This window comes from Raphanus sativus, chromosome 2 (genome assembly GCF_000801105.2).
Source record: "Raphanus sativus cultivar WK10039 chromosome 2, ASM80110v3, whole genome shotgun sequence".
Classification (NCBI taxonomy): domain Eukaryota; kingdom Viridiplantae; phylum Streptophyta; class Magnoliopsida; order Brassicales; family Brassicaceae; genus Raphanus; species Raphanus sativus.
Window position 1 is genome coordinate 9773683 of NC_079512.1, and position 142250 is coordinate 9915932.

General features: G+C 33.8%; 18 protein-coding genes, 2 long non-coding RNA genes and 1 pseudogene across 26 annotated transcripts in view; 14 read left to right on the plus strand and 7 right to left on the minus strand.

Annotated features, from left to right (window-relative positions):
- Nucleotides 1-119, plus strand: part of LOC130503270 (uncharacterized) — a 2187-nt gene extending 2068 nt beyond the window's left edge. The window contains exon 4 of the mRNA XM_056997948.1: nucleotides 1-119. This exon is cut by the window's left edge and continues 122 nt beyond it. The gene's annotated coding sequence lies outside the window, so the exon portion shown is untranslated.
- A 731-nt stretch (nucleotides 120-850) lies between these two features.
- On the plus strand, nucleotides 851-2143 carry LOC108824982 (uncharacterized). The gene has a single exon (XM_057004066.1). The coding sequence runs from the start codon at nucleotides 851-853 to the stop codon at nucleotides 2141-2143; it is 1293 nt and encodes a 430-aa protein (XP_056860046.1).
- Nucleotides 2144-3365: 1222 nt separating this feature from the next.
- LOC108819042 (transcription factor TCP19) lies at nucleotides 3366-4562 on the minus strand. 2 transcript variants are annotated; one of them, XM_018592026.2, is made up of 2 exons: nucleotides 4545-4562; nucleotides 3366-4362 (listed from the first exon to the last, which is right to left on the minus strand). In XM_018592026.2, exon 2 carries the CDS (start codon nucleotides 4337-4339, stop codon nucleotides 3473-3475), a length of 867 nt encoding a protein of 288 aa, XP_018447528.2. In that variant the 5' UTR covers nucleotides 4340-4362; nucleotides 4545-4562; the 3' UTR covers nucleotides 3366-3472. The 2 variants fall into 2 exon arrangements, with proteins under 2 accessions (XP_018447528.2, XP_056856832.1); XM_057000852.1 differs by lacking the exon at nucleotides 4545-4562 and adding an exon at nucleotides 4518-4534.
- Nucleotides 4563-7555: 2993 nt separating this feature from the next.
- LOC108818962 (uncharacterized) lies at nucleotides 7556-9458 on the minus strand. Its single transcript, XM_018591927.2, has one exon. The coding sequence runs from the start codon at nucleotides 9358-9360 to the stop codon at nucleotides 7660-7662; it is 1701 nt and encodes a 566-aa protein (XP_018447429.1). The 5' UTR covers nucleotides 9361-9458; the 3' UTR covers nucleotides 7556-7659.
- A 1862-nt stretch (nucleotides 9459-11320) lies between these two features.
- On the plus strand, nucleotides 11321-14963 carry LOC108819917 (uncharacterized). The gene is made up of 10 exons (XM_057004067.1): nucleotides 11321-11522; nucleotides 11634-11942; nucleotides 11996-12201; nucleotides 12467-13159; nucleotides 13315-13521; nucleotides 13616-13735; nucleotides 13835-13888; nucleotides 13946-14103; nucleotides 14223-14286; nucleotides 14355-14963. Exons 1-10 carry the CDS (start codon nucleotides 11321-11323, stop codon nucleotides 14961-14963), a joined length of 2622 nt encoding a protein of 873 aa, XP_056860047.1.
- Nucleotides 14964-23736: 8773 nt separating this feature from the next.
- LOC108819041 (protein HOTHEAD) lies at nucleotides 23737-25692 on the plus strand. Its single transcript, XM_056993125.1, is given in 3 exon segments — nucleotides 23737-24580; nucleotides 24663-25078; nucleotides 25141-25692. Coding segments are annotated over 3 exon segments (1812 nt in total).
- Nucleotides 25693-47387: 21695 nt separating this feature from the next.
- LOC130508828 (small nucleolar RNA R71) lies at nucleotides 47388-47459 on the minus strand (annotated as a pseudogene).
- A 584-nt stretch (nucleotides 47460-48043) lies between these two features.
- On the minus strand, nucleotides 48044-51106 carry LOC108821032 (protein HOTHEAD). Of its 2 annotated transcripts, none has more exons than XM_018594080.2 (5): nucleotides 50925-51106; nucleotides 50171-50812; nucleotides 48988-49388; nucleotides 48346-48911; nucleotides 48044-48258 (listed from the first exon to the last, which is right to left on the minus strand). In XM_018594080.2, exons 1-5 carry the CDS (start codon nucleotides 51004-51006, stop codon nucleotides 48195-48197), a joined length of 1755 nt encoding a protein of 584 aa, XP_018449582.1. In that variant the 5' UTR covers nucleotides 51007-51106; the 3' UTR covers nucleotides 48044-48194. The 2 variants fall into 2 exon arrangements, with proteins under 2 accessions (XP_018449582.1, XP_018449581.1); XM_018594079.2 differs by having other exon boundaries at nucleotides 48346-48917; nucleotides 50925-51105.
- A 2420-nt stretch (nucleotides 51107-53526) lies between these two features.
- Nucleotides 53527-55368, plus strand: LOC108819169 (uncharacterized). 3 transcript variants are annotated; one of them, XR_001944206.2, is made up of 4 exons: nucleotides 53527-53673; nucleotides 53759-54317; nucleotides 54695-54783; nucleotides 55009-55368. It is a non-coding gene; the product is annotated as an uncharacterized LOC108819169 (long non-coding RNA). The 3 variants fall into 3 exon arrangements; XR_001944207.2 differs by lacking the exon at nucleotides 53527-53673 and having other exon boundaries at nucleotides 53680-54317; nucleotides 55009-55087; nucleotides 55182-55368; XR_008940597.1 differs by lacking the exon at nucleotides 53527-53673 and having other exon boundaries at nucleotides 53680-54317.
- Nucleotides 55369-58231: 2863 nt separating this feature from the next.
- LOC108821711 (uncharacterized) lies at nucleotides 58232-58967 on the plus strand. Its single transcript, XM_018594702.2, has 3 exons — nucleotides 58232-58314; nucleotides 58534-58744; nucleotides 58835-58967. The coding sequence occupies exons 2-3, from the start codon at nucleotides 58538-58540 to the stop codon at nucleotides 58910-58912; spliced, it is 285 nt and encodes a 94-aa protein (XP_018450204.1). The 5' UTR covers nucleotides 58232-58314; nucleotides 58534-58537; the 3' UTR covers nucleotides 58913-58967.
- A 1241-nt stretch (nucleotides 58968-60208) lies between these two features.
- LOC130508513 (uncharacterized) lies at nucleotides 60209-62390 on the plus strand. Its single transcript, XM_057004068.1, has 6 exons — nucleotides 60209-60949; nucleotides 61112-61142; nucleotides 61236-61673; nucleotides 61840-61852; nucleotides 61945-62004; nucleotides 62069-62390. The coding sequence occupies exons 1-6, from the start codon at nucleotides 60209-60211 to the stop codon at nucleotides 62388-62390; spliced, it is 1605 nt and encodes a 534-aa protein (XP_056860048.1).
- Nucleotides 62391-62946: 556 nt separating this feature from the next.
- On the plus strand, nucleotides 62947-63354 carry LOC130508515 (uncharacterized mitochondrial protein AtMg00810-like). Its single transcript, XM_057004069.1, has one exon. The coding sequence runs from the start codon at nucleotides 62947-62949 to the stop codon at nucleotides 63352-63354; it is 408 nt and encodes a 135-aa protein (XP_056860049.1).
- A 1717-nt stretch (nucleotides 63355-65071) lies between these two features.
- On the plus strand, nucleotides 65072-67098 carry LOC108818987 (uncharacterized). The gene is made up of 7 exons (XM_056997705.1): nucleotides 65072-65629; nucleotides 65707-65828; nucleotides 65908-65996; nucleotides 66065-66139; nucleotides 66226-66333; nucleotides 66414-66515; nucleotides 66729-67098. The coding sequence occupies exons 1-7, from the start codon at nucleotides 65247-65249 to the stop codon at nucleotides 67029-67031; spliced, it is 1182 nt and encodes a 393-aa protein (XP_056853685.1). The 5' UTR covers nucleotides 65072-65246; the 3' UTR covers nucleotides 67032-67098.
- Nucleotides 67099-81026: 13928 nt separating this feature from the next.
- Nucleotides 81027-82673, plus strand: LOC108822141 (protein DETOXIFICATION 50-like). Its single transcript, XM_018595168.2, has one exon. It carries the CDS (start codon nucleotides 81102-81104, stop codon nucleotides 82671-82673), a length of 1572 nt encoding a protein of 523 aa, XP_018450670.1. The 5' UTR covers nucleotides 81027-81101.
- A 417-nt stretch (nucleotides 82674-83090) lies between these two features.
- LOC108822142 (uncharacterized) lies at nucleotides 83091-90793 on the minus strand. The gene is made up of 3 exons (XR_001944704.2): nucleotides 90684-90793; nucleotides 89847-89885; nucleotides 83091-83951 (listed from the first exon to the last, which is right to left on the minus strand). It is a non-coding gene; the product is annotated as an uncharacterized LOC108822142 (long non-coding RNA).
- Nucleotides 90794-104250: 13457 nt separating this feature from the next.
- LOC108833446 (uncharacterized) lies at nucleotides 104251-106578 on the plus strand. 2 transcript variants are annotated; one of them, XM_056996216.1, is made up of 5 exons: nucleotides 104251-104379; nucleotides 105200-105307; nucleotides 105714-105783; nucleotides 105900-106121; nucleotides 106275-106578. In XM_056996216.1, exons 2-4 carry the CDS (start codon nucleotides 105215-105217, stop codon nucleotides 106109-106111), a joined length of 375 nt encoding a protein of 124 aa, XP_056852196.1. In that variant the 5' UTR covers nucleotides 104251-104379; nucleotides 105200-105214; the 3' UTR covers nucleotides 106112-106121; nucleotides 106275-106578. The 2 variants fall into 2 exon arrangements, with proteins under 2 accessions (XP_056852196.1, XP_056852190.1); XM_056996210.1 differs by lacking the exon at nucleotides 104251-104379 and adding an exon at nucleotides 104435-104486.
- An 11298-nt stretch (nucleotides 106579-117876) lies between these two features.
- LOC108833462 (uncharacterized) lies at nucleotides 117877-118917 on the minus strand. The gene is given in 4 exon segments (XM_018606883.1): nucleotides 117877-117986; nucleotides 117989-118021; nucleotides 118024-118102; nucleotides 118852-118917. Coding segments are annotated over 4 exon segments (288 nt in total).
- A 528-nt stretch (nucleotides 118918-119445) lies between these two features.
- Nucleotides 119446-121601, plus strand: LOC108818383 (uncharacterized). 2 transcript variants are annotated; one of them, XM_018591355.2, is made up of 8 exons: nucleotides 119446-119604; nucleotides 119733-119963; nucleotides 120048-120184; nucleotides 120276-120342; nucleotides 120427-120526; nucleotides 120647-120810; nucleotides 120923-120969; nucleotides 121049-121601. In XM_018591355.2, exons 1-8 carry the CDS (start codon nucleotides 119532-119534, stop codon nucleotides 121424-121426), a joined length of 1197 nt encoding a protein of 398 aa, XP_018446857.1. In that variant the 5' UTR covers nucleotides 119446-119531; the 3' UTR covers nucleotides 121427-121601. The 2 variants fall into 2 exon arrangements, with proteins under 2 accessions (XP_018446857.1, XP_018446848.1); XM_018591346.2 differs by having other exon boundaries at nucleotides 119733-120184.
- Nucleotides 121602-121608: 7 nt separating this feature from the next.
- Nucleotides 121609-122619, minus strand: LOC108818397 (uncharacterized protein At4g08330, chloroplastic). The gene is made up of 2 exons (XM_018591366.2): nucleotides 122309-122619; nucleotides 121609-122141 (listed from the first exon to the last, which is right to left on the minus strand). Exons 1-2 carry the CDS (start codon nucleotides 122404-122406, stop codon nucleotides 121745-121747), a joined length of 495 nt encoding a protein of 164 aa, XP_018446868.1. The 5' UTR covers nucleotides 122407-122619; the 3' UTR covers nucleotides 121609-121744.
- A 4063-nt stretch (nucleotides 122620-126682) lies between these two features.
- Nucleotides 126683-128563, plus strand: LOC108840842 (uncharacterized). The gene is made up of 7 exons (XM_018613655.2): nucleotides 126683-126892; nucleotides 126997-127073; nucleotides 127246-127387; nucleotides 127513-127599; nucleotides 127701-127805; nucleotides 127998-128198; nucleotides 128282-128563. The coding sequence occupies exons 1-7, from the start codon at nucleotides 126710-126712 to the stop codon at nucleotides 128387-128389; spliced, it is 903 nt and encodes a 300-aa protein (XP_018469157.1). The 5' UTR covers nucleotides 126683-126709; the 3' UTR covers nucleotides 128390-128563.
- A 3381-nt stretch (nucleotides 128564-131944) lies between these two features.
- Nucleotides 131945-133524, plus strand: LOC108839665 (non-specific lipid transfer protein GPI-anchored 4-like). The gene is made up of 3 exons (XM_018612418.2): nucleotides 131945-132400; nucleotides 132503-132547; nucleotides 133180-133524. Exons 1-3 carry the CDS (start codon nucleotides 132019-132021, stop codon nucleotides 133371-133373), a joined length of 621 nt encoding a protein of 206 aa, XP_018467920.2. The 5' UTR covers nucleotides 131945-132018; the 3' UTR covers nucleotides 133374-133524.
- The last annotated feature ends 8726 nt before the right edge of the window (nucleotides 133525-142250 follow it).

Here is a 142250-nt window from a genome sequence, read left to right on the forward strand (position 1 = left end):
ACTTGTCTTGTTTCTTTGTACTTTGTACTTGTTTGGTTGCTCACGGGTAGCAACCACATGATTAGAACTTGTATCGGCTATGTACTGACTCTGCCAACTCTATATATAAAGCAGGGTGTTTGTTTCATAAATTTGCTCACTTCAGTCTCTTCTTTACTCTATCACTCATATCAAACCGAAGTATAAAGAGAACTACCACTCTTCTCTCTATCACTCATCTCTCGAACACCCCTCTTTACTTCAGTCTCTTCTTTACTCAACTCTTTCCTTTACTCTTCTTTACTCTACTTTACTCAACTCTTCTTTACTCTACTGTCAAGACAACTTTGAAGACAACTATCAAGACAAGTAAAGAATCAACTATCAATCTCTATCTCTCTTTGTCATTTTATTACATAGACTACAAGTATCAAGATATCACATTTTATTATATTTTTTTTTTTTAAAAGTTATGTTTTGTTATTAAAGTAATGAAGATTTATATTTTTTATTTTATAGACTAGTGCAGATTTAATTTTTTTTTCAAAAAAAAATATGTTTCTTATTAGACTAGTGAAGATTTTATTATTTTTTCAAAAAAAAATATGTTTCTTATTAGACTAGTGAAGATTTTATTTTTTTTTCAAAAAAAAATATGTTTCTTATTAGACTAGTGAAGATTTTATTTTTTTTTCAAAAAAAAATATGTTTCTTATTAGACTAGTGAAGATTTTATTTTTTTTTTCAAAAAAAGATATGTTTCTTATTAGACTAGTGAAGATTTTATTTGTTTTTCAAAAAAAAATATGTTTCTTATTAAACTTGTGAATAATTAAATTTTTTCTTGTATGAAGGAAGAAGTGTTCAAGTGATGTCTTTCTCATCAGATGATGCAGCAGATAAACTAATTGAAGATACGTTTGACGAACATGTTGATAATTTTATCGACCAACAAGTTGATAATTTCATCGACCAACAAATTAACAAGCCGAAGAGACGAGCTTATATCGAAAGACATAGGGAGCAAGGCCACGAAGACCTTTGGAATGACTATTTCAGTGAAAATCCTACATACCCACCAGAAATGTTTAGGCGGCGTTTTCGAATGACGAAGCCATTGTTCTTTTCCATTGTCGATCGCCTGAGTAATGAAGTTCCATACTTTCGTCAAAGACGAAATGCTCACGGAAGGTACGGCCTATCTGCACTTCAAAAGTGTACTGCAGCTATACGTATGCTAGCATATGGTCAATCGGGAGATACGTATGACGAATATCTCCGACTTGGTGAGAGTACCGCACTTTTATGTTTGGAGAAGTTCAACGAAGCGATAATACAATTGTTTGGAGATGAGTATCTACGAAAACCTACACCAGCTGATCTTCAACGATTACTCGATATCGGAGAGGTACGCGGATTTCCGGGAATGATATGCAGCATCGACTGTATGCATTGGGAGTGGAAAAACTGCCCAAGGTCTTGGAGAGGGCAGTACGCACGAGGTCACGGAAAGCCGACCATTGTCTTAGAGGCTGTGGCATCACAGGATCTTTGGATATGGCACGCATTTTTCGGTTTACCAGGTACCCTAAATGATATTAATGTTCTCGATCGGTCACAAGTTTTTTCTGACATTATACAAGGTCGAGCTCCTAAAGTTAATTTCACGGTCAACGGCCACAATTATCGTATGGCGTACTACCTTACAGACGGAATCTATCTGAAATGGTCAACATTTATCCAATCCATTCCACTACCTCAAGGTCTCAAAGCTGAGCTTTTTGCTGAAAAACAAGAATCCGCCAGAAAAGATGTCGAACGTGCTTTCGGAGTTTTGCAATCGAGGTTTGCAATAGTAAAAAATCCTGCTCTACTATGGAACAAGGAAAAGATTGAAAAGATTATGAGAACTTGTGTCATACTACACAATATGATAGTAGAGAACGAACGAAACACATATATTTTGTCTGATACATCTGAGTTCGAGTCGGGAGAGTCAAGTAGGAGTTCACAGGTGGAAATCTCGCAACCTACGGACTCTCCTTCCAACTTCGTTAATAGGCATGGCATTCAAGCTCAAATTCGGGATCAACAAAAACATGATCGTTTGAAAGCCAATTTAGTTGAAAATATATGGCACAAATTTGGTAATCTAGATGAATAATCTTTGTATGTTTTTTAATTTCCATTCTATTAAATAAAACAATTTTTTTAAAAAAAAATATTAGTTTATTCTTATGAACCCCATTTTCGGGTTCACTAATGGAAGAGCAAAATTAATACGGGTTCGTCACTATTCCCGGATCCACCCAAAAACAATAAAAAAATCCCTATAAACCACCCCTTGGGGTTCACTAATGGGCGTGCTCTTAGAGCTAACGAGACTTGTGGCCTAGTGGCTTTAACTTATGGATTTAACGTGTCATGAAGACAAGCCCAAGACGACAAATAAAACAAGTTCGCGCAAAATCCCTTGAACCACGTGACTCTCCCGTGACTATATGTTATCACTCATCAATCGGTCATCCCACTCAAAACAATCTTAGTTAATTTAAACAAATCTATACTATTAAAGTAAAATACCTAATAGGTTTTTGCCTTTGGTTTTTAAAGTTAATTACAACGGTATGCCATTACTATACTTATGTCATTGCAAATGTTTCCATATATATATTAATAAATATATTTGGAAAATTTAATATATCTTAAACATGAATCTTTTAATATTCTGTTAAGATTACATCCCATAAATATTTTGTTAAGATTACATTCCATTAATATTTTGTCCGATTATATAAATATTTATAGTAATTTGTTTTATTTTCTTTAAATCAAAAAGGTATTAGACTCATTTATAATAATAAAATATTAAAAAGATACTTCAGAATATGTTTTCGATATCTTATTTTGAAAATATTGGAATAACATATTAGATTAGAATATTTTTTTAATAGTAAACAATTTAATTATATAAGAAAAATTATGAAGTTAAATAATGTAATGATCCAACATTGACTTTTGTAAGTAGAGTTTTTAGTGATCAAAGGTAAAAAATATATATCTCATGTAAAAAAATTAAATGTAAAGACCATATTTTTATTGAAAAAGTTTAGATAAAAATATATGGGTCTGGCTTTGTTTCTTAAACTATCGTCTCAAAATTTGGAAACAAATTTTTGCAACAAAAAAATATCCACATAAAAACTTACATAGTGCTCATATTAATTTCTATAATTATAAATATTGTATATGTTGGTAATAATATATATATACATATTGGAAAATAAAAATATACTGTATAAAGTATATACAAATTTTGATTTTACCGAATATATATTTAATTAAGAATATAATCCCGAGCTTTAAAAGCGCGGATCAAAATCTAGTACCTAATTAAAATAGTTGTTATATCAACTCCATTACACGCCTTTTTGGTCAACCAGGAAGAATCAAACTGCCCTAAGAACAAGACAAACACCCAACTATAACTTTCTTAAGTCTCGTGACATGAAGACGGAGATGTGTTGTCCCCTGAGCCACCCAGAAACTGAAGCTCCTTTTTATCATAAGTCTCGAACGAAAAGTCCCTCAGCGTTTGAGTTGGGCCGTCACCGCCACCACCGCTTGTTCCCATCTGTGGCTTAGCATCCGAAGCGTTTGAGACATAACTCGGGACTGGTCTAGTACCACCGTTCAGAAACGATGGAGCAGCAACGGTGGGTATGGCCCACATATGACCCATTTGATTCGGCCCACCAGTAACGAACCCAGTTTGCCAAAACGGCACGAAATTCTGCGTATTAACAATGTTCATTAGGTTAACGCCGTAACTCGGCGCCGTTATCGGAGCAAGACCAGAAGTAACGGAGCTGTCTCGTCGTTTAACGTCCACGAACTCACTCGTGCAGTTTCTCCTCCTACGTTTCCCGGACCCACTGTCACTCTCAAACTGCGGCGCAGGTTCGGTCGGGATCTTTAGAGTACCGTTGACCGATACAGCAATCGCCGGTATGGTTCCGGTTCCGGTTGCTTCGATTATCGCCGGTTCAGACCGTTCTAGTAACCACCGAATGGTTTCTCCTTCGGATTTGTGGCCCAGCTCACGGGTCAACTGAAAGATCCGAGCAGCGCAACCGGCGGGCATTCGGATCCTCCGACCACGTCCCTCTACTTTCGTGTGACGGTCCTTTGACGGTCTCTTCGGAGCCGTGATTGAACTAGTCACCGGCTGCAAAAACCCAACTTCGTGTTGCTTATTTAGGTCGTCGCCTTCTTCTTTCAAGAGCATACCCGGGTTGGTTTCCGGATCCGGGTCGGATAGACGGGCCATGGCCTCTTTGTCTTTAAGATTCGATTCCATTCCCAAAAAAAACCCTAGAAAATCTGAATGTGAACAAAATTCAATAAGAAGAAAACAAATTTTAAATCAGCCAACGAGATTAACAGAACGAAGATTGAAGTTTCGAATAGTCAACTTATTATTTTCCTTGTAAATTAAAGAACAGTGAAAAAGGTGAAAAGAAAAAAAAGGAGCAAACCCAAAGGTAGAAAAGTCACCACCGCACCTTATCCTCTTTCACGAACCCTACAAAGATGGAAGGAGGGCCCATCATGATCCTCGTTTCATTTTTATAAGTCCTATGCCAAATCAACGGTGTGGATCATATCTCACGTTATTCACATGGATAGATGCAGCCGAGATTATATGGGCCTCATTTAGTTACCGGGCCTAATTTTCTTTCCTTAAACAAACTGGTCAGATATTTTTTTGTCGGCTCTATGATCAAAAGTTCAAAACTAGGCTACATGGCATTTTGGAGGTTCGATTTTTCCCTTTTTTAATTTCGGTTTATAAAATTAACTATCAAATTGGACTCATATCTAATTTAGTTTGACTTGATAATTTATATACCATCGATTTTCGGTTTATTTGGTTTTATACTTCAAAACTATATACACAGCTATATTTATCTTTGATAATAAATAGTTTTTTTAGAATTAATTAAATGAAAAAAAAATTCAAATCCAAATTGTTAAAAAGTGAAACAGACCGACTTTAGATAAACTATCCGCAAACTCATTCTCTTCTCTAGAGTTGAAAGACACAAAACAGAAATCAAACAGCATTGAAAGAAATTCGATATCCGATAAAACTCCATGAAGAATCATCGGCTTTGAAACCAAATTTATTGTCCTGACATTCGAGGCCAGATTTTGGTGATACTGATGTGATGAACGTGGAAAAAAGTCTCTCTGATCGCTAATCCTTCAACCATTAGGACAGATGAAACCTTGTCATGCTATTGACATCCATCTGAAGCGTTATGGGAGGGAAGGAAGGAGTCGAAGTCCAAGCGAGTCCCGCTGCACGAGATTCCTTGTTCAAAGCAGCATCCGTGTTGCGTAACACTGCATTCAGAGGAATCTTTAAATAGTTATTTGAATAACGAGTTACATTTACGTACTATTAATGCAAATATTGGTATGTTTGGTACGATGAAAGAAATTATTGATTTGCATTTTCCTTACGATTACGATAAGCTTTGATTGGGGTTTCCTTGGGATCTGAGTTGACTTCGATGAAAATATATGAGTCTCTTGAGCTAGGGTCCATTCTCTTGCTCCCACTAAGACCTTTGTAGCCGTAGGTAGGTGTTGCAGTGCGAGCTGATTTCTGGTGGTCCAAAGATTCTAATACATCCACGATAATAAATTAGTTTATATGATTAAAAATCATATTTATTAAAACATAAATATATATTCTTTATTCTAATTTTTAAATATAATATTTTCTGCTTTATTAAAATATTAAAATAAATATGAAAATAGTAATATCATAATATTATTATATAAATATATTTTTAGCACAAATATTTGTCAGTAAAATACTCCTTGTATCTTATTAAGATAGCCTTGGGTTCGATACTTTGATGAAAAAAAGAAATGTTAAAAAAAAAACTAAAATCATTTTTTATTTGATTTGATAAAAAGAAGAAAAACAAAACAACCTCTTAATTTAAAAAAAAAATAACAAATTATTAAAATCAATGTTTTAGTTATGAATATCATATTAATAAAATAAATTATGTATATATATATATATATTAATACAATTATTTAAAACAAAGATCTAGAATAATCTATCAATGATTTTAATATTTGAAAACTTAAAAAGTGGTTGTTGAAAAAAATAAATAAAAAATAGTTTCTTTCTTTTTTCCCGTCAAAGTTTTGATTAATATATAAAAGGGCCTAGCCCAAAAGACATACAATAGGAAGGCCCACGCCCAATTCCTAATCTCACAAACCAACTACAACAAGATGGGCCTCAAGCCCAATACATCACCACCGAGAGTGTTCAAGAAAGCGCTAGGCGCTAAGCGGGCGGCGACCTAACGCCTAACGCTTAGAACGACTAAGCGGACGCCTAGATTATTAGTTAAGCGGTTTAGGCGTTTATAAATTATAGCAATATATTAAATATATGAAATGTTTTATACTTAATAATATTAAAAACTATTATTTATATATGAAAAATTATTTTCATAAGAATATATATTAAAATATATTAATTATTATAATTTATGAATAAAAAATTATATATTATTTAATTATTATAATATTGTAATTATCTAGGCGGTTTAAAGAGTAATCGTCACGGTCCTATAACGCCTAGCGCCTAAGCGCTGCCTAGGCGGCCGCCTAGACCGCTTTTTAGAACGGTGGCACCGACACTGCCCATGTGCGGGCCAGCTGTCGCCACCTCTTCTTGTCTCTTCTCGGCGGATCCGCCATGGATTGAGCAGCGTTACACCGGCGATGTTGATCCGGCGAGCATTCTCGGACATACCGAGAGCTCAGCCCCATCCGTGCAAGCCGCCTGCTAGGTGTTTTAAACCCTAAAGTGGACTTTTAAAGATTTACAGATTTCTAAAACTTAGAAGAATTGATTGACAATTTTTTTTGGCTTTTATGGTTTTACACAACTACATAACCTCAACAGCTTAATCCCCAATCGGACTCGGTGAATGACTACAAGTTCTTAAACTACTGATTACCCATTTTTATTTTCGAGAATAAAACTATATCATTTTTCTTGGTTCGACTTGTAAATAAATTCTTGGCCCAGTTCTCTTTTATTATTGTTTGATTCGGCCGCGGTGAGGACTGAGTTTCGAACGAGTTGTGAGATATGGATCGTTAGTTACAGATGACTAGAGCTTAGAAACACAACTAAATCTGACAACAGATTTTACAGGCAAGTTTAAGAGTACTTCTGAGAGTAAATCGAGAGGATGATGATTGATGAACTTCTTAGTGTTTTTGTCTCGATTTTTTCAATATTTTTTTTTCGTCGCTCTATCTTTGGTGAAAACCTTAATTTCTTCGGTCTGTGTTACTTCCTCTCGATGATATTGTTCTTCTGTTTGCGTCTTTGAACTTTTTAACCTAAATAGCTGGGCCATTTTCTTTCTTTTTTTTTATAGTTTTTTCCTGGTGAATTGATGAATGCTTTTGCTTATATTAGTACTTTTTGTGTATGATCTATGTTTGTTAATTATTATTAGTAACGAAAGAACAAACAAAGCAAAGTTCATTGTTAAAAGTTACAACTTATAACCAAAGTGGTAACCGAACCTGAACTTGGCCACAGGTACAAGAACTCTTACAACAAAGACACTACACTATTTCACGGCCCTTTTGCTCAAAAACATGAACTCCACATCTCACACTCTCCGTCTCCACAAACCCTGATTCCAAAAACCGAGCAACGAAAATCCAAAGCTTATAAACATCTTCAAAATTGGCGAGAAACCCTAATGCGGCAGTGAGAACAGAGATGCCCTGTTCGTTCTTTCTCTTCTCAAGAACTCTATCTTTCACCTCTTCATACTCGTCCTCGAACAATATTTTTTTGACGAACCCTTGTCCGAGAGAGATATTACTGCAATCAGCTAGCTTCTGCACGATAAAAGGTTCGATTCTCTCTCCCTTTTGGTCAAATAGATTGAACGCAATGGCTGGTCCTCGATTAAAGTTAACTTTTGGACCGTAGATTTTAACCAGACGGCTAGTTGTAGAATGTTTAAGTTTGTAGAGAGCACTTACCAACCAATTGACCAAACATCTTGATCTGTTCCCTGTTGCTACCAACCCAAGTGAGTCCACATGATCTAGACCTCTATATTCGATTCCAGAACTAAAGCCATCTACTTCTTCAGATTCTTTTCGTGTCCGGCTGATTTCCAAAGACTGTAACGAAACCGGATCGTCAGTAGGTACGAGATTAACCATACCTGAGCCAGTGGAAGATTCAAGAATCGAAATAGTAGATTTCTTGACGAACAAGCAACCGAATCCTGAAGGGTTTTCTCCAAACACTTTGTAGAACGAACACACCATGAAATCAGGATTATATATGGAAAGACCGAAACTGTCCATATCCTTCGGTCCCAACCCGCAAGCATCGATCATAACATGCCACCCGTTTTCTTGCGCCACACTCATCCATAGATAAGGATACCTCGATCCAGTAACCCTAGAATGAAGTGGAAATACGAAAACACCCTTCTTCTTCTTAGCGCTTCCGCTTTTCCCAGCAGTGACCATCTTCCTCAGCTTAGACGAACAGATTCTCAATCCTGGCCATGAGAATTCCGCTGCAGCTACCTTGGCTCCACGTTTCTCAGAGACTCTGTTAATTTCATCTACGGCCTCGCTTTCGTAGTCGTAAACCGTCAAAAGCTTTCGTTTCGAGAACGGGTAAGACTCGGCGACGAGCTTGAAAGCAGAAGTTCTATTGGCGGTGAAGACCATTGAGTAATCTTCTTCGGAGATCTTGAGAAAGCTCATGATTCTTCGCTTCATAGAGTACTCGAACTCTGTTTCTTGACCTCCATCACGGAGGAGCTTCTCTTTCAAGTTACCGATCTTGGGAGAGACACTGAAGAAGGGACTTTCAGACAAGGAAGAAGAGATCTGGTAAGTGGAAGGGTCGTAGTTGAGTAACTGTGAGTAAGAGTACAAACCGATTCCTATGTAATCGAGACACGTGTAATGTGTCAAACCCAAGTGGAAATAGTGGTCGGATCTGATACGGTCGATCTTGTAAGTGTCGGTGTAGTTAGGGTAAGCTTGGGTGAAATGTGAGAAGGATTCTTGAAGGGAAGGAAGAGAGTTCCGGTTGGTGAAATGGGTCTCCGGGAAAATAGTGGAGGCGGTGGTTTGAGCAAAATTACGGCGGAGAGTGGCGGAAGTGACGGTGGGAGTTGGACCTTGAGGTGGATCGGAGGAGGTGACGTCTCCGGAGAATGATGACGACGAGAAGCATCCGTGAAGACAGTTTGGTGGTGGTGAATCACCGGTAAATGGTCGGTGCATTTTTTTTGTTTATGGTTTGGTGTAAAAGATTTGATTTTTGTTTTGTAATTTTGTTAAGTCATGAGCTAGCTTGTGTTAAATAACGCTAAAGTCTAAAGTGATAAAGTAGCTAGCGCACCTAAGACAAAAGCTTGTTTCTCTTGTCTTTCGCCATTTCATAAAGGAAAATCACGAATATATAATATATATTATATATTTATAATTAATATATTTTAAATTACAAATTAGAAATAATGCATTGGAATATGGCAAAACTTATATTAAAAATTTCAAGCTAAAACTTGACAGCATATACAATAATCAGACATAGTGCTAATGTACTCATGTAGTAATTAACTGCTATGAATATACTTTTCTGGTCTTTTAAGCATATCTGGCTTTATTTAGAGTTTGTGGAAAACCTAAATCATTAAAGCATTCAATCGTTGCAGATAATGTGGTGTCAAGTGAGAGTATTGGAGTGGTTAAATAATATGGTGCGATGAATGTTTCTACAACTCATAGATTGACGTTTTGCGTATGCTCTATATCTGACTATGATAAAAAAAAAATTCTTACTTTTGAAAACCTTACAGATGCTCAAAGAATATTTAGAAAATGCCAGTGTGATGCAAATGTTCATATAAGGTGGTAAAATGGTGGTAAAATTGTTCAAACATTTTTTTAACTGTTCTCATTCTTTTATATTAGAAGAGATCTAACCACAAGGTGGTGGGCTAGTGGTCTTGAGGCAGTTCCAACGCCGATAAGGACCCAAGTTCGAATATCCCTTGTGGCCACGAAATGCTTTAGGTCCTCCCCAAGTTTAAATTTAAGCGCGGCGTTGGTGCTGGGCCCTTGGGTAATGGGTATTAGTAACGGCTGGTTTCGGGTCAGGGGTGACTACGGGTCTAAAGATTGCGGAAAGCTACGGAAATGACTACGGGCCTATGGGTTGCGGAAAACTACGGAAGTGTCTACGGGTCTACGGGTTGCGGAACATCCCTGTTAAAAAAAAATATTAGAAGAGATCTGAAAACTCAATGGCCAGTATGCACTCTCAATGAGTAAGATTTTGCTAGAGCTTTGGTTGAATTTTACTTGCGGAGGTGTTACGTACTACTTATATGAGATAGCTACAGTGGAAGTGTGGAACTACTTGTGAAAATATGGTATGTGATGGATTTTTTTTCTGCATATATGGAAAAGTGTAAAGAGCAAAAAAGAAAATTAGCCGGGAATAATGATTGCTATCGAGAAAAGACTGCATTTCACTTTGTATTGTTTTCTCGAGTTTTCTTTTAGGAACGCGTAAGATTTAATGGTCAAGAAAGTGTTTTCTTTTCCCCTTTTGTTTCCTTATAGTATTTACAATGCTTACATGCTAAGCTACACAATATAAAAAGAAAAATAAAACAACACTGAATTTCTGTTTGTCGCACCCTTAATACTTTCATTATTATTATTTATAATATTTCCATAGTATAGTTATTACAATATAGTTTCGTTAATATATCTGACTTTCTGTTAGTGTTTTGTAAAGAGGACAAGTGTGATCGTGGTGTTGGTAAAGGAGCACGCGAAACCGAGGAATGAGTGGAGGATTTTGACAATTTAGAAATGAGAAAATTGGCCTCTATACCGCCAAACAACCACTCAACTTAACACTTACCTCTGTCGAATGAAACCGTTTATCAGTTCCGAAAATGCCCCTAACTCCCTACATGTCTAGAGTAGAGTCAGCTCTATCAGACGCCACTGTGGGTTGCAGATGGTACCTTCTCGAGGCAGCCACATTACGGTTACCGAGAATGAAAGAAAAGCAAGAGGCGTCTTTATTTTAATTTTTTTTCTCTCAATTAATTGGTGACCTTTCGCTTGTTTGTTGGTTTGAATTTAAATCCCCCGACGAAGCCATCTAGGGTTCTTATTCATAGTTCCCCATTCCCAAACAATAACCATTTTCTAAAACCAATCAAAAATGGATGAACCAATCCTCCCAAATAGAATCTTCGCATTAGGGCACGAACCATCCGGTCAACACGTCAATTCGTACCACAGAATGAAGCGAACTGAAGCACTGATTGAAGCCCTCGATGCTGAAGAGATCATGTTCCTCCGTAACTCACCATTTGGGAAGGTTATCGCTTTGTACGAAAACCCACCATTTTCCGGTGCATTTGGTCATTTCATTTTAGTTAGGCGGCTCAAGACGAACAAGAAATAAGAGATATGGGTTGTTTTCGCCGGATGTCCGATTTTATTTTCCCTCCGGGAATTTGCTATCGTCACAGGGCTCAACTGTGGAAAACTTCCCACTCCGTCATTGAAGAGGAAGAATCCGCTGCGTGAGAAGCCGTATTGGAACGAACTTTTTGGCTCTCTCAAGTCGTGTACTACGGAGATGGTTATTGAGATGCTGAAGAACAAAACAGTTAAGGAGAAGAATAAAAGGCTTGCTTGTCTAGCAATTACTTCTTCCGTGCTCATGCCCTCGTCTCATTTCCCCAAGATCAGTCCGGAACACATGGAGATGATTAGGGATCTAGACGAATTTCTGGCATATCCGTGGGGACGTGTTTCGTTCCAGTTATTGATGTCTGGTTTGGTTAAAAAAACGAGTTAGCATTAGCCCAAGATTCGTTTGTGCTACAAGGTTTTGTGGATGCTATCCAACTAGTGATGATCGCTGCGGTGCCTCAGTTGAAGGAAGAGGTCGTTCAAAACGTACCTGTGGTGATTGTGGACACCGACAGCGATAATGAAACCGCAAGAGAACCTGCTCCACAAAATCAACCACTTGCTATGGCTCGCTTTGTTGTCATCCCGGGACATGCCAAAGATCTTGATTCCAGATGCCAGGTTAGTGTACAACTTATATTAGTAGGTACCGAATTTTGTATACTTTATTGTTACTAAAAACATATAAAATATCGCTTAACCGCTACACTGTGGTCAAATTGCTAAGAATTCTCATATATCGTGTTGTATGTTGTTAACAATTGGATTAAATCCTAACCGGTGTAGTTTTCGCAAACATTTTACATTACTGCAATTTTATTTGGTAACTTATACTTTCAATTGTGGCATCCTCAGCGTCTCTAACTCTCACCCTTTTAAAATGTAGGTTCATGTTAGATCTATTCTTGATGATCCGGAGGAGGAGTGGTCGGTAGGGAAGGACTTTTCGTGGGACGATGAGTCCCCTGATCCTGCTGTCGATACGTTGGTTCGGCTGATTGGGGAGTGCTTTGTTTTCCGGAAAGAAATGTTTAAGGGTGGACTCACGGCTGCTGATATTAACCGTTTAAGGGGCAACAAGAACAAGGACAAAGAGGGTAAGGATAACCATGATAGAGAGAGACCCGAAAGAGAATCCAACCTGGATCAAGATCCCGATGAAGATCACTCGAAGCTCCCCAGGGGATCAAGGCTTGCTGATATTGTTGCCTCTAAGGTTAGAGAGGAACTTCTTGGCATGGAGGCCCGTATCCTGGCTGGTTACGAAAGCCAAGTTGAGTCTGACGTTGGTGGTTTGGGCATCGACAGGAAGATATCTGAAATCCACAAAGCCGTTTCCTCACTGAAGGGAATCGAAGGCAGAGTCAACGAGAACTTATCAATTGCTGTTAAAGCCATGCAGGAAAATGTTTCCGAGTCCATTATCAGCTTCCTTAGAAATTCCTTAGCGACCGAGCCACCTTCGCATGAGTCTAGTCCTAGTCCATATCCTTCAGCTGATTCACCGCCTCCCCGTAATGATGAGACATCAGCTCAAAATAGCCCAGGGAAACGAAGTGGGGAGGTCCCGGCTGCTGAGGTAATTTTTTTTTTACCTGCTAGCTTTTCACAAAGTTAACCGCTAATTTTTTTAAACCCAATTACTTTTATATGTTCTGACCAGAAAGTTTGTTAACTGTTAGGATATATGTTAGCGAACATAACCATTCTAATGTAGTTTTATATTCCTTAAAGGTCCCTGATGTGTCAGATGCCCAACTGGAATCTCCAGCTCAACGTCCTGGTCCCTCTTCTGTTCCTGAAATCCCCACATGCCCCAACGCGGCTGTTCGGAAGGTTCTAGATGACTTGAACGCCGGCGACATTACGGGAACTGGTGGGTCTGACGGATACGATGCTCAGGAGGCTCTTAACGTGTATGATCCGGAGGAAGCGACAGAGGTAACATTCTTAGATGCATTCAATCTGCATTTAAAACTTGCTCCTCGTACGTTGTAATGTTCAGCTTTTGTAATTTTGTCTTTTGGATTTGCAGGGTCCTTCTGAAGTGCGCACTGAGAAAGAGACTGTTGTAAACGATAATACCGGAGCTTCTGAATCATCTATTGGTCCAATTGAAATGGAAGGACCAACCCAGCCCGTAACCTTCCCAGAGGTAATTATCAGCTAATAATTGTGTTAACTATTTTTTCCAGATATTGTCTTTTGTAAAATGAAACATATTTTAAACGTCCATGATCTAATAATGCGGCAGGTTGAAGACCCATCATTCTCTCTTGGTGTAACCCAAGAAGCTACTTGCCAGGAGGTTGTTATTGCAACCCCCATTGGATATGCTATCCCGCCACCCACTGTGTGACCTGAGCCTGACGCCAAAGAAGCTCGTAAGAGCAAGAGGCCGCGTGCTATACCGGCCGTATTTCAAGACTTCCAATGCGACCCCAAAACCGGTGGCCAATACGCCGTGGACCCGGAATTTGATTCTTTGTTTCAGGGGATGGCACAGGAACTCAACTCCATAGAGTAAGCGTCCGTTAATTTATTTTTACTGGCATCAATTAATCGTTAAGATTTGTGTTACCAGTTACAACGAAGTTTAACCGATACAGTTCGATGTTTAGGCACATTGTGATTGGTGGCAGCTACAAAGTATCAACGAGGGAGTTTCTTGATATTGCCCACCGTACTAACCAAATGTCTACTAAGGTATGCTTTGATTTATTCTATTCAATGCTTGCTACCGGATTTTCTTTATGCTAATCCTGTCTCTTTAGGTAATGGACATATTAATGGCTTTTCTGTCCACTTACCTGAGCTCATCGTCTTCAACAGTCGCTGTCTTTGACTCCACTCTTCCCGCTGCTCTCATGAAGAACTACTCTCGTTTTGTGAAGACTGCAGTGAAAGACAGGCACCGGCTCAAGTTTGCAGACCCCGTAATCAACACTCTGAAGGTAACCAATGCTGATAAGATCTATTTCCCCTTCAACATTGACCAGCAACACTGGGTTGGTGTGTGTGTGGACATCAAGACCGGGGCGGTTCATGTGCTCGACTGTTGCACTAGTCTTAAGTCTGACTCGCAGATGAAGAAGGAACTAACCCCGCTGGGTAACATGTTACCACATGTCGTTAGTAATGCCAGAGCTGGTGGTTCGTCGGAGGTCCCTAAACCGTTTGTTGTTAGCAGGGTCAAGAGTATTCCGCAGATTTCTTTGCCTACTGATGCGGCTGTAATGACGGTTCTTCTGATCGAAGCACATGGTTCCTCTGGTGCTGACTCGTGCAAAGCCCTAACTCTCAGGATTCTCCCAGGCGCAGCCAAGCAATTGTTGGTCAAATTCTTCAAAAGCCCCCTTGTTATCCGGATCAATACCAGCTAATCTATTTGTTTTTGTTTCAGTATTCGTGACTTTTTTATGCTATAACTTATGAACTACTTCATTATATATTATCGTTTGCTTTCAATGTTTTTGTTTGAAACATACATATAACCTAACTTATACTGAAATACTTCACAACCTGACTAGCAACTACAAGTTTTGTTTCTGATTATTTTAAAAATTAACGGTTAACCTTAAAAATATCATATAATATTAATACTACTTTGTACTCTGTAATATTTACTTGTATAGTATTCATTAGATTGCAACCGATATGCACATAATTAAGTATCAAAACGGTCGAAACCCGAAACCATAATTTCGAAATCAACTTTGGTCAAAGATCATGGAATCCACCGTTGGACGCTTATTTGCCTATATGTATGCCATTTATTAACATCGTTATGCCTAAATGATTTCAGAGATTTAGCTCTTGTTGTTTTTTTCTCACCATATTTTACAAGTCTGTCATTTGCATTTACCCATATACGCTAATAACATGATAGCCTAGTATTTAACATTTTTTAGAACTTTTAAACGATAATTTTAAGTATAACCGCTAAAAGTTATAGTAGTCCGTAAATAAATTAATCACTTGAAATACTCTAACAGCCCAGAAATTTCTTAAGTCAAGTGCTAAACACTCAAGCAATTCTCTAAACAGGTTAGTGTGCTTGTTGTAAAATCTACCCGTTCGATGATTATCTTGTTAAACCGAAGCAATTGTTATCAAACACATTAAATGATAACAAGAATAATAACAAATAACCCAAAGTTTAACAAACACAACCATAGTTTTCATCCTTATATCCTTACATTGGGGAGCAGTCTTATTTCCCAACCACATCGTCCTTACATATTTGGCGATGTGTTAGAGCTTAGGGGAACATTTCTATTTAGATTAGACAAGCTTACCAAAGTCGCCCCAGTTCTGACCTTCAAAAGACCAAACCTTCCTCCTACTGCACCCCCTACATATTCTTAAACTTTTCTGCCACTCATATAGGTGCCTTGCAAGTGGCGCGGTTGTGATCTGCCATCCCGCACCTGCTGCACACCCTCTTCCTCTTAGATACCCCTGATCGCTGCAAGTACGAAATATATTAACAGTTAGTATTTCACGGAACGGCTATCGTATCGAAGTCATGCTATAGATGCAATTTAACATTACCCTTATTTCACCACACGATGGTATACGCGACTTGCGTGGCCTCCCAGATGGCCTTCTTGTAGTTGGAGGTAAAAGCTTCATTCCAGCTGATGAATCAACATCTTCAATCACCGGGACCCTAACCGGGTTTACGCTTCCTGTGTACGATAGCAGCCAGTAAGTGTTACTGTACTCTGTAGCGACCAATGTGTCCACCTTTAAGCCACTGTTAACAGCAGCTGCAACCGCGTGTGTACACGGAATCCCCAACAAATCATACTCCTTGCACGAACATGTCTTCCTCTCCAGATCTACCCTGTTAAAAGCGCCAACCTGGTCGCGGATCTCGTACTCCATGTTTATTATATGCCTCACTTCAGATCCGGTAGAAACAATGAAATTTCTTGCAACCATTGCTGCTACCCGTGGTGTTAACGTGCTAACATTTGTGGTAGCACCCCCTCTTCGGTTTGAAAACCACCTCATCACCATGCTCCTAATGTACTCAATGAGACCCACTATTGGAAACTCCCTTGCCTCAGCCAGTGCTGAGTTCAGTGATTCGGCGAGGTTGCTTGTCATTATGTTGTACCTTGAGCCCTTGAAATGGGATCTAGCCCAATGCTTTAACCCAATCCTAATCAGGTAGTCAGCGCAGGCAATATCAATCATCTTGATCTCATTGAAGTGTATGTAAAAGTCCTCCACACGGTAAGCCCTTGCTGCGCGAGTTATCAGGTACTGAAGATGTTTCTTCTTGTAGATTGATTGAACATTCCTTAGTAGAGGCATGAGACAAGCACAATGCTGGGAGATAGGGTAATCATGTAGGAAAATTTGACGATATTAGATCATTGTTAACTATTATACAAGCGGCTCGCCAACTGCCATTAGTAAAAGTAGCCGTAAAGTATAAGCGTAGCATATACTTGTTTTGATAACCGTTAAGAAATTTGTTACTTAATAATAAAAAACTTATGTTAACCAGTCCACTTACCCTCCTTATTCGAGAGTAGATTGAGTTGTGCCTGTCCGAGACAAAGACCAGGTCCTCTGAATCCGCCACAATCCCCTTGAGTTTGTTGAAGAACCATGTCCAAGCTTGGTCATTCTCGCTGTCAACTATTCCAAAGGCTATTGGGAATATTTGGAAGTTCCCATCCTGGGCGCTTGCTGTTAGCAGGCATCCCGCATATTTCCCCTTCAGGTGTGTGCCGTCTATGATAACAACCTTCCTCATGTAAGGGTAGCCTAGAATGCTTGCTCCAAAGGCCAGGAACAGATACTTGAAGCGGTGTGCTCCATTTGGTCCTGGTGCGGTCTCCAACCCGACTATTGATCCCGGGTTTTCAAGGGCCAGCGCCTCTAGGTAAGAAGGCAATGTTACATAGGCGTTTTCAGCATTCCCCGCACCTTGGTCTATCGCAGCCTCTCTTGCCTTCCATGCCTTCCAATATGAGATTAGGATGCTATGATCGACCCTCGTTATGTCTCGAAGATCACCAGGACTAGGGCCGCTTCCACCGCCAGTACCATACCGGTTCCGCATCATATCCCCGACAATAGTTGACGTAGCATGGTTCCTGAAACCCCAGCGCTCGTTCACTGTACAAGAATGTGACTTCTCTAGTGTACGTATCTCAAAGCGTGGGCAGCCACCTATCTTAGCCGCATACACTCTCCAGCCACAACCTTGACCGCTGCACTCTAGTAGCATCTTTCCTGGTTCAGATCTCTTTATCAAGAAGCGGAACTTGTTAGCAATCGCATACAAGGACATATGCATTTTGAATGCCTCTCTGTCAATGAAAATTTGCCCAACGTAGAGATGGTCTTTCCCTGTCATATCATCCCCATCTGGCAACAAATATAAATAAATTATGTATTAGTTACTAGTCTCGGTATATGTTAGGTAATTAGGTAACAGTTAACTAATCACTTACCCAATATTTCCTGGTCCTGGCTCACACCTTCAAACGGGTAGCCCACTCCAATCATTATGGCTCGTTCGCTTGTCGTACCATCAAAATCCTCGAAAAGATTACGAGCAACCATCTCATCATCCATCACTGCTTTGCCCTTCCCTTTATCCGCAATCTTAACGGATTGCATGATACCACTTTGTGTAGCTGCTAAGTAATGGTGTGACGTTTTTTAACAGAGTTAGCACAGATCAATGGTAATTATTTTTGGTAACTTTGGTTGTTTGCACTTCATTAATCACACTCTACCTGTCAGTGTAGGTATAGTCCCACCTTCCCCCTCGTTGATCTTTCCCACCCCGCTAATGTAATCCTCGCAAGAGATAACATTTCCTTTGCTCTTATCATGTACACTATCAGATAGTCGGCTACCAGCACCTATAACAGACAATCCAAATCTTAGCATCCACCTTAAGTAGTAGCTGTTACATTACAAATTAAATATTAACCAACATATTTTTATTTACCAATATCTAGTGTCAGCTGCTCAGCGGGTTTTTCCAAATTTTGGAAATCACGGAGGCTGATCACACCATCAACTGCAACTGGCATAGGAATACCCACCGGAATGGAGGAGTGACCAGAAGACCCGGTATCATCCCTATCACTTGGCTCGTCCTCTGCGACTTCCAAAGCTAGAATCCTCGAGGTTTTCCTCAGTATCGCCAACTCCTCGGGTGTGCATATTTCCTTTAATACTGTCTCGCTTGCAAGGATGTAGCCACGCCTCGCTAACCCTATTGTTAATTTAAATATTAACAGCCACCCTTAAAATTAACGGAAGCTTGTTATTAATAGTTCTAACCTCTAAATGGTAGGGTTTGAGGATCTGGTATTTCCAAGGCTTCGTCACCACCTTCTTCTTCCTCAGCTTGCTGCATTCTCAAGCGGGCAACTGCACTTTCACCAACAGTAACATATAGTTCTACCCACCCGCAGTCAATCTTTACAGACATGAAGAGCTCCACGTCTCTGTCTGTCTTTATCTCGATTGGAGGAGTTGTGTAGTCTCCCCTTTCCGACTCGAAGCTAGGAAACTCGTACGTAAGAGCAACTGGGCTAGGGTTCGCCGTTTCCTTGTCAAGCTTAAACCTCTCTCGCACCATCTCGACTACAGTATCGTAACTGTCATTCTCACGGATAACGATGTCGTATTTTGGACGTGTCATGTTTGTGTTAAACCTCCAAACACCTTGGCCTCCTCTTTCCCAATCTCCGACCACTGTCTTAACTAGATGACCCATAACTGCATGAACCAACCACCAAAAAAATATACATTAAAGGTAACGTTTATGAGATCACAACGTGTAATAGTAAAGGATCTGCAGGTTTAATGAGACCATACCTGTTTTCTCGAAGGAAAAACGAACTCTGTCAATGGAGTTTTAGGGTTTCAAACTCAATATCACAGCTTTCGTTCTCTCTCCTTGGCTTCTCTAAACTTCTCACAAGATGCTAACCTTTTTTGAACTCTATATTTAAAGTGATATCTACTAATTAAAGAATTTTTTTCCACTGGCTTCCTTCCCAATGTCGCATTGGGGGTTGTTACATTACTGTTTGTCACAAGAAACAGGGAGATTGTGTGGTTTGGATTTTCTTGTAGGGGTTAGGAGCTATGACAGGTTGATAGGAGGCAAAAGATTTTGTCAGGAAATCAACTGGGCTTCGCCTCCTTGCAGTGACCGTACGATGTGGCAGGTTGAGGGGTTAACCGTAAATCGACTGACCTTATTGTGTGGCTTGGGCCACTTATGTCCATCAATAGGTAAACTTCTAATTTGGGCCTCTCATATGGGTAGTTACCCAATTCCCCCTTTAGAAATCTCCATTTCCATAAGATTATAGTTCTCAGAGAAATATTTACTAATAAAGTAAGATTTTATCTGAAAAATTTTACATTGTAATTCATATTTTAACTTCTCAATTACACATAGAAATACATTGTGTTTGAGACATACTTTTTAGTGTTGAAATATCTATTTTATCATTTTATCTTCATCATCCAATTATTTGTTTTAACTCTATTCATCTTCATTCTTTTATCCTTAGTTCTATCCAAACCAAAATTTCTTTCTCTTTTTAAATTAATTAGTTTGCTTATAAATATCTATATCTTTCAAAAAATAAATACAAAAATAAATATACATAGATATTGACTCGAAAGAGAGTTTATAACTCATTAAAATCAAGAAAATCACGTGGATAAAACAACAACACAAATGAGAAAAAAATGAATGATAAGTTGATAAAAATGAATTATGTCCATGAAAATACATCCACAAAACTTAATTCATAAAACATCATCCATAAAATATTTACATTTTCTTCTACCACGACGATGTACGTGTCCGTATTTTATTTGTGTATAAAAACTTTATCCATACTTTTCTATCCACAACATATATGTCCACATTTTATTTGTGCACAAGCATATATATCCACATTATCAGTTCCAGTTTTGTTTTGTTTTTGTTTTCCTGATTTTATAGATATAGTATCCATTGTCTTGAATCCACACGGATCCATTGGAGCTCGATTAGAGCTGTCCTATCGGAGATCGAAAGCTAGGCCAAGTCGGTGCTGTCAAGGCAAGTAACACAAGTCGACAATTTTCATTACTTGCAAGGCCAAGTCAAGTATCAAGTATCATTATTATTTTTAGTACTTGACTCGTTCGCCCCGTTACTTACTCTATTACTTGCTATTTGTTACATGATCTATTAATTATTTTTTCGTATTTGTTTTTTCTTTTACTTGCATTTAATATTGAACATAAATACTCATTACTCTTCTTATACTTGTTACTTATTTCTTATTCATCTTGAGTTTAAAATATTTGTTACCATCTAGTCCAATATTACATAATAATTAGTAAAAAATTTAGTTATATAACTTGTTATTACTTGTTACTTATTTAGAGAAGACATTTTTTATTTGTCTTCTTTATAATATGAACAAATATTTCGTTTAAAGTAATTCATATGTTATTTTAAATAGAATTGGCAAAACATACTTTCATACCTATTCGATATCTATTTCTAATAGAGTATTGTTTAGTATAGTTTTTAAATATTCCGAAAACTCATAAATAATTCATAAGTACTCGTAAATAGTTTACAAGTGCTCGTAAATAGTTTACAAGTACTTATAAATAGTTTACAAGTATTCGTAAATAGTAAGTAATAGAGCAAGGCAAGTAACTTACAAGTAATTCATTTTTGATCAAGTACTCTAAATAACAAGTACTCGTTTCTAACAAGTCAAGTACAAGTCGAAAATTTTATTATTCGTACAAGTCAAGTCGCAAGTACATACAAAATTGCAAGTACTCGCCTTGCGCCCAGCCCTAGTTTTGGGCGCCCCTCGAAGCCGGACCGGCACTGTAACAGAGAAGTGCAATTCTCAGCAACAGAGTAAAAGAATCTTTACTGTTGAAGAGAAAGGAAAGGCCAAGATTGATTACGACACAGAATTGGCCCAGTCTCAGCTTAAGCACAAGCTCAACCAATCAAGCAGCCAAAGAATCAGCACAGTCAGTAACAGTCCCAAATGAATATACCCTCCAAAAGCAGAGTATAAGATAAAGCAGTGACCACGACGTGTACCAGTACAATCAAACTGTCCATTCCATTTTCAGCCATTAACTATGAAGATGATTCGTGATAAATCCATTTGTCCACGAGCTAGGGTCTACTCTCGTTTGTATAAATAAAGACTTATTGTAATCAAAAAATTTATGCTCTCATCTTCTTCGTTTTAAGGTCTGGTTTTCTTTCATACCAGAGAAGAAGAGTTTGAGTGGTAAATCTTTATAGTTGATCCATTTACCATACTTACATAACAAGTAAGTTTTTTTCTGAAATATATAACAAGTAAGGTTGCTTATGGGACTTAGAACTTATCCAACTAACGACAATAAAAAATTTACGTAATATATTTTAAACATATGTAAACTATCTCCAGCATTTCTTTTTAACGATTCATTGTATTGAGACTTCACTTTTTTTTTGTAACTTAAGAGACTTCACTTCATACTTATCTCTAATACTAAATTTTGCTCTAGTTACAGGGGAGAGAACGGATTTCCACTTAATTTAGGTAGAAGCTTGAGATTTTGAATTAAGATGTGCTCAAAAGTCTTCTTGTTGGATTGTTGCACTAATCGTTCAAAGAAAAGGAACTCACAAGGCATAACTGGTAATTCTGTAATGTATCAGCAAGAGGAGTTGAAATGTCATTCTTTTTAAGCCTGGAATAAAAGGTCCATTTTCTGCGCAACTAGATTTAAATTATAACCTTTTTTGTTGATTAGTACATTACAACAACAACAACAACAACAACAAAATATGGAAAGAGTTGAGAGGAGAAGAAAGGTTTTGTATCTACTATTAGAAAATCAAAAACAGAGGATTTTAAGCCATAAATTATATTAGAATTCTCAACCAAAGTTGAACAAAAATAGAATCTCAAACTGAGAAGAAATCAAAAGGAAAAAAGGAAGAAAATACGTAAAGAACACGAAGAAAAACGGCACTTCCCGCGGCAAAAGTGTCATCAAATACGAAGAACCAGCTAGTTACTGACGTTGATAAATTATCTTCTCAACTCAGACAGACAGTATCTTAATTAATTTTTGTGAAAAATGATATATATCTTTTAATCATTTTAGTATATGAGAATTTTCTTTAAGTAGGTGGCTTGGTGCCTGCTTTCATCGGCTAAAGAGGCACCATAACAGACTTAAATTAGTTTAAGGCTCTCGTAATAGATTCAGAGGAAAACAAACATATTCAGAGTAAAATCTGTGTTATCAAATACTGTGTTCTTTTCGGAGGAAAATCTCTTTTTATCTCCTGCTTTTTCCAACCTTTTAACTTCTTTAACCTTTTTTTACTTTCAATTGTTTACCAGTCATTGCATATTTACTAACTATTTTTATCAATAGGATCAGTAACTATACAACCTACCTAGTACTCAGTACCATGATCCTAGTATCTTAATTTTTCTTAGTTCACTGAAAATTCTGAAACCACCAATTAAAAAAAAAAAGAGAGAGGGAAAGGTTCTGAATGCACCAAAGGAGTTGAACCTTCTCGTCTCTTTTTGCAATGAAATTTTGTTCTTTCTGGGAGTCAGTTACTTCATTACTATCAAACAAATATTACTTTTAATCACATTAATTATGTGCTGTCTATAGATTTAAGCCACAAATCCTATTAAGATTAAATAATCTGACACGAAAACAACCGAAATGAAAGAAAATATAAGAAAATCAAACGGAAAAGGAAAAAAGAATAGTAATGGTAATGGTAACATGAAAACATAATGTTAGTTTCATGGTTTCCATTTTGGTTCTAGGTGTAACCACGTAAGTCAATATGTGGAGTTGTTGTTTTCAACTAAAATTACTAATTGTCTTCGTAGTAGGATGTGAAGTTATTGTCAGCTGTAATTTTAGGAGATTAATGTATGTACCATTAGGTTAGACGGAAACACACAAACTGGGGAAGTAAGCAAATTGGAACAAGAGGCTCATAGTTCGTGTTAGTATATAAAGCTCATAAAACGTGGACTCTTTTTTTATTTACAAAGATAATTAAGAGAAAGAAAAACAAAGCAAATATAACTATAAGCTGTAATGGGTTTTCATATTTTTCCTTTTATTCTCTTCACAATTTTTATACTACATGGCTCTTGCTATTCCCAGAAAGGTACAATCTGAACTCATGGACCAATATCCTCATTCAATCTGGATGAAAGATTCAATATATCTAATTTTTAATCGAACTGTTAGGTTTTGTTTTTTTCAATGTTATGAAATTTTTTTTTTGTCGTGAAAACAGGGTTTTACCGATTTATGAAAGATGCAACATTAGCACCAACTTATGCTCATTTTGACTACATAGTCATCGGAGGAGGAACTTCAGGTTGTGCATTAGCCGCAACGCTCTCTCAAAGCGCGAACGTGTTGGTTCTCGAACGTGGCGGCTCTCCGTACGACAATCCGACGGCCACCGATCTTGAAAACTTCTCAAACACACTGTTTAACATCACACCAGACTCATGGTCGCAGCCTTTCATCTCCGAGGACGGCGTTTACAACGTTCGTGCACGCGTCCTCGGAGGCGACTCTGTGCTGAACGCTGGATTTTACTCACGTGCCGAAGAGTATTACGTGGAGGATGCAGAGTGGGAGATGAATGAAGTGGAAGCTTCTTACCAATGGGTAGAGAGCAAACTTGTGTACGAGCCACATGTAGTAGGTTGGCAATCTGCGTTGAAAGATGGCCTTTTGGAGGCTGGTGTGTTACCGTATAACGGTTTCACCTTAGATCATATAAATGGGACGAAGATCAGTGGTACCATCTTTGACCCAGCTGGCCATAGACACTCGGCCGCTGATTTGCTAGAGTATGCCAATCCGGACACAATTGTTGTCTACTTGCACGCTCTTGTCCACAAGATCCTCTTCACCACGAAAGGTCTTTATTGATCAAGAAATTTTCGTTTCGTAACTTTTATATATACTTTGGTCGTTGGATATGTAATCTCATGTTTTCACAGGAGACCAAAGACCTAGGGCGTACGGAGTGATATATCAAGATGCGGATGGAGTGTTCCACAAGGCAGAGCTGGCAAAAAACGCAATGAACGAGGTGATCTTGTGTGCGGGGGCCATTGGGAGCCCTCAAATGTTGATGCTGAGCGGCGTGGGTCCTAGGGTTCATATTGAGGCTCATGGTGTGAATCCTGTGGTCCTAGATCATCCCATGGTTGGACAAGGGATGGGAGATAATCCGCTGAACACTGTTTTCGTCTCGTCTCCTCGAACTGTGGAAACGTCCCTCATAGAACTTGTTGGGATTACCAACTTTGATACTTTCATTGAAGGTTTTAGTGGCTTGAAACTCCATAATAAATTGATGCATAGGTTCTTCGAAGCTGTTCTCAACGAGGTACAATATTAATACACTGAATCTATCTTAACTTATTATCTTAGATCACTGGGCTATGTATATGTGTTATTTTTTACTTATGAAACATTGTGCAGCCAAGCCGCTCCACCCTAGCAATTACAGACTTCTTAAAATCCATTGATTTTCGATCGGACGTAATTGAAATTGATGGCTGGATCGTCAATAAAGTTGACGGTCCCGTGTCAAGAGGTCACTTAAAACTCCGGAACAGGAATCCAGATGATAACCCTTCTGTAACATTCAACTACTACCAAGAGAAAGAAGATCTTGAGAAGTGTGTTAAAGGACTTAAAACCATTATTAAAGTGATAAATTCTAAGGCATTCTCCAGTTACAAGTATCCGAATGCAACTGCACGTGAGCTGCTCAATCGCATGCTGAGCCTTCCCATCAATCTGAGGCCAAGGCACGAGACCGCAAAGTTCAACTTGACACAATTTTGCATTGACACTGTGATTACAATTTGGCATTATCATGGGGGTTGCCAAGTTGGAAGAGTGGTCGACAAGAATTACAAAGTCTTTGGCATTGATGCTTTGAGGGTCATTGATGGATCCACGTTTCTTAAGTCTCCCGGGACTAATCCCCAAGCCACAGTCATGATGCTTGGAAGGTAAGATGCAAAAGAAAAAGAAAAATGATTCGTATATACATGTCAAAGACTTCATTTAGATATGATTACTGGAGTGGTATATATGTGTAGGTACATCGGGCAGAAGATTCTTCGAGAGAGAAATGCTTTCGAGGAAAATAACAAAGACTATTCGATCATTAGAGATGAGACCAATAAATAATCTTCATCGTCCAAGGACCTATAAAGAAAGGAGACAAGCCAAGAACAGGGGATCCAATTCTCTCCATAGCTAAACTATAATCGCAATATATTCATACTCTCTCTTGTCCTCAGATACTTTGTTTACTTTAGATATAATTAGGGCTGTTCAATATGGCAAAACCGAACTGTACCGAACCGAAATAGATAATATGGTTTGGATTTGATATATACCATACAAACCGAATGGATGTAATTTTCTAAAAACCGTAGGATTTGGATATGGTTTGGTATATAACCGATAAAACCGAATAAACCGAATAAAACCGATCAAAAATAGAAACATGTAAATATGTATATATTTTATAACGACGTATGAAAACATTAAGTTAATTTGTTTGCTAATAACTATTACCATATTTTTTACAGTAATAAAGAAGTCATGATTTGTAAAACATTTGAAGTATAATTGAATAACAATTCATCGCAACCGATGCTTCTTATTTTTTTGTCTTCTTTTTGATCTTTTTGCTTTATTTTAGCATTGACTAAATTGAAATAAAGATTATAAATTTGATGGACAACAATTAGTAGAAATTCTTCACAACTTTTTTTTAATCTATAAATGAACAGAGATTCGTGTTCAATCGAAGAAACATGAATTTGATGAACGCTAAATATGGAAGAGTAGAAAAATTTTCTTTAGTGTTTCGTGTTTCTGTTTTGTTTTTAGTTTACTTTTATTCAAAATTTTGAGCTTTGATTTTAGGGAGAATTGCCAAGTGTGACTCAAAACTTGGAGTCAAACCCAAAAGAATACCCCAACTTGGGTCAAAGGCAAAATTAACCTAAAAGGCTATTGAAATTACAACTATCTCCTTGTGAACAAACAAAAAAACGGATTTTTTTTTACGTTTCTACCCCTCGCAAGTCGTCTGTTTAGACGACTTGAAAATAAGTCGTCCAGACGACTTAACTCAAAGTCGTCTGGACAGTTATTCTTAAACATAATTTAAAAATTTTGTAAAAAATATTTTGATAAGTGAAAAATTGGAATTATGTAATTAACATATGTCTTAAGAGATATAAATTAATATATAACAAATTTTAATTGTTTTCAGCCCAGATGAGTGAAAGTAGTGAGTCATGATATTCTTTAGTTTATGTTTCATCAACATATATGTTGTAGTATTGTATGTGTTCTTAGGGTTAGATTTTGGAAAGCATTAAAACCGTTTTTGAAAATTTTTAAAATTACCTAAGCGTGTTCATTTCTGTGTATAGTAAACACTATTGAAGTATAATTTGATTTTATAACGTGGTTAGTAAGTTAATTTAGTCATTTTAGTTTAGGGGTTCATTTTAAGGTCTGGGACGACTTAATATTTAGTCTTCTGTGCACAGACGACTAAATATTATAGGTCGTCTGATGTACATTATCAGCCAGAATAAGTCGTCTAAACCGGACCAAACCTTAAAGTTTACCAATGTACTTTTAAAGCTAACCGGATTATTTACCCAATATATAAGGTGAATTTTTTTTTTTTTCATTTTCCGCGAAATTCAGAAACCCTAACAGTTCTCTCTCACCGGCGATATCAAAGGCGATTCGAATTCCCACTATTTCCGAACAAACCATCGTTCTCAACGTCGGCTATCTATCTCACTTCATTCTCACCGTTGTCGCCGCAGCTTCTTCTAACCCTAGCGCCGCCGATTCCTCTATTTCCGAACAAACCGTCACCCTCGCCACCGTGCTCACCAACGTTCTCACCGCCGCTTCCTCTAAACACTAGCTAGCACCGCCGCTTCTTCTAAACCCTAGCGCCGCCGCTTCTTCTCTGTAAACCGTAGCGCCGTTTCTCTGTAAACCCTAACGCCGGTAAGTCATCAATCTCGAGGAAAAGATGAACATAAAACGTTGTCTCTATCAATTTACTCATTCTCACCGTTTGACGTTTATTTTTTCAGATCTATAACCACAATGACGAGTACTCCAACTCCTTCTGCGACTAATCAGGTCCGCTTGAAATTTTTCTATTGGAAGACTTGTAAGTAAGTCGTCTGGAAAGTCTTCCAACTGGACGACTTAGTAGACGAGTCGTCCATTTGGAAGACTTTTCAGACGACTTAAATATAAGTCGTCAACTAAGTCGTCCAGTTGGACGACTTTCCAGACGACTTATATTTAAGTCGTCTACTAAGTCGTCTGGAGTAACAATTAAGGCGTGATTGATTTAGCCTGTGTTCTGACTTCTATTGTTGTCTTTGATTATTTTGCAGACAAAAAGGATGGATATTCCAGAACTCCCCCGTAGGTTATACACATTAGGGGAAGAGCCAGAACCCCAGCATAGCATTTCGTATCATTCGGATAACAACAGGTTGCATACTGCTCTTAAGGGAGCTCTCACTAACAAAGAATTTGAAGAGCTCAAGGAGTCGAGATTGGGAGTTTTCATCAAGTTCAAGGAGCAGGGATTTGGTTGGGCTTCAAGGCTGGTTCACCACATGCTCTGTTTAAAGCTGAACATTAAGAAGAAGTACGAGATGTGGTCTCTCGTTGGTCCAGAACCTTTGAGGTTTTCACTGTTAGAGTTTGAAATGATCACTCGTCTAAACTGCGAGTACATCGAGGACCTTGAGACACCAAAATGTGATGTTACACCAGAGATGGTTTCTTTCTGGGGGATGATGGGAATTCATCTGGAAGCTGGGCCAACTACTGATCAGATAATAGATGCACTGAAGAGATGCGGGGATTGGTCCACGGAAGATCGCAAGCGGCTCGCGTACCTTTTCATCTTCACTGGATTCATTGAAGGGAGAAAGTTTTCAACCGCTACACGAGCTACTCTAGCAAGGCTAGTGATGGATTTAGAACGGTTTGAGAATTATCCATGGGGGAGAGTCGCGTTTAAGGTGCTGATGGACTCTTTGTGGAACAAAGATCTTACTGGCTGTTACACCGTGGATGGGTTTATACAAGTTCTTCAGGTCTGGGCGTACGAAGCTCTGCCGGGAATGGGTGCTAGTATTGGTAGTCCCAGAGAAAACAGTCCAAACAGTCCGCTTCCACCGATTCTGGCTTACGAGGGCAGCAGAGGCCGCAGATTCATGAAAGCTGCTATCTTGAGTCAGGTACCTTTCCATCTTCACTTAATTAAGTTGTCTGGAAAGTCTTCCAGCTGGACGACTTAGTAGACGACTTATTATAAGTCGTCTGGAAGGTCTTCCAGCTGGACGACTTAGTAGACGACTTATTATAAGTCGTCTGGAAGGTCTTCCAGCTGGACGACTTAGTAGACGACTTATAATAAGTCGTCTGGAAGGTCGTCCAGCTGGACGACTTAGTAGATGACTTATAATTAAGTCGTCTATTTAGTATTTTGTTTCAAATATCTAACTCGATTCTTCTTCTATTTACTGCAGACCCGCGTGATCAACTTTGTTGAGAAGGACATTAGTGAAATGTGGCCAAAATGGGACTCTGAGGTTGAGGACGTGCCCGCGGAGAACATCATTAAAGTCATGTATGATCGGAGACCGTGGAAGTGGACCATGGATTGCTGGGAAGTCACTGGTACAAAACGTAAGGTTGTGACTCCATCGAAAAGAGCCAAAGAGATGGTTGTGGTGGAGGTGGAGGAGGAGGAGGAAGACAATCAGAGACCTCGGAAGAAAGCTCGTAAAGAGGCTCCTAAAGAGGCTCCTAAAGAGGCTAGAGAAGAGGCTAGAGAAGAGGCTAGTTGGGTGACCAGAGAGGAGTTGGAAAATATGTTCAACTCCTACACCTCTAACGTAGTTGAAATGATGAAAGATGGGTTTAAGAAGTGCATCAGGGAGATTAGGAAGATGTCCGATAGATTGGAAGCTGTGGAGAAGAAGGTTGGTGTCACCAATCAGGCTACCCCTCAAGCCAAAGAAACCGGGGTTAGTAACAAACAGGCTACCCCTCAAGCCAAAGAAACCGGGGTTAGTAACAAACAGCCTACCCCTCAAGCCAAAGAAACCGGGGTTAGTAACAAACAGCCTACCTGTGATAACCCGCCCTTAGGGGTAAAATGGTCGAGATCGACAAAGTCGGAGTTTGGAGCCAAGCTTTTGGGAATCAAAAGATGAAGAGGAATGTTGAGTTTTGATCATTTCAAACTTAACATGGTTCAGAGAAAGTAGAAGATTGGTCGAGCATCAACTTGGTGGTCGAATCGCGGGCGACAACGATGGATCGAGAAGTTTCAAAGTATGAGAAGGTCAAGAATGGATAGTAAGTGAAGCATGATTCGAAGTAAGCTGCTCTACCCTTAACAGAAGAATCTTAGATTGATCAGACGGACGTTTTGGAAGCATAACCTTTTTGGAAGCACGACGGGATAGAAGCACGACGTTTACGAAGCATGACGTGACTTAGCCACTAAGTTTTCCCCAAAACTTCGTGTGAGCGGAATATTATTTCAGAGACATTATAAGTCGGAAGCAGGACGGGAAGCAAGCAGGACGGGAAGCAAGCATGACGGGAAGCAAGCACGACGGGAAAACCTGAAATCGACCGAAAACCTTGATTTCGGTTTGTCTATTTTTCGAGGAAGCCGGAGGCTCGGGAGATATTTTTCTTCAAGTTCAGAATCCTTATGGAGTCTATTAATAATATTCAGAGCATCAGAACGGGAGCAGAAAAATATTCAAGATTGATCGCGGGTCGAAAATTCATCAGAAAAGCCGAAACCGCACAATTCGACCGGGAAGCTCGAGGTGGCTTGATCTAAGGGGACAGGACGTGGTGTCAATCATCTGATTACCTATCTGTCTGCACAAGCACGAGGTGTCGCCGTGCATGGGAGCAGCACATGCAGCTTGACACACAGAAGCACGAGGTGCCGCGAAACCTGCGATCGAAGCATGCAGATCGACATGTGTGCGTTGTGGTGTCGAACTGGATTAGGTCAGGACGTGGATCAGACATCTGGAGGGCGTGGTGTCACCTAGTATGACATCCTGATCATGCAGCCAGCCATGTGGAGCACGAGGTGCCGCGACGCATGCATCCGGAGCCATGCGAAGCGACACACGCGCTGCCACCAACTTCAATCTGATTTGCTGATGTATCCTATATATACCCACGACCCCCTGCCCATTTCATTCATCCATCACACACCAAAATCACTCCCAAACATGCCTAGAGAGAGAGAGAAAGTAGAAAAAGAAAGCAAGAGGTTCCGATCTTTTTCGAGCATTTTAGAGAGTTTTCGAGATCAGATTCTCTACTGATTTCGAGTGAGTGTCTAGGGGAGGCTCTGTCCAAACCAATTCGTCCAAGCAAGTCATATTCTCTGGTGATCAAGTGGAGGTGCTGTCCAAGGTCAGTTCAGATCCATGGGTTCAGTTCAGTCGAAGATTTGTAGCTCGATACTCTGCCGAAAGTCCGAAGAAATCGTCCAGCAGCTAAGGGGAGGTTCTGCTCGAGTTGAGTCCTGTCCAGACCAGTATCAGGGGAGGTTCTGTCCAAGTCAAGATCAGTCCAGTCCAGTCCATTCAAGATGTCGAGGTTGGGTTTTGGCTAAGTCCTCTCCGATCAACCAGCTGCTTATCGGCAAAGAACACTGTGAGTTGGTTTGTTTGGATTCCACTTGGAATCTAGGGTAGTTTTGTGAGTTGGTTTGTTTGGATTCCACTTGGAATCTAGGGTAGTTTTGTGAGTTGGTTTTGTTTGAGTTCCACTTGGAACTTAGGTTAGATCGAGTATGCATATAGATTATAGATTAGAAGGATCACACAATTGCATGATAGAGTCCTTAGGGTTTTAGTATTGAATTGGACTCAGCTTGGCACGGGCTAAGCTGAGATGAAAGGAATTAAGACTGAGTTAATAACTTGACTAGGACTAAGGCTAGGATGCATCATGTTTTCTTTTCTTGCTTGGTTATTTGGTTGAGTGCAGGTTCCCGTTATCTTTAAAGATAGTTTCATAGCAGGAGGCTTAACTATCTGGGTAACGGTTTGATTGAGTTAATTGCTTGGTAGATTAATTAAATGCTTTCTTGTTTAGTTAATCTTGTTGATTGAGGTTAGTCAGCTCTTGGTAAGGGAGTGACTAACCGGTTGAGTTGTTTATAGTTGTTAGTTGTAGAGTCAGAGTCTAGGATAGTGTTGTGTGTGTGTTGCCGTCAGTATGTGCGTAACCCGCACATACTAGGCTTGTTTAGGGTTGATTAGTGTTTCCTCGCTGCCTCGTATTTACCGGGTTTAAGGAAACCCCTTATTCGCTGGATCGGGATGACTCAGAGAGACGGGATCATGGCCTATGGCTGAGTGATTACACGACGGTGTAATGTGACAGTGACCCGAAGGACTGTGGGCTGTCGAGCGGTGACCCGAAGGACTGTGGGCCGCGGTCGGTTGAAAGTTCCTCTCTTCTGGCCTTTGTGGTAGGAAGTTAGGATGTTGCCGATTTTGGGGATGAACACGAAATCACCATTTCCCGGGTTAGAGTATTGGTTAGAGTATTGGTTAGAGTATTGGTTAGAGTGTTGTGTTTTATTAGAGTGTCGTAGAGGGTTGTGGAACCCTCAAGTTAGTGTAGCATCGATATACGGTGTTACGTATTAGATCGAGTCGTAGTAATAGTATCTTGTTATTGTGCTTGTGGTTTATTGATTTGCTTGCAGGTTCCTGTTACTTAAAGTTAGATCATGGCAGGAGGCCAAGTCTAACTTAGTAACTGGTTTATCAGATAGTAGTTGTGATTGTTGATTGGTGTTGAATGGTTAGTGTAGGCCTGATGTTGGCATGTATGTGTCTGAAGGATTGCTTGTGAAGGGTGGTGGATATTAAAGCTATGTGGTATCATTGGTTGGCCGATCATGTTCTTGTCTGATTGTTGGTCGACCGATTGATGATACTTATATAGTCTAGGTGTCTAACACTACACGAGTATTGAACTCAGGCGTATATATGGTTAACTAGGGGATTGGTTGTTGACTTGTTTTTCATGCAGGGTCCTGTTACTCGAAGTTAGGCAATGGCAGGAGGCCATGTCTAACTCAGTAACTGTTTGTGTAGCCTTAGTTTAGATTTCTTGCTAAGGCTATGTTGATTGTTATTTTGGGTTGTCTGGGTTAGCTTTAGGTTGGGGTAGAGGTAGCCAGCTCACTGAGTAACATTAGGTTACTCATCCATCTCCGTTGTCCTTTTTGCAGGTTTCTTTAGTAGGACGATCGGATAGCTTGGTGCTGGACGTTAGGACAACCGGTGTAGATTTGCTTGCCTTTTGTTAAACGGTATTTTTGATTTGCGTTTAGTTGATTCGATTTTGGCGTTAGGCCGGGACCGGTCTCGAATTATTCAATGTATGAATATTTCCTTGAGTTAATAAAGTTATTGTTTTATATGCGCTTCATGAGTACTCTGATATTTGACTAGTCCGGTCTTACACAACGTTAGGTCGTTGTACGGGTTGAAAAGCCTTAGGCCTCGATCTAACGGAAAACGTTAACTCTTGATACGGGTTGCAAAGCCTTATGTCTTGAGTTAGCGTGACGAGTTAGCGGATGAACTGGTCTAAGTCGTGGAGTAAATTTTGTGACTCTGACCAGATCGTCCCTAGCCCGTCACGTAACGCTTCCGGACCACGGTGTTGGGTTGGACGGTCAGTCATGTTCTTGTTTGATTGTTGGCTGGCCGGTTGGCCTTTCATCTCCAACCCTTGGCGTTGGTCGCTCCGTCGGTCATGTTCTCGTTTGATTGTTGGCCGGTGGTTCGACCTATGTCTAGGACGGTTCGGGGGTGTTACAGTGGTGGTATCAGAGCATGGTTACGTCCATGCTTCCGGAACTCATGATTTAATAGGTTTTCAAATATTTTATCGAGTCAAATGAGTCACAGAAGGCATTAGGTAAACCGGTCACGTCCAGCGATAGGATTTATTGTTTTAGGAACTAGGATTAGATAGTGGAGTCTAGAATTGCTAGGTTGTGGTTAGTTTTTGTTGGGTTAGTTGGTGACTAACTTGCGTGTGAGTGTTCTTTTAGTTGCAGCTTGTAAGTGTGTTCGTTGATCGGCACTTTAATGGTGAAAACCTTAAAGTGAAAGGAGTTCAAGGCCAAAAACCCAAAGCCGAAGAGATAGAGTGAAGATGGTAGGGAGGACTGGACAGTGGTATGGACTGGACAGTTGGAAAGAAGCGAGACTTCATTTGAGGACTTCAGCAGTATCTGGGTATCAGGAGCAAGAATGATCTATCTGAAGGAAAGGATAGTATCATGGAAATCAGTGCTATGGCAGAGGCAAAGCAAGATGACGCATTGATCATTCCATTGAAGAGAGACAGAGACGAGTATGGAGACCAAAGAAATCAAAAGGAGACATCAGAGGCAAACCGATGAGAAGCACATCAAGTGATCAAGACCGCGAAATGAAGTGATCCAAGGAGAGATAGTCATTCAGGGAGAGCATGTCGTGAAGTTGAGCAGTTACACACTTAAGAATTCGAGGACGAATTCTATTAAGGGGGGGAGAATGTGATAACCCGCCCTTAGGGGTAAAATGGTCGAGATCGACAAAGTCGGAGTTTGGAGCCAAGCTTTTGGGAATCAAAAGATGAAGAGGAATGTTGAGTTTTGATCATTTCAAACTTAACATGGTTCAGAGAAAGTAGAAGATTGGTCGAGCATCAACTTGGTGGTCGAATCGCGGGCGACAACGATGGATCGAGAAGTTTCAAAGTATGAGAAGGTCAAGAATGGATAGTAAGTGAAGCATGATTCGAAGTAAGCTGCTCTACCCTTAACAGAAGAATCTTAGATTGATCAGACGGACGTTTTGGAAGCATAACCTTTTTGGAAGCACGACGGGATAGAAGCACGACGTTTACGAAGCATGACGTGACTTAGCCACTAAGTTTTCCCCAAAACTTCGTGTGAGCGGAATATTATTTCAGAGACATTATAAGTCGGAAGCAGGACGGGAAGCAAGCAGGACGGGAAGCAAGCATGACGGGAAGCAAGCACGACGGGAAAACCTGAAATCGACCGAAAACCTTGATTTCGGTATTGTCTATTTTTCGAGGAAGCCGGAGGCTCGGGAGATATTTTTCTTCAAGTTCAGAATCCTTATGGATTCTATTAATAATATTCAGAGCATCAGAACGGGAGCAGAAAAATATTCAAGATTGATCGCGGGTCGAAAATTCATCAGAAAAACCGAAACCGCACAATTCGACCGGGAAGCTCGAGGTGGCTTGATCTAAGGGGACAGGACGTGGTGTCAATCATCTGATTACCTATCTGTCTGCACAAGCACGAGGTGTCGCCGTGCATGGGAGCAGCACATGCAGCTTGACACACAGAAGCACGAGGTGCCGCGAAACCTGCGATCGAAGCATGCAGATCGACATGTGTGCGTTGTGGTGTCGAACTGGATTAGGTCAGGACGTGGATCAGACATCTGGAGGGCGTGGTGTCACCTAGCATGACATCCTGATCATGCAGCCAGCCATGTGGAGCACGAGGTGCCGCGACGCATGCATCCGGAGCCATGCGAAGCGACACACGCGCTGCCACCAACTTCAATCTGATTTGCTGATGTATCCTATATATACCCACGACCCCCTGCCCATTTCATTCATCCATCACACACCAAAATCACTCCCAAACGTGCCTAGAGAGAGAGAGAAAGTAGAAAAAGAAAGCAAGAGGTTCCGATCTTTTTCGAGCATTTTAGAGAGTTTTCGAGATCAGATTCTCTACTGATTTCGAGTGAGTGTCTAGGGGAGGCTCTGTCCAAACCAATTCGTCCAAGCAATTCATATTCTCTGGTGATCAAGTGGAGGTGCTGTCCAAGGTCAGTTCAGATCCATGGGTTCAGTTCAGTCGAAGATTTGTAGCTCGATACTCTGCCGAAAGTCCGAAGAAATCGTCCAGCAGCTAAGGGGAGGTTCTGCTCGAGTTGAGTCCTGTCCAGACCAGTATCAGGGGAGGTTCTGTCCAAGTCAAGATCAGTCCAGTCCAGTCCATTCAAGATGTCGAGGTTGGGTTTTGGCTAAGTCCTCTCCGATCAACCAGCTGCTTATCGGCAAAGAACACTGTGAGTTGGTTTGTTTGGATTCCACTTGGAATCTAGGGTAGTTTTGTGAGTTGGTTTATTTGGATTCCACTTGGAATCTAGGGTAGTTTTGTGATTTGGTTTTGTTTGAGTTCCACTTGGAACTTAGGTTAGATCGAGTATGCATATAGATTATAGATTAGAAGGATCACACAATTGCATGATAGAGTCCTTAGGGTTTTAGTATTGAATTGGACTCAGCTTGGCACGGGCTAAGCTGAGATGAAAGGAATTAAGACTGAGTTAATAACTTGACTAGGACTAAGGCTAGGATGCATCATGTTTTCTTTTCTTGCTTGGTTATTTGGTTGAGTGCAGGTTCCCGTTATCTTTAAAGATAGTTTCATAGCAGGAGGCTTAACTATCTGGGTAACGGTTTGATTGAGTTGATTGCTTGGTAGATTAATTAAATGCTTTCTTGTTTAGTTAATCTTGTTGATTGAGGTTAGTCAGCTCTTGGTAAGGGAGTGACTAACCGGTTGAGTTGTTTATAGTTGTTAGTTGTAGAGTCAGAGTCTAGGATAGTGTTGTGTGTGTGTTGCCGTCAGTATGTGCGTAACCCGCACATACTAGGCTTGTTTAGGGTTGATTAGTGTTTCCTCGCTGCCTCGTATTTACCGGGTTTAAGGAAACCCCTTATTCGCTGGATCGGGATGACTCAGAGAGACGGGATCATGGCCTATGGCTGAGTGATTACATGACGGTGTAATGTGACAGTGACCCGAAGGACTGTGGGCTGTCGAGCGGTGACCCGAAGGACTGTGGGCCGCGGTCGGTTGAAAGTTCTTCTCTTCTGGCCTTTGTGGTAGGAAGTTAGGATGTTGCCGATTTTGGGGATGAACACGAAATCACCATTTCCCGGGTTAGAGTATTGGTTAGAGTATTGGTTAGAGTATTGGTTAGAGTGTTGTGTTTTATTAGAGTGTCGTAGAGGGTTGTGGAACCCTCAAGTTAGTGTAGCATCGATATACGGTGTTACGTATTAGATCGAGTCGTAGTAATAGTATCTTGTTATTGTGCTTGTGGTTTATTGATTTGCTTGCAGGTTCCTGTTACTTGAAGTTAGATCATGGCAGGAGGCCAAGTCTAACTTAGTAACTGGTTTATCAGATAGTAGTTGTGATTGTTAATTGGTGTTGAATGGTTAGTGTAGGCCTGATGTTGGCATGTATGTGTCTGAAGGATTGCTTGTGAAGGGTGGTGGATATTAAAGCTATGTGGTATCATTGGTTGGCTGATCATGTTCTTGTCTGATTGTTGGTCGACCGATTGATGATACTTATATAGTCTAGGTGTCTAACACTACACGAGTATTGAACTCAGGCGTATATATGGTTAACTAGGGGATTGGTTGTTGACTTGTTTTTCATGCAGGGTCCTGTTACTCGAAGTTAGGCAATGGCAGGAGGCCATGTCTAACTCAGTAACTGTTTGTGTAGCCTTAGTTTAGATTTCTTGCTAAGGCTATGTTGATTGTTATTTTGGGTTGTCTGGGTTAACTTTAGGTTGGGGTAGAGGTAGCCAGCTCACTGAGTAACATTAGGTTACTCATCCATCTCCGTTGTCCTTTTTGCAGGTTTCTTTAGTAGGACGATCGGATAGCTTGGTGCTGGACGTTAGGACAACCGGTGTAGATTTGCTTGCCTTTTGTTAAACGGTATTTTTGATTTGCGTTTAGTTGATTCGATTTTGGCGTTAGGCCGGGACCGGTCTCGAATTATTCAATGTATGAATATTTCCTTGAGTTAATAAAGTTATTGTTTTATATGCGCTTCATGAGTACTCTGATATTTGACTAGTCCGGTCTTACACAACGTTAGGTCGTTGTACGGGTTGAAAAGCCTTAGGCCTCGATCTAACGGAAAACGTTAACTCTTGATACGGGTTGCAAAGCCTTATGTCTTGAGTTAGCGTGACGAGTTAGCGGATGAACTGGTCTAAGTCGTGGAGTAAATTTTGTGACTCTGACCAGATCGTCCCTAGCCCGTCACGTAACGCTTCCGGACCACGGTATTGGGTTGGACGGTCAGTCATGTTCTTGTTTGATTGTTGGCTGGCCGGTTGGCCTTTCATCTCCAACCCTTGGCGTTGGTCGCTCCGTCGGTCATGTTCTCGTTTGATTGTTGGCCGGTGGTTCGACCTATGTCTAGGACGGTTCGGGGGTGTTACACTACCCCTCAAGCCAAAGAAACCGGGGTTAGTAACAAACAGCCTACCCCTACTCCTCAAACCAATCTGCCTACTCCTCAAAAGGATCAGCCTACTCCTCAAAAGGATCAGCCTACACTTCAAACCAATCATCCTACTCCTCAAACCATACAGTCTACTCCTCAAAAGGCAAAGCCTACTCCTCAAAAGAAACAGCCTACTCCTCAAAAGAAACAGCCTCCTCAAAAGAAACAACCTTCTCCTCTGCCCAAAGAGGTTAGTATCAAATCCTCTCCCAATAAGAATTAAGTCGTCCAGGGTCTTCTAGTTGTCCAGACGACTTAAATAAAAATTGTCTGAACGACTAAGTTGTCCAGACAACTTTTATTTAAGTCGTTCAGGGTTAACTTGTGTGCAACTTTTATTGCAGAGATTGTTGCCGGAGGATACAGCAGATGAGGCGATCTCGGTATATAAGATCTTGCCGGAGGATAAAGCAGATGATGTCACCTCCAAAGAGATTGTTCCTCTCACTTCCACTGACCAACCGAGCTTCGCTTCCAACGATCAACAACCGAGCTTCGCTTCCAACGATCAACAACCGAGCGTTCCAGTTTCAGAACCGAGCCTGGTTGTGCGTGCAAGGAGTGAACGAACGAAGAAACCTGCTCCCACGCAGATATCTCCTTATACGGCAGAGAGAAAGAAACTTCTTAGAGTGGCAAAGTATAATCCATTTCCCACACTAAACAGACCTAAGTTGAAGGAGCTCGCTGATTGGTTGAAAACTGATCCGTAAGTGATTGCTTTACCCATAATAGCTTGATTTAGTCTACCAAAACTGATTGCTTTTTTTGTTTGCAGTCATTATTTCACTAAGCATGAGGACAAACCACGTACATCACCAACTTGGTGGTATCACATCCTCCGGACACCCAAAGGATGGCTGGAAGACGTAGTAAGTCTTTTGCTTATCTTTAAGTCGTCTGGTAACTTGTCTTTGTATAGATTTGTAAATATATAAGTCGTCTGGAAGGTTTTCCAGCTGGACGACTTACCAATAAGTTGTCTGGAAGGTTTTCCAGCTGGACGACTTACAAATAAGTCGTCTGGAAGGTTTTCCAGCTGGACGACTTACAAATAAGTCGTCTGGTAGGTTTGGACGACTTAAATAAAAGTCGTCTGGAAGGTTCTAACTTGTATTATTTTATATGCAGCATATGGATGCTTGGATTAATGTGCTGAGGCAGAGGTATCAGGAGAACCACAAGCTTTCCGGAGCGAGCGAATGTGCTTCCTGGATCACAACTTTGACCAGTCTTGGAGAGACCAGTATATGTTCTTCAAAGCATCGCAACCTGATCACAAAGGTTTAGGAAGAATGCTACCTGGTGGGGCGTCGAGTTTTTATGACGGATCAATGCCTTCATTTTGCCAATCAAACAAGAAGTGGGGGGAGGACATTGATGATATCTATGCGCCAGTGAACTTGAACAACAAACATTGGGTTGCCATTTGGATATCGATCCCTAACAGGCACATAGTCGTATGGGACAGCATACCTTCATGTACCATACCAGAAGCATGGGATGAGATAATGGAGCCTTTTCTCGAGATGGTCCCTTATCTGCTTGTTGTCAACGCAAACACCGACGAAGGAAGGGCCAAATACGGGTTGGAGCGATACACATATGAGAGACGGCTGAAAGATGTACCCACGGCCAACAATGGTGATTGTGGCATGTACGCTCTAAAGTACATTGAATGTCATGCTCTTGGGGTCTCCTTTAGCCCTAAAGACTTTGCTAGGTCCAATGTGAAGAGTATGAGGGATAATATGGCGGTGGTTATATGGACGGAGCTTGTTGATCAGCATTTGAAAGAGAATGAGGATGGTGATAAGTTCGTGGGAATGTATGATTAGATTTGTGTATGGCTTTGAACTTGTCTTTGTATAGATTTTCTAACTTGTGTATGATTTTCTATCTTGTGTATGATTTTCTAACTTGTGTATGATTTGTGTATTTGTATTTGAACTTGTCGTTGTATAGATTTTCTAACTTGTGTATAATTTATTTGAACTTGTCGTTGTATAGATTTTCTAACTTGTGTAAATATATAAGTCGTCTGGATCCAGCTGGACGACTTACAAATAAGTCGTCTGGAAGGTTTTCCAGCTGGACGACTTACAAATAAGTCGTCTGGAAGGTTTTCCGGCTGGACGACTTACAAATAAGTCGTCTGGATCCAGCTGGACGACTTACAAATAAGTCGTCTGGAAGGTTTTCCAGCTGGACGACTTACAAATAAGTCGTCTGGATCCAGCTGGACGACTTACAAATAAGTCGTCTGGAAGGTTTTCCAGCTGGACGACTTACAAATAAGCCGTCTGGTAGGTTTGGACGACTTACAAATAAGGTAGTCTAAAAATAGTAGAAGGTAGTCTAAAAATACAATACACTGGACGACTTAGTAAAAGGTCGTCTAAAAAAATACACTTGAAGGGATAGTAGAAGGTAGTCTAAAAATAAAATACACTGGACGACTTAGTAAAAGGTCGTCTAAAAAAATACACTTGAAGGGATAGTAGAAGGTCTTCTGGACGACTTAAGATTTAGTCGTCTTGAAGGTTATCTGGTAGACGAAACACTGGACGACTTAAGAATTAGTCGTCTGGACGGGTAATCAAGACTGGACGATTTAAATTTAGGTCGTCTGGACAACTAGTCAACTGGTTGTGTACATTGTGGTTTCGTATGGCCAGTTTCCTTGCAGTTTGAGCATCTCCGTGCCCTGTGTTTCTTCCTGGGTTTGTGTCCTCTCATCCTAGAGAGCTCCAACCAAGATTGCCATCTTGATTTCTTCTGTCTCCCTGGACCACGCTTTACGTTTGGAGGAAAGCATTCTCGTTCCTCAATATGTTGTGACACGATAGGATATATATTCTCTGAGTATCCTGCATACAGATGATTCTTTGAGTAAAGTGGACATACAAGTGTGGAGATATGCAAACCAGCATGTGTTCCAGCAGCTATAGCATGAGAGCAAGGTATTTTTTCCACTCCATAGACACCACAATCACACTTTACATGTTCCAAATCAACCACACAGTCCATTTTGCCACCTTTGACAAAGAAACGCCATCCATCAATTGGTTCGACCGTCAACTTTTAATGGCCGCGTGCCGGTCGGAGACTATCATCAGAGGCTTGTCATGAGATATACAACTAGCCAATTTTGTGAAAAACCATCCCCAAGAAGGTTCATCTTCAGCATCCACGATCCCAAAAGCCAATGGGAATATCTGAAAATTGCCATCTTGTGCGGCTGCAACTAACATAACACCTCCATACTTTCCACTTAGGTGAGTTCCATCCACCACAATGACCCTTCTCTGATACTTAAAACCTTTGATAGAAGCTCCAAAAGAGAGAAATAGATACTTAAATCTTTTCATAGAATCAAGTTCTATAGCCGTGATAGAATCAGGATTTGCAATGGAGATTTGCTCGAGATATGAAGGCAGACGCGAATACCCTTCTTCTGTTGTGCTCTGTATGAAGTGGTGTAATCAAGCTTCATGCCAAACATGTTCCTCATTGCATCAGTGATATGCTGTGGAGTTATCCCATCAATGATTCCAACACGATCAATGAAAAGACTACCAACATACTTTGGAGTACAGTGTCTCCGCTGAGCGATTCGGTCTCCAATTGAGCATAAATGTTTTTCCACATACTTTGTTACCCAAAACGTGTTTGGCCTATGTTTCACACTCGCTCTGATCTTCCATCCACAACCGCTAACCCGACATGTTGCCACAAGGAGAGTTTTTGATGATTTGTATATTCTGAAAGAAAACCTACCCCTCATTGCTGTCAACCGCAGCTCTGAAAGCAGTGCATCCTTGCTAACAAAACTCTGGTTGACATAGATGCTGGTACAATCCGATTTTCCTCCTTCAATAGCATTTGTCTTAGCATATGTCTTTTCAATTTCTTCAAAACAAATATTATCATCATCTTCCTCGTCCTCATCTTGAACCTTTCCATAAAGACTGTAATCCCCACCATTCTGATCCGTTTCACCAACAATAGTGTTATCAGCATCCTCCTCCCCATTTTCCTCCTCCCCATCTTGATTTTCATCTTCAACAGACTCATTATCACCAACATCTTCAAAACATTCATCAGCTTCATCATTATCACCAACATCTTCTTCCCATTCACCAGCTTCATCATTATCACCAACATCTTCTTCCCATTCACCAGCTTCTTCTCTTTTCTCTGAAACCGTTTCCACCTTGCTGCGGCTTGATACACAAAGACATACTCTATGCGTTTTGAGTATCTCGAGCAAGTTTCGAACTTGTCTATCACTTGTAACATGAATGGGAGGACTGCCTGGAGTCATCATCATTTCTGCTGGTAATGAGTAGCTAATCTCCACAGTCACTGATCTCATGTCCATGTTATAATCTTCTTGAGCCATTGCAACAAGTTCAGCATGTGTTGAATCTTCATTCAATAAAAACAATCTTGCTCCTTTGAGATCATCAACCACAAAATCCCAACGGAAATCTCTCAACAACCATTCTCCATACACTGCATGTAACTTAAAAATCATCTGCAAATATTCAAAATAAAACACATTAGTAAACATAGAGAAAATGAAGAAGTTCAATAAACATTATCGCAGACGACTTAGAATTAAGTCGTCCAGAAGACTTAAAGGTAAGTCGTCTAAAGAGGTCACTTTTGCAATTGAAAATTAAAAGGGACGACTTAATTCTAAGTCGTCCGGCTTTGTTTGTTAAAAAAAAAAGACGACTTATATATAAGTCGTCTACGAGAAACGGGCTAGTTTTGCATTTGACCGAATCGTGTCAGATCTTTGACTATTTCTGGACGACTTATAATTCAGTCGTCTCTGGAAAATAAAAATTTCAATATTTTATTCAAACTAGACGACTTACATGTAAGTCGTCCTCGGTTAGTTTTGTAATTGAAAAATAAAACTTGAAATTTAACTTTCTCCAGACGACTTAACTAAAAGTTGTCCAGGTAGACGACTTAATTTAAGGTCGTCCGGGATAAGCAAGGTTTGACCAGAAAATTGGGAAAAATTCTGGACGACTTTGCTTTCCCCGGACGACTTTAAATTAAGTTTTCTGACGGGACGACTTTATATTATGTCGTCTGGTAAAAGTTAAATTATGAAGTTTTATTTTTCAATTACAAAACTAACCTAAGACGACTTACACGTAAGTCATCTAGTTTAATAAAATATTGAAATTTTAACTTTCCCAGAGACGACTGAATTATAAGTCGTCCAGAAATAGTCAAAGATCTGACACGATTCGGTCAAATGCAAAACTAGCCTGTTTCTCGTAGACGGCTTATATATAAGTCGTCTGGAGTGTTTTTTTTTCAACAAACAAAGCTGGACGACTTAGTTTAAGTCGTCCGTTTGACCAGAAGACTCATCAGTAAGTCTTCTACATACAGATGACTTACTTGTAAGTCTTCTACGCGAACAGATTTTGAAAAAAATTCAAATTCGTACCTTAAACTAGGTGAGATGACTTCGTTTGCACACAGGGTCTTCTCCAACCACCAAGAACCTCAAACGAAAGCAACCGTAAGTCAAAACGAAAGAAATATGGCTCTGTCAACCATCACCCATATTTTGAATCAAAAGCTTGAGTTTTTTGGATGAATATGGAGAGAAAGTGAAAGAAATGTTGTTTTTAGTTCATAACAATTGAAACAAAGAGAGTGTAAAGAGATTTACGTGCATTAAAGGGCATTAAAAGCTCCAAACAGTTCGTACAAGGTTGTTCCACTATTCATGGCAGTGGCAATATTGTAAATACTTGAAGAATATGAGGTTGAGACAGTAAAGAAGCCATTTTCGAAAAACAAAAAAAAATAAAAAGTTAATGACATTTTCGTAGATTAAATGGAGGTGTGGGGTTAAAAACTCAAAAAAAATGAGTCAAAAGAAAAGGTTAGTTTTCTGTTTGACTTCAAGTTTTGAGTCACTTTTGCAAAAAGCCTTTGATTTTAATTCTAAATTTGATTATTTTATTAGATGGTATAAGCGTTTTTTATTTTTTGTTCTTTTATTTAAACATATAATATTTTTTAATAAATGACTCTGTTGACAACATGACTCTAAAATTCATATAATATGATCACAAAATAAAGAATTATGTTTTTTGGTATAAAACCGAATAAACCGAAAACCGACAGTATATAAACCGAACCGAACCGATGTAAATATGGATTTAGAATGGTAGTTGTATTTTACTAACCGAAATACCGAAAAACCAAAAAAGCCGAACCGAAACCGAACCGATATCCGGATTGAACACCCCTAGATATAATCATTAACTAGAATAACTTGATCCGCGTCCTCCACATATATTTTATTTAACTTATATTTAAAATCACTGGTTTTATAAAACATTTTCATATATATTTTTTATATTTTGTAAATTACATATAAAAAAGAAAATATTATTTTATAATATAGATGTTTGATAATAATTTTTTATTTGTACAATATTATATTTGTACAAAATAATAATTGTACAATATTAGTTTCAAAAAAATTTGTACAATATTATATTAAAATTTAAGAACTTTCTGTAATTTGATGTAATCGTACTATTTATATATTAACAGGTTGTTTTTGTTAATTTATTTTAAAATAACAATAAACTAAATGTTTTTTTTTGCATTACTTTTCTATGAATTATTATTAATTTTATGATATTTTATTTTATTTTTAAAGTGAACTATCTAAATTTTTATATTTTACTAAACTTTATAAGATAATACTATATTTAAAATTGTCTTATATAATATAGACTATATATTTCAGTTTGTATTTTTATTTTCACCACTAAAAATAATAATTATTGTAATTAATTAATTTAGATTAATTTTAAATGCATTAACAGAATCAGTAAATTAAAAAAAATAGAAAAAGAAGTTCTTAATTTATTGTAAATACAATCACTAAATGTGTATATAAAAGAAATTAATTAATCTACTATTCACTCGACTCGAATAATTTTCATTTATTATTTTATCCATGTTTCCAAACAGTATTAAAAAGTACTTCGGTTTTAATAATATAGATTAGATAAAAAAAAATTCTCCATATCCAACAAGCTTTGCTCAACCCACCTCTCCAATCATGACGGCATGAAAGGCTCTCGAACCGTAAGGAATGAAGCGATCGAAATTAATAAGTTGAATGCTCGATTCGTCATCTTTGACCCCGAGCTTGCAAGATCTTGACTCTGGTGGCTCAAATGGCCGATAGGTTCCGGCGAGAGGACAAGTTTACGGCGACCAGCAGAGCATGGCGAAGCAACATGGCTGCTGTGGTGGAGCCAAGCAAGATTAACGACAAGATCAAAGATGCGGTCGGCAGGGGACAGAAGAGGCGGCGGCAAGCAGTTGTGGTGAAGTGCAGTAGAAGCACAAGCTGGTGCAGCGGATAAGTTGACAGAGATTGAGACGCGGTAGAGATGAAGAAGTAGGCAAAACGCCAAACAAGATTCTGTGATGTCGCATTTTGTATACACGGTCGGAATTGCGATCACAGCATCTGGTGTTCACCTTCTAAGATCTAGCGTTCTGTGATTGTGACCATGGCCTGAGTCCTGAGATTTTGGAGGCCGTAGACGAGTCAAAAAAGAATTCCAAAAATTTTAGAAGTTTAAGGCCAATGTTTCGTCAGGCTTGGTTCAGGGCCAGCTCTGATTGTGCCTTATTTTGAAAAGACTATATATATATATATATATATATATATATAAACCCTAATATCTAAGTATTAATTATCTTGGTTTTTATTGTGTTTTCTGACAATTGTTACTTGGTGAAAGATACAAATTTTATCATATTTTGTGTTATCTTTTTTTTTTTGAATCTACAATATTAAGAGTCATCTTATTATCTAAACATGATTTTAAGATCTATAATGACAATTAATGAGTAGACTCATCTTGAATCCATGAATTAGGTAGATCAAAGGTGATTAATAAAAAGTTAAGGTGTTTATTACTAGATCTACTTGTTTCTATGATCTAAGGGTTTTTAATGCTAGATCTGACTTGGTCTCTCTGATCTAGATTCTAAGTTATTTCAAGTTCAGAAGGTATTTGTCGAAATTCTTGAACAAATTAGTAAAACTCTTGTATGACTGGCTAACGAAAAATGATGTTAGGATTACTAGATGGTTAATAGACTTGAATTGAATGCATGCTTGATTGCATTAGACCAACGTAAGTTGATGTTTAATTCATCGTAGCTAGTGACCTTGAATCGATTACCTTTGCCCATGGGTTCTCTCTTCATATTGATTGAAAACTTGCTTTGTTCTATGTCACTTGAGTTCTGATCTATAGTTTTATTACCGCTACTCGATTCCATTTCAACTCATCTTTGATTGCACTTAGATTAAATAAATGTCTTGCATTCTTATTACTTAGAATTATCTTAGGACTGTATTGACACTTCAAATACTACATCGTATTGAGGATTAAATTTATCGGTATCAAGTTTTGGCACTGTTGCAAATCTTAAAATCATTTATTTTGACATTGAATAGTCATTGCTTGAGACTAAGTCTTGTTTTCTGTTTTTGATTATTAACTCTCATTGGTCCCTTGTCAATGTCAGGGGCATGAACTTGAGAAGTAGATAATCAACAAAATTTGTACAACGAGTAGACGACATCAAAGAAATGAAAGGAAGATTTCAAGAAAGAGAAGAGAAGAAGAACGACATGCTCATTTAAACCGTTTGGCATTAGAGATGGAACATCAACAACAACCTCAACATAAAGATGTTCTTGGAGCTGATTCCCTAGGAGACAATGGTCAAAGAGCTGCTAACCTTAGATCACAGCACCCACTGCGTAATGCATAAGTTGTCGAGAATTCGACAAACCACATATCTAAGATTGAGCATTCGCACACCTGCTGTAGTGAACAACAATTTTGAAACCAAGTCAAGCTTGATCAACATGGTACAAAGCAATAAGTATCATGGTCTGTCTATGCAAGATCCGCTGGACCATTTGGACAACTTCCATAGACTCTGCAATACAGTACGAATCAATGGAATTCCAGCGGATGACTCCAAACTGACACTGTTTCCATTCTCAGTGGGAGACAGAACTCACACATAGGAGAAAATTACCTCAGATTCAGTCAATACTAGGGATGAATGTAAGAAAGCTTCTCTTACAAAGTTTTTCTCCACATCTCGTACTGCAAAAGTCAGAAAGATTTGGTGAAGCTTGTGAGAGGTGCAAAGGTTACACAACGCAGTGCCCTCATCATAGTTTCAGCAAAGAAATCTTGTTGAGCACACTCTACCGAGGTGTCTTGCCGACAGTTAGAAACATGCTTGAGCACACTCTTCCGAGGGATCTGAACATGAAGCAATGCAACTAGTGGAGAATTTAGAACAGAGTGACTCTACTCATAATGAAGTGTATGACAGAAATAACCGAGGAAGTGGAGGTCATAGCATCTATACCAAGAACGAACTGAAGTCACTAGAGGACAAGATAGACTTACTTTTTAAGACAGATCGCAAAAAGTCAACTTTGTTAGTGATCCGCAACAACCTATGGATTCTAAAGTGGTTGAAGGTCTCAAGAGACGATAAGAAGCTTATTTTGTCAATGCAAATGACACTTATAAATTGCAATATAGAGATTTTACAGCACCTCTAGCCTTCTTTTGATCTTGTCGAGACATTGACAATATCGAAAACCCTTCTTGTCGTGTTGAGACTATCAACATCGCCAAGACAGCTCAATTCTACAAGTTCTATCACGTTCTTGACGAATCTCTGTTGCATTGGCTTCCGTCTCTATCAAAAAGTCAAGTTTAATATAACCTTATACTACGCACAAGAACCATCTGAATTTCAAAAGCTTCCACCATTGTTATACATAACAGAATCAGAACATGGACGGATGTACACATTCAGACTATTTTAGCTCACCATACATTAAAACAATTCCAAGTTCGTGATTCTTTAAGCTTATATCTCAAAAGTAATATCTATCTACTCATGCTTCTTTTTTCTTTTTGAGGAAAGCCTCCCTCTCTCTAAGAATCTTCTGTCCCATATACCTACATGTAACAATCAAAACAATCATTTTCTTAACTAAATGTTTAATATGTTTTTGATCACTTCTTCATTTTTGACTTATAATTTACCTTCCGAGCATCATAACCGTAGCTTGAGGATTTGTCCCTGGAGACTTGAGAAATGTGGATCCATCTATAACCCTTAGACTATCAATACCTAAAACTTTGTAATTCTTGTCTACCACTCTTCCAACTTGGCAGCCTCCATGGTAATGCCAAATAGTCATCACAGTGTCGATGCAAAATTGTTTTAAATTAAACACCGAGGTTACATGCCTCGGCCTCAGATTAGTGGGAACGTTCAGTATTAGATCGAGCAAGCCTGGAATGGTCGCTTCCGGATACTTGAATTTGGAGAATGCCTTTGAGTTAATCACTTTAATAATAGTAGTTATCCCTTCAACACATTTATTTAGATCCTCTGGCTCTTGATAGTAGTTAAATCTCACTGAAGGATTATCATATGGGTTAGTGTTCCTAAGCTCCAAGTGACCTCTCGAAATCGGCCCCGCCACTTTCTGGAGGATTACACCTGCTTGTGTGGTAGCATTGAATAACGGATCTATAGATTTGAAAAAATCGGTAATGGATTGAGTGGAGAATGGTGTGGATGTAGTGGTACTAGTACTACTTGTCTGTATCTTACACAATGAACAAAAAATATTAGTAAACAAAAAAAGTTATAATGATATTTGTGTTTTTATATTATACCTCGTTAAGATAGTTCAAAACGCCATCGAAATAATTGCGAGTCCAACTATAAGAGAAGATGACGCCACTTGCTCCTTCAATGTAACTACCAAACTTTGTGATACCAACGGCTTGTATTAGAGAAATCTCCACGGGAGTAGGAGAAGGAATAAATATGGCATTCATCGGATTATCTGCCATCCCTTGTCCGACCATTGGATGATCTAAGACCACCGGTTTAATCCCGTGAGCCGCAAGATGAGCCATAGGACCCACACCGCTCAGCATCAACAGCTGCGGGCTCCCGATGGCACCCGCCGACAAAATCACCTCGTTCATTGCGTTTTTGGCTAGCTCTGCCTTGTGTAACACTCCATTTGAGTCTTGAAATATCACTCCGTATGCTTTTGGCCTTGGTCTTCCTGTCCAAAACATATTACATTTTACATATCCAAAATAGAGGTGAGCATATATAAGTATAAAACCAAAACAGAACTGAACCACAAGGTTCAAATAAAACCAAATTGAAATTGCTTTTAGTATATATTTAAATCAAATTTGTCAAGAGTGTGTTGTTAACTAGATATACATTTCAGTTGCAAAAAAAAAAAAAAACTAGATATACATTAATAAATTATTATATATACTTATATATAATACCATTCCAAAATCATACTTCCTCCGTTATTTATATTAAAATAGATGTTTTGGAAAAAAAAACTTGTTTCGATAAATAAATTTTTGTGTTTTCTATATTTGTCTTTAATAATAGAAAGCTGTAAATTGTAAGAAAATTATTTAAAAATTAAATTACTATTAATTTAACTTTTTAATAATCTATTGTATCTATAATATAAATTTATCAGTTTTTTAATATGCATGAAAACAACAAAATTGCATACAGTATTTGTGGAACAGATGGTGTAGTTTTTTTTCTTACAACAAGATGGTGAAAGCAAAGAAGAAGTGAACCCGAAACTAAATTGAATACAGAATTGACCTTTAGGAGGCCCCACTCAAAAACCAATTTTTAGCTGGGTGAATTTTTATGAAAATAATCAATAAATAGTTGTAGCTGGAAAAATATTGGAAAAGGCTTGGGCCCCTACGCGACCGCTTCTAATGCTTCCGCAGCGGGCCGGGCCTGAATCCAAGGGATAGAAAGAAAGATAAAAGGTTTAAGATCAAATGATCAATCAAATACCTTTTGTGGTGAAGAGGATCTTATGAACTGTAGCGTGCAAATAGACAGCAACCCTGTCCGGATTTGCGTACTCCAACAGATTCGCAGCGGTATGTCTCTGACCGACATTATCAAAAATCGTACCACCAATCTTGGTCCCGTAGGTATGATTGTACGTGAAACCATTATACGGAAACTCACCTGCCTCCAAAAGCCCGTCTTTGAACGCCGTTTGCCATCCCATAATCGGCGGTTCAAACGCTATTTTCTTCTCAACCCACTCATAAGCCGATTCTACTTCATCGCTCTTCCACTCAGCCTCCTTAACGTAGCCATCCCCCGCACGTGTGTAGAATCCAGCGTTTAGCACCGAGCCTCCACCTAGGACGCGCGCACGTGTATTGTAAACGCCGTCTTCGGAGACGAAGAGCTGCGACCACGATTTGGGCAATGTGTTTGAGAGTGTTGTAGCGAAGTTTTGGATATCTGTCGCCGTAGGGTTATCGTAAGGCGAGCCGCCGCGTTCTAAGACCAAAACGGTAGCGTTTTGAGATAGCGTTGCGGCTAACGCGCAACCGGAGGTTCCTCCTCCGATGATGATGTAGTCGTAGCGAGCGAACGTTGGTGCGAACGTTGCATCCTTCATAAAACTATAATTCCCAGCTTCACGAAAAAATAAAGATTACACTAATTTAATGCTAAAATTTACAATATTATATTGTCACATACTGCATGATGGATATATACGTAAAGCAAAAAAAAAAAAGTACTGTACCTTGATCTGGATAACATGAGACACTGGAGATGAACGTTATGATGACAATTATGTGAAACAGCCATAATATTGGAAAACTCATTATGGTGAAAGCTTGTATTTGGTTCGTTATATTTAGAACAGAGCCAACAAATTGAGTAGGTTTGATAGGGTTATATAATAAGATGAAGTATGAGCCTCTTTTCGTTCATCTTATGAGAGGAAACTTTGATGGTTCACCAACACTTATTTATTGCTCCTACATTCATACAAAGAGTTTACAGTCTTGGTAATTAGTTTTAAAGAAGGAGGGGGTTTTCTAATTACTAATTTGTTGAATAATTTCAATTATATTTTTTTTTTGTCTAGAGTAGTACTTATACAGATAGTCACAAGAAATGTGATTGATAATAATTTAATCTACATATCAAATGTTTAAGTAGTTTATTAGTATTAGATCAAAGTAGTAACACAACATATAAAAACTTTTTGTTTATATTTTATACATGCAAAGATCTTGTCGCAACAACCTAGCTATAAAAATCGAGATGCATGAAAGGATATATAACGACTTTTGCATTTACTTTAGAGCTTGCCACATTGTATACACGTTCAAGAAACTTGGATGGTTGTTATAATTACTTTGTCCAATTCAGTTGGTCTATTAATTATACTCTTCTAGCCTTTGTTTCCGGTCCGCAACACGCATCATTTAGACTTAAAATACAGTAGATCGGTAACTATAAAATTTAAAAAAGAGAAAAAACTCGGTAACTGTATAACAATATACTCCTTCTATTTTATAGTATAAGTTGTTTTAGATAAATTATATTATTGTTTCAAAATATAAGTTATTTCCACATTTTTATATAGATTTTATCTTGATTGAATAATGTGTAGATCCTAAAATTTACTGACATTTTTATAACGATTGAATTATATTCAGATCAAATATTAAATAAGACTTTTAGAAAATAACATTTTTCTTAATTTTCGTACTTTTTAACTAAAACAACATATATTATGATAAAGAGGGAATCATAATTTTTTGTAACTGATTGTATTTAGTTCAATATTAAATATAACTTTTGGAGAATAATTATTTTGTAATTTTGATTTTAGCTAAAACAACATATACTATTAAGTTTGTGTATCAGAAAATATTAAAGGATTAAAATGTGGAGTCAGCCTTAATCTTCCATATTTATTAATTAATCATATCTATGAATATATTGTTGGGCATTAACTAGTGTGCTTTGTAATTGAAGAAATAAAAGTTAATGAGTTATGCAAAAGTGACTTCATAATTTTGTTAATTTGAATACTGAAATTTTAGGGGTGTTCGATCCGATAAAACTGAACCATTTAAAACCGAACCAAACCTAAATAGAGAAAGTGCTTTGGATTTGGTAATATATGATTTGGATGCTATTTAAAAAAACAGTTTGAAGATCATATCAAAGAAAGAACCGAACCCAACCTAAATATACCGAATGGATGCTATTTTAAAAAAACCACAATATATATATGATTTGGTATATAAACCGATCAAACTGAATAAACCGAATAAACCGATCAATTAAAATATTGTATTACTATATGTAAATTATATTATATAACTAGTAATATATACATAATTTCTTTCTTTGATATGATCTTCAAACTTAAAATGTTAGTTTTAGTAATTTCATATTTTATTTTAAGTTCAAAGTTATTTTTTCATTTTTATCATATTAAACAAACAAAATTTTAATTTTTTGTTAAAAAATATGTGTATTTAATATTTAGTTATTTAATAATATTATGGATTACTAATTTTCTTATTTTTATTCTATAAAAATATTAATATTATTAACTTAATATATTTACTAATTATTTTAAGTAGTAAATGAAAAAGAGAAAAAATAATCTATTTAAAAACCAAAATATTTTCATGTTATACTAAAGCCCATATCTAATTATATAAAGTAAAATTCAGAAAATATTATAAAAATAAATAAATATATATATATATATATATATATATATTTATTTTTTATAATATTTTCTGAATTAGTAAATAATTAGTAAATATTTCGGTTTCGGTTCAGTTTATTTGGTTTTTGATATTTCAGTTTATAAACATAGTTATCATATTAAATCCATATCTACTTTAGTTTGGTTCGGTTTATATACTATCGGTTTTCGGTTTATTAAATTTTATAACAAATATATATGTATAAATATATATATTTATATAAATATTAAATTTATATATATATATATATATATTTTGTTATAAAATTTAATAAACCGAAAACCGATAGTATATAAACCGAACCAAACTAAAGTAGATATGGAGTTAATATGATAACTATGTTTTATAAACTGAAATATCAAAAACCAAATAAACTGAACCGAAACCGAAACTAAACCGATATCCGGATTAGACATCCCTAAAAACTTATAATATTTTCACTAATTGAAAGAGAGTAGCTGCAACTGCTGGACTGATATCTATTTATATAAAGTTGAGTTTGCTCTCTCCAGAGCCCTCCACGTAGGATTCCAGCATGAAAACTCGCTTGCCCTGCATCCGATACGTGGTATCATTAATGAAACGATGCACGCTGAGTTTTATGGCACTTTCTTTTTCGATTGGGCTTCATCATACGGTTTATTATGTGAGGCCCATCTATCACACAAGTACGAAACGTAATCCGTGTTGTTTGCTTCTTCGTCATCTTCGTTCATCTTTGATCGGCGATGTGACGATGCAGATTCCGTAACGGTAAGCATTGAGTTTAATCGTCTTAATACGTGAGCCCACTTCCTTCCGCTGATTAGTTCGTCGGCGAAACCTTATAAATATGCAGAGATCTCTCCTCTGCGAATCGCGCTCTCCACATCTCTGTTCTACTCATCTGAATCATATTCATCTTTGTTCTCATCTCTATTCTACTCATCTTAATCATTCATATTCATATATCATAGCTTATGTGGATGGATTTTCTCATGGTGGATGTTAACGCGAGTCATTTTTCTGTTTCCTTCTATGTATCAATAGTTCTAGGTTTTTATCAACCATCGTACTGTTATTATTTCCCGGTGAGTCCTAGGCCGTTTTTGAATTTTGATAGTGTTTCCGATTAACCTGATCGTGTTGTAAGTTTTTTTTTACGATTTCACAACATCTTTTTTATGCCATACGCCAAATTAGACTGAGATGGAAACTTCCATTTGCGTAAAGTTTTAAGTCTACAAACTTCATATCCTGTTTATATCTTTGGTATCTTTGTTTCTAGAAATTGATGTTTCTCATTCAGATGGCTTTGACTTGGTGTCAATTGACTGAATGGAATAAGCAGTCTTCTGCGTAGGAGGTCATGCACAGGACTCAAAGAGACATGGATGTTCATGAAAGAAACAATGAAGGTTTCATTTCTTACTCTGAATAGTTTTGGCTCGATTTAAAAGAATTATCATCCTTGCATAATAATGGAATATTGCTGCTGAACTGTCGTATAGTTAAAATATTATTCTTTCTGACTCAAACAGAGCTCTTAATCTGTAAGATTCAGTCTGTTGATTGATAGGAAGGGTATATTGCAGATGAATCGTGCATTTGACCTCCTAAACCGAACTTAAAAGTGTTGTTTTGTATCGAACTTATTCTCTTTTGTGCTAAATATAGGTGATTTTTCTTTCCATAGGATTGTAATAAATATTGCAACTGCATCTTTGTATTTTTGCCTCTAAACCTGATCTCAAAGTTTTGGTCTTTAATAAAATTTCTTTTCTTTTGTGCTAAGCACATACTCCACTACTGCACGCACATGTTCACATGTAAGGCTTTGACCCACTGGGTGGCGTTGGTCCATCAGCAGCGTCGAGCTCAAAGGTTCTCTGTTTTTATGTTTATTCTCATCATCATATTTCATTTAAGTATTTGTGTTTGAGTCTCATGATCATATGTTTTCTACAAACCAGGCAGTTAACAGATGTGAGTTGAAGTATAATCATGCATGAATGTATATGACTTGATAGATTTTGGAAATAAGTTAATTTTGATGGCTGACATCTTCCTTCTTTTGGGACACTTCTGAATAATTTTAATTTGTAACAGATGGAGGTAGGCCAATGAAGTCAAGAATCTAACGTTTGTCACTTAGGAAGACTGCTAACGACGTTGACGAATTTATCAGGTAATGATTCTTTTCGTCATGACATGCCTTGGTGGAAGGAGGAGGACTCTGCATCATCTTCTTTGCTTCAAGTTTCTCTTTTGGTTTGTTTTAGAGTCAAAGAAAGGCAGCGTAACATTTACCTCTGGAACAAGCAGCCATAGAATTCTAAAAAAAAAATTCAATGCAACTCAAGAAGTGTTAATCAGATTGTGAAACGCAAAATGTGATGGTTATGCTTCGGAAATATCAAGTATACTCTTGATATGACTTGGTTTCAAAATATTAAGCTTATGACCATATATGGCCGCTTCTAATCAACTTTAATCACTTCTTTGATAATAGCAGTTACTGCGACTTAGAAAATTGATCAAAAAGATTTTTTATTTGGTCATTGTTTTAATTTTTTTTGAAATTACCTTTGTCACACAACAAACACTGTATAATATAACACAAATCTTATAATCTAAATAACAATTAAAGTATGGGCCACTATTTTAAACATAAACCAAATTGACAGTTGGATGGGTCTAACAGTGAATCGGACCATATTCAGACAGGGTGGATAAAATTGAGTTTATTTTTAATTTGTTATCACAAGAAAAGTATTGATGTTTTATTTTTTAAATCACTATAACTATTATAAAATATTACATTTTTATGTTTAAGTTTGTAAAATTTTCATAACTCACAATGATAAGTGTTTTACTTTATAATTTAAAATATTGAATTCAAATGGTCGTTTTATTTGGTTTATATTAAAATTTATAAAATACACATAATGAAAATATACAATAATATAGTTAAATGACCCGGCCGAAAATAAGACCACAATAAAATTTAATAGATAATAAAAATTAACAATAATTGTTAGGAAAAATAGAATAGAATACAGAAACTAAACAAATAAAAACAAAATGAATAACTTTTAATATAAAAGATATATGTAAAGTTATTCTAACTAAATAAATGTAGAATGTATTTTAAATATTTATGTCAAGAATTCTAAAAAAATTCTGAACATAGATCCACAACTGTATCCACAACTGTGTAAAAATAAAATATATACTTATATAGTTAAATAAGAGACACATGATATAAAATAATATAAGAGAATGGAAAAATAAATCGTGAGGAAACATTTAGTTAATTGTAATAACAATGTAACTGAATAAATAATAACAATAGATAAAATAATGATTCATACTAATATAGAACATAATATTTTAAAATCAAAACAATAAACATAAATCAAAAGTATTACTCTAAGAGCATCCACAACGGTAAGCCCACTGTGGAGTCCTTCAATTTTTTTAATTATTTTATTAATTTTTTCGTTTAATTAAAAAAAAACTAACTAATCGTGAGCCACCACGTGTCGTGGAGCCCGCGATACAGTAACGAAACTCGACATGGATCAGTCCTTAGTTTCGGATTTTTTGAGACTGATCCGACATGGAAACCAACAAAAGTCATATTTTAATATATTTTTTTTAAGGATTGGGTTTATGAAACCCCATTGCACATGCTCTAACTATTTAAATTTTTTTAAATTATCATCCCGCCCATAGGGCGGATCGGCCCTAGTTTATTTATAAAACTTAGTTTTTAAATTCACTACTAAAATTATGAAGGTTTATGATTATGATGGGACACAGAATGAGCCTACCGATATGGTAAAGGCTGATGAACTTGGAACAAGACTCATTAATAAGACCCCACAAGCTATATGTCGAACTTTGTATACGAGATTTAACTATACCAGGTGAAAATAAATTTGTAGAAGTTGTCTAGTGATACAACGAAGGGTCTCACCGGTGACTATCATAAAAATATTAGAAATGAGTAGGGAAAAACTGCAGAGGATCGGAATGAAATTATACGAATAAAAAAACATTATTCTTTATCAATTTTGATGAAAAAAAATATTCTATGTTCCTCTAAAATAAAAAGAATGAGAAGGAACGAAAAGAAAAAAATATTCTTTATAAAAAGTAAATTAGGAATATTAAGGAATGTACTATTCCCTTTTTTGGTCACGAGTCACGAGTCAGACCCTAAAACTTTGTTAATATTTTTACATCATAAAAACTGATATTTGAATCTTTAAATATGGGATCGATCATCAACAACCTAAATTATAGGAAGAAAAACTTACATAAATTTTGCGGCATGAAGTAGTTATGTGGGCATTTCATTTTAATTACGGATTCGGTTTGTTTTGGATCTAGAAAAACCTTAACTAAATCAACCCAAATTAGTTTGGTTTGGTTTGGTTTGTATTCGATTTGGTTTGGTTTGTATTCGATCTGGTTTTAGTTTGGTTTGGTTTGTGTTTAGTTCGGTGTAATTTGGTTTTGTTTATGTATGTTCAGTTCAATCGAGTTGATTTTTTAGTTTTATCCAACTTAGTTACAAAAATATAATTTATAAAAAAAATAAACAAGATCATTATTTGAAATTAAATCTTTATTTTCATCATATTTAAATGTAGAATAAACGTCACAACAAAATGTAAAAGATGTAATCTAATAATTTTATATTATCATCTTCAAACCTAATATAATATCATAAGTAATTTTTCATTTTTGATGTTGATGTATGAAATTCATATTTTTATTTTATTTTTAGTTTTTTATTTTATTCAGAAGTAAAAAGTATAAATTTTTGTCTAGTTGTTTAAGTTAAATTGTTAAATATATTAAATCTTAATATTATTAGTATATTTAATTAACATAACTAAAAATGCTTCAGTTTTTCCGTTTGGTTTGATTTAAAACAAAACTGGTTGATAAAATCTTGAACCAAATAGTTTAGACATATATATGATTGGTGTTGGTTTGTTTGAGTTTGGTTGGATCGGTTTGATTTGGTTCGAATTCGGTTTTTCTGTCCACCCCACCCCAGCCAGACTTGAAACTAGGCCCAAGTGAACTCTATTCGGGCCGAAATGATTCACGGATATGGCGGCCCAACTAATCACCTTCCGCACCGAGTCTCTTACAATTTACTCTGAAGTATGAACCACGTCGGACGAACCAAAATGTATAGAAATCTCCAGACCCGGTTTAGTTCTCAATCTCTCTCGTCTTGTACCTCTCGCAAACACAGAGTCTGTTAACCGTCTCAGACCTCTTCGTAACCCAATTTCTCTCTCTCTCTCTCTCTCTCTCTCTGAAGTTCACAGAGTTCGTTTACCGTGACCACCAGTTGGCATTGTCTACAAATCTTTTCGCCGGAATAATCAGGTCCGTTTTTCTCCGATCTAATGATTTGTACGATTGTTATTCGATACAGTTGCTGTTTCCACTACCAACTTGAATTTATCTAACCTAATTGATCACACCACAAGTTCGCATTTTTGTATATTGACTTGACTTATTGGGCTTATCACTTTTCTCATTGTTTCTAAGAGATCTTGTAACCCAAAGTTTTTGAGTTTTTATTTAAAAGTGATTGCTTTGTAGGAAGATGAGTGGTGGTGAAGTTGTCGTAGCTGCTGCTAGAGTCTACCATGACCTTCTTAAAGCAGTTGCGAAACATGTTGGCAAAGAAGACCACAAGTCTCATTTCACAGACTTTGTAAAGAACGAGTTTCAGAAGAACGCACACTCAGTCGAGAAAATCAATCTTGCCCGCAACTACACTTATCTTCTTAATAGCATTCACTCTCACAAGGTTTGATGCTTAATGGCATTGCCATTTTGTACATATACAGGCTTGTTCTTTTTTTTTTGTGTTTAGTCTCACAAATTTGGTTATTTGCAGGATCTGTTGTTCTCATACAACATTGCAGTTGATAGAACTGAAGAAATGAAGCAGAGTGCTTGGCAAATCTGCAGCTAGTGTTGGGCTTCGTCTTCCCGAGGTTTACCAGCCTTGATCATGATCATCATTTCCTTTACAGATCTTAGGTAACTTTGGAATAAGTTTGTCACTTTTTGTATCCAGACAGATCTGAGATGCATGGTTCACAATTTCTTTGTATTGTTACCACATTCGTTTTGGGATTAAAAAAAAATGGTACCAGTAACATGCTATGAAGTCACCAAATTGATGGCACATATCAGTTGGTTTAAAGTGGTTTAGTGTACATGTAAATTAAGTTGGTTTAGTCTGGTTTAGATAACCTTATATATAGTTGTAAATAACAAACTTTACAGGAACGAAGATTGAATAATATCATCTTTTACATTTCTCTTTCGATGTTCTTCAATCTCTATTATGGTATCAGAACAATTCCAGCTCGTTTTCTCTGATTTTTTCTCAATTTCTGCTCGATCTCGCTGATTTCGTCGTCAATCCGTCAAGATCCAGCTGAATCTGAGCTTCGATTGAAGTTACGAATCGAAAAATCATCGCTATCGGTGATTCTTGTTCTTTGATTTCACACTTCAACAATCTCAGATCTCGATCTATACGATGGCGAAACAAGGGAGAAAGATGAGGACTCGTACCACCCTCTCAGACTCGAAAACTTCCGCGAATCGCAATCGACCTCAACATTCCGCAACCGAAGACGATGAACCAGATATCGCCATTGCTCCGCAACAGACGATGGTGCTTCCTCGCATTCCTGGATCGCAACAGTCTGGTATACCTTCCATTGATAATACTCATAGTCCATACTTCTTGCATTCGGCGGATCATCCTGGATTAGTTATCGCGAACCAAAAGCTTGATGGATTGAACTACAATAATTGGTATATTGCGATGAGGATGAGCTTAGATGCTAAGAACAAGATTGGATTTGTTGGTGGATTGTTAGTTAGACCAGCTCAAGATGATCCCCTATTCAAGATTTGGAGTCGCTGTAACAGCATGGTTAAGTCGTGGTTACTAAACACTGTGACTCAGGAGATATATGATAGCATCTTATACTATGATGATGCGGTTGAGATGTGGAATGATCTGTATTCAAGATTCCGTGTTAGCAATCTCCCGAGAAAGTACCAGTTGGAGCAGTCCATTGCCACTCTCAAACAAGGCGCAATGGATCTTTCTGCGTACTACACCAAGAAAAAGACACTATGGGAGCAGCTATCAAACACAAGGATCTCCACTGCTAGAAGATGCAATTGTGATCATGTAAAAGAGTTGATGGAGGAAGCATAGACAACAAGTAGAATCATTCAATTTCTCATGGGACTCAACGAGAACTTCGCCAACATACGAGGACAAATACTCAACATGAAGCCTCGACCGAGTCTTGCTGAGATCTACAACATGCTTGACCAGGATGAGAGTCAGAGGATAGTAGGATCAACTCAACGTGTGACCAACCCAGCTGCTTTTCAACTACAAGATTCGCTCACCACAGATAACAATCCAGTACTTCTCTCCCAAAGAAGTTATCAAAAGGTGAAGTGTTCTTACTGCTCCAGGCTTGGACACACGGTTGATAAATGCTACAAGAAGCACGGCTATCCTCCAAGGATGTTCAAAGGGAGAAAACCCAACACTGTTGCCTCTACAAACATGGCTATTACACAGTCGGTGAACACCCAAGACAATGGTCAACATGAAGAAGTCTCTTGCGACCAGTTTTCTAAGGAACAACTTCAGTCGATGATCTTGTACCTGAGCACTCAACTCCACTCTCCTACTAGCACATCCACAACTGAAAAAGCTATTGCCTCGACTTCAGCTTCTGCTCCTGTAATCTCTCAGATCACAGGCAGCCTTTCCGGTAACTTCATCTCTCTTTACAACCACTCTTATCATGATATGCTCATTTCGTCTGCATCTAAAGAAACATATGTGTCTCTTAGAGCTTGGATAATAGACTCAGGAGCTACTCATCATGTTAGTCATGATAGGAACATGTTTACGGATTACAAACCTCTAGACCAAACTTATGTTACCCTGCCAAATGGTTATACGGTTAGCATAGTTGGGGTAGGTAGTATCCATTTGACTAATTCCATTACTCTGTTCAATGTTTTATACATTCTCGAGTTTAAATTCAATTTGCTAAGTGTGAGTGTTTTAACTAAAACATTGAATTCTGAAGTTTCATTTACTGCTACTGATTGTTATATTCAGGATCTTACTCAGGCATTGATGATTGGTCAAGGTAGTCAAGTTGGCAACTTATATGTCTTGGATGTCAATAAATCTTATTGTACTCTGTCTTTTCAAGGTAAGTCATATGTCTCTGTTGTTGTAGATTCTCAAACATGGCATAGACGCTTAGGTCATCCTTCTATAGCAAAAGTCGAAACCTTGTATCCTCTTCTCAATGTACCTCATTCAAAAATGAATAAAGATCATTCTGGTGTTTGTCATGCTTGTCATTTAGCTAAACAAAAACGAATTCCTTTCAAACTTCGAGAAAACATGAGTTCAAATGCTTTTGATCTGCTTCATATAGATACTTGGGGTCCGTTTGCAGAAACTTGTGTTGATGGCTCTAGATATTTTCTGACTATAGTTGATGATTACAGCCGTGCCACATGGATTTTCTTGATGCGTGCAAAATCTGATGTCCTAGATATTTTTCCTGATTTTGTTAAGATGGTAGCAACTCAATACAAAGTCAATGTTAAGACTGTTAGATCTGATAATGCAAATGAGCTTCGTTTTACTGAGTTTTATGCTGCTAGAGGTATCATTTCATATCATTCATGTCCTAAAACACGTGAACAAAATTCAGTTGTTGAAAGGAAGCATCAGCATAATCTTAATGTTGCTAGAGCTTTATTGTTTCAATCAAACATTCCTTTAAAGTTTTGGGGTGATTGTGTGTTAACAGCCGTTTTACTCATTAACAGATTACCTTCCCCGGTTTTAGAAAACAAATAACCTTTCGAAAAATTGACTAACAAGAAACCTGAATATGATGCTTTGAAAACCTTTGGTTGTCTTTGTTATGTTAGTACTTCATCTAAGAATAGGCATAAATTTGATCCTAGAGCAAGAGCTTGTGTCTTTTTAAGGTATCCATCGGGTTATAAGGGTTATAAGCTACTAGATATAGACACACTCTGTTTCTATTTCAAGACATGTGTTTTTCCATGAGAATATCTTTCCTTTTGCATCACCATATCTTCATGATGATGTCAAAACTTTCTTTCCTCTTGTTTCCTCACCTGCTGTGCCTGATGTTGTGTTCTCTGAACCAACTTCTTCTGATGCACATTCTCATCAAAATGTGTCATCGTCCAAGGATCTTCTTCCCTCTGGAAGTCTTCCTATTCGCACAAAGAAACAACCAGCAAATTTGCAGGATTTTCATTGCTATAATCTTGATTCGTCAACTCCCTCTTCTTCTTCAACACCTTATCCAATGACCAAATACATTTTCCTATACTTCCTTATCTGAGCCTTTCCATTCTTTCATAAATTCTATCACCAAAGCAAAAGATCCTCAAAGATTTTCAGATGCAGTATTGGATAAGTTGTGGTGTGATGCGATGAAAGAGGAGATCTGTTCTCAGGAACGAACAAAGACATGGAGTGTATGTTCTTTACCAGACAACAAGAAACCAATTGGATGCAAATGGTTATACAAGACCAAGTACCACGCTGATGGCACGGAAGAACGAAAGAAAGGTCGCCTTGTTGGTAAAGGTTACACACAAGAAGAAGGTGTAGACTATCAAGAAACATTCTCACCAGTTGCTAAGCTCAGTACAGTTCGTATTCTGATTGATGCTGCTGCCAAGATGAAGTGGTCGTTGACACAATTGGATATCTCTAATGCCTTTCTTAATGGAGAACTCGATGAGGAAATTTATATGAAACTACCTCCTGGATATTAAGAACTCACAGGAATCAGAGTGCCTCCGAATGCTGTTTGTAGACTTCACAAGTCTTTATATGGTCTAAAACAAGCTTCGCGTCAATGGTACTTGAAGCTGTCTTCTACTATTCTTCAGATGGGTTTCATGAAATCTCGAGATGATCATACTCTGTTCGTCAAGCTTGAGGCAGGACGATATCTGGCAGTTCTCATTTACGTTGATGATATCCTGGTAGCAAGCAACAATGATGATGCAGTCACAGAGTTTATCTGTGAGTTGGAGTCACATTTTAAACTTCGAAACCTTGGCGAAGCAAAGTATTTCCTTGGCTTGGAGATTGCGAGGTCTGAGAAAGGTATATTGGTGTGCCAAAGGAAATACACTCTTGAGTTGCTTGATGATGCAGGTTTTCTCGGCAGTAAACCTTCTTCGATACCTCTTGACCCTACTGTAAGACTGTCGAAGGAGACTATCATACCAAAAGACGGTTCTAAGGTTGTTCACGAAATGGGAGCATTATTAGCTGAACCGAAAGTTTACTGAAGATTGATGGGGAGATTGATGTATTTGGCTATTACTCGACCAGACATAGCTTATACTCTCACTAAGCTATGCCAATATTCATCTGCCCCGAGAGAAGCTCACCTCAAGGCTGCACACAAGCTTCTTTGTTACCTAAAAGGCACTGTTGGGCAAGGATTATTCTATGCAGCTGATGGGTCTTTTGATCTACGAGGTTTTGCTGATGCAGATTGGGGAACATGCCCTGATGATCGTAAATCTGTCACAGGATATGCTATGTTTCTTGGTGATTCGTTGGTCACTTGGAGAGCTAAGAAACAACGGACCATGTCTAGAAGCACAGCCGAAGCAGAGTTTAGGGCACTTGCAGATGCTTCATGTGAGATTGATTGGCTTCTACGCATCATGGCTGACTTGAAGATACCTATGCAGTTACCCACTCATCTCTATGGCGACAACACTGCCTCACTTCACATCGCCAACAACACAGTATACCATGAGCGAACTAAACATGTTGATCACGACTGCTACACTATCCGCGAACGCATAGATAATGGAATGATCAAGACAATGCATGTGCGCACTCATAACCAGATTGCAGGTGTTCTGACGAAAGCATTGTATCCAGCTCCTTTCAGAGATTTAATTTCCAAGATGGGAGTTATGAACATCTACATACCTCCATCTTGAGGGGGGGGGTATCAATTGGTTTAAAGTGGTTTAGTGTACATGTAAATTAAGTTGGTTTAGTCCGGTTTAGATAACCTTATATATAGTTGTAAATAACAAACTTTACAGGAACGAAGATTGAATAATATCATCTTTTACATTTCTCTTTCGATATTCTTCAATCTCTATTAGCACACTGTGGTATAGTAAAAATCTTTCTTACTAGAGTCAAATAATAGTTATTTTGTTCCACATGAACTTGTCTACTAGGTTTTGAAACACCACTTCTTGTTCTTGAAAAGCCTGACTTTGTCATCACCTTGATCTTGTAATGTTATCCAAGAGATAAGAAACTATACAAGTCTTGAAACCACAAAGATATACCTGGACCTCGAGTAAAATGGAATAGTAAACGAGATGGGCGTGTAGAGGTTGTTACACCGAAAGAGACGGTTGGGTTAAGGTCGTTAAATAGTTAAATAGTTTTTAAAAAAATATTTATTAACTCAAAATACCCAATATTTTGAATTACTAAATACTTTCTTATCATAATTATTTTTAAGTTATCTTAATTAACCAAAAAAATTATCTGAAACCAGAAAAATATAATATTTAATCCAAAAACTTGATTTTTTTATTTTTTAACTAAATTAACTGAAAAACCAGAACTGAACCAGATCCTAAATTACTTCATATAAGCTAATTTCTAAATTTGTTACCTGAACCGAAAAGCGAAACTGAACCAAACCTTCTAAATATCAGAACGGATCCTAAACCTCTAGAATCCAAGAACCAAAAGAAACGAATTGGAACCAAGAACCGAATGCCAATTGCTAGTCCATGTTTGTGATTTATTACGAACTAGATTTTTTTTTTAGAAATTTAGTTTTCATATTTATGTTTTTCTTTATAATCATATTTTTTTTTGAAACACAATTAATTATAATCATATTTATATTTATGTTTTTCTTTATAATCGTATTTTCTGTGTAAAATACTTTTTAGATAATTGGACTAAATCTATCATATATGATGGAATGGGAATGACTAAATACTAGTGTTTTTGAAAATTGAGCAACGCCTCCTCCATGTTTTTGGTTCATAGATGTGTGGCCATTAACGTGCATCCTGTGTAAACCACAAAAACCACCCACATGAAATCTTAGACCAATCATAAAAAAATTCAATATTTCTTCACACACAGACACGATTGAAATCAAGAAAATCTCAATCTTGATCATCCGATGAAACTCCTTTCGAACCCACTGACCTTCCCCTTCTTCACTTCTAACCCCCTCGCTTCAAAGCCTTTCTTCAAACCCATCAAAGCCTCCTCCGTCCAGGCTCCTCCTCTGGACTTCGACTTCCGCAGCAACGAGCTCGCGTCCGACTCACGCGCCGCGATCGCCAGAACTTTCCCTGAGCTGCTCGACCTCGCCGATAACGGGACGTTGGTTCTTGTCCAGAAGCAGAGTTTCGGCCCAACTCCAGCCTGGCGCAAGGAGTTCGTGGAGCCTGAGTCCATTTGGCTCGTTGGCACTTCTCATATCTCCCAGGAGTCTGCCGCCCATGTCGAGCGCGTGGTACGCACGGTGAAGCCAGATAATGTCGCCGTCGAGCTCTGCCGTAGCAGGAAAGTCTCTTTTTTTTTATGTTCACTTCATAGGTTTGAGATTTTTTGTCGTATCTGACAGTTAAAACATATAGCAGAGCTGGGATTATGTACACTTCAAGTGTCGGAGAGGAAGATCAGAACTTAAAGTCTGGAGTCTTGTCGTTGTCTGGAACAGGCTTTCTTGGTGCTATTGGTCGGAGCTTAGACTTAGGTAAACTAAATAAAAGCTTATTCACCTTCAATGTTTTTTTTTTTGATTAATTATTTGGTGCTTGGATGAATGATCATAGGAGGCCAAACGGCTTTGGCTTTGCGACTTCTCTTAGCTGTTTTCTCGTCCAAGTTATCTTCTGTAGCTGATCGTCCTTTCGGAGATGAGGTAATCTTCTTTGAGAACCCACCAAGGGGGACATTGTGGGACTGTTCTTGATCAAACTTTGCTTGCAGTTTCGTGCTGCTCGGAAAGCGTCTGAGGAAGTTGGTGCGCAGCTGGTTCTTGGAGATCGACCTATTGAAATAACAGTAACGCTATTCGGATATCTTTAATAATAAAAGGATCGTTTTCGTTTAGTTACGCGTAAAGGTACATAACTCTGATAACGTTGTAGCTTCAAAGGGCGTGGGACTCGTTGAACGGGGGAGAGAAGATTAATCTGGTGATGGGTGTGACTCGGGCAATCACATCGTCATCCGGTATATCCGCAGCAGAGCTTAAGGTTCTGTTTGTTCTCTTTCCTCGACCTGGCATTCCTTAAAAATCGATAAGATTAAGCTGTAATATATGCATTTGCAACAGGAACAAGAGACCGATGAAAGCAATGGAAGTTTGCAGCTTTATGAACGGCTAAGTTTCTCATACCCATCTCTCCTACAGCCACTAATACACGAAAGAGACACCGTATGTTGATAACCAAACCGGAGTGAACCCAAATTTCTCAAACCGAATTATAGTCTAAACCTAACGTTTAACAACGTTTTTTATAACCGGACAAGCGAAACTGAAACTGACATAACCTAACAAAATTAATCAACAAAGAATGATGTCCTACAGAACCTAACTGAGTAAGTATTGAGCTAGCTTAAATGTGTTGACACTTTTTGTATATGGCAGTATCTTGCTTGGTCGTTGAAGAGGAGTAAGGCGGTGAATGGGTGTAAAACGGTGGTGGGTGTGATCGGAAAAGGACACATGAATGGTGTGATCTACGCGTTGGTATCTGACTCTGGTGATCTCCGGTTTAGGGATTTGGTGGGAAGAGGAGACTCTCCTGATGGTGGTACTACAGCTACATCGAACGGCTGGATTCAAATGGCTTTGAAGAGCCTCGCAAGAGATACAATTTTAGGGTTTTTGTTGTGGGAATTGTACGATCAGTATCTCAAGTTTATGATGATGACCCAAAACCCTTCATGATAGAGCCCTCGCAAATACAAATAGTGTTTAATTCAAAAATGAGTATAGATAATAGATATTTGATGTTTTTTCTTCTGTTAGAATTTGTCGAATCAGCCTTGCAAAAACAACTAGTTTAGTGTTTTCATGTACGAATATTTTTTTTGAATGAATGTTAAATTATATTCATCCAAAAAATAGTTTTACATCAAGTGCATTATAGTTTTAAGAAACAAATAAAAACACATTTTCTCATAATTCCTCCAAAACCAATGCACCGGAACACCATTAAGTTTCCCTCCCGTAGCACTCAACAGATTCAACTTATTTCTGATGCTTTTATCGATGGTTTTCTCCAAAGATTGTAATCACATCGGTTCTATCTTCTCTTATTTTGCTCTCTCCAAAGAGTGTGTATCACGCATTGGAAAGCATACTGAATGAATGATTTTTTTTGGTTTCTACTCACTTTGTGATGATCAGCTAAAATGTATTCCAATTTGTCGTATAAGACTCTTGATGTATTTCCATATCTGCGACGAGAAAGAACAATTGAAGAATAGATGGTTACAGGTCTCAACAGCATTGTTACAGAATACACAAGCATCATCAACGCCAGTACTCTCTTTCACATTCTATCCAACATTGAAAGTCTATTCAACATCGCGAGCCAGGTGATAAAATATATTTTGGGGTTCCTTGCGCAAACCAGACCCCCTGAGTCCAAACACATTGTGGCTTTTTCTCTCTAATCTGATACCAAGTGTCTGAGCAGAGAACCTGTTTTTGAATTATGTGCGATGTCTCCTAAGATCCATGTCTTCTAGAAAACAAATAAGAAAGCAGTAAAAGATCGGTTTGTAAACGATAAGGAAAGGCTCTAGATCCAGGGATTATCAAACAAGATATTCAAACACAATTCAATAGATGCCGAGGGTTCATAAGGTTCAATTCCAAAACTTGAATGCAAATAGTAAGTTATCAACTCTCGATGAGATAGAATATCAGATATCTAACTCTAATCAAATACCAAATTTTTCTGTGTATTCGATTAATCAAACAAGTAATAAACCAGATTTGAATATGTTCAACTACATCCTAGACCAACTCTCGTTGTGAATAAGTATTCAGTCACACTCACGCGTTATTCCAATTACCATATGATTCTAGATTCAGGTTATCAGTCACACTCTCTTGCTATTCCAACTACTCTAGAATCTAGTATGATAAACAATCCTGGTGTAGAAATCTATAAATAACCCTACCAGTCTTATGATTATCAATTTAAAATTAAACTTATGAATTCCCTAAATCTAACAAAATAATTACTCAGAAATGAAACAGAGACACAAATCATAGACCGAATATAAATCATATATAAAACTAAAGGAGTTCCAAATCAATCTTTGAAGGAGTACTAATCTATCTCTCCAAACATAAAAGAAAACTTAGCCGTCAACAATGAGTTAAAAACATATAATATAGGTTAAAACATGCATGACTTCTTTGTAAATAAGGGAAACTTCTAAGCCAAACTGCAATTTTGGAATTTGATAAAAACTCGTCAGGCACTGATCAGAATGTGCATCGTGCAATGCTCAGGAGGTGTAAGTCGAAGCCCTTCATCAACTTGAATTCTCGATAGCTTCTGATCGTGCGTCAAAAGGACCACCACTCTTCAGTAAAACGAGCAAACTTTCAATCTATGATCTCGATTGACCTCAAACCGTGGCATTGTAAAGTTAACTCAAAACTCTATCTTATATCAAAATACGAGCTCAATGTCACTTGTACATAGATAAAATTTACGCATATGTGCAATTCTGCATCTCAAAAAGCTCCAAAATCTCCAAAGTTACCAAAAATGTACATAAACCCTGTATAACACACAAAATGCTAAAACGACTCCAGATGCATAATAAAGACTCTAAAAAGGACATATACCATGGCACAAAAGTGGTAATCCATGGTTTATTAGTGTTTCACCAAGTTTAACACGAGCTTGTTTAGCTTCTTCTTTCTCTACTTGTAGTTCTTTATGTAGAACTTCAATAAGTGCTTCAAGACATCTCTACTCTTTTACTATCGCATTATTCTCCTTTACAAACTACTAAAGCTCAACACACTTGTTTGTAGCTTTCCTTGAGATCATCCTCTAGTCCTTCATCATATTTTTCATCCTCAGATTCAGAATTTGATTCAGATGATGTACTTGCTTCATCTTTGTGTGCACCAAATGCAACAAGGTTGAGCACTTCATCTTTTTCTAATTCATTCTCATTTATCTTTCTTCATCATCTCATCGTGTTCAATTTATTTGCACCTAAAGCTTTTGACTCTTCTTTCTTAGCCGTTGGACACTCCATTTTGAAGTGTCCATATCTTCTGCATCTATAATATTGTACATTTGTATTAACACATGGCTCAATAGCTTCTTTTCTTTGTCTCCTCACCAATGTTCTCATGGCCTTGCCACTGTATCACTTCATGTAGTACTTGTTGAAACATGCAAATCATTTTAATCACCTTGTTTTCTATCTTTGATTTTTGACTTCTTATTTCAGAAAATGCTAGGTCCACTTCAGTACGATTGTCCATGCCATCAAGCTCCATCTCATGAGTTTTTACCATCCCCACAACTTTGCGAAAGCTAATTTCATATATGTTAAGACATATATTGCTGCTTTATATGCTGAAAATCGTGCTGGCAAACACCTTAAAATTTTCTTCACAACTTTCTTTTCCTTGTAATCCTTTCTGATAATACGAGCCTCTTGTGCTAGTGCGCTGAGTTGAGAACTAAAATCTGATGTAGATTCATGTTCTTTCATCTTTAAGTTTTTAAATTTTGATTTGAAATAATCCATCCGTGAACTCTTAACCTTCTCAGTTTCTTCAAAGTGTGTTTACAGAATATCATAGTTCTCCTTTGCATTCTTGCATCCTTGCATCCTTGAATTATATCGAATTGCTTCTTTTTAACTGATGTAAAATACAAATAAAGCTTTTGCATTATAACTTGATATGTCTTTTTACACTTTTTCATTTAGCCAATGATTTGTTGACAATAACTCCATCTTTCTCTATTTTTGGGGAACTTTATAGCCATTCCACTACTTTCCAAACATCCATATTAATACTCTGTAAGATTGCATTCGTTTTCACTTTCCAATGTCCATAGTACTCGGAATCAAGCATAAATTCATGTTGTACTATATCATTCATCTTACCTTCATATTCTCACTAGTGACTTTAGTGTCCTTCTATGATACCAATTGAAAGTGCATAATTGGTCTGATATAGAATAGTACAACTACCTTGTCAAGAAGTACTACGACAGATGAACACAAATAACTTTTCAACAAAAAATATATTTTTACTAGATCTCTTCCAAGTAAACTTACATGTCTTACTAAATGAGAAAAAAAACACTAGCAACACACATTTCTATGGTTAACTCATGATCCAAAAAACTCTCTTTTTAGTCCTTTATATTTAAATCACCATACAAGTAACGAAATCCTTTTTACTAAGAATATATATTTTTTTGTATTGATACAATACAAAACTCCATCAATTCAGTTACACTAGGTAGATTTTGTGGTTCATCTTAACCAACTTCCAAAAGAATAAATATTTTGAATCTTTATTTTCCTTTTAGTAAACTTCCTTTTAGTTTCAAACTTGTTATTTAAGCAAATTTTATTTTGTTTAATAGAAAACATATATTGTCTTTTTTTTTTGCTAAAAAAAACATATATGGTCTTCAAAGAAATTTTTTTTTTCTTCTTTTTTTAATCTCAAGTTGTCCGTTCACAAATTACAATACCAACTCCAACTTTACAATATCACTTCAAAAACTAATATAGAACATCTCTGAAAACTGCTTCTTCTATAGGAGTCAAGTTTACAAAATAATATATACAAGTATATACAGCTAGTTAGAGCTAAGAATTTGATTCATTATCTGCAGGCTCCGTCCCGTTTGACCCACCGCGGGGCGGGTGCGGGTAGAGAAATTTGAAAAAAATTGTTCGCGGGTACGGGTGCGTGTCGAATAATTTAACGCGGAACGGGTACGGGTCGACCGAATTTAAAATGCGTGTACCCGCCAACCCACAAATGTTTTTTTTAAATATTATTTTTTAATAAAAAATATGTTTTCTACAAAAAATAATAAAAATTACGAATATTTTTTAAAAATTAATTAAAATATATTATTTATATTGTTTTTTTTTAAATATTAATAAAATAATTATTTTTATTAATTTTTATATTACCCGCGGGTTACCCGCTAATTTATGCGGGGCAGAATGGATCTTACATTTTCTAGATGCGGATTAAACGGGTCGAATTTTTAAATCGGAAAAATGATTCTGCCCCAGCGGAGTGGGGCGATAAGAGCGGGTAGAGGCGGGTCGACCCGCAAACCCAGCACTACAACGAGTTCAGTTTTTCATGTATCTTTTAAATTACAACAACAAACGTACACTCTGACAGTCTGACGTCAAGAAAGAGATTCAGAAGGGTGATTATTTCTTTATACAAATAAAATGTTTAAATAGAACGTGGATTGATCCTTAAAAGTGAACAATAGGTTATTATTATCTAATTTATCTTATTATATATCGAAGAAGGAATTATGAAGCATCTTTTGTCTCCACGTGGCAGCTTACTAGGAGTGGGAAAGATTTGGTTAGGAAACACAATGCCAAGAATCACTCGTTATTTGAGTTATTAAGTACAACTCCAACATCAATATAATTAAATTAGGATCCCTTTTATAGAATTACCCTTGATTCTCCTTGGCATATTACTTTTTGTACCATCAATTTTACTTTAGAAATTAAATTCATTAAGGGTAAAAAAGGGTAAGAAAAAGAGACCATAACTACCTAATAACATGTCTATAGTTATATTTATTTCCCCTAATTATATACTAACTAATTCAACTAATATTAGTCAGAACCTACGTTAAAAATACAACAACTTAATCTACCCCATCTACGATTACATCAACCAAATGAAAGACCATGCATATATAATTTATAAATTGTAAAGCCAATGCACCCACAAAATAAAAAAACCTCAAAATATACCAACAATACATTATACAAAATATATTCTATTTCTAATAAAATTAAAATATTATTAATAAATGGTCGATGGCAAAATTAAAAAAACCTAATTTCTTTACTAAAAGTTATATAAAATAGATTTTAAAAACATAACTAAAAACTAAAATAAAAAAGTAGAAGTTATCTGTTAGTCACTAATCGGGTTCCAAGTTTTAGTGATTTTTGACTTTTAAAATATTATTTTTCATAAAACTTAAATTGGATTTATCTTGGATCACCGGGTTTATCGGTTCAATCTTGGATCCGGGTCGGGTTTCAAAACACTGAATATAAGACTTTAATTTTTAGATCGATTCTGGGTCAGATTTTTTTTTAATACGAATATTTTTGACTAATTATGTTTGGTAACTACTAAAAATATAATATGTTGTAAACTTTAGAAATAAAGTTTAAATTAATTTTTGAAATGCATATAGCATGAGTGTATAGTTGCGTACTTGACATATTTAATATAGTCACCAAAATTATATCAAATTAAATTAATAACTACAAATATAGTTACAAAAATATAAAAATAAAAATAAAAAATTTCTCCAAAAAAAATTAAAACAAAAAATATACCCGCCCTTTCAAAGGGCGGGTCAAAATCTAGTTTGTAATTAGTTTGCTAATCAATTGATTAGCGTTCTTTAGGGGGTACATACTTCTCCTAATGAAGAGCCACTTTTATGGTTAAATTGATATTCTATTACTTGACATATATGCGATTGATTGATATAAATTATTTAATCTTATGATTTATATAGTGGTCGATCGAACTGTTATAATCTCATATTTACAAATTCAATATATTTGTTTTGCTTAATTAAAATAATATTCTCTCCATTTTATTATAAGTGTCATTTTGACATTTTTTATGGAGATTAAAAATGGTACAGTAAACTAATATATTCTTATTTAGTGTATAATTAATTAAGTAAAAATTATTTAAATAAATATCTATTGTTTATTGAAAACAGTAAAATATATATTTAATTTACAAAGTTGTATTGATTATAAAATGACACTTATTAATTTATTATAAAATAAAACAAAAATAAAAATGACTTATTTATAAAACAGATGGAGTATAATAATGCATTTGGAAGAAACTAATTATATTTCCACTGAGAACTTATTTTCTTAAATATTAATTTGTTTTCAAATTTTAAGAAATCGAAACATCTGGCCTGTGTAATTCAAAAGAGTGGAAAGTTTTAGGGTATTGATACATGATATATATTAGAGATCTAAACTATTTGATGGTGCCAAGTGCCAACAATAATTTTGTTGAGATGAAGAAGAAATAAGGTGTTGCAAGGCTTGTTAAAGAGAAACAAGTAAGGCTTGCCAGCATGAACAGTATCCGCGGAGCTACAGTAAAAAACAGACATATTTTTATTGTAGCTTATCTAGTAAGCCAAGTGTGTTTGGAGAGTTCTGATTTAGTTTCTCTCTACTTTTTTATATTGTATTGTAATGTGATTTTTCAAGATCTAAGGAAAATTATTCTCATCCTTCTCTCTTTTGTTCTTCATGTTCTTCATTCTACATCTTATATTCTCATAATTCTCACATGGTATCAGAGCTATATGCTCCTTTCTTCCGCAAATCTCTCTGTTTCTTTTCAAAATTTCTGTGTGTTCTTCACTCTTATTTACTGGTCTATATCTTCACTCATTGGGTAAAAGAATTCTGACCATAGAAATGGAGAAGAGGAATCTTATTTCAGTGACCCTTGAGGGTCTTAACTATCTTATATGGTCAAGAGTGGCCAGAGTTACTTTGGGAAGTCATGGACTTTGGGACAGCCACATCATGAAGGCTGAAACTTCAAAGAGGATGGCTCAAAAGGATAGTCAGGCTACTTGCTTGAAGCATGATAACAAGTGGATTCAAGAAGAGCAGCAAGCACTTGGAATCATACACAAATCTCTATCTAAATCAATCTTGGAGGCTCATTCTCATGTCAAAACCGCCAAGAATCTATGGGAGAATCTCCAAACAGCTTATGGGAATATATGGGAGAGTCTTCAACTGGTTTATGAGCAAGACAAATTTTTGAGCTTTCTCCTAAAACTGGATTCACCCTACAACAATCTGATAAATTATTTCTTTAGAGAAAGGAAAATTCCAGACTTAGAGGATGTATGTTCCCTGAGAAGCCAATCAAATATATTGAAGCTTAAGGAGTTTGAGCATCCAGCGATTCAAGGAAAAACCATGTATTCATCTTTCAGTGGAAATTCCAGGGAGGATAGTGCTGCCAACACCGAGGGACCAGCGACCATGAGTGACCTTCATTCCTTTATCAAAGCCTTTATATCATCCAAGAAGGCTGGTACACACTCTCTTGACTCTAAACCTATCATTATAGATTCAGGAGCAAGCCATCACATGATTAGTGATAGGAACTTGATTAGTGATGTCCAGCCTGCCTCTGGGAATGTTCTTATAGCAAATGGTGATAAGGTTAAGATAGAAGGGATAGGGAAGCTAAGGTTGTTTGATAGAGAATCAACTGCCTTTTATATGCCTCAATTTACATCTAATTTATTATCTGTGAGGAAGGCTACTGTTGATCTTAGTTGTCAGGTTGTCTACAGACCAGATGAAGTTGAATTTCAAGACTTAAAGACAGGCCAGGTGATTGGAAAAGGGCATACTCACAATGAACTCTACCATCTTCAGAAGATAGAGATGTCTAAAACATCTCATGTTGGTTCTCCCTCTCAGTGTTTGGCCAGTACATCTAATGGGATTGAGAGCACCATATGGCATGCTAGATTGGGGCATCGTCATAGTAGAGCCTTAAATCTTATGCTCCCCGGGGTGATGTTCATGAATAATGATTGTGAAGCTTGCATATTGGGGAAGCATTGTAGGACTGTGTTTCCAAATTCTGGCACCATCTATGGGAAATGTTTTGACCTGGTTCACTCTGATGTGGACTGCATCATGTGTATCAAGGGAGAATCACAAATACTTTGTCACCTTCATTGATGAGAAGTCCAAATACACTTAGGTAACACTGATTCCGTCTAAAGGCAGGGTGTTAGAGGCTTCCAAAAATTTCCAAGCTCATGTCTCTAATCACTTTAATGCCAAGGTGAAGATTCTTAGGTCAGACAATGGTGGAGAATACACAGGTCTGGAATTTAAGCAATACTTTGCTCAACATGAGATTATTCACCAGACAAGCTGCCCTTACACTCCTCAACAGAATGGAGTTGCTGAGAGGAAGAACAGACACTTGATGGAAGTAGCAAGATCAATGATGTTTCACACCAATGTTCCAAAAAGGTTCTGGAGTGATGCGGTGGTGACTGCTAGCTATCTGATAAATAGAACTCCAACTAAAGTCCTCAATGACCTGTCTCCATTCGAGGTTCTTAACCAGACCAAGCCACCTTTGGACCACTTGCGAGTGTTTGGGTGTCTCTGTTTTGTGCTGATACCAGGAGAGAGGAGGGACAAGCTTGATGCTAAAAGTTCAAAAACTATGTTTATTGGCTACTCTCCAACACAGAAAAGGTATAAGTGTTATGATCCAGTAGCAAGAAGAGTTTTAATCTCAAGGGATGTTAAGTTTGTGGAATCTAAGGGGTACTATGAGGAGAAGAGTTGGGAAAGCCTTCAAGATCTCTCAAAAGAACCTACAGATAGGGCAAACAACTTGAGAATTATTATGGAGAGTCTAGGCATCAGTCAGCCAGAGTGAAGAAACCATCTAAGTGGGTCGACACCAGAGTGTACTTCAACAACAATGTAGTGGCTCACCCTATCCAAGCAACTTGTTCTTTTGCGAGTTATCCTCAAGAGCATGTAGTCTTCATCAGTAATTTGGATCAAGAGTATGTTCCAAAGACTTATGAAGAAGCCATGGAACATGAAGAGTGGAGAGAGTCAGTTGGAGATGAAGTTGGTGCCATGATCAAGAATGATACTTGGTATGAAATTGAGCTTCCCAAAGGAAAGAAAGCTGTTACAAGCCGCCTGCTCTTCACCATCAAGTACCTTGCCAATGGAAAACCAGAAAGGAGGAAGACAAGGCTGGTTGCAAGAGGATACACACAAGTCTATGGAGAAGACTATCTGGATACCTTTGCACCAGTAGCTAAACTCCACACCATAAGGGTTGTACTATCTTTGGCAGTGAACCTGGAATGGGATTTATGGCAGATGGATGTCAAGAATGCCTTTCTTCAAGGAGAGCTGGAGGATGAGGTTTACATGAAGCCACCTCCAGGTATGGAAGATATGGTCAAGCCAGGAAATGTCCTAAGATTGAAGAAAGTAATCTATGGATTAAAACAGTCACCAAGAGCTTGGTATCACAAACTGAGTACAACTCTAAATGGAAGAGGATTTGTAAAATCAGAAGCTGATCATAAACTCTTCACTCTCACAAGCAAGGAATTGTGGTGATACTGATTTATGTGGATGATATTATCATCACAGGAAGTGACAAGGAAGGTATCATCTCTACTAAAGCTTTTCTTAAGACATCTTTTGATATCAAAGATTTGGGGGAGTTAAAGTACTTCCTAGGGATTGAGATATGCCGATCTAAAGAAGGGCTGTTTTTTATCCCAAAGGAAGTACACACTTGATTTGTTGAATGAGGCAGGTGATTTTGGAACAAGAGTTGCAAAGACTCCACTTGAAGATGGCTATAAAGTGTTGCGTGAGGGAGAGTTTGAAGACAAACCCTATGGAGATGTCAAACACTACAGGAGAATGGTTGGGAAGCTCATCTACCTCACCATAACCAGACCAGATGTGTGTTTTGCAGTCAATCAAGTCAGTCAACACATGCAAAATCCCAAGATACATCACTGGAATATGGTAGAAAGGATCTTGAGGTATCTAATGCAACAGAAGCACTGAGATCACTGGATATTGTGATGCAGATTGGGCAGGAGATAGAGTTGATAGGAGATCAACTACTGGGTATTGCACCTTTATTGGAGGCAACTTAGTCACTTGGAAAAGCAAGAAGCAGAAGATAGTATCATGCTCAAGTGCTGAGGCAGAGTACAGAGCAATGAGGAAGCTTACTAGTGAGCTCATTTGGATCAGAAACCTGCTAAGAGACTTGGGTATAGAGACTACAACTCCTATTACCATGCACTGCGATAACCAGACTGCCATTCATATAGCATCGAACAGTGTGTTCCATGAGAGAACTAAACACATAGAAGTAGATTGTCACAAAGTTAGACAAGCAGTGCAGCAACAAATCATCCTACCATGCTACACTAGAAGTGAAGATCAGCTGGCTGACATTTTCACAAAGGCAGCAAGCACCAAAGTCTGCGAGTTCATCCATTCAAAGCTTGGACTCATAGACCTCACATCTCATTGACTTTCCTATCATGGAGACTTCTACTCTTTTTCCTTGATGTGTTTTTGTCCTACTGGGTTTTGCACATTAAAGTTTTAATGAGGGAAGTTCTTCATGATTCCAAGCTTGACTGGTTTCCAAAGTCAAGCTTGAGGGGGAGTGTTGAGATGAAGAAAAAATAAGGTGTTGCAAGGCTTGCTAAAGAGAAACAAGTAAGGCTTGCCAGCATGAATAGTATCCGTGGAGCTACAGTAAAAAACAGACATATATTTTTATTGTAGCTTATCTAGTAAGCCAAGTGTGTTTGGCTTCTTGAATAAGAGAGTTCTGACTTAGTTTCTCTCTACTTTCTTATATTGTATTGTAATGTGATTTTTCAAGATCTAAGGAAAATTATTCTCATTCTTCTCTCTTTTTTGTTCTTCATGTTCTTCATTCTACATCTCATATTTTCATAATTCTCACAAATTTAAAGTTCATAAGATAAAAAGCGATAACTGTATGAATTATTATACACCTTATAGTGACCAAATCTAAGGAGATTATGTCTGCTCGACCTGTCATTATAGGAAACACAACCAAAACAATTACTTCCTCGATTATTAAAAGATCCCGTGTCTTAGAAAACAAATTAGATATATTTTTACATTTCCAATGTACTAATTAATATTCATTTTCTTGTCATCACTAATTAATATTCTCTCCATTGTATTTTAATTATTTGTATAGATTAGATTTTTCTTTTAAAATAAATACTATTTTAGATTTTCAGTATAAAGTTTATTAACAATATTCTTTAATTTATTTTTCGATTGGTTGAAATATGATTAGGTTTATAGATAATGATATTTTTATTCTAAATATATGCAAATTTAATTATTATTTTTAATTTGTGTGAATAAATCTAAAATGACAATTAAAATAAATGGAAAGAATATAGTCCTTACTTATGTGTTCAAGACTATAGAGGCTAATGGATTCATATAATATTTATTTTAAAATATAAATTCAAAACTACTACAAATAGCTGAAACTATAGTAACCACTCACAAAATATCATAGAAAAGGAAAAAAATGTCATTTAAATCATCAATTTTTAAATTTGGTTGAAATAAAACATCAATTTTTCAGTAAACCTAACACAATGAATTTTTGTTGACAAACCATTTTAAACATAAATTTTTATTGACTATATCATTTTAGTCATATCGTTAGTCAAAAATTATAGTTAACTAACAGTATGCCCAAAATAACTTTTGAAATTAATGATTTTTGGCACAAATATAAATCAATATTTTGAATAAAAATTGGATGTTAATTTTTAGAATAAATTATTTAGTAAAAATAACATTTTACAAATATAAATATTGAATAGATTAAAATATATTTTAATTATTTTATTCAGAATAAAATTTAAATAATTTTAAATAATTATAAAATTAGTGGTATGGAAAAATAGTTCTATTTAAGAAAATATCTTATTTGTTTATAATTTGTAAATATCATGTACTTATTTATTTTCTCAAAACTAATTATTTTAATGGAATTATAAATTTTCCTTATTGGAATTCATAATAATCATATTTAACAAACATTTTATATTTAAATAAGTATTATTAACACTAAAATAGTTGAATGTGTTGATTAAATATTTAAAATTTATCATTAGATAAGTTTCCTAATTTTTAAATAATTTTTATATTTTCAAATTTCTTTGCCTATAATTTTTTATTAAATATCATGATAATTTTAATAAATATTTTTCTAAGACATAAATTTGATCTTTATTACTCAAATAATTTTCCAACAAATTTACATTTTTCTAAGACATAAATTTGATCTTTATTACTTAATTTATAAATAGACATAACATGAATTACATATGTAAAATGTTAAATAAAAAGTCAAAATCAACTGTTTAGTTTAGCTTAAATAATTTCTTCATCAATATTCATTAAAAATATAACTGAATAGTTCTTTAATAGATTTTAAAAATTTAAACTTTATTTTTTGTGGATTAATTACAGGATGAAATTTATATAAATTTAAATTTTGAAAGTATTTTATCTTAGAAATACATATTCTAATAATAATTTATGTAAAACAAAATTCACAAAATGTTGCCAGTTATTTGGCACTTCTGCTTAATTCTCTCGCCTCGCTTTCTCTTATCAAAATCACATTTTTTCAGAGAGAGATCAAGATTTTTTTTTTGGTTTTGTTTGTATAAATCTTTGAATTGATGATCAATTTTAGTTTTTGGCTTTTTGGATTCTCAGTTTCACACGTCGATTGTGATCTCTTTCTTTGCTAGGCGATTTTTTGATGTGTAAAGTTCAACCATGTCGGAATTGTTCATCAATCTTATCTTCTTCCAACATGGATTAAGCATAAATATAGCTATGTTCCAGTTTTTCTCTTTCTGTTTTTAATTAGTGTTCCGGTTGACTGAGAAGATTTTGTTATCCTCTTTGTTAGAGAAGCTTAGTCATTGATTCAAAGATGGTATCAAGCTTTGACTTATGTTCGTGCGAAGTCTCCACAAAGATCTAAGTTATGAGCTTAAAATTATGAGTTTCAAGTCAGTATCTAGAAGATTCGGAGTTACCATGAGTAGCGTTCCAAAAAGGTTCACTACTTGTTTCTGCTAATGATTTCCTCAATGCTCAATCCTAACAATTGGAGAAGAAGATCCTGAGATAGACGGTGATTGAAGGTTGAAGAACATGCAAACAGCCTCGATCAAAGTTCAGAACTTCAACTTAAGTTCTGATACCAATTCAAATCTTTAGAAACAAAGAATTATAATTTTTTTTATTAGCTTTAGAAATTACTCAAAACTAAAGTTCTCAATGTTTCTCTCTTAGATCTTATGATCTCTTTCTAAGATCTCTTATTTTGATTTTGATCTTATGGAATACCTCTCTATTAGACCTCTATTTATATGAAAGACAATTCTTTTTAACATGTGAGATATGGAATATACAAACCTAATCTAATAGAAACTTCATTTTTCTATTTCTAAATTTCTTTTTTGTGTTTATCATAACATTTTTTTGCTAAAATGTTTATCATAACATAATTGACCACTTATTAATATGTTAAGTTTTTACAAACTTGAAATTATCCAACACTCGAGTATGTCAGGGATGGAGATGGTTGGCTTTCCGACGAATTGGTTTCAGCATCTTTCTTTCCTTCCTCGACTAAGGAGTTGAAGTCACATATGGAGGAGACGACATGTCATTCATGCACTTTTAGTTATCTTAATATATAGACTTCAATTGACCTTAATGTTTAAGAGTATATTTATATCATTGTCCTTTGGGTTTTGTTTCAATAAGACACAAAAAAAAAAAATTGACAACTGCTGCTTCACTCTAATTCAACGTGTGGTGGGGGCACACCGCCTGTAAACGTAAGACTTTGAAAAGTTAAAACAAATACAATAATTTTATAAAAGTTTCTATCGAATAGTTCCCTCACTGACCACCACTTTTCTCTATATAAACCCAATGCGCTTAACCAACCTTCTTCACGCCCAAACAAAATTTCCCTCTGTTACTTTTTGTCTCTATATATCTTCTTCTCTCTCACAGACATTAATAAAAAAAACAGACAAACAGAATGTATCAATCAAATCTTGTCAGAAACGAAGTAACAATACCTTTACTCCCAAAAATATCTCACGACGAGAAATTGCATGTACTTAAAAATCACAGTGCTCCTCTCTCTCTTTTCGTAAATGAAGCAATCTCAATAGCTAGAATCTCTCTCCCATTGGTGTTCACAGGTCTCCTCCTTTACTTCCGCTCCTTCGTCTCTCTGTTTTTCCTCGGAGGTCTCGGTGACCACACACTCGCTGGCGGCTCCCTAGCTCTTGCATTCGCCAACATAACCGGTTACTCCTTCTTCTCCGGTTTAACCATGGGAGTTGAATCAATCTGCTCCCAAGCCTTCGGCGCAAGACGTTATAACCTCGTCATGGCCACGATCCGGCGAGGAATCATTCTCCTCCTATTCACATCTCTCCCCGTTTCTCTTCTCTGGATCAACATCGACAAGGTTCTCAAAACGTTGAAACAGGACAAGGAGCTTGTGTCCGAAGCTCACACATTTCTGCTTTACTCTGTTCCCGATCTCATCGCTCAATCTTTCTTACACCCGTTAAGAGTTTATCTCAGGACACAGTCAAAGACTCTTCCTCTATCAATCTGCACGGCGGTCGCGAGTGTTCTCCACTTGCCCATCACGTTCTTCCTCGTGTCCTATCTCGGTTTGGGTATTAAAGGTATCGCCTTAAGTGGGGTTGTCTCAAACATCAACCTTCTCGCCTTTCTCTTCATCTATATCGCTTTCTTGGAAGACAAGCTAAGAGACGATGACGAGGAAGGTGAGGAGGTTTCAGAGGAGTCGTGTGGGAGAGAATGGAAGAAACTTCTCGGTCTGGCCATACCGAGTTGTGTATCGGTTTGTCTCGAGTGGTGGTGCTATGAGATCATGATTGTGCTTTGTGGGTTACTTATAAACCCTAAAGCAACCATTGCTTCAATGGGAATCATCATCCAGTTCACTTCTCTTGTTTACATTTTCCCTAACTCGTTGAGCTTTGGAGTCTCCACTCGTGTGGGAAACGAGCTGGGTTCGAACCAGCCACAACGAGCGAGAAGAGCTGCCAACGTTGGGCTCGGTCTCAGTATCGCTTTAGGGTTTACGGCTTTCACGTTCACGTTCTCGGTCAGAAACATGTGGGCTAGGATTTTCACTGATGATGAGGAAATCATTAAGTTAACTTTGATGGTTCTACCAATTGTTGGCCTTTGCGAGCTTGGAAACTGCCCTCAGACGACCGGGTGTGGCGTTCTAAGAGGTTCAGCGAGGCCGAGGATAGGAGCTAACATTAACATGGCGGCGTTTTATGTGATTGGTATGCCAATGGGAATGGTTATGACGTTTTGGTTTGGGTTTGGATTCAAGGGACTTTGGCTTGGAATGCTCGCGGCACAGAGTGTGTGTGTGAGTGGTATGATGGTGGTGACGTGTACGACTAATTGGGAGGTGGAGGCGGTAAGGGCTAGGGAGCTCACTGCGGTGGATGGTGGAAGAGGCGGCGACGACAAAGACGTGGAGGTCGGGAAGGTTGATTATCAGGGAGGAATGAGGTCTTTAGGAGTGATAGAAGACTGCTTTGTTTCATGACTTTTTTTTTAGGATTAGTTGATAACTTTTTTTTCTTTAATTAGAAAGATATACATCTGTTATTTGATCTGGCTACATTGATTAACATAATACGAAATAGAGATTCGTATCTACTAATAACAGTAAAATAATTTGTAGGAATATCCCCTTTTTAAGCATTCAAAGGGCACTGTCTCTACAAAACAACCAAAGTAAACTCACTTAAGACACTTGAAAAGGTTCCATGTATTAATTTATTTGTACTTCTAACGAAATCACTGTCTTCAGTAGAGACTCACTTATTTGTTAGCATGTCCAGCCTTAAAATTTTCACAGTATCTCTACTATTAAATAGAGAAGAAAATAAAATAAGAAACAGAAAAGAAAAAAGTTTTCTGCAAATGCACTTTAATTGTAAGTGGAAATATGTAAGTGGTTTAAATTTTTGAAAAGCATTAAATTTTAATTGTAAAATCGTACTTGCTTAAAATATTATTATTCTTAGTTTAGATATTTATTTGTATAACCCATAAAAGTGCTCTTATAGTTTCATTTTAATCTGTTTATTTTATTTTTTTTTTCCATAATGCTATACACAAAACAAATTGTCGATTTGCTCTTCAAGATTATTAAGTTTTACTTTTAAGGAAAAATCTATCAATTTGGTGTCCCCAGTAATGTATAAACTATCAACTATCAAGCCTTACATTCGATAAACAAAGATTCATTTGGTATATATTCTTGTTATAAAAAATGAGCTAAGCAAAGTAAAACGAGAATTTAGAAAATAAATGGGGCAGGTGAATTTTAGTATAACGACTTTATAGCTATAAATTATGTTTATTGTTTTCGTTTACTCTATGTGATTTGATATTAACTACATTTATCTAAATTTATTTGATTTTTTTTTTTGAAACCTTTTTAATTTATTTGATTTTTGTCATCAAAATGGTTGAATACTTGGGCTCTAGATAAAGTTTCTACCATTGGTTTTATTTTCTTTAACCGCTTAGCCGTGCCATATTAATGGAATAGTTGCGTGTATACATATTAATGGAATATTTGCGTGCCTGGATACAAAGTCTTGTGATATTAGTGTTGGTTATAAAAAATGGTTGATTACTTTCTAAATAATTCCCCAGTCTATTCAAAAATTTAATTCTAAATTTAATAATTTATTACAAATGTATATGAGTTGGATGCTCAACTTTGATCCAAACTTTCCAGTTATCAGCTCCGCACTTGGAGAATCCTTCCGGTTGTATTAGCCATTTTCAAACTTTTCATTCTGGTTCGAATCTGAAGATGTATATTTTGTATCAGTCCGTGAAGTACTACATGAGGTAGTACATATGTGTGTGTCATGAAGATGGACTGAGTTGGAGTTCGTGTTTTGTGATGTTCGTGAGCTTGTCAAGCTTGGAAAAGAAATAATATGTTTACTGGAATATCTAATCTATTAAAACTGAAATACAATTAGTACTTAACCCTGATTTTTACTAAAGAATTACAATCTCATGCCACTGAGTTAAAAATAATTAATTAACCAGAAAATATTTAATACATTTATACCAAAATCATTTGATTATTTACTACCTAAACTTAACTTCACGTAATATTTTGTGGACAACATATTTCTAAAAATTTGATTTACGAAAATGGAATATTTCAAACAGTCTACAAAATCTCGCCACATCTAACAATTCCTATATATATTCCTAACATATTCCTAGAATCTATATTAATACTAACTGGTCAATAAGATATTATAAATCTAATAGAATGAAAGACATATATATATATTATTAAAATCAAAATACAAATCGGGTTTGTTTCAATATATATAAGAAAATACAATAAAAAGTCAAATTTCATATACCAACTTAAATTATGATTTTTTTAATTTGACATTAAATTTTAAAATATAATATATGTGGTTATTTATATGATAGTACGTATAAAATACAATTAATTATATGTTTACTCTGTTTTTAAAGGAAAAAATAGATCGTGAATTAGGGGTGGACGTTCGGATACCTATTCGGGTTACGTTCGGGTCTGTTTAGGTTTCGGATTTCCGGGGTCAAAGATTTCAGTCTCATTCGGATATTTCTAAATTTTAGTTCGAATGCTATTCGGATCTTTGCGGGTTCGTTCGTGTCGGATAACCTATTTAAACTGTTTTTAAAACTCATTATATACTTTAAATTTCTCAAATATATAAAAAATAATATATTACGTATAAATTTGAATAACATATGCCATAATACCTAAACTTAAAATATAAATTTATCTGATTTAAATATTTGGATATAAAATCAATAATTATTTTAAATATTTTTGGTCTTTTGAGTATACTTTAACGATTTTAGATATTTACATATGAATATTTATATATATTATCAATTATTTAAACCAACTTAAAAGTACCATATATATTTTGGATGTATTTCGAATACATTCGGGTATCTGAAATACTTCGATTCAGATCAGATTCGGTTTCAGTTCTCTAAATACCAAAATTTTGAATAATTTGGATAGTTAATCAATTTTGGTTCAGGTTTGGTATTTTTTTTTGGATCGGGATCGGTTCAAATTTTTTGGATTCGAGTTTTTTGTCCAACTAATATATTGACATGGAAAATAAATAGCAACATATTTTATAAAAAAATATACCCGCACGGGCGTGCGGGTCAAAATCTAGTTTACATTAAGTGTAAATGATATTACTTGAAGAGAAAAAGGCAAAAGTGTTATTTCTTAAAGAGAAAAAGGAAAGTTGCTTATATTGCTTTTGGAAGAACTTGAAGAGCAAGCTCTGGTTATTTACATAAGGAGGACGTGCCTCCACAGAGAAAAGTGTCTCTGCTAAAAAGAAAAACAGTTGAGAGATCGTTCTGGTGTTGCTTGTGTGATCAAGCCTTTGGTGTCACTGCTCTGCGTTAGGTGTTGACGTAGTTGGTGAAGTACTTCCGAGAAGTGGAAGATTGAAGCCTAGACTCAGGGGGAGTTTAGTTCGGGGTTTGGAGGATCCTGATAAACAGAAGTCTAGACTCTAGGGTGAGTTTTAGCTTAGGATTGGGCTAATCCTAAAGAATTCTTGTAATAGAAAAGATTGGTGTAAGACTTTCTTGTTCTAGTGAATTCGAAAAGAGAAACTTGTGTCTTTTATTTTCTGCACTTTAATTCTCTGCTCTCACTACATTAACAAGTGGTATCAGAGCGGGTCACCTAAGTTACTGGTGTGATCTGGGAGAGTGAGAAGAGAAACTGGTTTAGGAAGAAGGACATAGTTTGAAGTAGATCTTGAAGATCGATGGAAAAAGCTAAGTTGCCTTTCAAGAAGCGTTTTTCTAGGAATGGTTGATGATTGCATGAAGAAGAAAGGAACAAGAAGAAGATTTGGTGATTTCCCAAAGGTTCTACAGTGCCTTGAATGCAAAGGTTTTGGGCATGTACAAGCTGAATGTACAAATCTGCAGAAGCGGAAGAAGAAGATAGTCACCAAGAGTGATTTTGATGATGGTAAGGAGCTAAAGAATATTGTGGCGTTCACAACTTTTGTTCCTGGTTCTAAGACAAAATCTGCGACGGGATCTGCGTCAGCGTCTGTGTCAGGGTCTTCATGTGGAGCTGATGATGATGCTGGAAGTGATGATGATGATGAAGAGTTTGATCTTGCTGGGAAATATGAGAGGCTGTATGAGAATTGGCTCAAGCAGGTTGATGCTAATTCACAGTTTGCTAAGGAGAAAGCTAAGCTAGAAGCTGAAGTTGCTGAAGCACTTAAGTATGCCTCAGAGAAAGAAGAAGAAGCACGACAGGCTGGTGCTCAACTTGCGGAGACTCAAAAGGGTTTGAAAATGCTGAATGGTGGGACGAAGCAACTAGATCATCTGCTCAGTATTGGAAAGAGTGATCGATGTGGCCTTGGATATCAAGGAGAATGTAATAAAGCTGAATGTGTTTTTGTATCAGCAGGAAAAGCTGAGGTTTTAGCTACGTCTATTACAAGACCAGAGGTTAAGGTGTCTGTAGAGAAGACATCTAATGGAAAGACTGCAGAGAAGACTGCAACTGATGTGAAGAACGCGACTGCTACGCGTACTGCTACGGCAACTGCTACGGTGACTGCTCCAGAGATAGTTTCTGGATTGAAGAGTGCAGCTCAACAAAAGTAGCGGCTTGTTTGTCATCACTGTGGTGTTGTTGGGCACATTAGACCAAGGTGTTTCAAGTTATTGAGGGAGAAGAATCAGATGAAGCAAGTTTATGGTGCTTATGGTATGAAAAGTTATGGTCCTATATGTTATTCTTGTGGAGTTCAAGGGCATATTCGACGTGAGTATTTCAAGCCAGTTCAAGGAGCTAATCATGGAGGATTTGGGTTCAGGAATTCGTGGTCTAGGAGATTTGATCACTATGGATATGGTGGAATGGGATTTCCTCCTTATTTTGGAGGATATAGATCTTCATATTAGTTTTTGACAATGATGTGACTCATAGGAGGAGATTGAAGACGTGGTCTTTTGTCTAGAGGTGATGAGTTCACATGCATAGTCAAAAAGGGAGAGATGTATATTCTGTATCAGTTCGTAAAGTACTACATGAGGTAGTATATGTGTGTGTCATGAAAATGGGCTGAGTTAGAGTTCGTGTTTTGTGATGTTCGTGAGCTTGTCAAGCTTGTAGAAGAAGTAATATGTTTACTGGAATATTTACATTAAGTGTAAATGGTATTACTTGAAGAGGAAAAGATAAAAGAGTTATTTCCTAAAAAGAAAAAGGAAAGTTGCTTATGTTACTTTTAGAAGAACTTGAAGAGCAAGTTCTGGTTATCTACATAAGGAGGACGTGCCTCCATAGAGAAATGTGTCTCTGCTAAAAAGAAAAACAGTTGAGAGATCGTTCTAGTGTTGCTTGTGTGATCAAGTTTTTGGTGTCACTGCTCTGCGTTAGGTGTTGACGTAGTTGGTAAAGTACTTCTGAGAAGTGGAAGATTGAAGCCTAGATTCAGAGGGAGTTTAGTTCGGAGTTTGGAGGATCCTGATAAACAGAATACAAAAAAGTAAAGTATATAGGTCTAAAATTAGTCTAGACTCTAGGGTGAGTTTTAGATTAGGATTGGGCTAATCCTAAAGGATTCTTGTAATAGAAAAAATTGTTGTAAGACTTTTTTGTTCTAGTGAATTCGAAAAGAGAAACTCGTATCTTTTATTTTCTGCACTTTAATTCTCTGTTCTCGCTACATTAACAGAATCCTCAATTTTTGTTGTAATGGATCTTAATTCTTATACCCGAATTTACACCTCACTTACTTTTATTATGTATTTAATTCTCTCTGACATGGTAACGTTAATGCATTGTTTCATGTGTCTTTTGATTTAGTTAAACAAAAATGTACATTTCGAAACTAATTTTAATAAATCAAACGTACACTATGACGTCAACAAAAATGCTCAAATTGAACGTGGATAAAGAACCTTAAAAGTTAACATAGTTTATTATTATTATTATTATTTTATCTGTATTTATAATCCAAGAAGGAATGATGCAGCATCTTGTCTCAACGTGGCAGCTTACGAGGAGTGGGAAAGATTTGGTTAGGAAACACAATGCCAAGAATCACTCATTATTTGAGCAATTAAGTATGACTCCAACATTTGTTAATTAGTTTGCTAATCAATTAATTAGCGTTCTTTAGGGGGTACATACTTCTCCTAATGAAGAGCCACTTTTATGGCCCGTCTTTATTATTGAAAGTTCCTCGTGTTTACAGAATATTTGACATTAATGCACGTCAGCTAGCTAGATCATTGTGGAAGTTAACATCCCTAAATAACAATGAATACTCTATTTAGGCATGGGCACTCGTTCTTCGGATTGGATTTTCGGATCAGGTCTAATCGGATTCAGATTCTTCGAATCTTAAATATTTTAAACCAATTTAATTAGAATTTGTCGATTTGCGTTTGATATGTGATTTGCCAGGTTCGGTATGGGTTTTATCGGATCCGAGTCAATTCGGTTTTAGTTGTCTAGAAACTATTAATACCTGTTATTTTTTGCTTTCGCGTTGGTTCAGATATTTTAAGCCGAAGAACTCAAAACTCTAAAAATACACGAAAAACCAAAAATACCCAAAAATATTCAAATACCCAAAATATTCAAATCTTAAGTAAATTATGACCCGAAAATACACAAAATACCCAAAATTTTATTCGATTATCCGAATTATATTTTTGAAAATCTAAAATTTTACTCAAACCCGAAACTATACTCGAAAACTCGAATACCAAAAATATACTGAAACATTGATATATACTTAATATATATTAGGAGTTTCAAGTATTTCGGATACTCCATCAGGTCTCGGATTTGGGTCATGTTGGGTCGGATTTAAGATTGCGAGTCCTCCAAAACAAGATCCAATAGAGTAAAATAGCACTATCCGTACCCAATTCAAACCGTTTTTTGGGTCAGTTCATGTTTGAATTTTCGGATCTGGATAAATGCTCATGCCTAACTCTATTCTTTCCAAAGTGATGCATGTTTTAAAGTTTTTACATATATTAATAAATCATATTAACTTTTCAGTTATAAATGCATAATCTTTTATGATTATCTATTTGGGATACTTATAAACCAATAAAAACTAACAAATAAAATATTTTTATTTTTATTTTGAAATATACAATTAATTATTATTAATTCATAAAAAGGTAGTTAAATTATGCAAAATATGTCCTTTAAAACATATTCTTTAAAAATATATCTCAATGAAACGAAAGCAATATATATGGAGGGAGGATCAAATTAAAGAACATATATTAAATCGATTGACATAACTAATTATTAAATAGTGGTTGATCACTTTTCTTATTTCATTTTTACAAATTCAGTATATATAGTTTGGTTAATCAAAGTAATATAACAATGTATTTAAAGAGATAATTTTTTGAGAACTTATTTTTAGTTCTTAAATATTTAGTTTTCAAGCTGTAAGAAATTAAAGAATCTAGCTTCTCTAAGAAAGTTTTAAGAGTATACATACATTAGAGACCTTCTAAACTATTTGATGGTGCCAGCAATAATTTAAAGTTTAGGAGATAATTAAAAACAGATGACTACATTAATTATTATACGACCATGAATAAACTAATAAAATATCAATGTAATCACATGCATTTGTACCTTATAGTGACCAAATTCAGGAGATTCTGTCTCGTCGACCTGCGATTATGAAACAGCCCAAAATAATTAGTTAACAAGCGAAGCCAATAATTTATAGTTTGATTAATCGAGAATTCAAATAATATATTGACTATAGAGCGGCCTCAAAAGGTCAGGCCAAATTTTATATTAGGTATTTAATATTTGCGTAGTCTTGGGGCAACGGAGGCGACAAAGTAAAATAGATTAATAGTCGAGCATGGTGCATGAAAAACTACGCGACCCAGAGTACACGACTACTCTAAATCAGTGTAAAACAATGAATTATAAAAAATATGAATTGTCCTCTGGTGAAAAAGTTATTTGTTATGCAATTGGTAACATAGTATGCAATATAACTCGTGATGATCTACAAGATTTCCCGCAAATTTTCCTAGTTTTACACAGTGGCAAACAAATACCCAGATGAAAACCAATTAAGTAATAAAATGTGATTTTTGGATTTAGTAGTTTTCATTCTAAAACGTTTTTACTCAAAATATTCATTCTAAAAAGTTAAGGGAAATGTCGCCAATGATTGCTTACAAATTTATCGTTCTTCATCCACATGAAACTATTTTAATGTTTTCACTCACGTCCTTTTTCGGATACACAATATCCAAAATAAAAATACTTACAAATACAATCAAGTCAGCTTAGTTGCTGTCGATGTAAAAGATTTAAACTTTTCTAAGAAAAAAGAACATAGCCCGTAAAACATACTGATTCAAAAAGAGCTCAATAGCCGGATATGATGTTAAGAAAAACTACACGATTAGCCTCTTTACACATATTAGGTCAATGGAGTATTAAGCTCACCAATATACGATTATAAACTATCGCAACCATCGATATTTTAACCAACTTTGGAGCAGTATTGAACAAACTTGAAAATCCTTGATGATGAAAGAGGTATCGAGTGTGTTGATAGCAAAAAACAAAAGTCTGAGTGACCCTAAATTCATGATTGAGTAATATATATATATGGGGTTGTGATGATTATTTACTAACTTGAGGATGAAAAAATGAATTTTGTGACTAGTGGTAAGAGGTCCATATGATGCAAATTGTCTTAATTAGATCTACTTTTGAGGCTTTTGCTCAAGATGAAGGGGTGTTACTGAAAAGACGCGTGCTAGTTGTATAATATTGTAATCCCCATATGAAAGAAATCTTATTTGATCTTCTAAATGATCATGTCACCATTTGTATTCTAAACAAATTTGCATATAATATACACAATTTCTTGGACTACGCACGTTTCCTCGTATACCATCACTCCGTTTACTAAGAATATTAAAGAGCCTATAAGCCTCAAATCCCTCGTTAGATTTCTCGACTTATTGAAGTCAAAGCTTAAATAATCATACTGCCCAATAGCAATCAACTCAACGAAGAATAATTTATTAAACGCAGAGGTGAGGAGATAGAAAGTGGTGGGCTTGAAGGAGACATGACAGCGGAATGAAGAAAAAGGCTTTTTCTGTTCTTGCCATCGCTTTGGTCTTTTGGTTAGCTTCAACAGTCGATACTAATTCAAATTTAGTTCACGTCCTATCGAAATGCCCAAAAGCCGTACCTAAGCAATGATATATGTATACGTGTAGAATCTTATATATTAATGTTAATGTGTCATGATTCCTGATTCAGTTGGAGAGACATATTCGTTGTAAGTTGTAACTAAGCCCAAATCATTAATTTACAGTCTTATATTAGAAGTGTTATTAACCAATAGCTGAAGTCTACGATGCAATGTAGAAGCAACTTTTCGATATTTTATAAGGGAGATTATTAAATTGGGTTTCTAACAATTGATTGTCATCGTCTGATAAAGACATTGCAAGTTAAAGGGGTCTATAATATGCATCTTTATTATTACTTTGATATTTAACACAGTGATCTTTTGTTTTTCTGATCGGAAAAGGGATCACTGTGTAAAATATAGAAGTAATAATAAAGATACAAACTAGCGCAAGTTGGCCTAATTAATAGTCTTGAAGGAGCTTTGGTTTCAGTACGTATAGCTCAAGTCTCACGATTGTATATGAAATATCATTCTTATTAAGAATTTGCTCTCTTATAATCTCTTGAGAAAATCACTAAAAACTCAAGCTCTCCAATACAATCTATAAAACTCTTAAATAATGCTACATGCTTGCAACTTCTTATATAGATCCTAGACAATTCCTAATCTCATTAGTAAAAACATTTTTAGATATTTCCTAATTCACTTAGTAAACCATATCTCGGTGGGATTAGGATAGCTTTCTCTCCAACCTATTTCAAACTTACTCCAATATTCTCCTCCTTAAACTTTAATCAATTTCTTGACAAATCTACCATGCCGACTAAACTCCTCATTTCCTTGTATCGAATTCTTGCAAGTGTCTTTGTTAGAATTTCCGCTTTTTGTTCGCTCCCTGCTATGTGATGAACCTTGATCAGATTGTTCTCAACATATTAATCATTTGAAGTGATAACTGTCTATGGATATGCTTGCTTCTGACCTTGAAATACTGGATTCCTAATGAGAGTTATTCCTATGGTTATAAAAAAAAATTAATGGGAATAGTATTTTTGAAATAGCAAGACATTATTCAATCCTTTTGTTTTGGAAAATAAAGCACATCTTCAGATTGGAACGCGAAATTATTTAGATCGTACGAAACAAGAATATCTACTTCGGAACTTGAACTATGGACGTACTGCAGGTTGATCAAGTGGCAGAGTTAACTCGTATCTCTATCAACTTGAAATATATTTAGATCTTCCTCGAACTTAAATGAGTGTATTAAATGATTATTCATAAGTCTTTTAAAACCATTCAAACATAGACCGGATCTTCTAGTGAGTTCGATAAACCTGCGATCCAATAAGTCCCATTTGCTTAAGATATTTCCACAGACAATACAGAAAATCTTGTTTTTAGCTAATTTCGAGACTGATTTATAATTTTCTTTTCTTTTCTTAATTTTGAATTGGTTCTTATATACTCAAGTTTGGTTTGAAATTATAGTTTTTTATTCGGTTTGGTGTGACTTTTCTTAGTTAAAATATTGTCAAGTATTTATAACTAGATATGAGTCCGTTGCGTTGCAACGGGTTTTGTTCGATATTTTAGTTTAATAAAAACATAATAAAAATTTATTTTATTATAATTTTATGATTTTTATGCATATGTTGTGTGAGATTTATTTTATAATTAAAAACTCTTTTCACACATAAGTTCAAGTTAATATTTGTATTTTATAATCATTGTTCATAGATCAATGTTGTAAATTTTGCAATTAGGATTAAAGAAGATACTATACCTAAACGTTTAAACTCAACACAACCCAAAATAAGAAATTGAATGAAAGGTAAAAAGAAATCAAAATCAAATACACCATTCGAGTCAAGGACAATATTATACATGTTCTTATGTACTAACTTAATGCTTTATTAAATAAGTTTTTAAAAAATTATTTTGCTAAGATTTTAAAAAGGAATTTTTTTTATAAATCTCCTATTTAATTACAATTAATAAATTAAATAAAAAAATAAATACTCTTTTACATTTTTTAAATTTTAGAATAGGAAAATTTGTCATATAACCTATTACAATTATATTCTCTTTAGAATTTCAGAAACAAATTGCTATCAAATAATTATTTCTAGTTATTAATAAATAATCTTAAAATTGCTTTTATTAACACTTTATATCAATACCACTTTTACACTTCTTTCGTTAATTAAAGAATTTTTAATATTATGTTCATCATCACACACTCTCTTTAAATATTATAAAATATTTTTTTTTTTACAATTCTCTTTTGGTTAGGACTTAGAAATATGATACAATTTTTTTTTGTTTATGATTTATTTTAGAAAAAAGGAAAAAAAACTATCAAATATTCTCTTACAGCTTTTAGGATTTTAGAAAAGGAAATTAATATTACTTAATCTTTTACAATTATATTTTATCTAGGATTTATAAAAACAAAATTTCTATCAAATAATTATTTCCAGTTAATATTAATTATTTTTAAAAGATGGCATTTTCAAAATTCGTTTTTTTCAATATCACTAATGTTTTTTTTTCAATTTGTATTGTTAATTAAATAATTGTTAGTATCATGTTTATCATTAAATTTTTAAATTAAAAATTACTATTATTATTTTACAATTCTCTCCGGTTAGGATTTAAAAGAAAAAGAAAAAAAATCTTGATTGGTTTAGATTAGAAAAGATTTTTTTTTAGAAATCTCTTTTATTTAAGATTTTATGAAAAAGTTATTTTCACATAATGTCAGTTTTGATTGACACATTCAAAATCTAATTTTTTAGTAACTGACACATGTCGCAATCATATCAGGTGAAATGTTTCAAGTTATTTTTGCTTTATATTTTTTTAACACAGAATTATTAAAACATAAATTTAGTTAATTATAAGAAAAATAAGATTATTTTACCTTTACATTTTTTATTTATAACTTTTTTTAATAAAGGAAAACTAATTATTTTATTAGTTTTTCCTTATGATTTTTATGCAACTATTTTATCTTTAATAGAAAAATATCTGTTTAATATATGATGTAAACAACAACATCAAAATTGGAATTTATGTTATAATAAAATGTAATAATGATAATAAAATGTTGAGTTGTATCAAGAAATTAAAAGAAAATACTCAGGTAATACTTTTCATGTACATACTATTGTGTTTTGTAAAAATAATATGTGGAAGCTTAAACCTAAATATAGATGTGAAATGTTTGTAGCTATTTTTGGTCATAATTTTTAATATACAATTATCTATTAGAAAAGAAAGTTAGTTACTTATAAGAAAATAATAAGAGTACTTTTACAATTTTCTTTTAATTAGGCTTTTACTATTAAATATTATTTATTATAAAGTTAGTTTTTCTCCATGTTTTTATTAAATAATTGAAATTGTGGGATTTTACAATTAGTTTGTTTAACATTTTTTTAAAAAGTTGAATTTATCTTTTATAATTCTCTATCTTTAGTGAGTTTAAGAATAAACACTATAATTTTTTTAAAAAAGAATTAACTTTCTAATACCTTTTTGCAATTATTATTTTTGTTTAGTCTTTTAAAAAAGAAATTACTATCAAATATTTTATAATATAGAATTTTCAAAGACTATGTAATAGTAATTTTCCTTTTCTAAAATATATAATGATTCAAAATATATTCTAAAATAATATTGAATAAATAATTCTAAATTTTATTTAATAGTGAAAAGTAATTATAAAAATTATTTAATAGTAATTGTTTAGAAACTTTCCTTTTTTAAAGAATTTTCCTTTTTTAAATCTCTATTAAATAATAAAAAGAGAATTATATCATATTTTTAACACATGTCACCATCTTAAAAAAAATTTGACACATGTCACAATCATTTTAATTAGTAACTTTGAAGAACCAAGCTTTATATAATAAGATGTTATTCAAAATATATTTACAATCTTGATATAATTATTTTAAACTATTTTCCTCATTTAAAAATATCTTAAAATCAAAATTATTTTAGTTTCTTTATTTTAACAAAAATTAGAGTCCTTCCACACATTTGTGCGGCTATTTTAATTTTATAAATATATAAATTTAATATTATCATAAATGTTAAATTATATGATTTTTATAATTCTTCAATTTTATTTTAAGTATCTTATTACATTATTAGTACATAGTGATATTTTATACATTTAACTTTTCTATTAATTATTATTATTTTTAAAATTTACACAATAAATTCAGAATCTGAAATAATAAATTAGAGATTTGTTTTCCAAAATAATATATTGAAGGTATATAGCGCTAGATATAATAGTAACATATGTTAATAATTTTACATTTTGAATAAAGTTTTACATAGTTTACAAAATTTAATCTATTTTAATGGTGAATGATAATTTATTTAAATGAAAATATTTTTTTTAAAATAGGGAAATATAAATTTTCCCAATATAATATAAAGTATAAAATTTATAAAAAATAGATTAGGAAATCTTTATGATTGAAATTTTTATTTTTAATATGTTTTGAATAATAAAATAATAGTTTGGTTTTATTTCGATTAAGGATGTTCAATCCGAATATCGGGTTGGTTTCGGTTCGGTTCGGTTTTTTCGGTAGTTTTATTGTTCTTCCATATTTAGTGTTCATCAAACTAATATGTCTTCGATTGAACAAAACTCTGTTTGTTTGAAGATAAAAAATAGTTGTAAATACTTTCAACTAATTGTTATCCATCAAATTTATAATCTTTACTTCAATTTAGTTACTCTTAAAATAAGCAAAAACATCAAAAAGGAAAAACTAAGAAAATAAGAAGCCTCAGTTGCAGTAAATTGTTACTTAATTATTGTTCAAGTGATTCGAGTGATTTAATATATAGGGGATATGTTGGGTGAACATTTGTAATTGTAATTGTGGACCGAAATCTATTTTGAATTTATGATGAGTCTGATCGATTTGGGCTTAAATTTTTTACACCTTGTTTATATTTATAAGAACTGTAATGTGGTCAATAAGTCATTTTTATTCCAAAAATAGGTTCTACAATTTTTTTAATATTTAACTTTCACATTGAAAATCATTTAATGATTTTAGAACCATCACCTTATTATTTCCAAAATCGAATTACTTTGACTTTACTCTTTCACATAGTTTTGAAAGATTTCAATTCGACGACTAAATTGATGCAGCCAATCCTGTTGCTTTAAATCGTTAGTATTTATATATATATATTATTTAATTCGAATATTTATTAAATAAAAATTCATATTAATATAATTTTATGATCATTTGTATCTTATTATTACAAAACTAATTAAGCTATTGATCACAAAATTTTCAAAGTTGGATCTTCAAAATTTTAATGATTTATAGATGTTTTGAAAATTAAAAATATAACATATAAGAAAAAATCTAAATATTTTTATTATATAGTTAATGTGATTATTTAATATCTTTTAATAATATAAAATTAAACAAAAGGAACTAAGATACAAAAATTGTTATCAAATATTTATTATTCGTAATCATTAATTTTCATATATATGTTAATCATATTAGGTAATTTCATAACTTTTATTTAAGGAAAGTTCAATAATTTGAATATTTATTTAATAAAATTTCAATATTAATACAATTTTATGATCATTTTTATCTTATTATAACAAAACAAATTAAGTATCACAAAATTTTCAAAGTGGGATCTTAAAATTTCTAATAATTTATAGACGTTTTCAAAAATTCAAAATATAACATATAAGAAAAATCTAAATGTTTTTATTATATAGTTAACGTGATTGTTTAATATCTTTAATAATATGAAATAAATAAAAAAGAACTAAGATACAAATTTTTTTATCAAATATTTATTATTCATAATAATTAATTTTCATATATATGTTAATCATATTTGGTAATTTCGTAACTTCTATTTAAGGAAAGTGTGAGATTTTTTTCTTGTACATTATTTATCAATTCGATAGTTAATTTAATAAAAAATGTAATACAAGTTAAGATGGACCAACATATTTTTCTAAGAATATTATATTTTATATAGTTATTTATTAAATGAGACTTCATAATCATATGGTTCTATGATCAGCACTTATATAATAAGTTTATAATTTATAAATGTTCTAGAAAATTCATTGGAAGTTTTAATATTAAAATATTTATGGTATATTTTAATCTATATATATATTTTTTTTATTATTAAATGATATTTTTACTCATATGATTTTAAAATCATGTGTATCTTTTTATAACAAAAATGTTAAACCTTTATTCATTAATTCTAACATAATAATTTTAATATTTTAATCATTTATTGTAGTTTTTTAAATTCAATATATAACATATACGAAAAAATCTAAATTTAAATTTTGTAGCTAATTTGATTGTTTAATTTATTTTAATAATATAAAATTAAACAAAAAATGATGGAGGATATATAATTTGTTATCAAATCTTTATTATTAGAATCATTAATTGTCATATATATATTAGTCATTTATGGTAATTCCGTAGGTTTTATTTAAGAAAAGAAAATAAATAAATCAAATTAGACCATTCACTTTTTCAATTTCAATCTCATCATGCCACATCAGATTTTTTAATCATTCAATTGATTGACACATAGGATAGGAGTTTATTTTAATTACTAACAATTTGAGAATCTAATTTCTGAAATGTTCCTCCTTTAATATATAGGGAATAGGGGATATGGACATATTGGGCTGAACATTTGTAATTTTAATTGTGGACCGAAATCTATTTTGAATTTATGATGAGCATGACCGATATGGGAGCTTAAATTTTTATCACCATGTTTATATCTATAAAATTGTAATGTGGTCAATAAGTCACTTTTATTACAAAAACATGTTCTACATTTTTTTAATATTTAACTTTCACATCATTGAGAACCATTTTAATGATTTTAGAACCATCATCTTATTATTTTCAAAATTGAATTACTTTGACTTTAGTCTTCCACATAGTTTTGAAAGGTCTCAACTGAACGACTAAAATTGATACAGCCAATTTTGTTGCTTTAATTCGTTAATATATATATATATTATTTAATTTGAATATTTATTAAATAAAAATTCATATTAATACAATTTTATAATTATTTGTATCTTATTATAAAAAACAGATTAAGTTATTGATCACAAAACTTTCAAAGTGAGATCTTCAAATTTCTAATAATTTATAAATATTTTGAAAAATTGAAATATAACATATAAGAAAAAATTTAAATGTTTTTATTATATAGTTAATGTGATTGTTTAATATATTTTAATAATATAAAATAATAAAAGAACTAAGATAAAAAATTGTTATCAAATATTCATTATTCATAATAATTACTTTTCATATACACGTTAATCATATTAGGCAATTTCATAACTTTTATTTAAGGAAAGTGCGATTTTTATTGTCATTTTTAAAATTCAAAATATAACATATACGAAAAAATCTAAATTTTAATTTTATAACTAATTCGATTGTTTAATTTATTTTAATAATATAAAATTAAACAAAAATTGATGGAGGATATATAAATTGTTATCAAATCTTTATTATTAGAAACATTAATTGTCATATATATATTTGTCATTTATGGTAATTTTGTAGGTTTTATTTAAGGAATTAAAAGAAAATAGTAATTAATATCTAGCGGAACAATCATAAATGCTTCTATCGTAAATATCACTAGATCAACTGGGCGGGTCTTTATTTTTATGATATATATAAAATCTTGATAAACAAAAGATTAATGGGTACAATCTTTACTACTTTAGTTTATTATGATAAATAATATTAGAGGCTGATTCGCGCATCCACATGGATATTGGGCTGGTTTTTGTTTTTATGATATATATAAACATTTCAGAACTTTAAATTGGTTGAACGAAATTGTATTGCTTATTGTTTATTATTTAAACTTTGTATTTCGTAATTGTATCACCAGAAGCAACAACTATGAAGTGTTCAACGAATCTCCATTCACCAATTGGAGATTTCGTTTCAGGCGAAACATCAGATTTGTTTTGCAACTTGCGTGTATTTTGCCACCCTAAACACACGAAATTAACAATGATCAAAATTGTGCGAACAGATAAAACATATCTTGACAATTTAGTAAGGTGATGACTTACTATTTCATCAGCAAGAACACATTCTAGAGTTTCCCCTCCAAAACTTGTGTTCGATGTCCATCAATGGAGTAGCTTCACTTGCACTTTCCAAGCATCTTTATGTGGTTTCACTTTGTGAACGTCGACATAATTTTGATTGTTTTCCATCGTTTTCTTTTTGTAAAGTCTGAATGTATGTGTAGAAAAGAAGCGTAAGAGATGTATATATATAAAGCGAGCAAGGTTGTTTTGGAAAATGATTTTATTAAGATTAAATGCTAAGATTTCGTACGATTTAAGCAATAATATATGTGAGAACATTTAGGAATAATTATGAACTATAAAGATATGACAATTTAGTAGTTATTAAACTTTATTCTAATTCGTGGTGATCAAGTTTGAGATTCCTGATTTAAATGAGGAGATACCCACGTCAAATCTTTCTAAAATTTATGTACAAATATATAAATTAGTTAAAAATTGCTTGATTTAAATTTATGTGAAAATATTTAGGACTAATTAATGATAACTGAGTTGCTATTAATCTCTATTCTATTTTCATGGAGATAAGTGTTGAACTTTTAATGAGAAGATCCCCAAGCAAAATCTTCCAAAATTTTAGGAATAAATATGTATATACATTTTTGATAAATAATTATGATGAACTTACAGTATTTACAAACTTAGAAAACTAACATTTAATGATTTCAGTTTTACTATTTTTGTTTATTGTTTAAACTATGTATTTCGGCTCTGTATCGTGTTATAAAGGCGTTTGTGACCCGTAAACACGGTAGTAAGAATTTTACAAATATTTATACTTTTGTAACTTAATAATTCTTTTACTTAATAATAGTGTTTCACTCTTAAATACACATAATAACTCATGAGGTGAATCACTTATATAGTTATCCTATATTTTTTAAATTATATATCAAGAAATTTTGCGAAAAGTGTTTAAAATATACCAAAACAGAAAATATCATACAAAATATATATTTATATAAATAAATTACATTTTTTTCTTTATTATTCAAAAATCTCTTCAAAAGTAACTATAAATAATTTTAAATTTTTTTTTAACAAATTAATAACAATCATACAAAATCCAAAAATAATGTTAATTGTACTTTGGGCCATAATAATCTATGATTTAAATTAAGCCCATTATTATTTTTCTTAATATACTACTATCCATTTATCCAAACAACATTATATTTTTTTACTACTATCTATGTTTTCAAACAAAAGCTTAAAATATACTTCTACTTTAATAAGATAGATATCATATAGTTTAACAAACAAATGTATATTTTTAATTATTACAAAATTGATGTTACAATTTTACAAATATTTCTCTTTTAATATATAGGGGATATGTCTAATTAAAATGATTAAGGGTCAAAATATGAATATCAATCTGGTTAGACAAGATCTGGAATTGTAGTTAATTTATTTTAGCTGATTTTAGTGGTAGAATCTGTAAAAAGAAAATAAATTACAAAAATGAAATATATAATTTATTCTAAATGTAATAACTAAATCTGTAAAAAAAAAATTAAATCTGTAAATAAAAGGAAGTACCAAAATATATTTCAGTTTAAATAGTATAGATGGTGCTAACATGAACTGAAGCACAGGTTATCCAGCCGCAGGACACAGCTCGTAGTAGCGTACGATTACCGGCAATAACCCCAACTATACCAGGTAGATGGTGTTTTACGGATGGCTCCTGGAAAGAACATGAAAGGTTTTCTGGACAGGGCTGGTACAGTACTTTGGAAGGATTTGATGGACTGATGGGAGCAAGGAATACGAGAGCGAGTAGATCGCCATTGCACTCGGAAATGGAAGCTCTTATTTGGGCAATGGAAAGCATGAGGAATTTAAGACAATACTCAGTTACTTTTGCAACGGATTGTTCTCAATTGGTGAAGATGGTTTCGGAACCAGAAGAGTGGCCAGCCTTTGCAAGTTACTTAGAAGACATTATCTCTTTGAAGAAAAGCTTCACAAGATCTGAGCTCCTTCATATACCACGAACACAAAATAAAAGGGCGGACAGCTTAGCACGTAGTGCCAGGAAGCAATCGTCTTTTGTCGTTCATATGGATACGGAGCTTCCAGTTTGGTTTACAGAGTCTATATGAGTCTGTGTTTGCTGACAAAAAAAAAAAAAAAGTATAGATGGTGCAAGCAGGTCGCACGCTGCCCGTTTATTTTTTTCTCTAAAAGGCATATCCCAGCCTGCCGTGTTTTCCAAGTTAGCAGCAGTATATATGTCTATGCATATCTAAAACTAGGGGGTGGGGGGTTAAGGATTCGAGAAGGTTTTGAAAATTTTAAGATTTGGTGGAATTTAAAGGGTTTTGTTGAATTCAAGGATTTTGATGGGAATTTGATAGGATTTGGTGTAAAGATTTAGCTAGAATGCTTGTGATTTTTTGAAACACGATATTTTGCCAAAAATATACTATATATGTTCTAAACTTTTGAATTCTGCTAAGCAAGAATATACTTGAAGAAAATTCCTATGGTAAAATATGTGCTGTTGTGTCTTTCACTTGTGGAACTTTTTGTTTGTTACAATAACCAAACAGAGAGAAGAAGAACTTCAAGGTCTGAGTCTAATCACTCACTTACATAGACTCAGTGGACTCAAATAGTTTGCTTGATGAGAAATACAGGAGCTGACATGAAATCATTTTACAACTTTTGCCGAGCTGATGAAAACATCCACAAGTATCTTCTCTACTTTTACGAGCACACAGTAGTTGCCTTGAGATTTCTATTTTGAATCTGGATTCTCAAGATTTCAATTTCCAGACTTTGATAATCACAATTGTTTGCAGCTCAAACCATTGGTAGTCTTATACTTTTCATTAACATTCTTTGGCACTTCTCAGACTCTTTGATCATAGGAGCTCACTGCATTTTCAAATATAAATACAAGTGAGGCCAATTCAATCTCATTGCATCTTTGACATTTGTACTGAGTCCTTTTTTACACGTTACACTCCATGACAAGCCAATTTTGTTTTAGCTAGTAACCAAAACCATGAGCAGAACACCCGTGAACAGAAAAAAAAAGAACAACTTTCATACTTCAGTCTCTTGATCTTCTGTCCTCTTTCACAGCTTTGTTGAACATAGATTGTGAGTTCTTCTTCCTGTTGATCAGAGATTTTGTCTATGCCTAGCTTTGTTGATCCTTAACAGATAGTAGTCCATCTCTTCTTGACACCATTGCAACAGTTATGGTGAATTGCTATTTCACACTAAGAAGAGGATTGCTTATGTAGCTTTTCTCGTTGAAGGTGCTAACACCACTTAATCCATTACTAGAATCCAAATGTTCGTTTAGTGATCGCCGCGTTTAGCCGTAGCAATCAAAACTAAACCTTTCATCCCTGCAACACACGACACAGGTGAAACACCTTTCTCGTTGAGGATTGCGAAGGTGATATGTCGCACATCTTCTTCTCGTTGAAACCTTCGTTGTTAGCTCATCAAAGGAACCATCTTTCAGATCGATCGATGATGGTGAAAAAAGTGTGAGTTGATTTTTTTTTTCAATTTTTGATATGTTTTCTTGTCGTAAATATAAACTAATTGGTTTTTCTTAAATTCCATCTCTTTGAGTGGTATTATTTTGAAAAAAGATAAAAATAGCACAAAATTAAGTTTTTGTCAAAAAACAGCATCAAAGGAGGAAAATGACCAAAAAAGTTTTATTGAAGTGTAAATATGCATTTATAACCCTGAGTTAATTAATTTAAAACTTAAGGTTTATAGTTAAGGGGTGGAGTTTTAGGAATGTGTTCAAATTTTTAAAAATAAAAAATAAATATTAAAATTTTCAAAACAAAAATGTGTTGTTTTGGTCATTTTATTTTTTGAGTGCTATTTTGTGACAAAAACTTAAAAAATGTTATTTTAGATATTTCCCTATTATTTTCTATTGAATTTAAATGGTAAATGATAGTTTTGAATAATCTAAAATAATTTTTTATGAATCTCATTGATGAAATACATATTTTCTGATAAGGGGTTTATTTGATTGGATTTTTATAAATGTTATATCCAATAGGGCAATTGCAGTAGATAGACACAGAACTAATAGAAATTAGGAGAATGGTATTCTACTGTTCGACTTTCTATTATTACCAGAGTAGCCCTATACGCTAGTAATAGTAGTCTATACAACCTGAGACCCTACTTTCCGTAGCATGATAGTGTAATGATGAGAGGCTAGACAAATAAATCACGTAATTGATATCATGTCTCTTGAAACCAGATTTTTTGGTTTATTTTCAGAATTCATGCAAACAACCTCTCAACTCAATTATTAGAGTACGAAATTGAAGATTCAAGAGTTTCCTTTTTTTATTGACAGAGAGTACGGAGCTGAAGCTGTTGCAGGGTCATCCTATTCCGAAGTTCCACCATGGTATCCGCACGGCTTGTAGATTTTCCGGAGGAACCGGACAACGGAGGAACCAGATGCACGGCTACGTATCAACTTGTATTTCGGTTAGGGGCATCAACGTAACTTCTCTCGTGTTCCTCACGTTAGATACCCAAAACTTTTTTTCCATGCATACTTACCTAATTAATTATGTTTCATGGTTTTCTACCACATTTGGCCTATCCAATAAGAGAGGATTTGTAATTTTTTTTATAAATACCTAATCCAATAAGAGAGGATTTGGCAAAACCCTAAATTTTTTATGAAATCCCTATTTTATGAAATTCCTAAATCAATAAGCCCACTAGAATTCCTGCCCTTATAAATAACTGCCTCCGCCAAACTTTCGTTCCACGTCTGAATTGTTTGCCAACCGAATCAGGTATGTCACCTTTTCTCTGCTCTTATGATGATTTAAGGTCGAGAATGTTGGTGTTTGTAGTATTCTTCATACTTTTATTGCTTATTTTTCGGATGAAGAGAACTTTAGTATGTCCCCATCTCCTCATACTTCGTTTTTCAGTTTTAATACTCTGATTCTTTCAAAGTTTTTTTTGATTGGTTTTGAAGCAGATCCGTAAACTTGGTTTTGGAACTTTGCGATAAGCCCCATCTCTTGATAGAGATTGTTCTGATATATTATTATATGGCACTATTATTCTTTTTAGTAAACTAGTATTGAAACAAAGTTTTCTGTTTTCAAACAGAATTTATAAATTTGACATGGTTTTGATTTGTTTTATGTCAACATTAATTCTTTTGTTTTTTTTGAATTTACAGTTGATATGAACGATGAACATTATATTTGTTTAGCAGAGTTCACCTGTACCTTTGTTTGTATGTTTTTACTCACAATGGTGTAGACAAAGAAGTTTATATATATAAATAGTTTCGAATAAACAATGGATTCACATCCACAACAACCATCTAACTGTATTCCAATGTCCATGAAATGAAATATGTTGACCAAAAAAACTACATTCCAATGTATAGTCCAACTTTCAAACTTCTGATTAACTCTAGCTTTTGATTTGAAGAAAAAATCATCTACATGTTCTTGTCATTGTGTTAATGATTTTTACAGTTTCTCTCTGTTTCGGTCTCTTTACAATAAAACTGTACGTTTTGTACATAATCACTGTTTTATGATGGATCATTTTTTTCCACGTAATTCAATTTGTGTTAATTTTAACTCTGTGCAGTTCTTCAAATACAAAATGTCTCAAACCAACCTACCTTTTAAAGATGGTCAAACTGTTGAAGTAAGATCCTTTGAACCTGGATATCGTGGAGCTTGGTTTCGGTGCAAGGTAATGTAAATCGACTCTGTTTCTTTAGGGAATTAATCCATGAAATATTTCAAATATGCATATTTAATGTCTCAGCATATAAAAAATACCAATTATATCATCAATACTCAGTTTCATGAAATTCACCACATATTACGAGTCTCGGAGTCTGTATGAGAATCAAGGGTCTTCCAAAAGACCCTCCCTCCAGTTTGTTGCATCAATCTTTAGAGTTTGCTTCTAGTATTGAACCATTGTACCCTTTCAATTCAAGTTCAATGCACTGGTTTCTAGTACAGGACAATATATATATATATATATATATATATATATATATATATATATATATATCATCAGGTTATAAATGGCTCATATTGTTGTACAATAATATTAATAGCTTTGTGTTTTATCTTTAATGGTTAATTAGATAGTAAGGATATACATAGTGGAGAGGAAATTGTACTACAGCTTAAAGTATCTTGATTACGAAGAAGAAGGTGAGTTTTATCTTCCTTTGCATATTTTATTTTTGTTTAACTAATATCATGTTACCTTGACAATGTTTTGAAATCCTGTGCATGAAGTTAGTCTTGAAAATTTTATACGCTTACAGAGATACATGAGCAACAAGTCTTTCAGCGGTTTGGAGATGAGGAGAAAGAGTGGATAATGGTTCGACCCTCATACCCATCAGTCCATAAAGTCAAGGCTGACCAAGAACCTATTGACGTCGCTCATGGCTCTTGGAAAGTAGGAGACTTAGTTGATTGGCATAAAGATGATTGTTACTGGTCTGGAACGGTTTTTGGCAATCAAGAACAATGATGCATTACAGGTAGATACAAAGCATTCTGATGCTGTGAAATTTTTTGTTAGTTATTTAGCTCATTCTCTGCTGCTTGTCCTTAGGTAGGAGCGTGAAAGTGAAGTGAATATGATTTTTGAAGATTGAATATTCTTCAGTAAAAATCGATTATCTATTTTGCAGGTTGAACTGTATCCTCCACCATGTGGTGAAGGAGAGGCTTACAATGCTTTGAGCACGGACTTACGTCCATCATTGGAATGGTCACTTGAAAGTGGCTGGAAATAGCATTCTACGGCTAGTTTGTATTTTGATATGTGATTTCGATGTCATTTTTTAGATTTGTCCATGAACTTTGTTGAATCTGTAACTTGACTAACTTAAGATCTTAAGTCTTTATGGTCAGTTCAGATTAGGAACTTTGCACATGATTGGTTAAGTTTATTTTATTTTTTATTTTTACTACAAAATGCCATTATATTACTTATACATGAGATGATTTAGGTAATCAGACCGGAATACAACAACCAACAAAACAAATGTTCCCGTGAAAGGATCTCGATGTTCTATCTAAATGATCTGCAGTTCCATTCTGTCCCCTAGGGATATAGGTATCTTCAAATCTTAGACCCTGTTCGTGGGATCTTTTATGTCTTTCAACTCCGTCGAGAAGATCAGCCATACGTCAGGGCCCCCTACCATTGCTATTACCTCTTTGCAATCCATACCAAAGCATTGACACGTCGAATGATGCAATATACTCTCCATAGTTCATTGAAGCGCTAATTCTATAAGCAATGGAAATTCTCTTCGTCTTATATTTCTTGTACCCGTGAGCTGTGTTTGTCCATTGTATAATGAAGTATAGGTCCAAGAACCATCTACCAAAAAAATAAGTTCCAAGCGTTAGACTTAAGGCGGTATCACATACTCAAGATGTAAATCTGAGAACCATGCTTGACACTCTTTCAGCATATTTTATCAACTCCAGTGGGTCTCTTTGATTCCTATAAATAGCTTATCATTCCACAATTTCCAGAGATACCAAATTATCCATCGATATGGATCACTATCCATTTCCGGATCCTCGATACTACTCTTTCTCCAGAAAAGATAATCCATATTAGTATATATGCTGGAAACAGGGAAGATATTCAGATGAGATGGATTTGCTTCTAGAGCCCATGCTTGAAGTTTCGGTGGGAATTCAAAGATCGCGTGAGTTACAAACTCATCTGGTTTCCACATAGCAGACAAATGTTATCTCATATCGCATATGACAACGTGATAAATTCCTCATGACAGCAATGTGTCCCGTGATTAATTACCATATAAGATTACATATTTTCTGAGGAGCATTTACCTTCCCAGCAAAGGCTTGTAGTTTCATAACTTTTAGCTCAGTATAAACATCATCTTCCTCCTTAAGTATGTGTCTGGAAATCTAATACCCTGACTTAACAGTGTAAATTCCACTCTTGGTGAAGCTCTAACAGAAAGAATACTGTTGTAGAGATCGCTTATGGCCAAACTCCTAATCAAGGGACTATCCTATGTTGCGACAAAGTTCAACATCACCTCGTTCCATTGCTTTGATTCTACACTTATGAAATCACTAAGCGTCATTCGGAGATGTGCCGCCATAACATTTGGTCTAGCTGGCTTTGCAGGTGTAGTCAGAAGTCATGGATCCTCCCATGCTTTAACATCATAACCTAAGTGGATCTTCTGTCAAATGCCCAAAAGCAATAAGGGCCTCACAGCTGATAAGCTAGTCTACACCTAAGATGCGAAATCTACTGCACCAGCTCGCAACGGCAAACTTAATATGTAGTACTTACCCTGCAATACTCATGCTACAAGATAATTTGGAAATTGTACTAGTCTCCATAACTTCTTTGCCAACAGTGCTAACTTAAATTCATGAATCATTCTGAATCCATTTCCTCTCTCTTCTCTTGACATGCATAACTTTTTCCATTTTACCCAATGAATTTCTCTTTTTGGAGGATTTGAACTCCACCAAAAGTGTGCACTGTCACTGGCTATATTCTCACAGATCTCCAAAAGCAATAAGAAACTTGACATGACATATGTAGGTAGGACTAGCAAAATCGACTTGATAAGCACCTCTTTCCCACCTTTTGATAACCATCACCATGTCCACCCGTTTACGCGGTTTTAAAGTTTTTCCTTAATAAATGCAAAAATTTACATTTTGATCTACTTATATCTTCAGGAGTCCCTAAATAAGTGCCCATTCCACAGTCATTCTGGATTCCAAGAATATCCTTTAGTTTTTGTCTGACATTCGCAGAGACTCGCTTACCAAAGAGTAAAGTTTATACATTTACTTAAAGCCTTTCCATATCACCTCACCACTTCTATGGCTTCTTCACATTCATGGGGCTCCGCCTTGTAAAAAGAACTATCATCAGCAAGAGGAGGTAGGAGACCGAGGGGCTAGCACGTGAAACACAAACCCGTTATCTTTCCTAGATTCTCTGCATGATTAAGATGGCTAGCAAGATCTTCCGTGCATAGAATAAATATGAATGGAGACAAACTATCTCCTTGGCAAAACCCGCTCTGAGGAGTAATATTTCCCCTAGGTTGAACATTCATAAGAACCTTATATTTGACAGATGTGATACATCACATGATCCAATCAATCCATGTGGATGAGAAACCCATTTTTTTCCATTACTGCTTGGATGAAGTGTCATTCCATCCTATCATATTCTTTTCTCATATTTGTCTTAGTACCAATTGTTTTTGTCCTCCCACTTGGCTTTGTCCTGAGGGCATGAAACAACTCTTGAGCAATCATTATATTATCTGAAATTTTTCTCCCAGCAATAATGACTGATTGAGTTTTATGGATACGGTCTGGCAGTACTTTTTAAGGTCCAAATAAGAGATTAGCTCCACACATCATTAACACGACTACAACAAGAGCAACGGGATAGCCTTAGGTGAAGCATCACCTCTACGACTGAAGAGAGAGTTTCTTAGTCTAAGGTGATCACAGTTTCAAGAGAATACGACAAGTGAGATGAAGAAACAAACTTTAACATTTTTCTAACGTTTACAATCCTTTTCAGCTCATTCCCTTGTAACAGTACTAGGAAGTGGCTTTAATCTCTCATTTTTCTCTTTTCTGATATCCAATATGTTTAAATACTTCACCTCAAGGTTCACAACTCACAAGAAGCCTGGATACTTCCTCTTTTCACTTGACCAAGACAAATTTAGCCGCTCGTCATAGCAAAAAAAGGCGTTATTTTGCATGATTTAACCCTTCCAAAAGAGGAATTTTGTGATCATGTGTGCTGAAAATAGAGCTAATGATGCTTTCCCGGAGGCATTATCATCTCTCTATACCTTTGAGTACCCGGAGGTTTCAAGGTGTTTCAGAGCACGTCTCCCAGAGAAGGAGTGTTGGAGTCAAAATCGGTAATCTCGAAATCCACGTTCAAGATTGTTTTAAGTTACACTAGTAACTAGCGGAAAGCTATTTCTTAAAAAACTCGCACGAAAAAACTTTGCTAGAAATTAACTTCGGAAATTTTATGCGGAAAAACACTTAACATACAAGTTTCAAAGCTACGAAAGTATGTGGAATCGTCAAAAGAGATTGGAAATGGAAAGGGTTAGGAGAGAGGAAGGCTCACCTCGACACACTCAGCCTCTCTTAACACCTCACCACACTCAGCTTCTCTCCCTACCTCGCCACACTCAGCCTCTCTCTTCACCTCGCCATACTCCTCATGTCACCACATTCCTCACGTCGCCACAATCCTCACATCACACACTCCTCACGTTGCCACACTTCTCACATCGCCACACTCCTCACGTCTCCACACTCGGTCTCGTCACCACACTCAGCCTATCTCTTCACCTCTCCACACTCAACATTGCCACGCTCGTCCTCTCCCCTCATGTCGCCACACTTGGTCTCGCCACACTCACCTCACCTCACAACTCCATATGACTCTTTTCACGTCGCAGCATAGCTCTCTCCTTGGATCTATATCACCTCACAGCTCCTTCATTTCTCAATAAGGATCTAATCATGTTATCCGTAGAATCTCGGTCAAAATTTCTTTCGTTTCATCTGAATCAGAGTTTCCGTTGAGACTTTACGAAGAAAATAAGCAAGATGTTGTTTTTTCGTAAAAGTTTGGTTTAAATGTCAAAAATATTGGTTAACTTAAAACCATCGTATCCTCAATCAAAAGAATTGATTTCCATCATTACATATGACCAATGACGCAGATAACATACATCGGAAAAATTGACGTTTCTCCGAGAATAATCGAAAAACGCATAAGTCGTAAAACAGTCCGAAATGGCCTAAAGCACGAAAGAGTCCACTTATGGTTTAATTGAGAATAGGCGATGTTGCAGTGATGGTCTTCTAAATTTCATAGAGAAAATGGGAAAAGAAAGATAAATGTAAACTTTCCGAGCATAAACAGGGAGATTGAGAGGATAAGGAAGGATATGCGATGAAGATATACTGGAATCTCGAGAGGATAAGGATGACAACTAACACTGAGAGACTCTGTATACACGAACTCTGAAGGGAGGGATCCAGAAATTAGGAATTATAAAATCTATGTTAGCTTTAGGAGAACTTATGACACATGTGCCTAGACTAATAAGTTCGACACATAGAACGTTTTTACTACTTTGTTCTTGTGTTTCTTTTTGGTGAAAATCTGTAAACTTTTCTTTCTTTTCGGAGAGAGATACTATTTTGCCTACGTCAATTGAGTCACATGTATCTAACATATTCATATATAACAATTTTCCACAAAGTGGTGAAGAAAGGTATAACTTGTACAAATCTTTTCATTTTCTACTTCAATCTAATCCACTAGTTCGTAGAGCTATTTAATTACTTGATTGCAGAAATTTCTAGAACACCTCTACTAGAGGGAAAACAATAAATTTTGAAAGAAAGTATTATGAAAATCTTTCAGATATGAATCTATCTGATTCAAAAGAGAAGAGCTTGCATCAGTATCTCAATTTCAACTCAAATGTGGGTTTGATTAACACACCATGTTATTTACTTATACACGGTACAAATATCTAAATTTTATATTTAGATACCTTTTCAGAACTATTGCAGATACTAAATAGTAGTCAAAAATTTGTATCCATTTCCATGATAATTGATATCATGCATGGATTAGATATATCATGGCCAATTCTTAAGAAAATGGTGTCTTCCACAAAGGAGTCTGATAAGTGAGATTTCGAGTTAGTCTTTTACATAATCTTCTTATGTCCAAAGAAATGATTCATCAAAATAATTAGTCATCATTGATATCGACACATCTGAGATCGCCAAATTTTTGTGAGGTCCTCTATTCAATCCTTTTCCTTCTTCTTCTTCTTCTTCTTCTTGCTGGATATATCGTTCGTACACATCTTCTCTTTGTTCCCGAGCCTATAGTGAGTTACAGATAGTTCAAAAAGATCAAATCTTTTGATGATTCCATCATACATGATTGAGTTGCGAAAACTTCTGGATAGGTGTCCTACATCTGAACAGAATTCTTTTTGGTTAAAGAAACTTTTTCTTGTTGCTCTGGAACAATTAGGAGATTTTCTAGAAAAAAATATGGGGTTCTGGCGGCAACATGCTAAGGGGTGGTGATCCCGCTTATGGGGTCAAATCAATACGTTCTAAGAAAAAAACATTTGAAAATAAACTTCATGGATTTCATAAGTATCATATCAAATCCCATCAATCGAATCACTTTTTCGAAAAGTACGAGACATCTAAGTCATCAAGTAAAGACGTCTATTCATTGATAAGAAAATAAAAAATGTGAGTGGTGATTGGATTGATGATAAAATAGAATCATGGGTCGCGAGCAGTGATTCGATTGATGATATAAAGAAAGAGAATTATTGGTTCAGGTCTTGACCTTAAGGGCATAAAAGAAGATTGCTCAAATTCTATTAAGTCTGACTCATAGTGATCATTTATCAAAGAATGACACTGTTTATCAAATGATTGAACAACCGGGAACAATTTACTTATGAAACTTAGTTGACATTCATAAAAAGTATCTAATGAATTATGAGTTCAATACATCATGTTTAACAGAAAGCAGATATTTCTTGCTCATTATCAGACAATCAAGTAATTAAGTCAAAAACGTAAGGCGGTCTTGAATCAAAATAATTTAAAGTTTGTATTTTTTTAGAGGGAAATATGAATATTTTATCACGATCTATCAATACACAAATAAAAGATGGGTTATATAAAATATCTGGTGTAGAAGTAGACCAACATTTCTATTGGCAAATAGGGGGTTCCAAGTCCATGCGCAAGTCCTTATTAGTTCTTGGGTTCTATCTTATTAGGTTCTGCAGGTTTATCGGTTCGCAATCTACAAATCGTTCTAGCTGGCGGCCAAAATTTCTTTGAATTTGTCCTTGAATTCACTCGATAAGTAAGTCAAACCCATATTAGAAAAGAATATAGTCCATGTGTTCCATTTATAGGAAACCTGTTTTTATTTATTTTTGTTTCCAACTTTTCAGGAGCCGTTTAACCGTGGAAAATTATTCAGTTACCACAAGGGGAGTTAGCAGCACCAAAGAATGATATAAATAAGACAATTGCTTTAGCTTTACTCACATCAGAAGCATATTTTTATGCGAGTCTTTGCAAAAAAGAATTAGGTATTTCAGTAAATGCATTCAACCAACTCCAATTCTTTAACCCATTAACATCTTAGAAGATTTTACGAAACCCATATAACTTAGTTACGAGTTTTTGGAAATATATTAGCCGGTGAATTAGTAGTTTTTGTTCTTGTTTCCTTAGTACCGTTAGTGGTTCCTGAAAGGATATAATGAAATTTTTCTGTGGTTGGTTCTTGTGATAGAAAAAAAAGAATCTGTTTTATTTGACCGAGAGGGCCAAGAAACTAAAAACAATTAATTGTAAAAACAACTAAAGATATATATAGAATTTTTTTAAAAAAAAAGAAACAAAGAAAAAGTTCTTATTCGAAGCACCTCGTGATCATCAACCAATTATGTGCTTCAATATAATTACCAGGAGTAAGTGTTCTAGTCTGTTTCCGATACTCAGTGGCTAGGGCAAAACACGCCTCTACCATTTCAGAATCTACTTATTGAATGGCCTGTTCTCCACAGTCGTAATACGCGGGTTAATTCCCTCTCTGAGAACCGTACTTGAGAGTTTTCTACCGCATATGGCTCGACAACCAACTCTTTTGTTTTGGTACCAGTTTTTTTTTCACTTTAACCTACTTTCACTTTATATCTAGGGGAAATTTCACTTTTATCACATTATTGGTACTATTAATCATGTTTACATTCATTAAAAGGATATTTTCAAAAATGCATTATTCATTAAAGATGCAAAATACTCTTATACTCTTGTTTTATAGATATATAAATATAAATAATTTTTTTTAAAAAAAATGAAATACAAATTATAGTTTATAGTTTTTGAATTATAACTTTTCAAATTCGAACTTTTTATATTTTTTTTCTTTTTGCATATTTTCTTTTAGAAATTTGAAAATTCTTTTTGAATCTATTTTTTTAAATTAGATATATTATTTATATATTTAATTAAATCTTAAACCCCGCATTCCAAAACTCCACCCCTCAATTCTTTAGAATAGTTAATCTTATGGTTATTAGTGTCTATTCGCCTCTTTAAACATCAGAGTTAATGTGGTTAAGGTAAACATAAAAAGTGATATCAAGAATGTTCTAGTTTTAACAATTTCTCTTATATCTAATTATATTAAAAAAGAGAGTAATTGCATGAGTTTCAAACTTCCGCTTTGATTTAATTAATATATTAATTAATCTAATAAGTTTTATCTTTTCTTCTACCTTCAGAAAAAGGTAAATATCCCACTTTCATATAAAAATTTATATAGAATCGTAGAAAAAGACTTTTCATACTTTATAAACAAGAAAAAGACTTATTTTTATGATGCTACACCGATGTTCAATACCTTATGGGATCCACTCTATTACATAAGTAAATTCCTAAGATCTATCTCATATTATGATATAAATGAACAGCTGTTGTTGTATCGGTCCAAAACCTTTCCAGTTGATCTTCAGGGTACTTCCTCCATCAGTTCAATCTCTTTTTATCCATAGAAATCAAGTATTTAGGCTATCAAGTCTTCACTTCATATTTTGATCCATGAAGTTTATTTATTTGCTACGGCTGATAAAAAACTTGTTTTAAACGATGCTTTTGTAAAAAGCCTCATTCTTTTTTTTGTATAATGGAGATACTCGAAGTAATGACAGACCACAGCCTATTATTAAAAGCTTGTGGTCAAAATTGGTTCGTTCTAATGACCGAAAACAATATTCAAGAGCTTTGGTATGTTCCCCATTACCTTTGTGGATAAGAACTATATTATATAGTATATAACTTCGATCACATGGGTTAATTTCTAGTCGCATAGCTTCATAATAATTCTATAATGCTCCCGCATAATTTCCTTGAGATTGAACTGACATCTGTTTCGGTCGTCATTCACTTAACGTATTCTCGTTTCAGAACTGTATGTGAAATTTTTATCTCACACGGATCCTTCTTTAGGTGCATAATAAAAATAATAAAATATAAGGAAAATTTGATTTCATTATGAACTAGCGGGTCTAATGTTTTTATAAGAAATCCCTAACCAACCTTCTTGTAAAAGATACTTTCTTAATATCAAATAGATCTTATTATATAAAACTTAGTTCTTCAAAGTTACTAATTAACATGATAGCGATACGTGTCATTAAAATTTTTAAGATTGCGTGTGTTAATCTATATTATAATTAAAAATATATATTAAGATAATAACAAAAACAAATTTTGTTAAAAAAGTAATTGTAAGTATATCTAATAGTAATTTTCCATTTTAAAATCCTAAACAAAACATAGTTGCAAATAATTATTTGATAGTAATTTTCCTTTTAATATTTTTAAAGAGGTTAAAATTTATAATGATATAAATATATATGCTATGATAAAAAATGAATTTTGAAATAAATTAATTTTAAAATTGATTTAATAGTAAAAATACAATTTTAAAAAATACTTAATAATATTCTAAAATTACTTAATAGGAAACTTGGTTCTTCAAAGTTGTTAATTAACATGATTATGAAACATGACAGTTATATATTTAAAATTGTGATATGTTTTAAACTATTTCATAATTTAAAATAAATATATAAGATAATAAAAACGATTTTTGGTGAAATTAATTATATAGTAAATTTCCATTTTAAAAATCTTAAACAAAATATTATTTAATAGTAATTTCCTTTTTAATAATGCGACATTTTTAGAATATATCATGATTAAAACAATATATACTAAGAACATAAAAACAAAAACGAGTTTTGAAATTATTTAATAGTAAAAAAGAAACTTTTAAAATTATTTAATAATATTCTTTTAGAAATATTATTTGATAGTAATTTTTCTTTTAATATTTTGAAGTTGTGTTAGAATATCTCATGATTAAAAATATATATACTAATAAAATTAAAAGAAATTGAAGAAATAATTTTCGTAAATTTAATAGTAAAATTTAATTTTAAAAAATATTTAATTGTAAAATTTAATTTTAAAAATTATTTAATTGTAATATTTAGAAATTTTCCTTTTTACAAATCTTAAAGAAGAGAAGTTTGTAAAATAACTTATTTAATACTAATTTTCCTTTTCCAAAATCCAAAAAAGGATAATTGTAAAAGTTTATTTGATATTAATTTTCCTTATAAAATTTTGACATTTGTTAAAATATCTTATGATTAATAAAATATATAGGAAGATAATAAAGACAATTTGTGTTTTAAAAAGTAATTTGTGTTTTAAAAAGTAATTTTGTGCAGGATTGAGCAAGAAAAATATCTTCTGAGTTTTCTTGCATGTTCTTTCACATCTTCGCGTGTTATCTTTTTTTTGGTGTCACATGAGGAAATAACTAGATATCCTGATCTTCACATTAAACTGATGTTGAACTTTTTCTAAAAAGAATATGATTTTCATGCTGTTATACATTAGTTATTGTTACAATTATACTTAGCCGTTTGTACATATATATGTAGTGGTGAACATGAATCGGATATCCGGATTTTTGGAGATATTCTGATCCGATCCATTTTGTTATAATAATCAATTATTTGATCCAATTCGGTATGTAGCCACACAGATATTCGGTGCTCCGGATATTCAGATAATTTTAGATTTTCGACCGGATATCCGATTCGATCCGCAAAAATTAGTAAATAAATCATAAATTCAAAAAATAAGATAAAATAATAATAACATTTTATTACAAAAATAAAAATTTATTACTTCTAAAATTCTAATAAATAACTTAATAAATTTATTAAAAAAGAACTACAAAACTTATATTCAATATAATATTTATATAAAATTATATATATTTACATATGTCTTTACAAACATGTATATATATTCATATAACGGATCAGATCAGATATTCATTTTTAATAATATTAGTATTTTGTGATTTGCTTTGTTTCTTACAAATATTGCATATAAATATTTGCTTTGCTTCGTAGAGTTACACATATTTGAAATTTCAGTTCAAATCGAAACAGATAAAATCAAAATTTACGGATATTTTGTCCAGCTGTTATGCTATTGTGACTAAGTTAATGTGACTATTATGCTTATATGTGATTATGATTATGTGTGTTTATTCTTATCAACATATAAAAATTGGTTATGTTGTTGTAGATCATGCTACTATGAAATTTAAATCAAAGAGAACGACTTTCCAATGGATTGTTGTAGGTCATGCTATTAAAGAATTTAAATCAAAAAGGAAGATTTTCCAATAAAATAATGTTATGAATAACTCGCCTATACAACATGAATATTGAAGCCGAAATCCTAACCGGAAGTTATGTGGAAAAACAGATTTGTGTTCCTAGAATAAGTCTCATACCGACATATGCAAGATGATCTTTCAAAATGAAAAGACTTCAATTTTCTATAAGAGTGTTCTATGAAATGACTATCAACCAGAGTTAAGGTCAAAGCTTAAAAAGCTGGTCTATTTGTCAAGTCCAATCTTACAATTATATGTCGCACTATCAAGAGTCACTACAACTGGAGAACTTCAAATTTTTAAAACATAGCGACAATAGTGTTTTACAAAATATTGTATATAAAAAAAGATGTTAAAGTCACACCATGAATGTTAAAATAAATAAATTTGATGTTTTATCTAGAAATATATTCGATATTTAGCTGACTATCGATAAAACATATTGACTGGTGTTATGTAATATTAATATTTTTAATTGTGTCGTTTTTAGTTTCTCTTACACAATATAAACAATATAGAGAGTTCACAGTTCTATATATTTCAATTAATTATAACTAATATTATTTTGAAAACAATAAAAAGTGAAGTATTTATTAAAAAATAAAAATATCATTGTACTATTTAAAACACCACTATTGTTGAAATAGAATATCAATCAAAAATTATGTAAGAAAACAGATTATTGTTATTAAAATGTCACCAATATATACTGAAAATCCAAGAACTAACGTGAGAAAAATATTTCCAATATTTTTATGTGTTTGTGAATTAAAACATCAAATAAAACCCGTGCAACGCACGGGTCCATATCTAGTTCATAATAAATAAAAACAGAAAAGGAATATCTTTCTCAATGCCCTTAAATTTCTAGGAATTAGTCCCTTCAACAGTCTTCAATAATTATACGGATATCCAAAATACGGAAAAGATGGATGTTTATTGTTCCAATCATTTTAATTAGTCTCAATCCCAAAGAAGAAGAAGAAAGAAAAGGAATTGTTTCAAAGAATTTTCCGTGTTGTTGATTTCTCGGCGTATGTGTTTCCTATTCGTATATTGTATCAGTCTGGTAGGATTGATCTGTAATACGGGAACCGTAGGTAATTTTTTTTTCACAAACTAGAATTCACAATTGAAGCATCTAAGGATGCATTAATTGTGGATACATGACATAAGAGATTGTTTTTTCATGTTATAAACTTCACCTACAAAAGCTTAAATTGAAGATAACTGGAGATCGTGATTTTAAAAAGAATATATACTAAATCTTAGAAAATCTGTCTTTATAACCATTAAAAAGGTAAAATTAAGAAACTAACCATCTTTCCTTTTTTCTCTTTCTTTTTCTTAATATCTCTCTTTTTTTAACTCGAAATTTTATAAAATCTTTCATAATGTAAATATCATGGATTACAAAAGTCGGCATAAAATATTGATATCTCCGGAAGCAATAGCTCGAAAGAGGGAGATAAAGTGATATAGAATAATATGAGAAATAAACATTAGAAAGTTATAGGTACTAAAGCTGAAACTGATGGACTGATCATAACTCGCAGACATTTCTGAGAACACATGAGACCGAAGATAACCAAAGGACTAATGACTTAAGCAAACCCAATCCTGAAAGGTACACAACCAAGCCAAAACATGCACAACATCAGTAGAAACATGTACGAGGATAAACTTACATCAACACCAGAGACTGTTGCAAAACGGAGGCGGTGCAGAAATAATTCGAAACCAAACACCAGCCTCAAGGACCTGCGAACTTAAAAAACTAAAGGGAAAAACACCGGCGAAGATCTACAGGTCTTACATGTGGACACTCGTTAGGCAGAATAACGATCTACAGAGTTAAAACTAGTCACCTCCTTGCAAGAGAAGACCTGCAAATCAAACCCACTGTTTCGTCTTAAAACATTCATCCAATCCATGGTGGATAGAGGAGATGGCTACTAGAGACCTCCACAGCAAATACACCTCACACCGACAAATCCAAAAAGCTAGAACCAGATGAAAACAAATCGAGCATGACTGCAAGTGACCGAAGAAAAAACAGAAATACCACAACTCAAATCTAAAGTAACCCTCAACTTGACAACAACCGATGAACCATACATTCCAGTTTCAAAACCAACAGAAATAGATCTCAAAAGATAATAGAGGAGAATTGGCCGGTTCCGATGCTAACAAAGCCATCGAAACCGGCCGCTGAAAATCTTGACTGTCTTCTTAATATATCTCTCTAAGTCATAGTTAGTTTTTAAATTTTAGTTATTTCACTGATTCTTCCTTAATTTTATTTGTTTTTTTATAATCTTTGTTGGGCCTCGTATATAGATATATTTATTTGGTTTAAGGCCTCGGTATATCTTAACCGTAACCTTTAGTAATATCGCCCATTTGGGCTTGAATTAATGAAAATAAGCCGACAAAAGAAAAACTCTTTTTTTTTTTAAAGTCCAAACTGAGTTTTTCTATTTGGTTTCCTTCCCGAAAGAAAAAAGAAAAGAAAAGGAAATAAATATTAAGATTCTTCTTCTCTCCAATGGCGAAACTAACGACGGAGTCCCCTGTCTGCCGCAAAATTGTGCTTTCTTTCTTGGATTTTCTTGATTCCGGTAATCACCATCATCTCGTGTTTTTTTTTTTGTTTCCAGAACAATTCTTAGAGCGTTTGATAAAGAGGTAAAGAAAGCGATACCGTGAAATTGGGGATTAAATTGTTTTTTTTCTTTATTTATTGTAGTTGAAGTAGCTCCTGGTGTTGACGAGGAAGGGCTTGAGGTTGCTAAAGAATGCATAAAGGAAGCATTTAAGATCACTTCAGATTCTCCCACAGACGACTCTAACTCCAAACCCATTTCGCTTGTCAGTCTCTTCACTTCTTCTCCTAGGGTTGATGAGTCTAGTTCCTCTTCAGGTCCTCCTCACTTGTCCAACTCAGTGGATGCAACAAGCAAACAACCTCCCTTTAACGGTCAGTTTTGTTTTTTTTTTTGCTTTTTCTCTGTTCATGGTTCAGTCTTTCTCTTGAACTTGTGTGGTTTGGTTTGGTTTGCAGGGACTTGTAGAGATGAACTATTTGGGCAACTTTTTGGTGCGCTTGAGAAAGTTCGGTATTTCAATACAACGCCTAACGGAGATGATGATCCTGCTCAGCTGGAGAAAGCTACCAAGATTTTTCATGATGCTATCACTGTCTGGTTTTCGTTTTCCTTGTTGACTTTATTGATTGTTTTTTTTTTTTGCTTCCATTGGTTAAAATGTTTCTTTTATCTACTTCAATCAGGAAATGGAGAATTCTGGATGCCAGACATTTGATGCCAAAAGCTTGGCAGAAACATTCAAGTGCCAAGGTAAGTACTTGTCATGTCAATAAGGGACACCAAAAAGTCTTTTTCTTTTTGTTTTTAATCACTGGAATTATTACCTATGTTTAGGTAACAAGGCCATGCAGTCCCAGCAGTATCTGGAGGCAATCGAGCTGTATTCTTTTGCAATTTCACTCTCAGATAAAAACGCTGTTTTTTACTGCAACCGGTAGAGTGATAAAAGCTTTTAACTTGATATATTATCTGGGAACGCTCTCTGGTTCTGTTTCCTGCTTAGATATATTTTCACTTTACCAAAAATCTTGAAAAAGTAAATTATATATTTCAGGGCTGCTGCATATACCCAGATCAGAATGTGCTCAGAAGCAATCAAGGACTGTCTTAAATCCATTGAGATAGATCCAAACTATAGCAAGGCTTACAGTCGTCTTGGGTTAGCATACTATGCTCAAGGAAAGTATGCTGATGCTATTGAGAAAGGATTCAAGAAAGGTATGTATGTGTTCTTACACTGAATCCAACCCTACTTTATCAAGTTTACCATATTATTTTCATAAGGGCGATTACTACTGTGTAACCTCCTTTTTCATCACACTCATGGCAGCTTTGGAGTTGGATCCGCATAATGAATCTGTCAAAGAAAACATCAGGGTCGGTTTTATTTTATTAATATATACTTATCTGCGTTATCATTATTGATCCCTCCGTAACTTAAATGAGACTGTGATAGGTGGCTGAACAAAGACTAAGAGAAGAAGAACAAGGAGGACAGAGACGTAATCAAGATCCGGGAATGGGAGGGCAAGGAGGGCAAGGAATACCTTCTCAGTTCTCGATGCCTTTAAACCCTGATATGATGAACATGTTCATGAACATGGCGGGGAATGGTAGTAACAGAAACGTTGGTACAAATGAGCCTGAGATTCGCCTAGGCGGAAACATCAACATAGATCTTGGAGGTTCGGATCAAATGCCTGAAGAGTTCTCAGGTGCGTTGCGATCAATGATGCAGATGTTTGGAGGAGGAGGATCACAGGAAGGCAACCATAACAATAACAACAATCCTCAGGGTACTAATGGTGCACATGGAAGACCATCTGGAAATTAAACTTTAAAGACTCACAAAATGCTTTGTGTTTTCTAAGGTTATTATACGGTTTGAGTTTATTGCTCCAAAACTTTTCTAGGTTTTTGAATTTTAACAGCAGAACGATGTAATGTTATCACAAAATGATTGTTCTAAGCATACATGACGAACATGATCAACTGAGATTCATATTTAACCTCAGAATTCTCAAAAACAAAAAAAAGGCAAATTGTTATAATAACTATACAATTTGAAAGAAAAAGACAAAAAGCCAAACCCACCTTATGAAAACAGTACTGATACAGATCGAAGTCTTTCTAGAATACAGAAGAAACGAACTCACAGAGAAGCAAGAGCGGAAGAAGGTTGAAGGGCACGGATCCTGATATCATACTTGGTAACAGTGTCAGTGACAACACCACCCTTCCTGGGCGATGATGAGTTTTGTGTTGTAACGAGTGCGTACTGAGGAGGGGCCTTGTCATAAGAAGCAGTGCCGATATGGTTACGACATTGGCGGCAGAGAAGCTTAGTCCTGCGTCTGAACAAACCGAAAGAGTATCTGGAGAAGAAGTGAGGCATGCATTGGAACTCATCCACCAGGCTGAACCTTCCCTCGTCAATGTTGAAGAAGGATATGATTCCTGTCTTCATTGATTTCCCGTACTTTGATCCGATTGATGATGTGATCCGATTCGTGGAGCTCAAGTTCAGCTCGTACCCACATGATCCACAACTGCAACATTAGTAACAAACATTTGAGTTACAAAATACAAAATGCAACAATCAATCTAATATAATTACTAATAATTGCATTTATCGCCTAATTAACATTTTTTTTTTCAGTGAGAACATAACAATTGAAACCCTAATTAAGATTGAAATACAAAGATACTTTGTTACCTGTAATTGACATGTCTCATGGAAGAGGAAGAAGGAAATGAAGGAGAATACAAGTGATTGCCAGCAAATCGGCCGTCCACCGACGCCGATCTGTCCATCGTTTGCTCGAAATCAGGGAAAAGCTTTCCAAAGAGTTTCGTGAGTAATATGTTTGATGATGAAGAACGTGTCCCTCCCTCCTCCCACTTTGATTGATTCTGCGTGACTTTAAACTTCTTCACGCCTCCACGACCAATGTCGTGGTCGCGGCTTTCTAGTAACGATCGAATTGGAAGCAGTAAGAGATCTTTCTCGTTAATTTTTTCTTTTTTTGGTTTCAAAGGCATTTATGACCTAATTGTACTTTTCTGCTTTGACTTTGACTGATTTTTTTTTACAGCAATTTTTATTTACTCTAAATAAAAATAAAGAAGGGACCTACAATTCATAGAGCCAAATTGGTGGTACAAAATCCACATATAACATAGTTGATAACGAACGTCAAACACTTCTGTAACGCTCCAATTGTCCACGTTTAATAGGCATCACATGGTTATTTACTAGGCGAGAAAGTTCAACACATCACCGTGTAATAGACGGTGCATTAAACTTTTGAAGGTGAGAAAGTTACGTTTACTAATCCTGCGATTAGGCCTGGGCAAAATTAACGGAAACAGAAAAACCGAACCATACTGAACCAAAAGTATCTGATCCGAAATCAAAACTAGAAAATATAATAACTTGAACGGTTCTTATCATAAAATATTGCGGATACCCGGACCAAACCGAAACCAAATTGATAAATGAATGAGTACTTTTGAGTACCCAAAATATAATACATATTTAAAAATATTACTTATATTTAATAACTAAAATATTTAAATTATGCTATATATCCAAAAAAATATTTAGTCACATTTGAATTAAATACTAAAATATTCAGATTTCATTAGTTATAGTTTTAAAAATTAAACAAAATTTTATAACTTTAGCATTTAACAAAAAGTTAAGTATTTCAAGTATTTTTTGGATAATTCGAATACTTTTTATTTGGATAATTCAGCTAGATTAGTTATTTTTGGTGCTTCTCGGTAGATTGAGTACAAAAGTAACTAGAACCGAACCGGACCTGATATTTTTGGGTAGTTACCGGTTTTTGGCGTAATTATCTGATTTGAACTGAAAACGAACGATCCGAACCAATTTTTTAACGGTTCTTTTTGGTTACCTAAAGTCCAAAACCGAAAAATCTGAAACTCTAATTAACCGAACCAAACCGAACCAAAAAGTGAATGCACAGACTAATGTGCAATCACTGCATGATATTTTTATGTGCTTTAGTTTCATTCACACAGTACCATAAATTCATTTCATTTATTCGACCTCAAAAACCACCGTTAGCTTTGTGAATTATAGTAAATTCTCTATAATTTGTTAGACTAATTTGTTGATTTATATCTATTTGATAAATTTTAAATATATATGATGTCAATTTATTGACTCTAGTTTTTTGTATAAAACTTATTTGACATCAATTTACCAAGCATAATGTATATAATATATGTTATTAAGAGTAAAAACGATTTAATAATAATAATATGAAAGCTTTTTAAGTTTAAAAGAATGATTTTTTATGGACATAAAAAACAATCCACTAGTTTAGTTAACTTCATATTAAATGAAATTATTTTATAGTATATATAAACCTGCAATAAATAGTTATACTTATTTTATTCATTTTTATAAATTATTTGAATGTTTAATAAATTATTTGATTTATCAAATAATTTTAAAGAAATATAAATAAAATGTTATTAAAAAGTAGGATTTGTGTTCTATTGTTTTGCTTAGAAACACATCTAGTGGTATACATTTGTTTGGGATATTGTCAAAATATACCAAATTCATAATATCATTTTTCATGTTTACACTAACTATTTTTAATCTTAATTTTTAAATAGAAAAAAATATTTATAACCCGATGATTAATTTGACCCAAAAAAACCTAAGGTTAACTAATCTGAACTTAGGCTTTAGAGTTGAGAGGTAGGATAGGGTTCAGGGATTAGAGTTTAGAGTTAAGAGTTTAGGGATTAAGTTTTAGATTTACAATTTAGAATTGATGTCTTAGGATTTAGAGTTTAGGGTTTAGAATTGAGAGTTTGGGATTTATGGTTTAGATTTTAGGTTTAGAATTTCGAAAACGTATAATTCAATAACATAAAATATTTTTTATTTTGACAATTTATTTATTATATATAGAAAACAATCATATAAGAGTATTAGCTTTTAATGAATAAGAGATTTTGTAAATGTCTTTTTTATGGTAGTTAACATGAATAATGGTATCATCAAAGTGGTAAACATGAAAATTCCTCATGTTCTTTTCTATAATTATACCTAATCAATTTTTGATGTTTTTTATTAACTATTAATGACAAGGTGATTTTCTCATGCTCATGCACAGATATAGATAAGTAAATATACTATAATATATTTACTTTTAATGTTAATTTAATTTTATAATTGTATGTATAAGTTATATTAATATATTATTTTACTCATTAGAGATATTATTTTAGATATGATATATCTAGTCGATTCAGTTATTATTTGGGCTTCTCTTAATTCAACTAAAATATTTTTACTCTAAATATATTTAAATTTTTATTAATTTTATTATTTTATGTTTGGTTTGGTTGTTGTCTTAGATATGTAAATATATATATGAAGATTATGTATAACTTAAGATATATTTTGTTTAGAATAAAATAAAAAATAAATAAGTGTCCATATTCCAAATTACATAGTATAACAATAATATTCTTAATTAAGTCTCATGCATAATTTTTTAAAAAGGAACTAAATTGTAACAGTTGATTAATATTTTATTTTCACTTTAATATACTTTGATTCATCGTATAATTTATATTTATAAAATAATTAAATTATTATTAAAAATTATATATTCTTATTTTAGTTAAATATAGGATTTTAGATATAAGTTAGATTAGTCAGATCACTCATGTTCTGAGTATATTTAGTTACATATATTCTTTGAAATTCAAATTGAAGTATAATTACTTTTATTATAATTAAGTCAAATCAAACTAGTTTATTTATCGCTTAATTGTGCATGTATTCTCATAATATTTTATCAAATTATGTGTTAATTTTTAAAAATATATTAAATAATAAATCGATAATCAATAGGAAGTTACATACATAAGTAACTGGTAAATTTTTGGAAGTTCATGAACACGTATTAATATTTATAATAATTAAAGTATTTTATAAATTTAAATAATTTTATATCTTAGATTTATTGAATGGTAAAGTGAGATTTATTTTAAATAATCCTAAAAATAAGAATTCAGATTTGATTGGTATTTTGATTGTGGTTATATTAAGTTACAAAAATGTAAAATTAAAAGAAAACTAAATATTTAAAATAGTAATAATTTTAATAATAATAAAATATGATATATATACCTCGTTAAAGTAGATAGTGTTATGCTATTTAAAAATATTTTGTATTTTGATTAAAATGTTTATAATTAAAATTTTGTTTTTAGTTTTTATAATATCTCTTAAAAGTAAGCAGTGAAAAATTTGTCATTGTTTTTTGAAAATTATTATATAAGTAAAATATAATGTATTTATTTTTTACTGTAACTGAAAGATATTATAGTCAACTAAATGTACGAAAAAAACATTTCAGTAATACTAATTATAAACTATTTTTAGTCAATTAAACAATATCAGATTATGTTATTATTTTATATAATCATCTAATATATATATATATATATATATATATATATATATATAGATGTATGAAAAGTATTTCTATTACTTTGAAAATATATATTTTGTATTGTTTAAGATTATGTTTTAAAAATTAATCTATCAAGATTATCTGTTTGATTTTTTTTCAATTAAATCATATTATATACAAATATACTTTTTGGTCAACTACAAATATAAATTTTATATATAAAGAATTATATTACTTCAAATAATATTTTATGTTATTTGAAAATATTTTTTAAATGGAGTATTATTATTTTGGGAACTTTCTTTTTAATGAAATCATATTATATATACATATATTTTCTTTTAAAAATTTCGGTTTTTTAACTTTATAAATGTTTCTTTTTGTTATATATGTTATTTGGAAAAATTTTAAGAGAAAACTAAATATAAAAATTAATAATAATATTTAAATGTAATATTTATGATTTTATAGGATAGATGTGATAAATTGCAATGTGATTGGTGGTTACTAGTTCGTATAGTTGTTGGCCCACAGTTGTGAGTTCAGCGACTCTACGAGCTGTCTGAATGTGCAAAAACAAAAACGAAAAAGAACTCGGGGACCACTTTGTTCTTCTTAGTGATCAGCTGAAGAAGACAAAGATAATGTTTTTCTCTGTGGTCGAACATGGTCCTTTTCTTCTCCAAGCCTTTCTCATTTCATCCCCGAGTTCTGGGCACATGGCAAGTTTGAACCTTGGAGCTAACTCGTTGACCAGCGAGTTTTCCGGCTCCTCCTTAAAACTACGGATTGGCTTCATAAATAAACGGTTTAGACGAGTTGCAGAGGTTAGATTACAAGCTAAGATACTCTTTCCCTAGTATTTTTCGAGATTATTTTTTTATTGAGTTTTAATGTACAGTACAGTTTTGTGTCTGTTTGGGATTTGTAGAAATGGAGGTTTCGTGTTCAGCAAATGTCAGGAATAGAACAGATGACCAAACAGGAGCTAGATCGTTCTGCTAAAAGGTAATGACTTTGTTCTCTGTGTATTATTATGTTAATCATCACTAAATTACTAATTAGTGAGTGACACCGAATTGGTGGATTTGAGATAGTTATGATAAGAATTGTGTGGTTTGTGGTGGATGATATTTTCATCTAACTAACCTCAATAAAATTTCTTTCTCTACTTTTGCAGAAGCAAGGCCTTGAGACAGATTTTGAAGCAATATGGAATATCAGAAGAAAATAAGACTAGCAGTAGATTTGATGATGACCTGAACTGTATAGAAAAGCAGGACGCTGTTGTTCCTTCTTCTGTCATAGATGACTCAGAGATGGTATTTAATAGAGGCTATGGATCTGTGTTTCAAAGTTCGTTTCTTGTTGTTTTGAATAGTGTTTTCTGAATGAGGGAGAATCTAAATTTCCTTAAATCTTATGAAATGTTGATGAACATTGACAGAACACAGAGGATGTTTCAGACCTAAATCACCACAACGGTCAAGAGAAGCATGAGGCCGTTCCTTCTGTAATAATTGACTCTAAAATGGTACTAGAAATTATGGATTTGTATTTTGGGTGTTGTCTTGCTGAGTTTTTATTTGAAATTCTGACTTTCATTAGTATGGAAAATTTAATGAGTATTGACAGAACACAACTGAGGAGTTACCTGATTTAGGGCGGCAAGAGAAATACTGTGAGACTGTGAGCACCACAGAGGATGTTTCAGGACAAAATCACCACAGGTTTCTCCATGTAAGAACATATCCTTACTGTCACTCTCCCTCCCTCCCTTTCAAAATGATTTGATTTTGCTTTCAGATTCAGCTTTATTACTGTGTTGTGTTTAATCAAACGCTTCCGTTAAATTATTTTGGATCTTTGGTTCAACTTAGCATTGCATACTCTTAACTGTGCTTTCCAGCCTGTAACCATGTGTCTCTTTAGTTAAAAACAGGTTCTTTGTTCACTTCTTCTCTGCTTCCTGTTCTTGGTTTCTGCATGTTATGCATTATTGGAACGCTACACGCAATAATCTCACGAAGTCATCATCACGATAGCTCCAAAAGAGCGAGGTGGAGAACCGCATTGAGTGAAAGGAACGAGCCCGTTGCTTCTGATGAACATGATACGTCGCCGGAATACACTGTCAGTTACACAACTTTTCTAATTAAGTAGCGTTCGTTTACAGATTTTTTGCCTCGGTTTTTGAAGAAGCTAAGTGCATGCAGGTCAGTTCAGCGTACCCGGAAGCTACTAATGAAGTGGATGAAGCATGTAGCAAAGTTGAGCGTGAGTACAAGAGATTTCTTTTGGATTGTGGACTGAATGAAGATTAGGTTCCAAGTTTGTAGTTCTTAAGCAAAACAAAATCTCAAACCTGTGTCTGGTTTAAGTTACGACAAAGGTGGTTTTGTAGCTGGTTCGATTATTTTGTTTCCTGGTTTACTCATTGTGATTTTTATTGTGTACACTTTGAAAGGAGGAACAAATGTACACAGAAAATAAGTACACATATCAAATATTGACTAAATCATAATTCTAATTGTAATATTATGGTCAAATATTGACTAAATCATAATTCTAATTGTAATTTATTTTAGTAGTTGTATTTGGGCTTGACCCTTTTTATTTAATATCAAAAAACTTGACGGAAAAAAAAAAAGATTAGATAAGCTGGCCCATTTTGTCATAACATATTTAGTAGTTTATTTTAGATAAACAAGTCCAATTCACTATATTTACCAATTTGTAACCCACGATCTAATATATAAAAGATCACAAACTACGCTTCACCTTTTTATTATTCTAAGAGCATTCTTATTGAATAACATTATTTTCATGTGTGATTAACAAAAATGTCATTACTTAGATATTAATATAAGAATCATTTCACAAATTTTTATTAAAAAACTCTTATTTGTCTAGAATAATTACACGTAATGCTATTACTCTTTAAAACTAGAAATGTATTATACTTTATATGATTAGTATTTCGGCCGCACGAAACTATTTCTATTGGAAATTAGACATAAAATTCATTCAGGGTATAGATTCAATGTGTAGGAGGATCATTGGATCCCTGCAACACCAGCCAGATTAGCTTTCCCTAATGCCCCAGTGGTGCATCCGAGAATGACTGTCAGCGATCTTATTAATAGAGAATCAAAGAAGTGAGATGTTGGGTTACAGAAAAAAAATTATGCATGTTATCCAGGTTGGTATAAAATTATAAGCACATTAAATATATAAAAGTAACTTTAAAAATATATACTAATTATACAAAAATATATAAGTAACCTTACATATATATATATACTTGAAAATAAATACCTTATATATACTAATTATATAAAACAAATATATATACTTCATTTCATGTGTGATTTATAAGTTGGACCATCCTTAAAAAAAATTATTAAATGTATTTTAATACGACTAATAATGTATAAAATCTTTGAACTACTTTAATGATAATATTTTTTTTTGATATCTTTTAATTTAAAATTATATATATATATTAAAAATTTCGAAAAATCAGTTTAAAAAGATGTTAACAAGATCTTAATTTTTCAAAAAATTAAAATATTTTCAACTAATTTTGTAATTAGTTTTTAAATATCATTATACATTAATATATTCAGTTATTGTTTATAAAATGAAAAAAATATTATATCCTCTTTTTATCTATTATATAATCACAATCAATCATATTAAAAGAGAATTATTATGTTGATCTAAATATTTTAACAATATCTTAATTTTCAAAAAGTTTATGTAAATATTTTCACTAATTACGTAATTAGCCAATAAATATTATTATGATTAATATATATTCAGTTATTATTTATAAAATTAAAAATAAAACTTATATTTCTGTTATAAAAAAATTATATCCTACTTTTATCTATTTTATAATCATAGTCAATCATATTAAAAATTATTATATAAAATATGATAAAACTATATATATTGATAAATTATAAATTTAATTTTCATAAATATAAAATATTATGTTAAAAATGTAATATGATAACAGAACATCTTAAAATTAAGAGACTTTATAACACATATATTAAAATTAACATATCTTAAACTTATGTATATGCAATAATATATCATGTAAAATAAATAAACATAAAAATATTGCTAAAAATCCAGTTTTGAAGGACGGGTAAAAATTTAACATAAACTAAATAAAAAATAATTTTCAAATATATTTTTCAAGCACATATTAATATGTTTAATAACTAACTGCAAATGCAATAAGATAAATATATAAAAAAAGCAACAAATATATGTGACGATTTTAAATAGTTGATATTTAGAATATGTAAATCATAAATTATTGTATTTGAAATAGTTATATAAACAATTAAATATATGATTAAAATTAAAAATGTTACCACTAATAATGTAAACTAGGTGTTTTCCTGCACCATGTGCAGTAATTTTTGTAAAAATCTAACTTATATTTGAACTTTTTATTATTAAATATTATAAATTTTACTATTTTCTTTCTAATATTTAATATAGATTTGATATGTATTAAATTCATATGTATAAAACTAATAAAATGATATAAATTGTATAATTATCAAAATTTAGCCTAAACAATATTTATAAATTTGTAGATATATAAGAAACTAATGATCTTACGATTAGATATTTAAGTTTTTTTTTAAATTGTAGAAATTTTTGAAAGCTTAGTAATACAAATTGTATAAATATACAAAAATAATAATATTTCGAAATTTGAAATGTTATATATGAATATATTTATTTTATAGATGATGTATGAGGTATTACAATATTTTTAAAAAATTACCAAAAAGAAATATCAATACTAAATGTAATATATGAATTATTACCATATTCTAATAAGTTTGGCAAAAATATAAATCAACATTAAATAAAATTATTTATGTCATATTTTTCCTTCATCAATTTCAGTAACCATGTTATATTTGTTTTGTGAAATTAATTATAGAAAAGACATGTGGCAAAATCAATTCGCAAATATAGTTTAGAGAATAAATATATATGCATATAAAATATAGAATAACATTTGTGCGATTGCGCGGATCAATATCTAATGTATATCGTAAGAGTACCGTCGACATTAGTAATCTCGAGGTTTCTGGACCCTCTTCGTTATGTGAGGTTTAGGCTCATCACATGTACGACCCTACGCTAGACTAAAATGTATAAAGATTTTATGGGTTCCTGACTCGGTCAATCAGACTATCCCGATATGCCTAGTCTCGAATCTCACATCAATAGTGTGGAATATTATTATGAATAATATAACAGAAAACATATATTTTTTGGGTCACCAACAAAAATACGTCAATTTACTCATTTTAAATTTATTTTGATTATGACCCCAAAAGATTGTCTTGACTTTTTTAAAAAATTGGTTTTGAATTTAAAACTAAAACTTCTCTAATAATATGTAGAAATATTTTAACAGTGTGATTTAAAATGTACAGTTTATTTTATGTTTTAAAATTTCATAATAGGTTTTATATCTACCTATTCATATTATTTTTTTACTAAATATAAAAATAATATTTTCACCAAAATAAACATAAAAGCACCAATTGACATTTTTCATTAAATTTTAAAATTGACTTTGTTGAAAATATGCGTCCTCTAGACTAATTATATGTAACAGAAAACATTAACTCAACGAACAGAAGACGAAAACAGCAGGTCCTTACAAGATAATAACAAACTACTCACCTATTCAAAAATCAAAATAATATCTAACTAACCCCTTCCAAAATTGAAGGAACGAGAGAACCGGACGTCAAACCCTAAAAAAAGAAGAAAAAAATAAACAAACCCTAATTCTTATCTTTTCCCTTTCCCAGCTTCACTACTATATATAAACCTCGCGTCTTCTGCCATTCTAAATCAGATCTAACAAGAAGAAAACAGTAAGCACTTTCAAAGAAAATTAATTATGGCAGCAATGAAGCAATCTCTTGTTCTTTCCATATTGATACTACTATCATCATCATTTGCACCAATCCATGCCCGCAACAAACAACATCCGGCAAACTCTCCCCCACCGGTAGCAACTCCAGCACCGGGACCATCAAATTCTGATTGCGCGAGCGTTATATTTGGCATGATGGATTGTCTCTCGTACCTTACCCCTGGATCAAATGATACTAAGCCCACGAAAGCGTGTTGCGGGGGAATCCAATCTGTTGTACAATATAATCCTGATTGTGTTTGCATCGGCTTAGCGAGTAGCAAAGATATGGGTATTGCACTGAATAACACAAGAGCTCTTGCCATGCCTACAATTTGCAAGCTCCCCGTTCTTCCTCCCCATTGTAGTGAGTATTTTTTATTTTATTTTCTCTAGTTCCTAATTTGTTTTTGTTTTTGCGTTGTATTTTCATTGTTTCGAAGTTTAAAATTTTTCTTTGCTGGTGTAGCTATACTGGACGCGCCGAGTGCATCTACTCCTGGTATGTCTTCAGGTACGTGTTTCGTCATATTCTCATTTTGGTCTTTTTCATAGATCTAGATAGTTAATTGAATATCTTTCACAATTTACCAAAAAAAATCATAATTAAGATCAAATGCTTTTCTTTGTTTTTCTTCTTTTTTCTTGCGGTTTGATTGAAATTTTACTAAAAGTAGTGTGGTATCTTATGGTTTATTTTTAGGTTTTTATGATGATTTTCTGGTAAAATCCAATCTATTATTTCACTGAGGATCACTAGAGTCTAGAATTATAATATTTATGAATTGATTGTTGAAAAGGCAATTCACATATGTGGTACTTTTTTTTGTCACTGTCACATATGTGGTACTTATGTGATCGAGTCTTCTGTTAGTTTTGTTACTATTTGTTATCCGGCAAATGCAATCAATCTATTAATATTTTTTTATTGACAAATCAATCTACTAATCTTCTATGAGAATTTTGATATACTCTGGTCACTCTTTTCAATTTGTTTCTCACATAACATCTTTATAAACATCGTAGGTCTTACATTTGTAATTATATTTTTTAATTTATATGGTGAAAACATTAGGTTTCCTTTCAACTTTTTGGTTTTCGTTGTATATTAAGAAATATAATGAACTAATGATAATATTGATGCAGTTTCTCCATCAGCTGTAACACCTATGACTCCACCGTCTTCAGCCCAGTCACCCACATCTTCGCCAACTTTGGCTGACTCGCCGGGCATGACTGCACCACCTCCCTCGAGTTCTGGCACCAACCACCTCTCAGTTTCAACATTGACCTTCGTTTTCATATATTTCTTCTATAACTTACATTTTGGCTTTTTCTAATTAATTTCAGCTTTCACGTTTCCATATATTTTTCTACTGAATTTTTTTTCTTCTACTGAATTGGACATTATATGTTCGTGATTTCAAGACCGATGCTGTTTTTAATTTGATGCTCTTTGGTAATCATATTAATATATCTTTTTTTAAACCATGCAACACTGGTATAGATCTGCTGGGATTTTGTCGTTGTTTCCGTGAAAAGGTCTGTGCAGGGATGCTAACAAAAAAAAAACTTTTCTAATTCTAATAAAATTGAATAATACCCAAAATCAGAGTGATGATTAGTGATTATCCATCTTGATATTGTATCATTTACTTTCACCAGTTACTTCACTCATTATCTCTTAGGGTGAATTAGTGAAATGTACTTAGTGGAAAGACAAATTAAAAATATCAGTTATTTGGAAACATGAATAACAATTTTAAAAAATAGGTTTGTTTGGAAACATAAATAGCATAGAAGTATAAAAAGAATATAATTTTGTTTGGAAACATATATAACAGTATATTAAGAAAATATTGAATTTATGTTATTAAGAAAAAAATGAAATCTATTATATTATGAAAAACTATATATTTGAGTCAACTTTAAAATATACGAAAACGAGCTAATCTAATTATCTAAAAATATCATTTGTCTAAAATAACCATAAAACAAAAGTTAACTTTATATATATATTTCAAGTCAAAAATAATTTAAAGTTGATTTATATCAAAATGATTCAAAATATACATATATTCAAAAGTTTATGTTTACTAAAATATTTTCCAATAACCATTATTAAAAAATGTTTATATATAAGAAAATACAATACAAAGTCAAATTTCATATACCAACTTAAATTATGATTTTATATTCTATATTAAATTTTACAAATATAATATATGTGATTATTTATATGATAGTATGTATAGATTGCTATTAGTTATATGTTTGCTCCGTTTTTAAAGGAAAAAAATAGATTGTGAATTAGGGGTGGGCGTTCGGGTTTGGTTCGGGTCTGTTTAGGTTTCGGGTTTTCGGGGTCAAAAATTTCAGTCTCATTCGGATATTTCTAATTTTTGGTTTGGGTTCGGTTCGGATAACCCATTTAAATTATTTTTAAATTCATTATATACTTTAAATTCTCAAAATCTATAAAAAATAATATATTACATATAAATTTGAATAAAATATGTCAGAATGCCTAAACTTAACATATAAATTGGTTTGATTTAAATATTAGATAGAGAATCAATAATTATTTTAAGTATTTTTGGTGTTTTGAGTATACTTTAACTATTTTAGATATTTACGTTTGACTATTTATATATATTTTTAATTATTTAAAAGTAACATATATATTCTGGATGTTTTTATATAGATCAAATATAAAAATAGTATATATAAGTATATAAATAGGTTTTGAATATATTCGGGTATCCGAAATCCTTCGGTTCGGATTCGGTTTTAGTTCTCTAAATACCAACATTTTAAATAATTTGGATATTTAATCAATTTTAATTTGGGTTTGGTACCTTTTTGGATCGGGATCAGTTCGATTTTTTGGATTCAGATTTTTTTGATCAATTCTAATATTGACATGAAAAATAAATAACAAAATATTTTATAGAAAAATACGCACGCACGGGTGCGCGGATCAAAATCTAGTTTAATACTTATAATATATGTTGTAATTAATGTGTCTTGCTATGTTATATATTTACCATATCATGTATCAAAACTTATTATCAAGCGGTTGTCCAAACTTAATATGAACTAGATTCTGATCTGTTTTTGAAAGGACGAATATATATATTTTTATTTTATTTTATTTTGAAATTATTATTTTTGTATCTAAGTATAGTTAAATATTTAATTTGGGTTATATATATGTTAAATACTGTCAGTTAATTATTAAAAATATGACTTGTAAGTAATTACACCAAACATTTATCAATTGGACTTCTCTTTTAATAGAATAAACTAGATTTTGACCCGCCCTTAAAAGGACGGGTATATTTTTTATTTTCAATTTAATTTTTGATATTTGTTTTTTCTTTCTGATTATATTTGTATTTTTTGTAATCATATTTGTGTATAAATTTTAGTCAAAATATATTTTATTAAATAATAGCAATTTAAAAATTAATCCGGTATACATACAGTAAAGGCTGGGTTGCGGATCGAACCCGCCCCGCTGATCCGCCAACCCGCGGATTTTCAGTTTGTTTTTGTTAAAAAATATGATCCGCACAACCCGCAAACAAATAATTTTGTACCCGCATCCGCTCCGCTTAATTTTGTTGTTGTCTGCGGGTTATATACATACTTTAAAAATCATTATTTAATTTAATTATTATAAAAGTATATTTATAATAAAAAGTTTATACATGATTTAAATTTTAAACTATTATTTTAAATTTCTGTATTTTAAAATAGTTGGACCAATAATAATTAGTTAGTAAAATGGTCCAACAACTTTTTAAAGTAGATTTTTTGGTAATGATTTCCTTTTCATAGTATATATATAGTTTGTTTAGATACATATTTGAAGCAAAATGAATCAATTTTCAAAATTTTGTTAGATTGTTTGTGTAGATATTTGAAGAATTAATTTTTAAAAATTAATATTTGAAATTTTATTTATGTAGTTTTATAATATACTTTCAGTATCAGCGGCAGGTATACTATTTTAAACTAAATAGAATGTTTTAACTTAATTTAGTTTTGTTTTTGTATAATAATTTCGGTAACATATGTTTTCAAATAAAAAAACACGTACATAAACCGTCTGCAGTATTACTGGATGTTGAGATATAATCTAAATTATAAAAAGCTAAGAATTTCCATATTGTATAGTATTATGCTTGATATAAAATGTATTATATAGTTTTGTAACAACTACAGTATCAATACATCGATAATACTGTAAAAGCTATTAGTGTTTCTTTTTGTCGTTCATATTAATATTAATATTTAAATCCTAAATAGGTCAGCATATACATTTATACAAATTAAAATACAATCTAAAGTCCAGTAAAAGGAAAATCTAAGCAGCATCAACTAAAACTGCACACATGTATTCCATTTCTTCTCTTTCTGCGTGAGAATGACGACACTTTATCGTCTTTGATGAGTCTTGATTTCCCAGAAAAGGATGTCAAACAAACGCTGACAGCCTGAGATCACTATGACGAAATGTGTGTATGCATGTATGGTAATAGTGTAGTTTGGAGGCATTTAATTTTGACCTTTAGGTAAAAAAAATATATGGTTAATAGATTTTGAAATCGTGTGACGATAAAATAAATGTAAAGATAATAAATGATGAAATGCATAAATATAGGAACTAATCGTTGGATGGCTTAGCATATTTATAATATAGAGTGTAAAACCAAAAAAAAACTTCAAAACAACTTTTATAGGTAGATTTATCAAAACTCTTTCCTTTTTAATAAAATAGATTGAGCATTGAAAATTTGATAGAATCTAGTAAAAACCCAAAAACTCGCTATTAACCCGCGATTTAATATCATTGATCTGATAAAAACACAAAATATTCGATAATTTCTTTTTGATTAAATTTCTGATATAGGTTTTAATAATACATAAAATTGTGATTCCTTAAACTTTTACGGAATTTTTACTATGTCATCCAAATAAAAATATAAAAAACTTATTGATATGACAGTATTTGTTTATTTTCATGATTATTACCTAGTCAATCTCTTCATCTCGTTGAAATTATACTTTTTTCACTGGCAATGGAAAATACAGACTATGCTTCTAACTAATAATTACTTGCTTCCAAATCAGAATCGACTAAAAATATATACATGCCCAATCTTCATTTTTTTTGGAATCATGATTCTGTGGACTGGCGAAGCCACGTTACATTTAGGTTGAAAACAATATAGTTATGACAACAATAAAATATAGAAAACAATAAGACATATAACAAAGATCTATAGCTTTTAACTTTCTAGTTAAAGACTTTTTACTTATATATGATCATATACGTGGGTGGGTTAATTGTAGAAATAAGATCTATTAAAATAAATAGAGACACGATAAGACCAAAAAAATATTGTTAGAGAAATAAGGTAATACCAAAAATAAGATTTATCTCTTTATAATTTATTGTTAGAGAAATATAAAGTAAGACCAAAAAATTTAAAAATGAAAGGGTCCAAAACAACTTGTATAAGTCGACTTTTCAAGACTGCTTCCCTTTTAATAGTATAGACTAAATTTTGACCCGCGGTTTCAAACCGCGGATAATTTTTCGAAACAATCTAAATTTATTTGATATAAATTTGTATTTTTTATTGTATCTACATTGGATGTTATAAATGAAACATTATATTGAGTATTTTAAAATCCGTCCCGACCCGCTGTTAAATGGACAAATTTTATGCTCTCATATATAATCCGGTTTAGTTTTTAATAAAAAATATTTAAAGTTCCTATAAAACCCATAATAACCAGGATCTGACTATCGGTTGAACTAATAGATGACCCAATATGCAATCCAGTTTGACTTAAATTATTATAGTTAGAGTATTCTAATATATATTCATGAATATTTAGATGAATGATGGATATACAATGAAAGTGATGTTCTAATTTTAATACTATTTTTAGTCAAACTAAATTTTCATCTTGTTGTAAACGTAATGAATCAATATTTGAGAGGATGCATATTAAAAATGAAATATATTTGAGCATCAACAATTTATATACGTCTATCACAATTTACTGATTTATGTTTGTAAATATAATTTTTATTTATTTAGTAAGTTTACTTTTGTTAGTCACATGTTATTAGATTTTTTGATGTTTTGTTTATGACTTATGTTAAATTTAAAAGTTAATTTGATTAATCGCATTAATTTTGATTTATATTTGTATTATATATTAATTTTTATTTATATTTTCTTATATATATATATAATTATATTTTACAACTAATTAAACTATTGACACATACTCTCTTGCATCAATTTATGTTTTAATGTAGTGTTTTATGATATAGTTGTGTTAATATATTTTTTGAATTAAATAATATTTGATAAATATATTGCATGTGTTTGAATAACCCGTAAAACTATGTTTGTAAAAATATCAATAATAACATGTTTCATCGCATACCAAATATTAATAGTATCAAACTATTACTATTTTTATCATATATATATATATATATGTATAGGTATATCTAATTTTAATACTCTAAATATATGAATTATATTTTTATATATTTAGTGAGGGTTTTGAAGAAATTGTTTTTTTTCATTTGGATTAATATATAGCTGTATATATACAAATTAAAAGATATATATCATTATTTATCACATTAATAATTAAAATACAATTAATCTATTATTAAATTTCGTATTAGTTAAATTATATTCATTAGTTTAAAAATAATAAATTAGTTAGTTAGCTCCTTAGTTTTAGGCATGATGTATATTTAATATTAATTAAGTTAAATATAACTAATTCAAAGTTACAAATAATTATTTTTCAAAAATAAAAAGATCAAATGATCATGTGGATTATAAATATATTAACAAAATTAGTTGATGTGATTTAACATTATTTTATTTTGTTATAATTTATTACAATTTATATATTACTTTTGGTTTATTTTGAATAAATTTCATCTTTAGTATTCACATTATACATTTAAATACACATATATTTTAAGTCTTGATATGTTTTTATTTTATATCATAACTCTTAACTTGTTTAAAATTGTTTAAAAAACTTGTTTTTAATATATTATGTATGTGGAATGATAATAAAAACAAAAAAAAACAAAGTTAAGTATTTTTTCAAATGTTTTTAAAACATAAAACGTTTCTAATATAAATATTTAATCAAACCGATTTTCTTTTGCACGTATGTAAGAATCGGTTGCATATCGAATAATATCTCATTATTAATAGATACTTGTTAGATTAAAAGAACATTATGTGATAATAATTAATGTATTTATTTTAGTTGGACTGTTATAACTTTTTTTGTAGTCCAAAACATAGTCGATAAATATTGCTCCTGTTTTAATAGTATTGATTCCACATTTTATTCTACCACTTATCCCCTATATATTAATTGAGGATCTTTTGAAAAGATGTAACCTTAATTTTGTAAGAATTAAAAAATGACCTCATCCGATGTGGCACTTGTGTATACCTTCCAAATCCTAACTCAAAGAATTCTAGAGCACCTTATATAAACTATAGTCTAAAATTTATACTCTCTGGCATTACATTGGTCGCATATATATTTCCTTAAATGAAACCTACGGAATTACTTAATGTGATTAAAATATATATACGAAAATTAATAATCTTAAATAATAAATATTTGATAACAATTTGTATACTTTCTATCATTTTTGTTTAATTCTTTATTATTAAAAGATGTAACCATAATTTTGTAAGAATTAAAAAATGACCTCATCTAATGTGGCACTTGTGTATACCTTCCAAATCCTAACTCAAAGAATTCTAGAGCACCTTATATAAACTATAGTCTAAAATTTATACTCTCTGGCATTACATTGGTCGCATATATATTTCCTTAAATGAAACCTACGGAATTACTTAATGTGATTAAAATATATATACGACAATTAATAATCTTAAATAATAAATATTTGATAACAATTTGTATACTTTCTATCATTTTTGTTTAATTCTTTATTATTAAAACAAATTACACAATTACATAAATCATATAATAAAAAATTCGATTTTTTGTATATGTTGTATTTTGAATTTTTCAAAACGAGTATAAATTATTAAAACTGTTAAAAGTCTCATATAAACTTTTGTGATCAAGGTTTAAATTTTTTCTATATTAGGATACAGTGATTATAAAACCGTATGAATACCTTATTTCTTTTTAATAGGTTTACATATATTTCATATCGTTTAAATTAAACTATACATCGTATGAAAATACATACTAATATTTTGATATTTGCATTGAACATATATTGAAAAGTTAATATTTTAATTTTGAAATCTTCATTGTTTTTGTTAAATGGTTATAAATCATTGAAACTACTAAACATCCCACATTAAAAAAAATCGTTGGTGTAAAATTTTGTTTAACAAATATGCAAATAATCATAAAATCATATGAGTAGAAACCTCAAATAATAAAATCAATATTAAAATTAATATCTATGTTAATATCATTTAAATTTAATTACATATTATATACGACATATAAGAGTGATTGTTTTGATTTATTTACCTTAAAATGATTGCAAAAAACAAGAGTTATCGTTTGATTTATATTCGCATACCAATTTATTACATAATAGTAATTGACTTCTTAGTTATTTAATATATATAATTATTATTTTATAATTTCATAATTTGCAGAAAAAACAGAAAATAAGTAGTAAATATAAAATATTGCACAATATGATGCGTGCAATTGATATATGTAGTATATAATTTTCATAAATTTTAGTAAAATAAATGTTTGTATTAATTAAAAAGATTGGTGAATAAGCAAAGAAGGTATAAAATAATTAAAATTTAAAATCATGCAATTAATTTATCAATATCTGAATTATTCGAAGGTTCCACTAAAAATGTATAATAATATTAATGAAGAAAATACTGTCTTAGTGTCAAATGATGATTTGTTTATGTTCTTATAAATTATATTTTTGTAACTAAAACAATACTAGAAAAATCAATTCGATTGAATCAAACAAACACAAACAAAACCAAATTAAAACGAACCAAACACAAATCAAACTAAATTGAAACTGAATCGAACACAATTCAAACCGAAATAAAACCAAACACAAATCAAACCAAACTAATTTGAATTGACTTTGATTAAGGGTCTCTTAGACTTTAATAAACCAAACCGAACCTAAACCCGTAGTTTTTTTTTTGAACAAAACCTAAACCTGTAGTTAAACCGACATGTTTACCCATAATAAAACCGAGTTATTGCTGACTTGACATCATTTATCAATACTATATATTATAAATATTTATCATAAAATTCACCCTGTACAAGTCGCATGTCTTATCCTAGTTTGACAATAAAATGTAAGAGTTTTTCCTTTCCTCCGCGTGATTGTCGTCAATGCAATGTGTGATATTGTACTGTACTATATACAATATTTGTTAAATATATTGAACAGAACAATCAATTCACAACATTTGCATATTGCGAAAAATAAGAGAAGGAGGAAGAAGCAGGAGAGCTTAGAGAAATAGAAATAGTAGTATGCTATAGAAGAGGAGAAAATGATTAAAAAGAAGAGGATAATAATTGGAAAATATTATTATATATGTCAGAAATCCTTTGCTATTCACTTGTAGCATCTGAGATTGATTAGATACAGCTATACTAGCTTTGGTCGTTGAAGGCCCGTCGGTATCACCACCCAAGGTTTGATCCTGAGCAACGGAATCAGTCAGAGTCTCCACGAGGTCATCATGAGCATCACCGGAAGTCGAACATTGGACAACATGATTAGTCTCTCCACTTCCGCAAGAATGCTAATCGCGGTTACCGAATCCACGATGCCCACGTTTTTCCCTAACTGGTTAAAACATGGCAACTTACTATGATCTTTTGCAACGGCGGATTTTTGCTACAACAGTAAAATTAAGATTATTATTTCATAGTTTTTCGTGGCTATTTGTCAATATAGCTATGAATTTTCTACCATAGCTATAAAATAAGACGAAATAAAACGCAGTTATGATTCTTTACTGGTGAAGCAAACATTAAAATGTAGAGGTGAGAAGGTAACAAAACAAAACAAAAGAGAAACCGAAAATATCGGACTTTAAGCTGGACTAAACCGGAATAACACCGATCTGACACTATACAAGATCAGATGCAAA

What these genes read in the sequence shown, in the direction of transcription:
- LOC108824982 (XM_057004066.1), top strand. Translation starts at nt 851, where the DNA reads ATGTCTTTCTCATCAGATGATGCAGCAGATAAACTAATTGAAGATACG.
- LOC108819042 (XM_018592026.2), bottom strand. Translation starts at nt 4,339, where the DNA reads ATGGAATCGAATCTTAAAGACAAAGAGGCCATGGCCCGTCTATCCGAC.
- LOC108818962 (XM_018591927.2), bottom strand. Translation starts at nt 9,360, where the DNA reads ATGCACCGACCATTTACCGGTGATTCACCACCACCAAACTGTCTTCAC.
- LOC108819917 (XM_057004067.1), top strand. Translation starts at nt 11,321, where the DNA reads ATGGATGAACCAATCCTCCCAAATAGAATCTTCGCATTAGGGCACGAA. An exon ending in ATCCGGAGGAAGCGACAGAG is followed by an intron (nt 13,522 to 13,615) that starts GTAACATTCTTA and finishes TTGGATTTGCAG; the next exon opens with GGTCCTTCTGAAGTGCGCAC. An exon ending in CTAACCAAATGTCTACTAAG is followed by an intron (nt 14,287 to 14,354) that starts GTATGCTTTGAT and finishes CTGTCTCTTTAG; the next exon opens with GTAATGGACATATTAATGGC.
- LOC108821032 (XM_018594079.2), bottom strand. Translation starts at nt 51,006, where the DNA reads ATGAGTTTTCCAATATTATGGCTGTTTCACATAATTGTCATCATAACG. An exon ending in GATCCTCTTCACCACAAAAG is followed by an intron (nt 49,389 to 50,170) that starts GTATTTGATTGA and finishes TGTTTTGGACAG; the next exon opens with GAAGACCAAGGCCAAAAGCA. An exon ending in TTTTGAACTATCTTAACGAG is followed by an intron (nt 48,918 to 48,987) that starts GTATAATATAAA and finishes TCATTGTGTAAG; the next exon opens with ATACAGACAAGTAGTACTAG.
- LOC108821711 (XM_018594702.2), top strand. Translation starts at nt 58,538, where the DNA reads ATGAGTGGTGGTGAAGTTGTCGTAGCTGCTGCTAGAGTCTACCATGAC. An exon ending in ATAGCATTCACTCTCACAAG is followed by an intron (nt 58,745 to 58,834) that starts GTTTGATGCTTA and finishes GGTTATTTGCAG; the next exon opens with GATCTGTTGTTCTCATACAA.
- LOC130508513 (XM_057004068.1), top strand. Translation starts at nt 60,209, where the DNA reads ATGGGACTCAACGAGAACTTCGCCAACATACGAGGACAAATACTCAAC. An exon ending in CCCTGCCAAATGGTTATACG is followed by an intron (nt 60,950 to 61,111) that starts GTTAGCATAGTT and finishes TGTTATATTCAG; the next exon opens with GATCTTACTCAGGCATTGAT. An exon ending in GGCATTGATGATTGGTCAAG is followed by an intron (nt 61,143 to 61,235) that starts GTAGTCAAGTTG and finishes CTGTTGTTGTAG; the next exon opens with ATTCTCAAACATGGCATAGA.
- LOC130508515 (XM_057004069.1), top strand. Translation starts at nt 62,947, where the DNA reads ATGGGTTTCATGAAATCTCGAGATGATCATACTCTGTTCGTCAAGCTT.
- LOC108818987 (XM_056997705.1), top strand. Translation starts at nt 65,247, where the DNA reads ATGAAACTCCTTTCGAACCCACTGACCTTCCCCTTCTTCACTTCTAAC. An exon ending in GTCGCCGTCGAGCTCTGCCG is followed by an intron (nt 65,630 to 65,706) that starts TAGCAGGAAAGT and finishes AGTTAAAACATA; the next exon opens with TAGCAGAGCTGGGATTATGT. An exon ending in ATCGACCTATTGAAATAACA is followed by an intron (nt 66,140 to 66,225) that starts GTAACGCTATTC and finishes ATAACGTTGTAG; the next exon opens with CTTCAAAGGGCGTGGGACTC.
- LOC108822141 (XM_018595168.2), top strand. Translation starts at nt 81,102, where the DNA reads ATGTATCAATCAAATCTTGTCAGAAACGAAGTAACAATACCTTTACTC.
- LOC108833446 (XM_056996210.1), top strand. An exon ending in GAGCTTGGTTTCGGTGCAAG is followed by an intron (nt 105,308 to 105,713) that starts GTAATGTAAATC and finishes ATGGTTAATTAG; the next exon opens with ATAGTAAGGATATACATAGT. An exon ending in TCTTGATTACGAAGAAGAAG is followed by an intron (nt 105,784 to 105,899) that starts GTGAGTTTTATC and finishes ATACGCTTACAG; the next exon opens with AGATACATGAGCAACAAGTC.
- LOC108818383 (XM_018591346.2), top strand. Translation starts at nt 119,532, where the DNA reads ATGGCGAAACTAACGACGGAGTCCCCTGTCTGCCGCAAAATTGTGCTT. An exon ending in TTTTTCATGATGCTATCACT is followed by an intron (nt 120,185 to 120,275) that starts GTCTGGTTTTCG and finishes TACTTCAATCAG; the next exon opens with GAAATGGAGAATTCTGGATG. An exon ending in CTGTCAAAGAAAACATCAGG is followed by an intron (nt 120,970 to 121,048) that starts GTCGGTTTTATT and finishes AGACTGTGATAG; the next exon opens with GTGGCTGAACAAAGACTAAG.
- LOC108818397 (XM_018591366.2), bottom strand. Translation starts at nt 122,406, where the DNA reads ATGGACAGATCGGCGTCGGTGGACGGCCGATTTGCTGGCAATCACTTG. An exon ending in ATGAGACATGTCAATTACAG is followed by an intron (nt 122,142 to 122,308) that starts GTAACAAAGTAT and finishes CTAATGTTGCAG; the next exon opens with TTGTGGATCATGTGGGTACG.
- LOC108840842 (XM_018613655.2), top strand. Translation starts at nt 126,710, where the DNA reads ATGTTTTTCTCTGTGGTCGAACATGGTCCTTTTCTTCTCCAAGCCTTT. An exon ending in TCATAGATGACTCAGAGATG is followed by an intron (nt 127,388 to 127,512) that starts GTATTTAATAGA and finishes GAACATTGACAG; the next exon opens with AACACAGAGGATGTTTCAGA. An exon ending in ATACGTCGCCGGAATACACT is followed by an intron (nt 128,199 to 128,281) that starts GTCAGTTACACA and finishes AAGTGCATGCAG; the next exon opens with GTCAGTTCAGCGTACCCGGA.
- LOC108839665 (XM_018612418.2), top strand. Translation starts at nt 132,019, where the DNA reads ATGGCAGCAATGAAGCAATCTCTTGTTCTTTCCATATTGATACTACTA. An exon ending in CGTTCTTCCTCCCCATTGTA is followed by an intron (nt 132,401 to 132,502) that starts GTGAGTATTTTT and finishes TTGCTGGTGTAG; the next exon opens with CTATACTGGACGCGCCGAGT. An exon ending in TACTCCTGGTATGTCTTCAG is followed by an intron (nt 132,548 to 133,179) that starts GTACGTGTTTCG and finishes ATATTGATGCAG; the next exon opens with TTTCTCCATCAGCTGTAACA.